Source organism: Labrus bergylta, chromosome 23, assembly GCF_963930695.1.
Source record: "Labrus bergylta chromosome 23, fLabBer1.1, whole genome shotgun sequence".
NCBI classification, from domain to species: Eukaryota; Metazoa; Chordata; class Actinopteri; order Labriformes; family Labridae; genus Labrus; species Labrus bergylta.
Window position 1 is genome coordinate 15,129,057 of NC_089217.1, and position 144,179 is coordinate 15,273,235.

Genomic DNA, 144,179 nt, shown 5'->3' on the forward strand with positions numbered 1-144,179 from the left:
TGTGCGCCTGTTTTTGTGAGAGTGTGACTCAAAATGAAGAGGAAATTATTTACAGAGTGGATATTCTGTTTCATTACAAAGAGGATGATTGATGCAAGTTAAATCATAAAGTTGTTAAAGTAACCTGAACAGGCCAGCAGGGGTCCTCATGAGTAAATTAACTTCATTTTAGTTTAGTTATAATCAGGCATGGAGCCAGGATCCTGATTTTGGCTGGGCCTGGTAATATCAGAAGTTAAAACGCTTTCACCTTCTTTTAGCCAACGCACACACTGCTCTTATTACCAGATGCAAAACTATTAATAAAAGTAAAAAAAAAAATTGCTCCAGATGTTAAAGACTAATTGTTAAAAAAAAGTTTCAGAACATTGTCTTATAACTTCTGCTAAAAAAAAACCTCCTTTGGACGACCTTAGTGGATTATATCTGGTTAATTGATAGCGGGGAGAGAGAGAGAGACCTAGGTTCTATGGGCGAGCTACAATTACTTTAAATGAGAGAGAGACAGCTGCACATTACTCTGACTGTTCGTGAGCTTTTCTGAATATAGGAAAGTATATCTGTGTGTGTAAGACATGTCATGTGTTTTTTACTTTTGTTGGAGGATTTGTCAGTTTTAGAAAATGTTTTTACTGCGCGGCTTTGAAAATAGACGTGACACTCTCCCAAGAAGTGTCAGTCACCGTGAATGAGCTGGATGAGGGAAGGATGGATTTTTACATCCTGACTTTCACCTGCGTGCAAGTTTGAGTCCCTGTCCTCCATATGTAGCCCTCTCTCTGTCCCTTTGATAAAACGCTCTGTCCTGCAAGGAGCCTTCTGCTGCTCAGCAAAGTAACATGACGTGCATGTGAGCGCCCCTTTGCTAGTTTTGGCAGCCTGTGCGGCCTAAAACGGCCTGATTTGATTGGTCAACCCCTTCACATGTGATAGAATTAATTCATAATGTCTTCACATTTTGGAGGTGTGTCGCTGGAGGAGAGCTGATGCTTCAGTATGGCAGTGGTGTGGACAAATCAAGCAGTAACTTCCAGTTTTGAAAAATGAAGCCAATGTGAAAGTGCAAAATTCTGCAGTTTGTTGAGTGTCCACTTGAGGCTGCGCTCCAGGAACACCTGAAGTCACATACACACTCATTCAAAACAGCCAGTTTTTACAGCTTAAATAAACATGTTTACAGCCTGGTACATAAAATGAAATAAGTCTGATTAGTTATTGTCCTCACTGGTACGCACTGTACAGAGGGTGAATTTATTATTATTATTATTTTTGAATGATACGAATTATCCATAGGCGTGTAGCTATAGCTGTTTGTCAGGAGGCTTAAAACCCGCCTCAGCACCAGCTCCAGCTGCAGATGAGTCCCGGAGCCCCCTGCAGGAACAGATGGGTGACGTCACTCAGGCTTCATCCATTCATATTTACAGTCTACGGGTAAAACAGCAGTTTGTTTTGGTTTAGGCTGCTTGATAATAATTTTCAGACTGAGCGGTTCAGTACTCCTACATAAACAACTCAATCTAATGCTTTAATTAAGTGCTAACAATCGTTGAGCACTCCAGAAGTGAATGGTAACCTTTTTTTTAATGAAATCAGCACTTACCCCCTGTTGTCTGCCTTCTTCTTCATTACATCGTTAACAGGCCTGAAAACCTGGCAGGATGTTTTTATGTCTTCTATTTGTAAAGGTTTTTGTTGCATAACTTGACATGCAAAAGGAAAAAGGTTGCGTTTTTAAAAAACAGTTTCTGAAAGTAAGTATTAGCTAAAGCCAGATGAATCCTGTGGTACAAACAATTTTTTTAGGAGTCAGATTTCAATAATATGTAAAACAGTTACTCCTCTGCCCGTCTGCAGGCTGTCACTATGTAAATGTGGCATTTGATGGTCTAGCTGAAGGCGTCCATATCAATCTCAATGACTATTATTGAAACATTAAAAAAATGCTTCTGAGGAACATGATGCACGCTGCAATGAAGCCATCCACATCACATTGACTCACTCTGAAATGAACTGTTGGGATATGTCACATGTTTTAATTACAAGTGCACAGCTGGTTGTTTTGATCGTACAGGTCACATCGACAAAGGGAAAAAAAATACATTTGAACAAATACAGCATCTTCAACTGTAGATACTTAGGGTTCTGTACATTCCTCCAACACAGCAGTGCTTAAGGCTATAAACCATATCTTACATATACGTTTGTTTACAATATTACAACAGCCATGAAGAACATCCCTGGAATGTCACATGTTGAATCTGACCTTTTTAACTTTACAGAAAAATGGCCAAAAAAGGTCTCTCATGAGCCCTGAGACACGCTCTGTACCGGTGCTTTTGGATTCTTGAAATACTCATATCCTAGACAAACATAAGGAGCCACTGTGGGAACATTGAATGTCAACAGAACATTGTGGACTTTCTTAAAAGGTTTGAGGAACACACATTGACAACTCGGTGGATTTGTTTGGTCTACATAAGTAAAGGATGGTGGATTTACTTCTTCTTTGAAGTAGTTCTCTGATCTTATTTCTTCTTCACCAACAACCGACAGAACAGGTAACACATGTGGGCTGAAAAAAATCACGATATCCCACTACAGATACAAATACAGAGAGGTACCTACAGATTTTGTTCCATTTAAGTAAATGCTGCATTCTTTGCATGCTCCAAAAAACAACTTGCATGCATTATTATTAGCCTTCCGTCTAACTGCTTTTAGTGATTCAAAAGGGAGATGAATTGAAATAGAAACCAAAAAGTTGAGAACTTAGAGCCATTTTTATGATTTATACAGAAACAAAACCAATCTCACCTGTATCCGGGTTCATTTTAATCCATACCAGCCCAAATGTTTGGACAAGAAAACAACCATTTATTAAGGGTCATGTGCTGATTTATCACCCGAAGAAGACCTCTGGTAGAAACGTTGTGATCAATTAAAACTTTGTAGCATTTGAGCGAGTGTGCGGGCCTATCTTCTTCCTCATGTACCCATTTTCAGGAAACAATTCGTACACATTCTACAGGAAATCAGTCACATTTTGTCCATTTCTCAGCCAATAATTGGTCGAAACATGTACATGACAGTATGGAGGCTCTTCCCTAGCTGCTGATCTTGGTCAGCATCTTGTTGATGGCCTGTTTGACGTGTGTGGTGGAGCTGCGGCGTCTGGCCTTGCCCTGCACGGCCTTGCGGCGCCTCACTTCGCGACACAGCTCGTGGAAAGCCTCCGACACGGCGCCGCCCTCGTTAGCACATGCCGAACATTCGTAGAAGGCACACGCCATTTCAGCCGCCAGCCGCTCGCCTTCCTCCGTGCCGACCTGCCGGACGTGGTCCAGATCGGACTTGTTGCCCACAAGGACCAGAGGAACATTTTTGGGCTTCTTCACCTCCTCTAGGAGACTTCGTAGGGGTCCCACCTCCTCAAAGCTCCCCCGATCTGTGATGTCATACACAATGACGAAGCCATCTCCCCAGCGCATGTGACCCTCCTTCTGCTGGACGTCCTCCTGAGATCAACAAAAAATATTGTGCTTAACTCAATCATATCTATATACAATGTCAAAGTTTCTTAATGAAATGGTTTGACATTTTGGGATATACTTGGAATGACTTCATAACCACTCTTATTTATAAATGCTATATATGGAAAAAGTGCAGCTTAGCTTAGATTAGTTTCGCATAAAGACAGCTAGTCTGACTCTGTCCAGAGGTTATAATTAACTTCGAAACCTACCTTTTGGTCAAATATATTTGCTATGTTTAATCCTACAAAAAACTCAAAGGAGTTATGTGCTCGGGATCACTGATCTTTGTGCTAAACTAACCTCACAAGATGCTAGCTGTAGCTTTTAATTTAGCCGCTTACCCTAACCCTACCCACTAAACAGATCTTACAAAATAACCCATGTTGGGATTTGTCAGCCATGTAGACACACCTAGCTCATTTAGTTTCCTTATGGATGTTTTTTTATTTTATTTACGTCCTGATTCTTTTTTAGTTCTGTATAACTCAGAAATTAAATACTGCGGCTGTCTGAGGAACATGAACATTCTGATCAGCACAGGCAATTATAACAGGATTTAGCAGGTCGTGTGGCAGAATTTAAATCGTGATTCGACTGAAGGGAGGCACACGCATCCCGATCTCAGCTGAGAAAGTTTGACGTTTGTATACCCGACCGGCTTTTGAACCTGGAATTTATGAGCACCCAAGAAGATTCCACCTCCACAAATCATTACAGGAAGAAGCACAATGTTTGATACAGCGAGAGTCAGGAGGGGCCTGACTGCCAACGCAGCCGTGTCTGGAATCAGTCAGACCTCGTCCGTGCCCGCAGGAAAATAGACTACGGTGTAATGACGGAGAGATGACTGGATCAAGTGTCGCAGGGGAAATCAGCCGCTAGCAGAACACCTACACAGTACTGCAGTGTATTTATCTTCAGCTAGAGGACTTACGCAAGCTCTCCCTCATGGCCAGCACCCTGAATGCTTCTATCAGACTAAAGGAAATTAGCATCTGAAAGTGCCATTCAGTCTCAAATCCTCTCCTACAATTCCGAAACCAAGCGTCTATTCAAATATAAGAGACAGTAAGTGCAGGAGTATACCTTAAGGAAAGGAAAAGTCAAACACTTGCTATGAAGCAGAGGTTGATTATTGGATGGTCTGATGGATCTTTGGGCCTTTTGATAAATGTCATAATCAGGAATGCAGAAATCTACATTCATCTTCCTTTATTTTTTTATTTTTTGGTGCAGAGCACAAGAGGGAGTTGAAGGCCGATCTACTGTATGTGTATTTAGGTTGTCTCATATGCACGGCTCAAATACAAACGCAGTGAGAAACGCTCTCACTCTCTCCCACGCATACACTCGCCAACAAACGCAAGACAACTAGCAAGCTAAAAAAACTTCTCCCTGGATGCTGGAGGTCCGCAGCTACTTCCCCTTGTTTATAGCTTTTGTATTCTGCCTGTTGTTGCCATGGTTCCTTCAGACGCAGTGTGCCATTTTTGGTGCAATCAGTGAGAAAAAGCCCTATAAGTTGGGGAATTGACTCTGTCTCTGCTCTTACAACGTGGCATAAAGTAAAATTTCAAACATGCCAGAAATTCATCCGTCTGGTAAGAAGCAGCTGATCAGGCCGTGAGGAAAAGTTGTTGTGAATCTGAGTCACTATGAAGACTTCAGCATTCCATTATGCCTTTGTTTTTGTCTTGTTTTTTTTTCAAGCATTGTGTATATTTAACTAAAAAGGTTATGCCAATTATCTTTGGAACGTAAAGGTCAGTCAGAGTGTCTGAAAAGCAGGACGTGTGTACACTGTGTCCTTAGAGGTACTGGAGGGAAGGTGTTTCAAGTCCCTGATGATGTCATCTCGAGTTGACTCAGAGTTTAGTCGTACTGGGACTGTACACCTCTCAAGTATAGTCTGATGAGGTGTGTGTGTGTATGTGTGTGTGTGTGTGTGTGTGTGTGTGTGTGTGTGTGTGTGTGTGTGTGTGTGTGTGTGTGTGTGTGGGGGGGGGTACAGGGGGGGGGGACAGGTGCTTTTGAGTTCAGGACCAATACTTCTCCTCAAAGATAGTGACAGCATGACTTGTAGAGACGGATACTAACCTGTTTTTATTTGCTTACAGTACACCATCAGCGTACACAGGTTTGGAAACAATTATGGAAGCAACCTTAATATGTCCTACCTGGCCTGCAGTGTCCAGAATCTCCATGGTAACAACCTCATCATCTATGTTGGCTTGGTGACGATATGTTGATTCTGTAAGACAAAAAAAAGGAAACAGGTTTTAGAATTCTTCGTTTAGTGAATGTTGATTCATAAAACCTTTAGAACGATGCAAAAGGTTCACGCTACATGTCTAAATGGCAACATCCAAATTGCTCTCTGACGCGTGAAGTCAGAGTGAGCCGATGTGAGAATGAGCAGGAAATATTCAGATTATATTCATATCACGTGAGCAGGAGTGGGTGATGGCATTTATATCCTGTGACTCGTTACAACCATAGACTGCATGCGCCCGTCCAGTGAGGTCTTCATGCACATAATGAAACATATGTTACCTGTTCTCCAGTGTGTTTTTCAATGCTCTTCTTTGTATTGATACCGTGAATGTCGAGTTTAAATCTTTTAAACTGAAGTGCAAGAATTGTACTTTTTAACATATAGAAGGGGAGCGAGAATGTTTAAAGTTCCCAACCATATTTCTTGATCAGTGACGTGGATCGGCCCCGCGAGTCCGATATCCGATAGGTAAATTATGTTCATATCGGACCCGATACCGATATAAGATCTGATCGGTCCCATCTATACCTGTCCGTTCTTTTTCCGACTGCTACCTGGTTTATAAATGCCAGAGAAGATCCTTTAAGAGCTGCATGTGTGATGTGAACATCACTGACCTCCATTTTTTTTCTGGAGCCAATGGGAGCTTTTATTAGATGTAACAACGAGGAGACTCGCTGATGTCTGGACTCAGATAGACAAAGTGTTCCAAAGGACATCGTGTTTCAATTTTCTTTTGCTCCTTTTCCATTAAATCATTATCTTGCATTTTAGAGCCAAAGGCTTCATTTTTTTTCTCTTGCATCATCCTGCAATCTGATGGCTGACTCCTGCAGTGACCCGAGACACCCTGTGCTTCACCTCGTGCTGCTTTGAAAAGCAGGATAACAGCTTCTTATTCCTGGCTCAGGATCACAGGTGACCCTGACCTTTTTTTCCACCTTAGGACAGCACAGGAGTAATCATCCTGAATTGCCCCCTTGTAAAAATCCCATCTGTGTAAACACCTCGCAGAAAGAACTGAAGCCCCTCAAACCCTCCTTGAAAAAGAAAAGGGATTCTGCCAGATTTTGCACTCACCTCAACCAGGAGGCTTAAGCCGGCACTTTGTCAAAGCTTTGTGAATCTAGCCTTACAATTGCTTTCTGCATCTCCATTTTTTTATGATGCTTGGTTCTCTGGTGTAGGAGGGGTTTAAAAAAAAGAAGCTGTGATGTCAAGAAATCAGAATTTTAAAATAACACACCCTGTTTTGTTTTTATGAAATTTAATTAATCTTTATCCTCCCATCAGTCAATCATTTTCAACTTAAACGTTGAGCAGCACATGCAACCAATTGTAAAGCATTTGATTGGATGCCTTAAACCAAAACACACTAAATTATTATGATTTTCTTGTACCTATATTTTTTATGTACAGAGGCCTTTACCTTTGGCCATATGATCTCTTCATTAACAAAAACAAAAAACTTGTAAAATCTTGAAATCTAGCAATATAGAATCATCTGTAAAACATAAAAATCACGATGACATGTATGCAATAATTTAAGACGGTTTTCCCTGATGTCATAAACCTTGTTGTTCACAGTCACTGAGACACATGCACTCCAAGAACACAATTCAGACCAATATTAGTGACCAGACACAACGGTTTTAATGTTCCATGTAATGGATTTAGATCGTTGATACATTTAACAAGTACCTAACATGTTTAACAGCCTATCAGATTGTAGCAAAGTCAAAAGGCAAAAGACCAACCAACAACCTCTGTTGAAAACCTCTGTGGAAGTTGAAACTATTGCAGTTTCCACTTGAGGCTGTCTTCAGAAGCCCTGAAAGTGGCATTAACACCAACAATGAAATGCCCATTTAGACAACAGACATAAACATGTTAACAGCATGGTTGAAGGCTAAGAGTTCTGCACAATTGGTTGCGGCTCATCTGATTGACAGTAAGGTGTGTTGTAGCAGTTCACCAGGAAGCTCCAGGTCTTTGCCTGGTACAAAATTGACGAATTTGTTTGAGACTATTTCTCCAACCTGGCGACCGCCATAGTTGGACTTCAAAACTCGGCTTCAGAAACCAATGGATGACATCACTGTAACTAAAGCTTAAAAAAAACACTACAGATACTCAGTCCATTTTTAACCAAAGGTTGCCTAAAGCCAGAGAGAGCGACGGTGGTCCATTCAAATTCACAGGAAATACTAATAATTCTCAAGTCCTTTGAGCATCTCATAAAGATCCAGAGGGAACGTAATCTCTTAAAAACAGACAGAGAGCAGAGGAGGTGACAAGGTATTTGTGTAATTTAGACACTGTGCAGGAGTTTGCTTGCAATGTAAATTTTGGTTCACAATATTGTGTTCCTGGGACTTCTCTTTTTGTTGCTGTGGAGTCAAAACATGTTTGATATGGTTTCCTTTTCTTTAAAGTTATTTTTGGGCCTTTTGACTTCATAGATAGGCTAGCTGAAGAAGGACAGGAAATATTGGGAGGGAAATGAGGCTGAGGTTGGACCAAACGGGCGTTGCGACGAGGATTATAGCCTCTGGACATGGGGTGCACGACATAACCGCTAGGCTATCGACGCTCCGTAGATTAGTATCTTACCGTAGTTTAAAATTCTTGTATCATGCCAACCCCTTTTGGCGATCCAACTTGCCAGCTGTCTAACGAGAATCTAGTCTAAAAAAGGACATTTGTTGTTTACACATCTTAAAACTACTTCTTATCAAGTAGGAAAATCCCAGAACTCCAAGACACAGATGGTGGCAGTAAAATAAAATATTGGCTTTTACATAGTTATCTTGAAATCACTTCTTGGTTTCTTCATGAATTGTCTGGGTAAGTAGCAAAATATTCAGGTGAACAAGGCTCACTTTTCCCAGACAGACTGCAGTTCAAAAATGTAAATATATTCATAATTTGATCCGAAAACCTTGTTCAAATTTATCATGTTACTTTGTAATTCTTCAGATTTTAAGTGACTCTGTTTCATTGTCACAGAGAGAGATTTAAATAGCTTTTCTGGAGTTTAAAAATAACTGTTCTGGTGTGAGTCGTCACTGCAGTCTCTGCACGTCCACCCTGCGGTGTGCCAGGTGCGCTCACCTCTCGGGGGGATAAAACTGCCTCCTGTGACGTAAACGAAATGTCACAGAGAGCCGCAGGCGGAAGCAGAGAGACGATTTATAGCAGTTTGGCTGGAGGCATGAGTAGCATCTGTGAGGAGGAGAACCAGAGTCTCACACAGCCACCCGTGGGACATCCTATTTCAAGAGTCATCACTCTGTCAGCTGCAAACAGCACCCGATCTGTCTATGTCCACCCCTCTGTGTATTTGTTTCTAAATGCACTGACAGGGGGCAAGGCAAGAATGATTTAACCAGCCATCAACATCTAATCTAAAGCCCTTGGAGAGAAACAAAAGCAGTTATTTTCCTGGCAGCAAGCAATCTTTCCCTCATAATTCAAACCTCTCTCACTGTCTGGAGGCTGTTTGGTTGAAGGTGGAAGACGTGGATGACTGTCTTATAATGTCCAAACACAAAACAGATTCCAGTTTGTTGGTGTTGATAGTTAATCCATATGACCTCTTAAAATGCTCAAGTTACATTGATTTTTACACATTCTTCATTTCCAAAATATGACTCCAAACTGCACGACATGATCTCATTAGAGGCATTATTACTCATTGGAGGAAATCGTGTAACTAGCAAAAAGTCCACTCATAGGTTTACTTATAAAACACATTAAATGTACAAATAAATAAATAAAAATAAATTACCAGCATCTCCAAATGCCAAAGCTTACTGATATTAGGCTAATTGAGATCATGTTTTTTGGCCTTGTAAAGAAGTAGAAATATTAATGGTTGTTTTACTTGGCAAGCTTAGATTTGAAGTTCTGAATGTGAGTTCCTATTTCTCTCATTTCAGCCTTTTATGCATCAAGCTTTTATCACATGCTCTAATCTAACAGGAATCTGTTGAGAATCTGGCAAAAGGACACAGCAACATTTTGTCCTAAAATTGCTAAACATTGCTCCCAATTTCCCTTTTTGATTCTTTATTCAGAAGTGCTTATCATATTTAGTTTTCCAGTTGTATAAATGTTTTCTAAAAAGCAGCTGTGTCCACTCTATGTCATTCTTAGTTTTTGAAAAAGGCTCAGTAATATCTAGGGCTAGGTAAGTTAACGTGTTATTTTCGCGTTAACTAATCAATTAATTAATTATCGCCGACAATTATTCTATCTCGCATTAACCCGGTTTTTCTTATTTATTTTCTTATTGTAAAAGTCTGTTGCTCACTGGCTTTTATTTTGTAAAATTCCATCGTGAGCGAGCCTAGTGTGTTGCTTACTGCTGAGCATGACTGCTGCGGCGCTCACAGGAAAGAGGAAACAGTCAGAAAAGAACTGGCGGATAATCAAGCATGGAGAAGGGTACGGAACTTTTACATGGCCATTTTCATTTTAAAGTTCTTCCAGACGGCGCAGTCGACAGAGCCAAAGTTATTTGTAACCACTGCGAAGTTGAATTTTCTTATCACCGGAGTACTTCCAGTTTGAAATACCACCTAAATGCAATACACTCAGTTGATACCAGCAAATCATTCAACGAAACAAACAGTGGAGCGAGGCTTCGGCAGACTACGTTAGGTGCAGGGAGAAGTATAGATAAACAAAGACAAGTGAAGCTAACAAATGCGATAGCGAAGTGGATAGCTACAGCCTGCAGGCCGATTGGTGTTGTGGAAGACGTCGGTCTAAGAAACGTTCTCAGAATTGCAACAAATGACGGCAGGTATGAGATTCCCTCAAGACGCACCATCACAAGAAGAATACACGAGTTGTATGAAAAGGAGAGGACAACTTTTCTGGTTCTTTTTTTGAGTGAGATCCTACAAAGGAAATCTAGTATAAATATGGACTTTACAGACTAGTCTCCTGCACAGTAAATCCCTGCAGTGAACTTTTTTTGTGCTTCACCTCACTCTAACAGGGACATTTGGTACTGAACATAGGCTGGTTATGCTGCTCCCCGATAAAAGAAAAATGTTTCTGCTGTTACCTCAGAAATTGCCTGTTTTAATGTTATGATTGTGGCTCAGGATTTTCTGGGCAGTTTTTTTTTATATAACAAACAGGATGACATTATGCCCTTGCAGTGGCAATAAGCTTTAGTTTTGTATTTATTTGCTGTGATTACATTGTTTAAGTTGAGAAGGACATTCACAATAAAAGTGTGCTATACACTACTTTTCAATTCATTATTGGATTTTGCGTATAACAATGCGATTAATCATGATTAATCATGATTAATCATGATTAATCACAGGAACTCATGCGATTAACGCGATTAAAACTTTTAATCGTTGCCCAGCCCTAGTAATATCATCACTGAGATTCATGTTTTAGATATGTGACAGCAATGACATCAATAGGCGACCGGTGAGACTGCAAGTACTGTCCAACAGTTTTTATTATTGTGCTGATCAGTTCACTATATAATGCTCTTCAGAGAACTGACCCATGTAGGAAGCAGCGAAGGGAGTAGGTAGTAGTAGTTGTAGAAGGGACTGTGTGATTTTGGACACAACCATTGGCTTTTTCTGAAACTGCCGACTACAAACTGATGGTATTATGTAGTATGACTGCCAGTTGCAAGTTGAAACTGCCGGTTTCTAAAACAGCCATAGTCTTTAAAACCATGGTCAAACAAGATACCCCCCAGCCTTTTTAAAATATAGTTTGACTAAATATCTTTAGGTGTGAGAGGCTGTTGGACTAAGTCTTTTAAACTTCAGTTTAAAGTCTTTGTAAGATTATTTTCTCATTGCACAGCTCCTACATTGCACCTTTTGTATATTTTGTGTCTTTTATTATTTTATATTTTACATTTTTAAGTTCTATTTGACATATTGTAATAGCTTCTTATTCTGTATTATTTAAGTTGTTGCTAGTTCTGCATCACTTCCTTGTTAATTGTTTAGCACCAATACACCAAGTCAAATTCCTTGTAATGTGTAAATGTACTTACCAATAAAACCCGATTCTGATTCTGATTTTTGTAGTTGTGAGAGTTACTTGGGCAAGTTGACGTGTTTGGCTTCGTGCCTTTAGAGGTGTATGAGAAACCCCTGCTTCAGGAGACCCACAATATGCTAAAGCAATTGTGTGCAAATTCCTCACTGATATTTGCTAATCAGCTAAATCTGGCAGTGTGTTTCCATAAAATCAAATCCCCCCACGGTGGCATGTGACTGCCTCACCATGTTCCCGGCCTGCACTAAGAGAAATAGATTTTCCAGCAGGCCTGAACACACAAGTGTTTCTTCACAGTGGAAAAGAACATCTGAGCAGGTTTGTGGCCCTGATCAAACTCAACAGGTAGACTTCTAATGAATTATGAAGGGAGATGAGTTCTGAACTGTAAACACTGGCGGGCACATTGAGATGAATGAAGTACCGCCCACGTTCTGCCAGATCTCCTATGTTTCTGAGACCAGCACTCTGCACGCTCACCCCCCACCTGTGTGATGTGCCCATAATAGGGTTTTAATAACGTGTCCAACACTCCATGGGGAATTTCATCCGGGCAGTCCGATTGGTCACAGACACCCTCCAACAGTGCTGTTATTCCCATTTACTTCAAGCTGTGCTTTCATAGTAGTGACGCCGACTCCGTAGTAACCAAGGAGGCACATATCACTCTCCTCTGCTTTTCCCCTTTTATACTAAATGATCCAAACAACCTTAAACAGCACTCACATAGTATGAAGCTAACCCTAACGCTAGAAAGCTACTTGGTATATTTTAAAGTTATATTTAGTGGCTTTATTGGCGTTAAATTTCAGATCATCAAAGTGCAAAATGATCATGTATTTGGAAGATGAACAAAAGATGTTGTGCTATATTTTGAGAAAAGGAAATGCATGCCTTTTATTAATAATAACATGTTATATGTGTCTACACATGCTCCTCTTGCCTCCAATGAATGCTCCAGTTTTGAAAAGTATTCCATTAAATATCCATATGGTGTGAACCCTTTGGCTTTATAGCTGCAGGATTGTGCTCATCATGTCCTTAAATGTAGAGGCTGTTGATTAAAAAAGTGGAGAGCATGCTCCCGAGAGTGGACTTCCCATGTCGATGATTGCACCTCATATCACTGAAAACAGACACGCTGTTGAAGAGAACATCAAGTGAGCAATGCGGAGGCTCTGACCTGCCATGTACAGCCAGGAAATGAAAAGCCCCCTCACAGAGGAGATGTGATGCCTTTGTGCCCTGTAATTACAGTGGAGGGAATTGGCCCTGAATGCATCAGCTGCAAAAAAAAAAAAAAGAAGCCTGGTCTATTTTTTTCACTATTGATCTGAGAGAAAACTTCCATTTTTGGAAGTAAGCAGCAGTTTTGACAGTAGTAGAAATGATGATTGCAGCCATGGTAGTAGTAATGTGGATAGTATCAGGAGTGTACAAATTATTGGGGTAATCTTAAAGAAAAGGAAGGCAGCTGTAGTAACTGGTTGACCATAGCCCTATACACACTGCCAGTGTAGCATGCTATATTTATACGCCTGGGATGTCTCGCCCACAGTATAAATGTCACAGAGGCGTAATGGGGGAATGAAGTGAGCCCACATCTATGCCACCATCGGAGGTAGTAAAAGAGGTGTCAGGGACAAGATTTGATCGACAGAGCTTTTGATTGACATGGCTAGCAGGGAGAACAGCGCTGTGTGTGTGAGCATCTCTGAGTCTCCCGCTGTTTCTCTACACCTTGTTCTTCCACAATGCTCTAAAAGCAATTTGAAATCACAAACTGGACCATCAATATCACCCTATTGCGCAATCAACATGAAAGTATAAAGACATATAGACGGCGGAGCAGAGGGCTGGTGGATGCTCTTACCTAGTGTTGGGTCATACTCCCAGATGAAGCGTCTGGTCAGAAATCTCACCACCAAAGCTGCAGAGAGAAATGAATCCAGTTCAATAATACATAATGTGTAGCAAGCACAAGAAATTACAAAAATACTTAGCATGCTTTGAGAAATATATTTCATAAAGTCGAACTTCCAATGAACTTCCATACTCCATTTGATCTGCAGAGACCCTTTGCATCTTTAAGAAAAAGCTAAAGACCCAGCTCTTTCATGAATACCTACAAACTTAATGATGATGATGATGGTCTTGACATTATTGATGATGGAAAGGACGATGGTTTTGTTTGATAACAACAACTTTAGCGCTTACTGACATTGTTTCCTCTTTTCTAGATCCTCGCTTGTGTTGTACTTACTCTCTGATGAACGTCGCTTTGGATAAAAGCGTCTGATAAATAAATTGTAGAATAAAGTGAAGATAAGCGTATCCAGATTTCATTATACTGCATATGTCTTGAGTCTGGACTTTAGTAGTTGAAAAATGAACTAGGATTGCATGATGATCAGCTAATAACACTGCTGATTATGAGTCCGGGCTCCACTTGTTGTACATTCACTGAACATACGTCTGCTTTAATAGCTAATCAGCTGTGGCCAATATGAGGCTCCAAGATCCACACGCACGTTAATCATCTTCTCATCTAAATGCTAATCCAAAAATAAGGAAAAATCAAATAGCCTTCATCTCTCGAAGTTCACCATTAGCTGCTTTTGTTATACATGAAAAAAAAACACAGCAGGCCAGTGACTCAATCTGATTGGTTTGTCATCAACAACTATTCAGCCACAGAGAAATGTTTATGTGCTTTATTTAGACAGAATTAGGAGGTCATTACCTTCTTGTCATACACAGCTACACATCAAACTGTCTGTGTGCTGCATGTTGAAGTCAATGCATCAGTAAACACATGTTTTAAATGTGGATACTAAAAACTGTGGAACTGTGTTACAGAAGGTCTTAGGGGAAATCCAGGAGCTGCATTCAAAAATGTTTTTGCCAATCAAAATGTGGCAGAAAATCTTGCCAGCCTGCTTCATTGAGAAGCTGAAATAAGCCCTCGAGTAAGGGTTGTCTTATCAACAGAGTCACAAAAACACCCATGCCTCCTCTGCTGTTGATTAAAATAATCATTCCCCCGTACTCCACAACTACAGCCTCGTGCCCTTTTCCACCTCCTTGGAAGTCGCTGCAGAAGGTGAGTGCCTCAGTTCAGCAGCTGTTTGAGTAAACACTGCAGCTTTTCTTCCTTTAGTATGTTTAATGGGCTGACATGATGCAGCTGAGACTCCCAGTCCTTCTGGAGAGAGCAAATATACTCAGACTCCAGTCAATGACCTCATATAAAAATATGATATAAGTCACAATGGGCATGTTCAACCCCCCATATTCACCATTTATTCCTTTACTTTAGTGGAAAAGTATATCAAAGAAAATATACCATTCAAAAGATTAGTTTGATTTTCTAGGAGATGCATTTAATCAATTTAAGGCACAGAGACTTGGAAGACATGGCACTAATATGTCTGTGAATGAGGTACTGAGCTGGAGCTATGATGCAGTTAGCCTAGCTTAGCATAAAAAGGTAGGCAACAGGTATCTATTCTTAGACATGGCTGTCTTCAGTATGACTTGAATTCCTACTATTTCCTCAAAACACAGAGGACTGTGGACATTGATGCATATTGGTTAAGATGACACTCCCCGGGCGCTGGTGGCACAGTGGTTAGAGTGCCCGCTTATGGTTCAGGGCAGCCCAGGTTTGAATCCAACCTGTGGCTCACACCTCATTCCCCACTCTTTCTCTCTGCCTGATTTTCGACTCTATCAACTGTCCTATCTCTACAACAAAGTCACAAAAAGGCCAAAAAAGAAACAAACACTCCCATCCTTTCCTTTTGCATTTAAAGATAGCCACTTCATCTGGTCAATTTCCCTTAATCACTGTAGGTTAGTAAAGGTGTAAGAAGCTAGGATATGCCTTTAGAAATCGGACTGAAGTCTATCTTGACACCAAATAGCCAAATATTGGACATTGTGCCGTCTATGGGTCAAGCAACCATGTTAAAAAAAGACAAATGGTAATGATGTTGCTCCTTTTGTATGTGCACCTTTCTGCCCATACTTTTAAAACATTTAGTCATTTAACACACTTCTAGGCTTCGGCAGACCCCTGTAGGAACTCTATGTTTCTTTTTGTTAATTGTTTGCGAACACAAAACCAACACCCAAGTGTTCCTAAATACAACAATGTTCTCTGCCGGGGCTGTCATGTGCCTGAGTGACTCCCAATGGGCCTGAGTGGTCCACTTGAGTTCCAGGCATGGATCTGTTTCCTCTTGTCAACTTTACTGAGCTGCTGCTTGTGTAAAAAGGGACAATGTGGAAACGGCATTGCCTTTGAACTGGGAGGGAAAAAAACATCCATCTTGACCCGGGCTGTTTTTCAGCTCATAATTAGCCATGACAAGGAAAGAAAAAGAAAACCCATTATGTAGGCCAGAGTGTCACTGCAACGTTTCATTACGCCTCTAAAGGACTTAAGTCCTGGCATTGAGCTCAGGGCGGTGTTTGATGAAGATTGAGAGTCTGCGGCTCAAGTTACTATTTGTCCATGACACTTGAGGACTAGCTGTGGAAATATTACATCAATCTGTCCATTAGCATGAGCCCAGCGGATGACCACTAAACAACATGTAGAGAGAGAGGCAGGTCTTTCTTGTGGCATGAACAGGCCCATTGCTTTGTTTGTTTCCTTTTGTTTTTTAAATGGCCTCTTGTAACCTCGTATTGTTCAGTGAGCTCCTCAGTAAACCACAGTTCTCTTTCTTTCCTAACACACTTAATGTGTTTCCAGCCCAAGGAGGAGTGTGTCATGCAACTTTCAATTACTCCCCCCATTGCACTGAGAGCAGAGCAGCGGCAGATAATTTGTCATGCTGTAAAGAAGGCAGACTGGCACGCATGTTTCTTCTGCAGGGCACATTCACTTCTCCTGTCAGGCACTCAGTCTCCCACTGAGGTTATTTAGTCGTGTTTGGGCTGGAGTGGCCTGGATTCCAGGTGGACGGTACAACCAATGGGGTGTGAAGGCCATTTTCTCATTAGGGGTAACTGTATCTCCAGCCTTTCACTGCTGCCACAAGAAATGTACACATAGAAGAGAGGAGCCTTTGTTAACAAGCATCAATATGGACATTGTGACCTAAATTCACTAAAGGTTTGCCGAGGGAATAATGTGGACTGTATAACAGAGCTGACCAGATTACAAAGGCAGGCAATTCACTGACTGTGTGCAGTGACAGGAAAGCAGATGACTGTGCTGATTGAAAAGAAAGGGGAAGCCTCTCTGCATCCGTCACTGTCACACGTCACTGCAGGAGAAACCTCATATATTCAGAATATTTTATATATAAGAGGAGTGAAACTTTCCTTCACCAGATGATCTGATCCAATTCTCTATGGGGGGGCTATGATTCGATTCATTAAGATATACGATCCAGTGCTAAAAGCTTTGATCTGTTACAATAGCTGAATCCAAAGTAATTACTTCACTTTATGGAACTGAGAAATAAAAATGAAGCCAGTGTGTCATTTTAACATCATTTGTTTCTAACAAGGACATCTCAGCTTTTCTGTGCACCTTACTTCATAAACTTTGTAAAGCTCTGCTAACATTTAAAACAAAGTATTTAATCCCCCAAAGAGGCTAAATTAAATCCAATTGAACCATACTAAGAGATCAGAAAAAACACTACGATAGACGTCTGTATATATTTTTTATATATATATATATATATATATATATATATATATATATATATATAAATATGACAAATGGGTCATATTTTTCCTCCTTTCATGATTATGAATTATCATCTTGAATGGTCCCTGATGTGGATGAAAGTTGACATCGCTGCATGTTTGTTGAAAGGGTTAACCGTTTTGAGGCAGGTTTCAATGCAGCATAAGCAAGGGAGCTCAGAAAGAACTCTTTTAAAAGCAGGCTGTGCTGACACGTCTCCTGCGGTCACCCACTGACACAAGGAAAGATTTCTTGACAAGTAACAGAATCATATATTTCCAAATGGAATAATTTCCACCTCATTATATGATTACTAGCAGTGACTACAGACTCAACATTGGAACATTGTTTTTTCCCTGATGCTGCTCAGGAGATGTTGCCATATAATATCTGGTATGTTCTCGAGAAGGTCTCTCCTGTGTTTCTAACACTCCCAAGCTGCACGTTGGTTTTCTTCCAAAGAAATAAAAAAAAAGGCTGAGCAAAAATAATGATCGGATTCCATCAAATTCTCCAACCCAGATTTCACAGACCCATTCTGGGGTTTCAAATTTACATTGAACACGTCATCCATGGGAGGTGTTTGCCCAAAGTTGCTTTTGTCCAAAGTGACCTAATCACATTAGCGGCAGAATGTTGGACTAGTAGCAAACAAAGAGAGAGCAATTAGCGGCGCCCATGGACCTTTTCTGAGCCTGTGCTGTGTTACTGATTGTAAAAGTCTCTATTGATTCCCCACGGCCATCAGACGGACTCCCACTGCTCTTTGGTTCCCTTCGGCAACAAAAACACCTCTTTTATTGGCTGAAAAGTAGAGCTCTCCCTGTGCTGTGCAGCTGCAGTCAAGTTTTTAGCCTACCTATTGTATTCATGTCAAGTCGGTTCATATCGCACAGGCCAGCTGTGCAGATAAGTCTGGGAGGAGGGGTTGTTAGAGCGGGTCTGATGGAAGAACATGACAGTGGAGAATTCAAAACCAGCATTTTATCAAAAAAAAAACTATTTGGCCATAAATAGGGAAAAAAATGCTTTCACTAAAACGGGACCTTGGATTTTGGATAAATGTTATGATGTCTTTAGGTTGTTGTGCAATAGATTGTTGCAATCACTTAACAAAAACTGTTACTTGCTACTATGGCTGTGCATCCTCACTGGTTTAACAATTCTATTCTGATTATCCTGTCAACGATTTGATTCAATTTGATATCACAGTGCATCACAATGGGTTGGATCCTAAATTTTCTATATTACTATACATGGCTCCTTTCCTATTAATGAAGGCAAGCAGTTGCGTCACACATCGTCCATGTCCACATGTTGATGCATCGTAGGAACGATCAGTTTCAACACCCCTACTGGTGATGTAATCTTTGATTATAGAATTTGTTGTTTATTGGACAAAGATTGCTGGATTTTAACAGTCCAAGGTACCACTTTCTGTGAAACTTTGCTGTGGAAAATGTAAAGAAAATCTCAGTTTCTTTGCAGACGGCTATTCCATCACAGCAGGCCTGGAAAACCACTTAACAGGTCGATGTTCTTAGTGATGGCCTGGTTGCTTTTGGAGGTCCAATAGAAATCAGTTTTTCTGTTTCATAACCAGCTGAAAAGCCCGGACAGTACAACAAAGCCAAATCTCAAAGACGCTAGAGCTAGCTCATGCTATATTTGGATAAAACTGACAACTTAACAAAAGCTACAATACCTTAGCTGTTGGAAGTAGGTGCATGGTAACATAGCCAGCAAGCAGATCTCAATTAGCCTCTGGCCCTCGTGGAACTCATGCAATTTTGTGTGTTTTTACCGTTTTATTTTGCACATATTAAATTGACAATTTAAGTAAAACATTGCTTTAATTATAAATGCAAAAAGTAGCTGAACAGACACCTCGAAAAATGACGATAATACAAAAATGCAGAGGTTATATTTGATTTTTCTGTTTCCTGTTAATGCACTCTGCCTTTAAAACAGTCTTGTTTATTGCAGTACACTATTTATACTTCATGCAGAATGTTCTCACTGAATCCTCATTCACTTAACGAAAAACGATTTCTCTATTACGCTCATGAGACAGAAATATTAAGAATGGAAAAAACTGTACAAAAAACACATAAGAGACAGACTTTCTCCAGCATGACCTCGTAAAATGAATCCTGTCAACATCTTATTTAGCTGTGCATAGAATTCAGTCTTTAGCTTTTCCGGAGTGACTAAGGTATTCAGTTGTGCTAATTGATGTCATTAGACCTCTGAATTTGCTCCTATGCAGGCAGGGAATGTTGTTGTTCTCATATGTTGGGTGTAGATTGAAAGGAGGTGAATCATTAACCTGCTGTTTCTGAGGCTTTATTGCAGTTGTCACCTGCTGCTGTGTTGTTGGCAGACAAGAAGATTCAAATGATGTCGCCGCAAATGCTTGTTAGGGACCAGGAAGTTGAAATATGTTAACAGGGCTCTTGAATATGTTGTGCATCTTATTCCCTGTACAGCCAAACTGTATACATTTACACTTTCTTTCCTCTAATTATGCCAGCACTTTGAGTTTGTAAGACTCATTACTGCTTTAAATGACAATAGAATCACAGTTTTTTATTGCAGACTTCCTCTCAAATCAATATCCTATTCTTACCAGGGAAATTGAGTACAGACTTATAGATTGATGTGCTTGGTGCAGTGATTATTGATTCGTGATTTCCTGCAAATCCACTCAGTCATTAAAAGGCAATTAAGAATCGTGAAGGACACTATGGTCTTGTCTATTTTCAGAGCCGGTGTTTTCAAAGCTATAGTATTGGTTATTAACATCTGTAGAGCTTCATTATTTATAAAAAATGTTCCTGGAGTATATCAATTTGAAAAGGTTTAACTCAAAGTGAACTGAAAAGGGCAGCCGCTTCCAAAGAGGATAAAATATAGGTGTTGTCCAGAGTTTGCAAAGATTTATTCAACTTTTTTATTAATGGGATAGTCACTTCAAAGCACTGTGATAAATCTGTTTAAATGCTGGCAGCTGCACGTTCCCATTTCTGTTTTTTTATTTTTTTTTTGCCAGAGAGAGCAGATGGAAACACATTTTTGCTTCTCCATCGTCGTTTTTCTTCTCTAAATATCCACTATGTAGTATAAAAGCTTCTCCACACACTTATCAGGGAGTGACAGCCCAGATGCTTCAAACAGGCAAACAAATTAGCTGCAAAAACACCGAAACCACTTCCTGAACAAGAGGTCAGGCCAATGTTTCCTATCTGAGAACTTTCCCAGAGTTTCTTTCACCTCCAGTCAATCCCTGGGGCACCTCTGCATCCCAATACCAAGCCCTCCTGGACACGCTGAGCTGATGTAAAGTTGAAGGAAATGAGTGCACGCATGTGGAACGAGGATTTTAGGAACTCCCCAAGGTACCAGGGGGCATATTCAATGTCTGTCTGCAGCCAAATATGTATGACATCAAGTCAGACATCTCATCATCTCGGGCCCTTTTCACATCAGATTACAGCACGCAAATCAGACTCCATTCATATTTATTCTGGGATTTTGCTAATATCCTTTAAGAAAGAATGTGGGATGGTTGAAGTGAGAGGAGTAACAATAACACACAAGGCAACAATAAATATGACATCTCCCACGAGTGATGAGGTCACTGTCTGGACTAATTGGATACAAATATTTCCATTTGTGCGGAGCTAGGTTCAGTTGTGTTTCTCTTTTTAGCCAGACAATGGTTTTCCAATTTTGAGGTGCAGTGGCCAAAGTGCAAAGTGTGAGCAAAATAAATACATGCGCAACATTTATATTACACTTCAATATTTACCAAAAACACTCAAAGATTACAAAGGGAATTTAGGTGGCAGGATGCCATTGTGTATTGTTACCTAGCCCATAGCCAAAATAACAACAACAGTAACAGAGCCAAACCCCTAAATTTGGTGGCCAGAGTACATTCTGTGTCCCAAACCTATGTTAACTCAATACACCAATAGCAACAAACTAAACTACACTGTTTGATGGTGGGACCTGCTTGTCTATGCCTTAAATCAAAAGCCCATCGTTTAAAATCATCGAAGTCATTCTAGCTTTGTCGGAATAGAAAGCTTGAGATCTTTGGTAACAGTGACTGAAGATAGGTTGATAGATAGACTTTATTTTTATTGTACAAAAGAACACAGCGAAAACTTTGCAGCAGTGGAGGGGAAGGTGCTTACCAAATGACGAATGGAGCCATTGGCTATCGCTTTGCTCTCCATTGTTGTGAGTCATTGCTTTTCATGCTGCTTAGCAACGCCCCACAAATTTGATCTTCAGCATGATCCAGAAGAATTGAAAAAAGTGTACCATTAAGGACAAAATAACAGGCGTGAGTAACAAGCATCATTAGTGGACTATGACTTACAGAATACAAAATCCAGTGTTTCAATAATGTCATCATGTCTCACTCTAGATCGAGCAAGTTATCATTACATGACTCATCACTCTTCTTCTCTCTGCCTGTAAACTCATTAGTTACTGAGCTGAGCAGATGGTTATCTTACAACATTTAAATTAAGGAGATGTGGGCATAATCAGTGCAACTGCACTTCTGAGAATAGTAGTCATGTTTAACTATTAGCTATGCATTAGTTTATTACAAAACCTATATTACACATGTACAGCCAATGAGTGCTGAGAGGTTTCCTTTTAATACCTAATCAACCAATTTATATCCTTTACCCCAACCTGTTCATAAAATACCAATTGAATAAGAACCTGAGCTATATAACAATATTGAATCTACATAAACAAAAATCTGTTTTTAACTCAAAATAAGCATAAACAGCCCAGACAGCCCACACAAACAACAGCAGTAATAATGAAAACATCGCCCTAAATATCAGTGTGAGCAGCCTCCTCACTCTGTGGCTGGAAGAAAGCCTGACATTTCATTGGTTGTGCAGTGAACACACTCCCCGTGTCACAATTTGGCATTTTGAACGCAAGATTGTTTTTTCTGCTTCAAGCCAAGTTCTCATTATAAATCAAGCTGCAATGAAACCATCAGACGGAGTGTTTTTTTTTTGTCTCCTGAGCCATGAAATCATTTCCACTATAAATCACTAATGCAGAGGGATTTACTGCAACCATGAGCTCTGTAATTAGCTTAGCTGGTATTGTTGTGGGGATGTTATTCTTTGCATTGTGTTGACAGATTGTAAGAGAATTAAGAGTCCTTTTATATGAAACAAGATTTATTTTAACGGAAACATGGACGTAGAATTCAACACATTTATGATGTTAAAAGGGTTGCAATTCTCAATAGGGCTGGGAATCTTTAGGTGTCTGAATTGTTTTTTTCCCCCACCTCTACTTCTCAATACTTTATATAAAGTGTGATTACAAAACGATGCTACTCATAGTGATGAGAAAGCTGACTGCAGTTCTTTGTTTTGGAGATCTCCTCCATCAAAAAAGGGAACCATTTTATTTACTATTTGCCAAAAAGCCTACATTGCTCACCAGAACCACAACTCTGACTGGTTCTACATAGATGTTGCATGAATCAAAAAGCATTTGTTTGCTAACATGCTAATGCTAACACTAGAAATGAACCCCCTCTTTACTTCAGTGGGCATTTAAAGCCTTTAAATCCTAAACAGGAAATGAAGACCAAAGAGAGAGAGAAAGGAAACGAATAACTGGGCTTTTGTAGTTTTAGACGAGTGATCTGACATGATCTCTGTGGTCTTCTGCTCGTTTTTGCTCAAGACTACATTAGTCATGACTGAGGCCTAGTCCAAACGTAGGCGGGTATTCTTTTACGAAGAGGTTTTCCTACTCGGATTCAAAAAATGGATCCCGTCCCCACACGCTGTATTCTCGGAAACATCTTTGTCCACTTCAAAACGCACTGTCACGGCTGTCATGAGCACGCCAAGTCAAAAGCGATGTCCTTACCTTTGACATGTGAAAATGTTCTCGCCAATCCTCTGCAATGACCATTTCATTTACAAAGTTGTCCATTCAGGCGCCTCTGCTCGTCAACATAGTGGGTGTGTCAAATATGTATAAGCATCGGGTGGCTGTGGCTCAGTTGGTAGAGTCGTCGACTCTGAAATGGAAGGTTGAGGGTTCAATTCCCAGCTGAGCAACATGTCCAATGTGTCCTTGGGCAAGACACTTAACCCTGCGCTGCTCCCGCTGCTTTGTTGATGGTGTATGAATGGATTAGTGTTGTACTTACTCTCTGATGTACATCACTTTGGATAAAAGCATCTGCTAACTGAATTGTAACATTGTAAAAAGTCCAGTGAGCAATGTTAACACCTTAAACTGAGTTTCTGAAAATCTTCACATTGGAAGGATTTTTCCAAAAGGTGCGTTTTCAGTTACCTTAAATGCAGTTTGAATTTGTACCAAAGGCCAAAGTGCACAGATAAACCTATGTTTCTAAAAATACCCGCCTATGTGTGGACTGGTACTACAACAACACACCAAAAATGTCATGGTGGGTAATGTTTGCAGGGAGAAAGGATGTAAAGAATATTTTTCCAAAATGTCCATCATTAATGTTTGAAAGCACATCACATCTGTTCTTATGGTTTTAAAGAATTTGCTATAGTTAAACATAACAAGTGTGTTTTCAGAACTTGCCGTCTCACCTTATTTAAATAAGACGATCTCCTTTCAGAAAATCAGAGCCCAGAGCTGAATGCCCCTCTATTTAGTCATTTTTCACCGAGATTTGACTCAATTTTCTATCTGCTCCATCTCTGGGAAATGACTCTTTAAAATCATCTCTGGGAAATGACTATTTGACCACAGGGGCTAGACAAGATAATGGAAAAGATTTGATCTCAAGTAACCTTATTAGAGCCTTTCAAGGATTAAGCAATTAGCCTTGTCCAGTTTGGCCATCAGCAATTTTTCGATTTGCTATAAATATGAGATAAAAACACCAGATGCCCACATCAGTTTGTCTACTTAATTCATTTATATTGAGAGAGAAAAGCTCCAGGAACACCTGACGACAAAGCTAACCCTGAGACATTAGACAGATAAATGGTACTAGAGCTTAATATAGACTAACGATTGTCAAAAAGTCACTTATGCATCACTTATGTGCACATTTTGTCCACCCTCTGGGCTTTAAAAAGTTACAAAGAAGCAGAAGCACACATGATTCTGCAAGGAAAGTAAGGGCATCTTGAACTGAGGACCTTAATTTCTTCAAATTCTACTAAGTAAGTAAGTAATGTTTTACTGGATGAACTAAAATTGGTTGTCCTAATATCCTTATATCCAGTGTAGAAAATCAGACTGTAATGCTTTATGATTTGCTCATACCGGACTAGACAAACACCAGTTTGTGAAAAAGGAAAGTACTGGAACTTATTTGTTCCACTTAAAGCATAAAAGAGCACTTTATGTATTAATATAATTTTAAATGACAGAGGAGTTTAGAAATGCACCGATCCAACTTTTTTATGTCACATACCGATCTGATATCTGGGCTTTGGGTATAAAATGATACCGATACAGAGCCAATCCGATTCCAGTGTTGAATTTATAACCTGTATTCCTCACTGTGAGGATGAGACTGAGAATCAGAACGCTTTCAGAAATGATTTACGTGATGTCAAAACATCACTGAGAAGTTTCTCCTGTCTTTTCAACCCTGCTGACAAAGTAAACCCCTTCGTTTTTTCTGCATTCTTTGTTTTTTTAAACTCATCATTAAACCACCACCCCCCGAAACATGAGCTGTGTACAAGTTGCTTGTAGTCGTTGAAGTTGTTGGCGTAATAAACAAGAAATGCATTCAAACTACTTGGGCTTTGTTGCTAGCATCCTCCATGCTATATTGGCTCCGCAGAGCCTTACCAGTGCACTGATACACAAAGTGCTTGCTGTTAACACAGAGTAGCATAGAACTGAGGTGTATAGATTGGCTTTGAAGATCGGCAACATGGATCGGCCTATTGTCACTGATACCCAATCTAGCTATCTGGGTCAGGATCGGACCGATATCCTACACCAGGATGAGATCAATGCATCCCTTGGAGAGGTCAGAAGAGTTCCCCTTTTCTAAACTTTGGACGAGCTCCATCAACACACAATGGCAAAGAGAGAGAGAGTCAGTCATTCTCCTCAGGGCCCTGCGGCTCGGTAAAATTGGACACCAGAGAGGCTTTGATTTCACGTCTCTGAAGATGCAAGTGGACAGAAGCTTGCAGTTGCTAGGTTAGAACAGGAAGGGCGTGAGGATTCTCACACCACATTCATCCCTTTAATTTAGTCTCTTACAATAGCAGTGCAGGGCTATTCATCTAAAGCCACGAGTGAGACCGAAGAGGGCAACCACACCTTGAAAAGGGATCTTAACACACAAAACGATGAATCACTGTACAAAGACCTGCTCAGAACAAGGAAAGTGCTGTTTTTACAACTAAGATTTTCCACCTGGGTATTATCACTTCAATACAATGGCCTTTCCAAAAGCAGCTATAAGCTCTGCAGAGTTTAAAGCACATCACTGTGGAAGTTGTGCTACTTTTAGTCATTCACCAAAAATCTTTAAGATATGTTCTGTAGAAAATAATTCAACACTGATTTTCTACTCTCCCTATGAAACAAGGTAGATATGATATGTGATGAGCTTTACTGTCTCCTTGGGGATATTTCTCACACTGTTAAAATAATATAACAATTCAATTTAGCTCAAGGTTTGAGCGTGCACCACATGTACAGAGGTTTTAGTCCTTCTTGCAGTGGCCGGAGGTTCAAATCAACGTCGGGCTTTGCTGTCATACTCCACTGTCTTCTCCTAAACATTTACTGATTCTCTTGAGCTGCCCTATCAAAAAAAAAAAAAAAAGGAAAGAAATGCCCCCAAAAATGTAGCACAATTTATCTAACACGGCTAAACATGTGGGATCACATCATCTGCTGGCCCCACCAGCCACCATGGAAAGCCCTAATACACTTCATCTACATTTACCTCAGTAAGTGTGTTTACCATCTTTGGTCTACTTTGTGACAGAAGCTGAAAATGTTTTCCTCCTTTAGTACTTATAAACTGGAGTTACCTTTGAGTACCTTCTCTTTGTCTTTGTCTTATTACATAACAGGAGATGAATGCCTGTCACCAGGCGCGGAGCCTATGGCTCATTGCAGAGGGGGCGGGGACCAATAGTGGGCCCTTAAACTGTCTATAGGCTATATAGCATATGCTGTAGCCTATATAGTAATATAGTATAGCATTTATGGTTTAGTATCGGCTGTAAGGAGATACAAGACGGGGTGGGACGAAGAGAAATGCTGCTGCAGATTACAAAGGGTGCTATTACAGTGACAGGGACTTATCAGTGAGTGACCTGCTGATGTTTAAGCAGAACAAGTGCTGATATGTCTGTGCACATATTCCACCGATTAAACAAGTAAAGCAGACTTCATTAGCAGGACGGGAAACCAAAGATAGAAGGCAACTACAGTTTGACATTGAAGTTGGACGCTCATCCAGCCACACAGCCAAACAGACAATACAATAAAACCCACATTATCAACCCACGCACAACAACAAACTTAGTAAACGGTGTGACAGCAATGGCCTGCTGTTCATACAGTACGATAACCAATCAGACACGGCGGTCTACAACACACCCACAAACAAACAAAAGACCAGCATCTAAACGTAATCTCAAATAATGATGAAACAATTTACCAATGAAGTTTTCATCAGCACTGTTGCTTTCCTGCAGCTAGCTGGGTGCTCCTCTCTAACATGTTTATTTGCTTGGCTAGTAGCGTTTACGTTAGTGGAGCTAACAACGGGAGGAGACTTGCCAGGTTGAGTTGTTGAGGGTTGAGTTGTCAATGAGAAAATATTTCTTATTTAGTTTTTTACACTTTTAATGTTACGAACAGCAGCGGGGGCCCAGCAAAGGGGGTGCTAAGAGGTGGAATCAATGACATTACAAACAGGCCACAGCACCCCGCTGTTTGCTGCCGAAGTTGAGAACCCCCTTGGCAGTGGAGGGGGGCCCCTCTCTCCTCTACAAAATACATTGTGTGTCTTGATTGCGGCAAAAGAAAAGAGAGACTCAGACCTAGTCAAACTAACTTTATTAGAAAATTCAACTAAATAACAAAATGCATGTTAAATTTGGCTCAAAGTGGGCCCGGGGCGGCTGCACCTTCTGCCCCCACACTCGCTCCGCTACTGCCTGTCACTGTTCCTTCTCCCTCCTTGTGGCATCTTCCCTTTGTGGCATCGTATTTGTGTTTTTGCTGAGTCATTTTAATTATACTTTCAGGGTTTCTTTTCAACCGATTTGAATGATTATGGTTTTGCAGCTCAGCTTGTTGTTGTGGAAATGAACAATGTGCCACCACTCACCAATTATCTTTTTTAACATCTGGCACTCCTATGATGAACAAATGTTTGCAAAGTCATTTAAAATCAAAGTGCTGATGACTAAAAGAAAGCAAGTGTTGCATAGCAGATCTTAAGAAATATTGAGTGGTAGGAGGGGAACGTGCTGAAAGCAGAGCTGAATATTAAACATTAAACTGAACTTTGGCTGATTTCTTCAGAAGCAGGAAGGGAAACTTAATGGATCTAACATGAAATGTTAAAAGCACTCCTAATCTCTCAGTGAGCGACACTGGTAAAAGCAAAGAGGGAAATAACCTGCGGTGACTCACTCCGCTTGAGGACAGCGGCGGCAGTCAGAGCACGGACAATGAGTGGAGGCGTTGGAGAGTCAGAGGTGTGCACTTAAATTAGTTCAACAGTAGGAATAAGCACAACCACTCAAGAAGCCCACCTCCCTGCGGCACAATCAGCACCCTTTATGGTTCCACTGCATCTTTGTGTTTGTAAAGGGAAGACTGATTAATTTGCTATTTATACAGTCTAGAGGCTGAGAACATGAGCTACAAGGCTCTTCAGTCCAGAAATAAAAACCTCTCTTAGCTCAACCTGTGAGTGTGTGTGCAGAGCAGTGAATAGTCTTAGGTTTGAATATTAAACCAGACAAATAGCCTTCAGAGTGCTCAAACACATATATGTGGGTGGCAGACACACACTGTTCCTTTGTGAGGAGAAAAGGAAGCCTTGGGTAGCAGATAATTCAACAGTAGAGGAAGCGAAGGAGCGCGGAGAAAGGCGAGTAAAGTGCAGCAACACAGGGAATTCAAGTTCTTTGACAGTTTAATAAAGCCTCAGGCTGCAATAACGCAGGGACAGACTGAGAGCCTCAATATGACGGGTGAAAAGTGATGTTCCTGCTTGTTGTTAGTGTAACATAAACAAGCACTTTCTACCCGTTTGGTTATCTTCCGTAAGCACAAAGAGGATCTTTCCTCCCTTTACATCAGAGGATTGGAGAGCGTGACCACATTAAGTTTCTACAAACAGCTCTCTGGACCTCACATGGACTGCAAACATGGTCTCTGGTAAGGAAGGCACATCAGCGTCTACCTCCTGAGGGGCACTTAAAAGAACAAACCTGTCTCAGCAGCTGCTTGTGTCTTTCTACCACCGCTCCATTGAAAGCATGCTGCAACCACCCACAGCCTCCTGGTGGGGTACACTTGCTCCACTGCAGCTGAGAAAAAAGGCTCTGCAAAGAGTCATCGACTCAGCGACAAGGGCTAAACCAACTCTCAGTTACATTCTCTTGAGGACATTGACTAAATCTGATGTTTACATCGAGACAAAAACATAACACAAGACTCTTCACACCCTGATAAAACACCTCTTCAAGTTGTTGCCTTCTCGATTCTCCCACACTTCCCGATTCTCAAACAGTTTCTCTTCCCTCGCCCCTGGAGACCGAACTCGATTCCAAAGGTTAACCTCCTATCCGTCATTATTCAGATAAGTATATTACCGTGAGAATAAAGAGTGAGAGGACATACAACCATATGAGCTACTCTAAATCAATCAGATCATTCAGGATTCAACCACTTCTGAACAAAAGTCACAGTTACTGTGCATTATTATTTTGACCTAATCAAGTCATTTGTAGTCCATAACAGCAACCTGTTTGCACTAGCTAATTAAATTAGCACTTTAGAATATGCTAATGTAGGAAAAGCAATATGTCTGTATTCTTCTTTGTGACACAGCTGGCTGAAGGACGAGCAGTTGCCCCATGTCATACCAGATGAGCTCTTCACTAACAACGAAACTCAAAGTAGCATTAACCTTCTGTATAATGTTAAAAACCTTGAAAGTACAAAATGGGATGTAATAACTTTCCACTTAAATCAACTCGTGGGATACAACCCAACAAGATGTTATCACAACACTCACCAACTTGAACTTCTGATACTGCCTTTCTACGGTGACATGAATATGAATTCTATTCATTCATTCCTCCATTTATCAATACAGGGTTCTTCAAATATGGATCTGGCTTATGGACATTGTGTCTCCATCTCCTTCCATTGCACTAAAGAAGCCAAAAAAAAAACCTGAGACTAAGGCTGACGTAGGAAGGGATCTGGCTAGGGAAGCAAACATCAAGACCCTTCTGCTAACCAAAGCACAGAGTCAACAAAGTCTAATATGGGCTCAATATCTATAAAAACACAACTAGTCTTTGATGGTTAAATTCCGCAGTTAATAGATTAAGCTAGCTGGCATCATACACTGTTATATTACACAGCACTTCATCACAAACATGTTACCAATGGTTGAGTTTTTCTAATATTTCTCCATTGTGTAATCAGGTAGTTGTTGTTAACGATGTCTAATTTGTCAAATCTAAATAAACCTTAGATCACCTGATTAAGGTACCTTCATCAGCAGCTGTAACATTTTAAATCCTACTATATGAATGCTGCTTTCACAGTAAGCAACAGCTGCAGACGTTGAGATGCCACCGCAGTAATGGCGGCCACTGCAAGATAGCAGCGCACACAAATCTGTCAGCGGATTCTTCAATACTGCAGGCCTTTCTATGCTCTGCACGGCCAAACAAGTGGCAGTGGCATGGATCTCTAAAACTTTTGGCTTCACTTCTAGGGGGCTGGAGTTTCATCCATCTTTTTATACAGTTCATGCTCCTAAGAACGTCATGAGCTCTGAGTCTGAACAAACTGAACAAATAAGCACAAATTAAAACAAAAAAAAGCCTCCAGGAACATCTTATGTAACACAATATGGTACATACAGTATGTCACCCTATTTAAAGCAGACAAATACCTCATCTGAACATTCACATAACTCCAATTACTGAAGCCTCTCGTGGCCCTTTTCAGATCTCTCATCTAAAGGAGTAAAATCTCCCTCTATCATGCTGATTAGAGCACTTATGCAGCTTAATGCTTTTGATGAGTCACATCTAACTGCTGCTTATTGGTCCCAAACACAGAATGTGAGTCAAACAGGCAGCCAACTTCCCAGCTGTAGGATCTCTCTGCTGCGAAAGGACAAACATGTGCCTGGAAACCTGAGCAGCAGTCTGTCACCGTGCCTCTGCATCCCGTTAATTGCTTGGTCGTGCAGAGTGGGGAGAAGGCCTGCTTGATGTTATTTGATTATTTTCCAGGACTTTCATTTCCTCCGACAGGCATCGCAGGAAGTTGATTTTGGAAGCAGTATGATCAGTGCAACAATAATTTGAGTGCAAAAGGTTAGCTGTGTCATTTTTCAGCGGGAAGCCTATTTCAGAGGTGTTATCATGAGTGCACATTGTTATAGTGTCAAAACCATTTAGAGACAAGCTGTTATCTTGTACATCGTCTTCTTCATACACTGTATGACTTAAGAAGCAATTAGAGGCGTATTATAAAATACAATATTAATCCAATTTATTCCAAAGTCCACACAGACCAATCACTATTGCATGTGCTTAACTCTTGGCTCAAATTCAACCTGGCAAAGTATGCACATAGGCCATGATGGCATAGGTCTGGTGTATTGGAAAACATTGACAATGCAAAGGTTTATACAGGAACAAACTCCTGCTAGGCAAAAAAAGAAGAAGCTAATTTGCATCACTGGCATTTTCAATAACATAGTTGAAATTCTGCTGACAACCTGACACTGTATCAAAGATAGTTGATCCAAAGAAAAGTTGGCCATCTTGCTGCCATCCCTGAAAAAGCTTGACTTCAAACAAATTTGCATCACAATGTTGTAATTAAAGTATAATTTAGACCAATTTATTGCAAATAAATCAAAGCAAAAACCTGTTTATTTTGGATTAATACCTCTGCTGTACGACATATTTCAGCCATGTGGGACCTCCGTTTGGTTAAACTACCGATCTCTGGATACTGGTGGAGAGGCCGGTGAAACATAACAACAGAATTTCCAGTTGTTGTTTCTAAATGATAAAGAATAGCTGCGAAGGAACCTAGAGCCGAACTTCAGGAGCCTTCAGCTGAAAAAGTCTGTTTTGAGAAGTGATCAGTTAGAAGTAGAGCTAAATGTAAGGGTCAACATTTATAATGGAAAAACTTTTTTTATTTATATGTTGAGAGTAACTTCTCAGTCCAACACAGTAGCTGTAATTCTGTCCAGCATTGTGTTTGTTTTTGTGGCTTCTTGCCCTCTGAATGACTGTTTACATCGTACTTCAGACCCACGCATACATTTGGCTGATTCATGGTCCCTTCACAGCGTGGAGGTGGTAAGGAGTATTTCTGAGGCAGACACATGTTGGCTTGGGCCTTTGTTATTGTTTTTCTTTCTGGCAGTCAGACAGGCTGAGGGGAGGAATGTTTGAGGAGCGAGCAGACAAGATGTTTACGAGCTGGAGCTTTGCACCCAGTAAATTACATTTTCCCAATCCCCTAGAACATCCAAACAACATCTAAACACACTATTTACTGCATGCGCTTATATGTGTCCCATTGTTTTCACAACGAGATCCAAGATGTATTCTAATATTTTGATGAAACTTTCTGTTGTTGTTTTTTAACCAAATCATACTTTTAAATTCTACTGAACTCTAGCAGAAGGTAGGAGCAAGACTCCCCTTTCATTTTTAGTTCATAACTAATGTTAGAATATCTGACACTAGAGAGCCACTGTGGAATTTTCCAGGGGGAACCTTCTATACCACTGGGATTTGGACTTGGTAAACTTGGCTTTTCTAGTCTTCTGACTACTCACAGCACTTTTACACTGCAGGTCACAGCTACACATTCACACACTGATGGCAGAAGTTGCTAGGTTTAGAGACTATCAGAAGTAACTAATCCCATTCATACACATTCATATTCCACCGACGAAGCAGTGGGAGCAACTTGTGGGTTAAGTCTCTTGCCCAAGGACACATTGGACATGTGGCTGCAGGAGCTGGGGATCGAACCCCCAACCTGAGAAACGATCGACTCAACCAACTGAGCCACAGCGGCCCATATTTCAAATGATCAATATCAAACAACTGACTGCCTGACTGTTGCAATGTCTGCAAGTGTTTGATTTGTATCCTTGCGTCCCCCTTGAGGATATTGAGTTTGTTTTGATTGGAGGGATTTATTTTACCATTAGCAATAATCATTTAGAAGTGGCACTGCTTAGCTGAAAACATGTTGGAAAACAACTGTCCAATTTACATGGAGTCATGTCTATCTCCTCCCAAACAAAATGTAAGCTCAACATTCAATCTTTGTTTGGTCTGGAACATCTACTGGGACACATTTTCTGGCGGTTTGCAGCTAAATGCACCACCATGTTGACCTTCTTCACGTGGTTAATATTGACAGTCTGATGATATTATGATAAAGACAGCAAGGCCTGTCTTGTGTTCTGTGCTACAGCTTTGTAATATAGATTTGTAATGCATCTATATCATCAACAAAGATCTATTGCTGAAAGAAGTGCATCTCCCATCTTGACTACAACATTGCCATTTTGTACAATAGAAACAGTAACCACTGTCACTCTTCAATATCTTGCAAGAATAATGTCAGACAGTTACAGTAGGAGATCAATATTCCATTTTCATGGTGTTAATCCAAGCATATAAAATGATGAATATTGTCTTCCTTACGACACTGAATGGTGCTGAAACAATAAGAGGTAGAGCATGAATCCAATCGAAGATATTGACTCTCAACAGTCCAGCCCAAATTAGTAAATCATCAGCTGACATGTTTTTTTCCCTTTCTATCTTTAAAAATGGATGTGAGAGTAATTACTCAGCTTTCTGCTCAAATTGTATCTATCAGGATGAACTCATTGCACATGTTGTTCAACAGACGTGTTTGTTTTGCAGGGGCCAGGTTAAGCCAAAGAGAATAGCTATAATTTATCTTATTTCCTCACCAGTTTCACTGCTCAATAAACCAAAGGCTGCAGAGTGCCAGAGGAGCCACACTTGAGGTAATATACTCTGCTCTTTATAGGGCTGGATGGCTCTGCAGGAGTCCAGGTCAGACCCTCACAAAGTCTCCAGCAAACTCCCAATGATGCCAAGACTCCCAGCAGGTTGTCTTATTGGGAACACATTTTTCCATCCAGGGGGGTTAACAATCAGCTTCTGGAGGTAAATAATCTCTACAAAAGCACAAATACACTGAAGTCCAACTGATATACTGTTAGCATCGCATGCACAAGTACTAGTGTCCAAAGTCTAAACAAAAGTACTTTTGGTGAAGAGAATGTGGAATGGAGTCTGACTGGCAACAAGCTTGTATACGTTTTTTGGTGTAAAGAACAGGGGAAAGGTTTGACTGATTAAATGCTGTTCAAATGAAAAAAACCTGCGAAGAAACAAAAATCTGGCAAACATTTCGAGTCTTTGGTGTAAAACATTTTCCTGCCAGGCTGGAGCTGCCTCTGATAACCGTTGTCTGAACAACACTCTTAAGACAATGGTACATGTAAAGGATTAAATCTAGGATGTAATCCATTGACAGCTCGGTGAGCATGGAGCATTGTGGTGAAGACAACATTGTAACTCACTTTGACACACGTGCATATCCCTGTAGGGTTCATTTGAATTACTTGTCCCTTCAATTTCCATCTAGCCCTATCATTAGTTGAAATTATGTTTGTTTACTTAAGTGTTAAGTCTTGGTAGAGAAGCCTCCTGTAAACCATTTGGGAAATTCAAGGGGTTGTCTTTCATTTATTTGGATTGTTTATTCTCTGGAGGGGCTTGTATGCCTTGGGTTATTATTGCTTCATTCCCTATTGTTTTCGGCGAGAAGGCAGACTCAGAGGGCAGAATAAACACCGAGCTGTGGGAGTGCCACCCACCTGGGGGAGGGGCTACTGCCCTTTTTGATGTCATGAAGGGAAAATCAGCACACATTTTCTGAAAAGTTGAGTTGGTAAAAGACGGAGAGGATGGACTTCTATCATAACTGGGGGGTTTGTAGACAGACTAGAGACACATATTAGTGTTAGAGAAACATGGTAAATTGTATTTTGCATAATATGTGACCTTTAAGATAAAAATCTAGTTCTTTACCAAAAAAGTATTCAATGAACATCAGCTTTAGCGTCAGCCCAGAAAAATCTTGCTTTGATATAAACACAAGACAAAGAATAAAGCGCTATGCTATCATTTATAACAGCCCTATAGTTATGTGATAATGCATTTATGATTGGAGAAATTACTCCATGTGGTACTATCTCTTTTAATTCCTTAATTACATTAACAGCTTTAACTTTTGTACTTTCTTAAAAGTAAATATTTTCTATTCAAGAAGAATTAGAGAGTTTTTACATTATGGTATATATCTTTTATATTGTGGATTTAGTTGAGTGTATTTTACTGCCTGAATCATAATGTTCACACACTTACAGTAGAAGAGGATCAATTAATTAGCAGCTGTAGTCTTCCATCCACTAATGGCCTTTGTTTGGATGTGAGGTGTTCATTGTTGAAGGGTTCACCAGGGCTACATGGAGTTCAGATATGACAACAATGACTGCTGTCCTGTTGTTTGTCTGTTCTGTCTTTGTGCCAGCCTTTTATTGTGCTGGAAAAAAAAACAGCTACAGGAGTCATGCAGCTGATCAGAACTGGATGAATCAAGTATGTAGAAATCAAATGTTCACATGAACAGTTGGTGTGTAAAGTGAATTACCAGCAAGCAGGTAACATGTCCATCACTAGAACTAGATAAAAGTGGGGTTAAAAACTAGAAATACTCAATTGCTTGATTTGAACCAACAGATGTCTGCAATCATTTTTTTTCCTGTGCCAGAGCCAATGTACATCTCCGGTATTTTGAATACTGGAAACTGGAATTGGAAACCTGTGTGAACATGAAAAGTCTTTCAACATGAACCCCTTTGGTTGATAACAGGCTATAAGTACCTGCATGTATTTTTCACCTTCAGTTCTTGTAGGAAATGCTATCTGACCAAATTGACCTCATACTGTATGAGGGCTGAGGTCAAAGATGGGGCTTTTGCACTATCAACTTCTGTGCTTCAATATTTAACTAGAAATCATCAGCCATGTTAGTGCTGTTTTATTAATAGAAAGAAAAAGCTTTGACACAGTTCATGCAAAAAGCAATGGCAAATGTCTTAGCAGTAATTGGGTTTGGGAGATTGTTAGGTCAGGGCATGACAAGCCACAAGGACGACTGAAAGGTTTTGGTGGAGTGAACTTCATTACATCAGAAGGAGACAGGGAGGGCTAACTGTACTGTATGTCTCTTATTTCAAGGAGTTAAGTCATAGATTGAAGCTTGAATTCCTGAACAAGGGCTCAGACATGCATGTCAGCCATCGCCGGCCTCAACACCATGTTTTACAACCGCACTCTTCAGCTGAAGGTTAAGAACTCCTCGGTCATTATACTTTTCAGTAAAGTACTTAAGCTGACCTCCTCAGGCATTTTAATGGCCTCTTTTGACATGGAAGAGATCCCAAAGCATGTTTCCAAACAGGCTTTTGCGACGGAGAAGCAATCTTTTGTTGATTTGTAGTCCGCATGAAACATATGGTCTGTGTTATTGTCTTAGCTACTGGAGAAAATAGACAGACAGCCAACTGAGGCAGAGCGAACTGCTGTTTGTAGAGGACGGCCGAAACCAAAATGATGTCTACAACTGACGTATCGGTGGGAGTGTAGATTGTGAGATATTTAAGCCAGACCAAAAACAACCTCCTACTGTAATGTCGGCTATGAAAACAAACTGATTAAGGGGAGAAATGATGGGGAGTATTAAAGCACTGACAGGTTGATGGAGAGCAGTAATAAGAAATGAGGCAGAAAAATGTGAATAAAGTAAAGACCATGAAACCTGCAGATACATAAAAGAAAAATTTTAGACTACATGTTCATGGAAACGGATGTAAGATCATTCCATGCACCAAACGACAAATCTGTCACATCAGCCCTTTTCCAGTTCTTTTGGTAACGCTTGGAAAAATCTTTTGGAAACTTTAGACTATAGAGAGAAGCTCATGCAACACCATGCATGTGAGAAATGCACACACACACACACACACACACACACACACACACACACACACACACACACACACACACACACACACACACACACACACACACACACACACACACACACACACACACACAAAGCAGTTTACCTGACTTGCCCACTCCAGCTCTGCCGAAGACGGCCAGCTTCACCTCCGGGCTTTTGGCCATGACAGCAGTTGTGATCAGGGAGGATCAGGGAACCAATCAGTGAGCTCCGAGGTCAGCCATTCATCCTCTCGTCCAAGTAGAAGTAAGCAGCGTCTGAGGAAACAGGCAGGACCAGTTCATATGCTACTCCTAGCTTTGATGGCAGTGCTAACAACTTAATCGTTAAGGCAAGTTTAAATAAACTTCTTTTCGATTCTGAATTCTGTAATTTCCTTCACGCTGGTCGCATTTCTTGAAGGATGTGTTTCTTTTATCACCATTTATGAGTCAAAAAGTGATTCTTAGTTGTTGTATTCAAAAAACTTTTCAGGATATGAATGATTGGACTAAAATAGCCTCAAAGTCCAGTACAATATATCACGACAAAGCAAACAGGGCTTTAGGTTGTTTTAGTACACTTTTACTTTAATGGAAACATTCACACTGTGAAAGTCTTGTGCATTTTGAAAAGCAAATAAAATCCATCAAATTGGAAGATTTTTTATTAAAGAGACTGTGTCCTTGCTGCTGTAGTCTTCTGGCTTGAGATTTAATCAGATGGTTAGGACCCTCACATATCTCTAATCGTCAAGTCTTAGAAGTGTAGACACTCAGGTCCCAAACAAAAAGACCTCCGCTTTACACCTGTCTCAGCCACTTGAAATACAGAGGCGAGTGGTGTCAGGCATGTGAGAGATGTGAAAGAGAGAGAGTAGATGACGAAGGGATTGTCAGCATCTAAAGAGCTCAAGTCGTTTGAAAGGATAACACAACTGCAACCAGATAAAACAACCAAAGTCAGGTTTGTTTCATGAGAAAACAACCCTCTGTGAAGTTGTCTCACTGGATAATTGATTCTAATCTTCTTGCCTAAACCAACTGTTCTTTGCCCTCCAACTATTCACCAAAAATACCTACAGTAGAGTCTCATTGAAATCTAAGAGGCTCCAGAGGAAGCCTGAGACATTCTGGCCCTCCAATGGTTCATTTCCAATTAGCGGCAATGCTGACTGAGTTAATACGATGATAAGCACACGAGGCTGAAGCTTGGGATTTTATTACATTTATGCATGGCTTGCAGGAGCCTGAGAAGGAGAAGTGCTTGATGATTGGAAATCTCATGTTTTCCTCAGAGGCTGAACTGCACTGGAATACGTGAACCTCAAAGTGCAGGTGGACAAGGGGTTAGTTTGCATGACCCATGTATGGACGTTGTAGTCTTCCAAGCTGGTGGCCCGGGTTCAAACCCAACCTGGAGCTCCTTTCCAGCATGTCAATCCCCACTCTCTCTCTCCCTGATTTCTGCCTCTATCCACAGTCCTGTCTCTTAAATAAAGGCACACAAAGCCCACATTTAAATACTCTAAATTGTACATTTAATTTAAAAAAAAGACCATGTGAACATCACACTTGTAGCTGAAACACTAGAAACCACAAGTTAAGGGATTAATATTCTAAATTTACTTCAAATCAATTTCAATTTTTCTGCCTGTATTGGTAAGAAAGCAATAAAAAAGTATCTCTTGATTTAAAACTTTTATTTGTCAATAGTTTTAATTTTAGGGACGTTTCGATACTATTTTCCCATAAGGATACAAGTTTGGGTACCTGGTGTTGTGTGAGTATTTGACATCTTGTATCTCTTCATAGTGTTGTAGTACTCAAAATCGGTCTTAGTCTCGAGGCTTTTTGAAGGTCTTGGTCTCGTCTTGGAATCGAAAGCATTTTTACTCAGTCTTGTCTCGGCCTCAGACTGGGTGGAATCCAGATTTTAAACCAAGACTGGTCAAGACCTAAACTAATTGGAGGTTTTTCCAAGTCATACTGTGCTTCGAAGAAATACGCCTCTTTCTAAAAGAACAAAAAATGTCAATTCATTTGTAGTTTGATTTTTATCTCCCGGTTACTGCAGGAACCTTCCCGGTGTGAGTGAGATTTTTCAGTGATATTGATGGTCTTGGTCCTCACTTGATCTCGATCCCTAAAGGTCTCAGAGCACTCTGGTCTCTGGTATGTCTTGGTCTTACCCTGCCTTTGTTTTGGTCCTCACTTGGTCTCGATCCCTAAATGTCTTGGTCTTGTCTCAAAGCACTCTGGTCTGGGGTTTTTCTTGGTCTTGGTTAGTGTGGTCTTGACTATAACACTATCTCTTCATTACCAGTCTGACTAAAAAGAATTACATCCTCGTTGAAAAACAGTGATTTCTTCATTCTGTCATCATAGACATTATGGTATCAGATCTGTTTACTGGCTCCACCTCGACCTTATCTTACTGTAGCCAGTCTGCAGCTGGATCCACTGAACTCCTCGTGTCAAAGAGTCTCAGACACTCAACTCAGAAAACACTAGTATGTTGTTTTCTTTCCCACTCTGTTAATTTTCAAAAACACAGTGATGAAAAAGAACAAGGAGCAGACATAGAAGCTCAAAGAACAGAATGAAGCTCAGAAGGATGCTCCCTCTTAAACGGTTTCTTATACCCTTTTGACTATAGCTCATAGCAGTCTGAAGTTTGATCCACTTCACCCATGGCACCCCTATGCTTTGATGTTTTGGCCCAGGCTGTCATATCTTTATGTGTCTCCCTATCGTCTTTGGCTTCATTCTAACATAATCTCATAACATAGTCTCCCATGTTCTCAAGACCGGTATCAACAAAAACATGAACGTCACCAATTTCATCAGCACATTGTGTTCAGATAAGTTCACAAACGGTTATCCTTCCAGCTAGATATGTTCACCATTACAGCCCGTATTGGCACCCCAGGTCAGAGCCACCTCAGGTTTGCATGCGAGCAGTGAAATTGTCTTCTATTGTTGGAACACTTGGGCTCAATTCAATTTCTTATTTTTGGTTTCGCTCTGTTTCGCTTCAGGCTCTTAGTGTTCCTCCTCAAATGCAAACCAGAGATGAATTTTTAAGTTCACAATCTTCCCATCAATGACAAATGTTAATAATAATAATACATTTTATTTAAAGGCGCCTTTCAAAACTCTCCAGGTCACCTTACAGAGCAGAGATAAAAACAACAAAGTAACAACACAACGATAAAATTAACATTAAAAAACACAAATGTATAGGATGTAAAGGAGTTATGAGACCGGATGGAGAATGATCAGACTGAATATGCCAGTTTAAAAAGATGTGTTTTGAGATGAGATTTGAAAACGGAGAGAGTGTCAATATTACGGATGTACGGATGTAATTAAAATGTTGTACCATAACACAGTTTGTGCAAACTAACCACACAAATAAAAAGCTGGTTAGGGTGATAATTCTATTATATATGACCTCTGTCATTGGTTGCCAATAGCAGCTTTGGATTTAATAGAAGCAATTTTGAAAACACACTAATGCTTACGTTTAACGTTTACTTTCAAATATCTACATTTTTTTAAAAACGGACAAAACCAATGTTATATATAATTGTTTTTGGTGAACTTACATTACCTCAAATATTTCCATCAGTTATCAAAGACAGAGAAATCCTTAATTTTATAGTTGTAACGGGACGTTGCAGAGAATCACTCCCATGATTCCCCGCTAGCCTGGACATCATCTTTTGTTATTGTTTTGATTGAGAGCCCCCTGTATTTTACATACTGTGTGTTGAAGTTTACAGGGGTACATTTTCCCACTTCACTTCCTGCTGAGACTTCAGAGTCCTGATTTCAAACTGCCCTCCAGTCGTGTTATCTTCACAATAAGGAAACATTGATTCAATCATAGAAGGATGACACAACTGGCATCCAAACATTCCTGGTATTTGATGTTTTGTGAGATGTATCAGCCATGTTTCTAAGAAGATCTATCATCGGTGGTAATTACTCAAACCAGTCTACAAAATGTCTCCACTCATTCTTCTGCTGAGGATTGAAATGAAATATACCAAGAAAAATGTGATAAAACCAAAAACAGACCTTCAGTACACCCTGTCTGTATAAATAAAAGCTAAATATGTGTGTGTCTGTGTTGCAGTGCCAAAAACATGTTAGCCAGCTTCAGACTGGTTGAAGTTATGAAGTGGCAAACTTCCAGCTCCTTCCCTTCTCATCCACTGCAGCACGAACACACATTCAGAGTTTAAGCTAACCTTATTCCTTCTGACCAACACACACATGCCCATATATGGTGTTGCTGTGTGCCGCTTGGTGTGGCTCATGTGGAGGTCGACCATCCATCACTGTGTCTCTCTCAGCAAGGAAACAGTCGGCGTCTTTAAATATTATTAATGTGTACTCAATTCCGCAAAACCAGACAGCACTGTCAAAACAGTGCATGATATTGCAGTTATGTATTAATGGTTATAACAGCGACAACAGCAACATTTTCTTCCATCTTGTCAGTTTAGTTTGGAGGCGCTTCGAGCACTTAAGAGACTTGATATGGTTGTTTCCTTCTAAGGTGAATCATTGTGCACCATGCAGGGAAGGCCACAACTTAACCTTTGTCAGCTAGAGCCTCTTAAAGGTGCACTCTGTAGATTTGAGAGTGAAATTTGAAAGTTGGAGAAGTAAAAAATGCTATGCTATATTTTCTGAACTAAATATGCAAATTTTATTCAAAGGAAAAAAAGGGTCCCTGAATGCTGTTTGGAGCTTAAAAAGCTACCAGGAGAGTTACGGTTTCACTGTTGCAGGCCCCCCACCAAGACTTCTCGCGTAGCATTTTATCTTCAAACAGTTCAAGAGACCAAATTTTCCTCTGAGGACAGTTTGTGTTTAAAGTTATGAACATATACCACAGAATCTGTACACTTCTCCAACTTTCACGTTTCTCTACCAAAACTCCGTAGTGTACCTTTAAGTTTCTCATGAGATAAAACAAAGTGTTTTCATCACACAAGTCTTGCATTTATGCCCGTCTCTGACTTACTAACGACAAAAGAAGTCATTTTGTGGGTGTTCTTAAAAGGGATACTTCACCCGTTGAAACATGAATCTGTCTTGACATTGGGTCATATATGTAGTAGAAATGTGAAACACATTTTCAAGTTGGTCTTGGTTCTTGGCCGAGAAAAGGCAGAAAGTCTCTTTTTGGCTCATGTGGATGAAAGACACCAACTCCCAGAATGCACAGCACCGCAGGCCACTCCCACTAAGGTCCTCGATTTACAGACATGTTCACTTCAACACATAAAGCCGTTTCCCGGCAGGCGGTTCTTATGTCTCGGCTGCAGCCATATTTTCACACCTATTAGCAGGAAAACGGTGGCTGTTTTGTGCAACTGCTACAGATGTTAGTTTCCTATCTAGCATACAAACATTAGAGTTGTATCTATGTTGTCATCTTAATCTTACAAAAGACGCAGCTTTCTCTTAATGTCAAACCATTACAAACTGCTTTGGAATATTCCTCATCCTCCTTGAAAAGGTTCAGCCAATTAGCTGCCTACAAGACCCTATAAAGAACCCTACTGACCACTGGCTTCTCCACAGTGATTAGAAATGAACCAGACAGACTGCTAAATGCCAAGACATGTCCAATGACATTTTAAAAAAAATCATGGACCTCAATAAAACTCTGATTCTACTGACATTCATAACGACCTTATGTTTACATCCTGAGCTTTTATTCTGTCTCTTTAAGAAGCTAAAAACGTGTCTCCAGAGCACAAACATCTTGATCTGCATGAGTCAATTTTATGTTAAGGTCTTAAATCAGTCGGTCCATGATGAACCATGTGTTTTGTAACATTTGCAGCCACAAGGAAAACATTTTAGCAATGTACCAGAAACATGGTTCAATGTTGAAAACCCCTAAAGAAGAAAAGTTAAGACGTTGAGTAGAATTTAAAACAGAATATTAATGGAATAGTAACAGCTTGTTCGCCTCTTTTTTTTTTATTGCAACAGAGTCTATATTTCACACACATATCACTGTCAGCAGACACGCGCCACTGCAGTGTTGCCTTGCTCTCCCACGCAGCAGAAGGGAAAGGAAACACCAGCACAAGGAGCACAGCAGTGTCTCCCTAGCACTGACGTGGTCATTACTCTTCACAGTGGCCTCCACCCACTCCACCCACCGCCATGACTCTCTGTCTCACAGTCGCACACCTCAGACATGAAAGGGATTCACAAAAAAAAAAATAGCTCAACACATCTGGAACTTTCCATGTGAGGGTTGAGAGGAAGTTGAAAAACTGCCAACTACAGCACTCAATGACTCCCACACTAGAGGGCAATAAATTACGGTACTGTATTGTGTCATATTCTTTATTCAAAGTACACAGTACAAAGCATCACTTCTAAATAGTCACAACAATATTATATTAAGTCCCTGAATATGTTGCTTCAACAGCAGTTTACCTGTTAAAGGCACAGACCAGTATTTTGATGAACAGTGGCATACCTGTCTGCCATCTTTGCATGGTCTGACGAGGTGATTATATCACCATTATCTCGCTAAGGCTGGAAACTCTGTTATCATAGCGTAATCAAAAGTGAAAACACCCACATGTGTTGTGTCTTGATGCAACAGGGAACTGCTTTCAAAACCACAATCAAGCTGATATTGATCTTCTCAGCCGATGAGAGATCTGCAATGAAGCTTTAAAAAACTGCTGAGAAAAATCTCTTGCTGCTGGATATTTTCACAAATAAGCTCGGTTCTAACGTTATCTGTACCGACAGTATGGACAGGCAGGTACAGGGGTTTGTGATATGTCTGCAGTGCTCATTAAAATCCCAGGTCATCAAAAACCATGATTTATCACAGACGTAGCAATGGAGTATCACATGTAGCATCTGTTTTCTAAGTCTCTATCGTGTTATCTTAAAATGTTAGTTTTGTTAAGTTTAGGTATAAAAACTTCATGGTTAGGTGTCGGCAAAAACATACTACATGGTTGAGTGTTGGAAAACTATTACAGGGTTTCGGATTAGTTTTTACCTCAGCTTTTGAGTTAAGGTTTTAGAAGGGTGGGGTGCTGGTTTGGCTTTTTAGGTAAATAGGACGCCCCATGTGCAGAGGCTGCAGTCCTCGTCGCACTGGCTGCAAGTTTGGGCATCCCTCGCTCTCACCCGCAATATTTTCAGTCTCTCTGAATCCATCCTATCAAATAAATAGTAATCTTTTCATAAAGGACTTTAACCCTGGCATTGTTTGGCCCAATCTTCAATCTTCGACTGCTATCCAAACAGTCTCATCTATCTTTCCACTTAAAGCTCCTGTGAGGAACGTTTGGGTTGTGTTGATTGGCGCCCCCTGTGGACGAAGCATAACATAATATTTTCTCTGCTCATCACATGGTGTTTTCTGATTAAAAAATCTCATCCTGCTTCCCTTAAATTATCATTTAGATCACAAGCGGAGAATATTTGTCGTGGAAAATGCAAAGAAAGGCAGCAGTGTGCTGTAACTCACTAAGTCTGACACCTACCCTGCGGCGACGTTTACAACCATTTAAAACTACTATATAGAAATGATCAGTGTTGTTCCTGATGGTCATTTCTGCTTTAAAGATTTCTGTTAAAACTCCTCACAGGAGCTTTAACAGAATATTTTTGAACATTCAGCTAATATCGCAGCTGATGTTTATACACATCAGTCACTTTAAAGGCTGACATCTCATACTCAGATGCTTAAGGAGGGAACCTATGGCATCACAGTAAGACGCAAAGAGTTTGGTAAGGCATTAAGAGAGTGAAGAATTGAGAATGAGAACACATTAAGATATTGATAAATGTCACTTTTAAGAGAAGTCATACAAAAAAACATAAAGCTACGATAAACAAAAATCAAAAGCAGGTACTTGATTTAAAGGAAGCACACAACAAACTTGTACAGAGGACAAAAATTCTAAACTGAGGCCACAGAAAAAGCTCAAAAGAAATCAAGTTTCAACCAGTCAAATGATGGAAACTAAATGTACTGGTACTACTTTAAAAAATGTTTGATTTACAGCTTCATAAAACGGAATAATTCAACTTCTTATGTAACTAAAAATACGTGAAATATTTTGCAAAATAGATGAGTATTAAGGTCCGGTGTCCATGTGATGAACCCTGTGCCCTCTGCACAGCTATTCTCACTCGCTGACCTCTACTCTAAAGGGACTCCTTCCAAACTGTCGCACTAGGCACGTGTATATTTTTTCCCAGTGCGTGTGCCCAGCTGGTTTTTGTGTCATTTTTAACCTGAGAAATGAATCTGGGTGGTGGTGGTGCTGCGGTTCAGGGAGATTACAGACCTCGGAGCTCCAAACCAAGGGAGGAGACCTGCTGCACCACAGGCTATAGAAAGACTGCAAACCCACAGGCCTGTCATCAACATACATACAGTGGACTGGTGCACTGCCTCTGAGGGAAACCAGTGAAACCAGTAAGAGGGAAGAATGATACAAATCTGAAAGGTATTTTTAAGTCACCTTACTGTCAACCTATAGGCCTTACAATAAAGTTAGCAATAGAGTCATATACTAAGTCTATACTATGGTTATTCCCTGTGCTCTTTAGTTAAAAACATTCTGCAGACGGGTCTCTGACAGACAGCTCTCATACTGATGGACTTTAGACCATTGTTTAAACACTTATAAACACTCCTGTCTGAGAAGATTTTCTCTTTCTCTGGGGGAACAAACGACTCTTCTGAGGTGGGACAAATATTTAGAATAGAGACCTTTATGTAAGCAACTGTAGTAAAACAATGCGGTTTCCTTTTCCATCCTTATAACCCATCTTCATTTTGCTGGCATCAACCCCACACAAGCTTCTTCGGGACCCCTGGGTTTCCCTGGACCTTGGTTTGGCAAGCACCGGTGTAGGAGGACATGCTGACTGACCCTAAATCCCAATCCCATTGAGATGTGGTGCTATTGCGCAACACTCGGAGCGGCTCATGAATGCCAATTACGTCCTCGGACCCAACAGGGGAAGGATGAGGCAGAAGATGCAGCAAAGTAAGATAATACGGCATGCTGAGAAAACTGTTAACCACACTTAAACCTGCACTTTATTTTATCTTTCTTTTTTCTTCAGTTTTAAGTCAATGCAAGAAGTCTGGCTTTTATACTACATCACTTCATTACTGTCCATCCTACAGGAAACATATAATGTGAAAATGATTTAACACAAGAGCAGGATTTAAAAAATGTCATGCTGCACAAAGATGATGGGGATTTTTTTTCAATAGCTCAATCTCAGAGTGAACAGACAGTTCCTGCATTACCTCCCGTTGTTGTTACATTATATATTTAGAAAATTAACCTCACTAGTGTTGCAGTGCTCTACCCAAAAATAACGTAGTCTCCACCTGAGATGAAAACACTGGCGCTCAAGACTCACCAAGCTGAATGCACGCTGCAGTGCAGTGCAACGCTGATCAGGAGGAGAAATTAAAACGCACAAAAAAAAGTTGCCAGGTTCCGCTGAACAAAAAAAAATGATCCGTCTGACCTTCCCAGATGTGGACACAGCGCACCTCTGGATGTAGCCTACAGCTGTGTTGACAGACTGTGATCCCCTCGGAACGGACGCTGCAGCTCTGACTTGGATGAATGAATCCCTCAGACGGGGGGTCAGTGGAAATATACGGAGCGGAGCTGCTGGATTTGTCGACACTCTGCTGCCCCTGACCAGGCTGCTGCTGCATGCCTCTATATATCCAAACTGAAGAGAGATGTCGCCCTCTAGCGGCAGTAGGCGGTAACGCAAGCAACGGACTTTTAAAAAAAGAGGTATGACAAACAGTCGTAGTTTTAATCATTCCATATATAATGTCTAGAAATAGAAATATAAGAAACTCTGAACAAGCCAGCAGGGAGACCGATGTCCCTAATGCATGAGTTTTTATTCAAACAAAATTCCTTTCAACATACGACATATCTGTGTTGAACATATTCAATTGAGGTGCAGTATTATTTCAGTTCGACAAGAAAACGATGAAAGCAGAGTTTCGAGGTAGTCCATTTTGATTTTTGGATGTGAAATTTTCCAAGGATTATAAGGATTTGAATTAGATAAATTACATTAACAGAAAATCCATTTGAATCAAAATGTAACACAACATCAACTTAATCTGTTCCAGTTTTTATATTTACATAGTCTTTCAAATTTGTCCAAAAATGAGCTTGAATGTTTACACTGAAAAAACAAATGGAATATAGTTTCCTTCACTGAATTGCAAATAACACAAGAGTAATCTATGTTGAGTTTAAATCTGTCCGGCACTTCTTTCGCAGGATACATACTGTGTAAAATCTTTAAGGATACTTTTTTCACACAACAAGACTTTTCCCCACAGTAAATCGCTCATGATGGAAGACCAAAAAAAACTTTGCTGCAGGAGGTGTAACACAGTTCACCTAGCAAAGGACGTAAAACGACGTCACACAGGATCTAATGATATCTATCTGACAAATGTTTAAGATTAAGTTAGGTTTACGTTTTAAATCAAATAGTTATTGACATTAAAAAGTTATTTTCTGCACACTTCTGTTCAGTTATAAACTGTAACGCATGTAACTCCTAGGCATGGTTTAAAGCTGTGTGGAAGCTGTTGCTCTCTCTTAGGACTCTGCATTTGACATGTTTGAGATGGGGGACCAAAAAAAAAGACTTTATGAATGTGTTTCAAGGGTGGTTGATACATGGCACAGTGCACCGCTTCCTCTCCAAACCTTAGATGCACTTCTAAGAGGGGACACTAGATGTCAGCCTTTACATTGTCCAGGACTAAGGCAGACGAGCTCTAGATGTGTTGATGCTGAATGGGGGTGATAATGTCGTCACCCTGGTCCGCGGACTTAATTTTCTTCTGGGATATCACCGGATTAGTCAAGTGAAATCTTGGAATCATTCAAGATTCGCGCACTTAATAAATACATTCATGAATTTCAATAAAAACGAGATAAATGTGGGACAAATACAACAATGTAAAATGATGCCAATCATCATATCTCTGAATATTACGCTGTCAGTTTTTGGTTCCGCTTGGCGCGCGCCCGCCTACTTTTTGCACTTCTTCATTTAACTAGGCGCACTGCGCTTTTACGCACGACTCCACTGACTTTCTGCAGCAGTGCAGAGTGTCATGAGGACCGTCAGTGTATGAGCGACAAGCTGCCATCTCTGCACGACGATGATCCTCCTGCCTGCTCTGTTAATTCTTTGGGGAGAAGCGGCTCAGTGCCTGGAGGAGGATGGAAGATTTCACTTAAAGGGAGACCTCCGTCACTTCGCCGTGGCCAATGGCACGGTTTACATCGCTACTGAGGAGATGCTGTACCAACTAAACCACGACCTGACTCTGGTCCGGAGTCTGAGCCAGAGAGGATTCTTGGCACACATTCCTGGCAAAGATGACCTGAAGTTAAACCGATCTTCTGATATGGGGAATGTTACGTTCAGTGTCAACGTGTTATTGCCGCATGTTGCAGACGAAAATGTGATAGTGTGCGGTGTTATTGATAAGGGGTGCGGGTGTGGGTGCGGTTATTGTGAACTGTTGGACTTGAAGAACATTGCCAATGTGCTGTACTGGGAACAAATCGAGGTAGGCTCTTTGTTGCGCAGCAGTGCGTCCGTGAGCCGCCTGGTGAGTGTGGAGACTCGGACCCGGGCAGAGACTTACATTCTCACCGCCGTGCAGCAATACAAGAATACAAAGACAGGCTGCCCACCTTTGTCAGATGCAGTGAACCTTCGTAACACGAATAACAATCAACCAGGACAAATATTTTCTATGAATAGCGAAGCGATAGGACGTCCTAAAATCATACGGGAAGACGATGTGGAGTTTGTGGATGGATTTCAGATTCATTCCATCATCTATCTTTTCTCCAATCTGCCCTCAAAAGACAGAAACAACAAAGTCCGTCTCCTTTGGCTTGAAGGCAAAGGAGGCAAACATCAGACTGTGAAGTCACTCCGGGGCGCAACTCTCAGAGTCTCTGATGGAGAGAAAGGACTCAGACTGATCGCCTCCTCGGTGATCCCGGGCGGTCCGCCGGTGCTCTGGTGCGGCGTGTTCAGTGTGGACGGAGGACAAACCAACACCGAGCTGGTGCTGTTCGACATCAGCCCTGATCTCACCAGAGGGCAAGATATGGACCCGGACTTCTGCTTTAACTGTGGTTCTAAGAAAGAGGAGGAGGTGCGTCATAATGTACAAAAAGTTTCAATAGAGCATAAGATGTTGTCTCAACACAGAGTTAGTATTTCCAGGTTTATCACACCACACTGAAACAATCTTCCATTTCAAGTGCAAGCAAACACACGTCCAGAATCAAAAAGAACCCAAATAATCATTAATTGGAATCCTTATTGAAATAAATGAGCAAGCTCTAAAAAGCTAGAGAACCAAATGCACGAAGGAAAAAGAAGCTCACTTTGTTGCATCATATTTACTACTAATAATCTTAGGAGAAGTTTCTGCATCTAAAAACATTTTCATAATCAAGTAAAAAGTATTGACAGTTAATTCAAAGTGCAATCTTGTCTGGTTGTCAGTCTTTTTCGAAAGGAACAAGGCAATGCTGACTTATTTAAAAATGAAAAGAAAAAAATCAATGAACGTGTCAGGAAATTGTCCTGACTGTTTTTGCAGATTCGTATCACCCATTTAGATATGAATTCATTTTAGATTAGTTCAAGTAAGGTCATATGTCTCTAAAATATATATATATAAGTATGTATATTATAATAATATGAAATATAGTATAAAATATAAACAACCCGATGAACGGAAGCTGACAGTAATGAGCCGTAATTGGCCGTTATTATAAACACTGTTGTGATATCTGATGAGGTATTTGTTGTCTCTTTTAAAGCCAAAGACACTGAAGCCGAAGAAGGTGATCTTCAGGAAGAACTACATGACTTCTGTGCTGGCAGTGAGACAGAAAAACTGGATGGTTTTCTTCATCGGGACGGGAGATGGGCAGCTCATTAAGGTGAGTGTAAAAAGTGAACATTCACTATCTACTAAGAGCCTGGAAGCCAACATTACTGCAGACTGGGAGAAATTAAACGACAGCAAAGAGAGCCGAGAGGGGAATCTAGTTCAGTTCAATAATGATGCTTCAATCAATCAAGCTTTGTTTCTATAGCACCTTTCATACAAATCAAACGCAATTCAAAGTGCTTTACAGCAGCTGACGAATGAGGAGAAAAACACTAAATAGTGACAAAACATGGTGAAAAATAAAATGGATTTAGAAGTAGAGACTAATGCTCACCAAGAGGAATAATAAAAATAATATGTAAAAAGGTAAAGAGTGAAAAATAAAAATAGTTAAGAAAATAAAAGATTAAAAAATAGTAATAAAATTAATAAAACCATTAGCCTACATAAAAGCCAGACTGAGTAGATATGTTTTTTTATCAAATAATTTTTAGAAGTATTAATAGTTCCAGATCCTCGGCAGACCGTCCCAGCGCCTTGTAGCGTAGTGGCTGAAAGCAGTGTCACCTAAAATCTTTGTTTTTCTCTGTGGAATAATTTAAAGAGAAGAGCTGGAGGATCTTTAGTTCATAAACTTAAAGCATCTCTGAGACGTAGTCCAGTGCAAGGCCATGCAGTGCTTAAGAAACTAATACAATCCTTTTTAAAATCACAGGAATTAGTTGGAGCTGAATGAATATTCTTTGGTAGACCATAAAGGAGAGCGTTACAGTAAAAAAAAATATCTGTGAATGAATTCAATACCAAGAAAACTCTTCACCAATGTGTTCAGAAAATCCTTGAGAGCTGCTTAAAGTTAGGGTTTCTTCTGGGTCAGGCCCATAGATACAGCAAATTGGATGGTCGGGCCTGGCTTGGGTCCAGTCAGGCTGGATATTTCGGGCCCAATCGAAGCTCTAATTTGACATTGTGGTGCAGTATTGTTTTCTAACTAGTATTTGAGACATTGATATCAGTGAGCGTGGCTGTTTTCCCACCAAGGACTGGATTCTAAAGATTTTTATTTTTGGGCTTTTAATGGAGAGATAGGACAGTGGATAGAGTTGGAAATCAGAGAGAGAGTGGGGAATGACATGGAGCCACAGGCGGGATTTGAACCTGGACCGCCCGCTTGGAAGACTACAGCCACCATACATGGGGCTCGCACATTAACCAATGTGCCACCAAGGAGTGGATTTTGTGCTAAACATGCTTGCAATGGATTGAGAATCCTAAAAAAATCTTAGTTTGACCCCTCACACGCTACCTCAGGTTAACATTTTCAATTTTTCACCAGTAAGGTTCTGGGTACCCTAACTCTGAGCAGCTCCCACAGAGTTTATGAGCCTCGATGCCAAACACAAACTATGTTCTGCTGTAATAAATATTGCGTTGATGTCGCTGGACTTGGAGCCATTTTCTTTTTCTACACTAAATGCAGGGTTAACTTGAACACTTCATGGTGTCGGAGGTGAACAAGTGTACCCCTGAGGCTGAAAGTCACCAATTTAAGAAATGATTTAATTGTATGATTAGAATAAAAGACAAAAAAAGGTACTTGCAAAAAAAACTGCATGTTAATGCATAAAATGTAAAAGTACATTAAGCAGAAGGGTTAACTCTGTCATTGCAAACTGCATGTTGGCACATGGAAATATTTAAATACATAACATTACAGAAGACAACATCAATAATTATGTTTTGTTTGAGATTATTATATTATGTTTTAATATTGCTGTTCAAGGTTATAGAAACTTTGACACAGGTTATTCTACCTGCCCTGGGATCAGTGCATTAGAGAGAGAGAGAGAGAGAGAGAGAGAGAGAGAGAGAGACTTTAGATCTGTGTGTGTCAGGCCACAGCACAGTTTGCACTCGTTAAGGTTCATTACAGATAAAACCTGCTCACATGAATAAGTTATCACAAACACACAGAGTGTCTTTGATACATAAGCATATCGGCATATGCATAGTGTTAGGCATTATAAAAAGATAACATGTTTCCAAACCAACAGACTTGAATTTGTCCTTAAGCGTTGATCACTGCAGTCTGATCAGCTCCGTGTGGAGTGCACGTTCTTCAACTAAGTAAACTCAGTTAAACGACTTTTGATATCAGTCTGGCTGTCCGTTCTTCTACGTGTCCGCACTATCGTAATCTAACTCTGTCACTGACTTTTTATGCGCCATGAATCTGTGCCATCTCCGTGCGCAATTCGTGATAAAGGTGCAACAGCAGGCTACTACATTTAGAAGTGATGTTGCGCTGAAACTTGTAGGTGATCAACACAACACGTTCACCTCTGGGTGACCTAAAAATGAACCATCTGTAATTAAAATCAGTTAATATTCATTTTAATTTACTGTTTTTTACAATAACCAGAGGTAAAACTAGTCGGTCGATGCATCAGGCTAAACGCCGGTGTGCACAACCTACACTTAGTCTGGATGTGTGGAGACGGTCTGGGCCGTTACGCATGGCGAAGATGATTGTTTTTTATTTGCACGAGCTGCTCTTTGTGGCTCACTCCATAGGAAGCTTTGTTATTATTAGTCAAAACTTTTGTTTTACATCAGTGAAGACAGGAGAAACTGGAAAGAAGTGTGCACAGAACTGTAGACCGTCAGGATGTGCGCGCAGTGCAGCGGTGTGCCTGTCGTTAAGTTCCGTAGCTTTGATACGATTCTGGCAACTTGTGAGCAAATAAAACTAAAGAAATATCGCTCCTTCGATCTCTATTGAAAACCTGCATTCTGTGTCACCTCTCTCAGGTGTTCAGTGTGTTTTCTGATGTGATGTATTACCAGCGTAAAGCAGGAGCAGCTCGTGATACTCCCTGCTGAGAAGATAGTTTGTGCCCTGTTTAATTAATATTCGTATCATGATATCAACCTTTACGTTGCTCATTTTACATAGGTTTTAATACAATTCGGGGAAAATACGTAGCATATTACAAATATTTAATTTATAAAGAATCTCTAAATATTTTTCAATACATTTACTCCTTCTTCACAAAACGGATGAAACGGATGAAACCTGCTGTCGGGCCGGATACGGCCCGCGGGCCATATGTCTGACATCCCTGCTTTAACCAGACATTCGTGCTAATGCAACTGTACTTCAAAAAAAAGAAAAATAAATTACCACAGCCGCTGCTGACTGTGGCTGCAAATAACTTTCCAAATATATCCGTCAGCAGAGCAGCTTAGTCTCACAGAAAGATACAACTATGTGTTGACTTTCAGCTTGCTGTGGACAAGAAGTACCAGACCACGTGTTCCAGAGTGCTCTTCAAAACCAGTGACGACCACAAAGTGTTTCAGACATTACATCTAGATCAGGTGGATCTTAAACATGTGTACGTGCCATTTCAAAACCAGGTAGGTTTATTTCTCTTTTGGATTTATTTGTGGTACCTTTTTTTGACATATGCATGCTGTATTATAAAGTGCTGCTAAGTTGCTTTGTGTTGTGTTGTGTTTTCTTTTTCATAGATAAATCGTGTTCCAGTGTCAAAGTGCAGCACTTACAAAACATTGCAGGAATGTTGGTCTGCACAGGATCCATACTGTGTTTGGTGCGGATCTGACAAAAGGTCAGAGAAACAACATCTGCAGTTGACCTTGTAGCATGTCCTGGACATGAAAAAAGGGGTGAAAAACTTTACTATAGCTAACGGAAGCTCACCACAGATTAGTTAACTAGACTACTCTTTACTAGAACTAAGTGAGATCTCGCTCCCTACCAGCCACTAGTCTACTCTTTCCTCGTACCTGGAGCTATGTAAAATTACTCCGCTAACACCCTTTGGAGGACAGATGAACAAGTTATAATCACATTCCTAGGATTATCTGCCGAACATTCATTTCTAGAATAATTAGATTCAAGAATAACCCCTGGTATAGGACTCTAGATTCCACCCGGAGAGGGAATAACTATGAACTCCCCACGCTAGGATGTTAGGTGTGTATGAGGTGTGTAGTAAAAGTCAGTAGAAGTGTGACTGCTCAAGCTTACCTTACGAGGTTCACTGGGTCCTTAAGGGAGACTCCGGTCTTTGTGGTGTAAATGATTTCAGTCAGAAAATGATTTCAAAAAGTTTCCGAAAATGTATTAAAAAACTTCAAATGATAATATAAGTGCAAATACAAAACAGTAAAAGTAAAAATATGAAAAGGTAAAAAGGTAAAGCAAAACACAAAGATCAAAGTCTAAACCCGAGAGTGTAGACACTTGAGGTTTTAAAAGATCTTGGTCTCAGAGACTAAGTCCCACAATGGGGATTCAAAAGTCAGAGTGACGTGGAGTCCTTTAGAAAAGCAAAAAAGAACCTCGATCAGCTTTTCTACAGCCTGTTTATAGCCAAACTGTCTCTTTTTTCAAGATTCTGTAAAACCTCAACAATGCATATTCGCAGAAACATGATACATCCACAGTTTATACCAAGTTCAAACAAGTTCATATGTGGTTTTGATGTCAAGGCATACAAGGTAACACAAGTGATACTAAGTTCATATGTGGTTCAAGCTTGGAGACCGTGAACCAGGCAGATTCGCAAATACGCTATATGCCTACAAGCTCGTACGTGGTTTTGCTCAAATTATGGCACACTCATCCTGACCTCTAAGGTGCGTAGGTACCGCGGGTGTGTGTAGGATTGACAGGAAATATTAATATAAAAGCCAAAAACCACAAGTCATAGCGACTATATGACATATGAATGAATATGATGAAAAGATTAAATGATAACAAAAGAAAAAGTAAATACATGAAGTAAATGATAAATTGATTAAATGATAATAAAAGAAAAAGTAAATATATGATATAAACAAATTCAACAATTGCATAAATCTTTCTGATCTTTCAACAACGTCTTCATGCAAATAAACACTTGTTTAAAACTTCATTTTTCTCCTCCTAGCTGTACGTTTGAAGATGACTGCAAAGGCTCAGACTGGCTGTCCATTCCTGATGATTCTCAACAGAAGATGGTTTCATACAAAGTTGCACAGGAAAACACTGGACAGGTGCAGGCTATATACAAGTTTTGAACTATTATCAGTTTTCTTTGAAGGTTCTCAGTCGTCCAGGTCATGGTAACTTCAAGTGTAATCCAAAAGGCAACTGGACTTAGTGGAAGTTCTCATGACATTTCACCTTCACTCTGAAAGATTGGTCCAAAAAAAATCCTTTCAGAGAAGAGGTGAAACATCTTCCAGAACTTTAACCAAGTACAGTTGCTTTTTGGATGAAACTTTGAATTCATGTTTCATACTCTCATATCTGGACTTTCCTCAGATCACACTTACCATCCAGATGCATCTGTCGGTGGGAGAGAGTGCACTTTCTAACTTCATCTGTCAATTAGAACATTTTAAAATGAAAAACCCTGAACTACAGTTCCCACAGTGCACCTTCATACTTGAAAATATTACATTTCCTGCTCAAGGTAAGCAATTTTATTATTCTAAGATAACCAAGGGAATTGAAGTATTTCAAATCAAGGACAGTCAAGAATTTCATGAAATTAAAAAGGTTCAATATTCCCTGTATTTATTTTTTTACTTAACAGGACTGCCTATTAAACTTAAGGTTGGATTTGGGACGACAGAGCTGTTAGAACGGCTGAACCTTCTCAACTGCACCAAAATTAGTGGACCACCAACATCTGTCTTGTAGGTTTACTATTCATTTTCTACAAATCTTCGTAGACAATAAGGAATAAGAAAGAATAGCTAAACTTGTCAAGCCCCTATTTTGCAAAGACTGAAATGAACCAAAAAATGATGGAAAACAGACGGTTTCCTTAAGATGAGCTATCTAGAGAGGAAGTCTGAAAACCAATGTTTTTCCTTCAAATTTGGGGGATTTCCTGTTATATTTTGGTATATCTGAGGCAGGGATGAGTTTTGCACTTGAATAAGTCGGCAGTTCACAGACTAGTCTCCTTAGAAATCTCTGCTATAAGGTTCAACATGATTACTCATCAGGTGCACACAATTTATCCAAAGGGGTGCCTCAAGGGTCAGTGCGCGGTCCCCTTCACTTCTCAATATACACCAACTCACTTGGTGCAAATATCTGCTCTCATGGTTTCTCATACCATTGCTATGCTGACAATACTTAGCTCTTCCTGTCATTCCTGCAAGATGACTTCACAGTCCCAACAAGAATTTTGTCATGCCTTGCTAATGTCTCTAAATGTATGAATGAACACCACCTTCAACTCTAGCTAACATTTAAGGTTCACATGGCCTTGATTTCCTCAACATGATCCTTTCCAGTTGCCCTGTACTGCATCAGGAAGAGCCGACCCTGTTAGAGATAAGCAGCAACTTCCTGTGTTGAAAAATGAAGTGAAAGAGTTCAGAATAAACCTGTTGGTGTGTTGTTAAAAGATCAGGTTAACTTATAGTTTTAACAAAAACAATGACATTTCCCCTAAACCGGACCAAGTAGCGCTGTGCCTAAGAAAACTACATAAACTGTTTTGTCTTCAGGTGTCGGCAGTGCATTGATGCTGGGTGTGGCTGGACCACAAACGGATGTTCTTGGGCCAATAAAGGAGTAGGAAATGTAATTATTTAAGATTCCTTTTTGTACTGTTTCATGTTTTTGAACTTTGTTAGCTTAATCCCTTTCCAACGCATGTCATGGAAACTTGCCTAAACATATTCTACTCACCTTCTCCTGCAGGACAGTGTTTGCCAGATGATGGAGTCATGGATGAACTTCTCAGTGAGTCTGAACCGTAACTCTCACACACTGTTTTCCCTCGTTTTCACCTCATTCACATAATAATAATCTAGTGCACATTTATTTTAAGAGACCACAGATCTCCTCCATCACTCCCAGTGTTGTGTCCTTCTACGGCAGAAACAATGCAGTGTTGAAGGGTTTTAACCTCAGTTCTGTGATCAGAGTGAGGTTCCAGGCAGACTGCACACCACAAGAGTGAGTTATTTCTAACACTCTTAACATTTCATATAATAATTGAATAGCCTATTTCACACATGCAATTTCTAGAAAACGGAATTGTTTTCAGACAGTTTTATTTGGATGGATGCAATCTGTAGACACTAACTTTTACATTTAAAACAGGTGTTAAATTATTTTGTGGCAGATTTTGGTGCAATGCTTCTTACTATGATTTTAGTTCTTAAGATGTTTCAAAAAAGTTTCCCATGCAGACAAGTGAATATTAATGTACGACTAACAACTGTTGTTTCTCTCTTTGTTATTTTATTCAGGTTTCCTGTTTGGGACAACACTGGTGAAAATCTGACCTTTCACATTCCCAGTGCAGAAAATAAAGGAGTAGTCAAAGTATGCCTTCTCCTCCCAGATGGCAGTTGCCATGGCAGCGCCAAAATCACCTACCGATCGGCACCATCCTGCACGAGCATTTCACCCAAAAGCACTTGGATAAGGTATGACTGTTTTAAAATAGTGTTTCCTAACCTTTGTTGCTTGGAGCCTGGCCACTTGTATCTTAGCCTCACCTGTGAGATCTTTGGCGCCCCTTCTAGGGGGGCCCGGACACCCAGTTGGGAACCAATGTTTTAGGACTACAAAAATGATAACAAATGCAGATACACAGACTTTGATTACCAAAGTTTTGTGGACAAAACATGACTGGTTAAGTTAAATACATCAAAAAACGTTTGAAGACAATTCAAACACACAAACATTTGACACTGATTCTTGTAACATTACAAATAAGGGGTAGTGGAAACTCAAGTGGCATGTCTTTAATGGAAGCCGGTGCTTTGTCACTAACTTCAGAAGAGACTCATTCTAGGAAACACTTTCAGTAACTGAGAGACAGCTACAGGTTTTCATCATATGGGGAAAATGAACTTCCCAGAACTAATTTGTTTCACCATTAGACAACTTCCCTTTTGTAGGGTTTGTTAGCTACAGAAAGTTCCACTTCTGCCTCTGTACCCAACAAACCTTATAACAAACAGCAGTGTTAGAAGACATACAAATCAAATGTATGGCAATTTATATAAAAGGGCCTTGTGCATCCATTTTTCTTCATACTCTAAGTATAACAGTTAATAAAATAATGCTAATTTGACCCTGAACCTGATCCCCATTTTATTACTCAAGAGCAGGGATGGGCATCTTTGGTCACAGCAAGGGCCACATTGGTTTAATTCTCACTGCCAGGGGGCCAAATTGTAGGATACAAAAATGATTACAGTCAATTATGTCTCAAATATAACTCAACATATACCAGTGATCAAATATTATTATGGACATATTTCTGGTTTTCATGTGTTCATGGCAGATTTTTTCATGTTTCCAATTAATTGATATGTAAAAATTGACCTGAGGGCCATGAGGTTGATGGGGGCTGCATGTGGCCCCCGGTCCACCAATTGCTCACCCCTGCTCTAGAGTATTTTTGTTCATTTCTACCTAAAACATTAACAGTTTTTCTCACTCATTTCCATCTAAACTATTCTCAGTTATTTTGCATGCTTTGCTACCATGACTGTGCTCGTGGCAGTATGTCTTTTCTAAACCAGTCCGGATCGGTATGTCTTTAGTAAAAAATCTATCTTTAAGGACCCATATTAATAATTTGTTGGAAACCCAGATTTATGTGGAAGCGATAGATGCTCGTTCCATAACCGTATGAGGCCATCATGGTAAGAACCCTCCCTGGTATCCAATGTGCACTAAAATCATTCTTGTTTGCTGCTCTGTGTCTCATAGTGGAAACCGGAAGATCAAATTAATGGGATCTCTCCTGGAGCTTGTGGAAGCTATCAAACACAGCAAAGTCCTGCAGGAAGTCAGACTGCCCAATCACGACACCTATCAGGTCTGTGGACAAACACTATTTTTACATTACATGTTACATCATATCATGCTGTCTGATTCAACCTCATTTCCTAAAAAGTTTTGTGACTTCTCAAATTGGAGCAGCTGTGGTCAGGGTTTTGATCCCCAGCTTCTGCAGCCACATGTCCAATGTGTCCTTGGGCATGACAGTTAACCCCAAGTTTCTCCCACTGCTTTGTCAGCAGCGTATAAATGTGTATGAATTGGATCATTTACTTCTGATGGTCACTTCACACAGCAGCCTCTACAATCAGTGTGTGAATGTGTAGGTGTGACCTGCAGTGTAAAAGTGCTTTGAGTAGTCAGAAGACTAGAAAACGGCTATACAAGCTCAAGTCCATTTACCATTTAATGTTTAGAAATTAGTCCATGCATTGATTTCAACCAGGTTAGACTGCTGCAATGCTCTGTATGCCGGGCTATCCAAACAATCAGTGAGAAAACTCCAACTTATTCCAAATTCAGCAGCCAGAGTCCTGACACACACACAAGCTAATTTGAAAATATGACTCCCGTCCTCAATCTCCATTGGCTCCCCGTGCTATACAGAATCACCTTTAAAATCCTGTTATTAGTCCATAAAGCACTTAAGGGTTCAGCTCCCAAGTATATGTTTGACTTGTTCACAGACTTCAACCCTACCAGGGCCCTCAGGTCATCAAGTGAAGATCTGTTAGTCGCACCAAGAATTAGATCATTTAGTGTAATTGCTATGTGATGTCTCAGATGTGCATTGGATGTGTGCTTTTTTAAAAGTTAGATTTCTGTATCTGTATCATGATTGTTGAAGTACGTGTTTGTTTCTTGAATTCCTTTGTTTATATCATAAGTGTAAAGCACATTGAGCTTCCCTGTAATGAAATGTGCTTTATGTATTTTATTCTATTCAACAGAACATTGCATTAGATGAGTAAACTTGTAGTCACTTAAATCTAGACACATTTTCATGATGTAACATTGCATTGCTCAGTTATCAAGCTTGTCTAGTCACAACATGCAGCACACAGCTTATACAGTATATTAAATGAATATCTTTTGACAGGCTCTACAGACTCTCACCTATGACTCACCTGCAGCTACAAATGCTTACTGGACTTTTTCGAGCACTTTGTCTCTGAAAGTAGCAAATGAAACCTTGCCCTGTTCCACAACAATAACCTACTACCCAGACCCTGAGTTTACAAGCTTCTCTTCTACAATGACAGGGGACGATGTCCGCATCACCATACAGGTAATTTTAGCACAAATGTTATAAACTAGGAAATCAACAGTTTGAAATCCGCTCATGTCTTTGTTTTCGTTTCAGAAAAATGCAGACAAACTAGGGATGAACATAACAGAGTTGTCTGTGTGGGGCATTCATGAAGAAAACCGACACCCCTGCATCATGGTGGACCAAGAAACCAATGATGAGACTGAGATTGAATTTTTCAGCTGTGAGATCCGAAACACTCGCATTACAAAATTTCGGGAGTTAGAGGTAAAACTTTAAGTCCCGCGACACAAACCCAATCTGGTCAATTAAATCAATCAATCAATAAAATGTGAATGTAACACCAAAGTCTGCAGAAGTATATGCCTTTTAAATACCTTGTGATTATTTCTTTATCCCAGATACAGTATGGAGAAAAAACAATAAGTCTTAAATCTACATTCCAAAAATTTCAGGAGTTAGAGGTAAAACTTTCAGCCATACAACACTAAGGATGACATTATTATGCAAAAATGAAATGCAAATGTTATTGTAGTAAATGTAGTTGGAGAGAAGACCTCAGAAGAATATGTGTTGCCTTTATTTTCCTTTCAAATATGTGCGTGTTTATTCCTTTATCCCAGATAGAGTTTGGACACACAATGGTGAACCTTAAATTGGTAACAACTTTGTACATTGTGATGCTGCTACTCCTTGTGCTGATACCTGTCGTTCTAATTGGTAAGTACACAAAGTGTGGGGAAGTGATTTGACCTATGCAGTCACAGGAATGTTTTTTTTTAATCTAGCTTACTTGTGCTTGGTTTTTCGTTCAGCTTTAATAGTGATCATCTGCTGGAGCAAACAGAAGAAGTTCACCTCGAAGAATAAGACGGTTGTGGAGGACCTTGAGCTGAGACAAGGTCAGTGTACAACTTTCACAAACAGGATAACTGTAGTCTGCAGAGAAACTGTTTATATGAAAATTTAAACAAATGAGTGTGTGGAATATGAAAGATGTTTACTTAGTGTAGCACACAGTTATTGTTTCCTCTTTTTTTGTAGTTGTCCTTCCATATCCATCATCTCCTGATCACTAGCACCTGTGGGCTGGAGAAAAAGGATCGTACCAAGTTCCTTCTACTCTCTCCTACACTGGAGCAAAGATCATCTGCATGGTGTCAGACACCACTCTACATAATCTTTGTGCATTTCCATCTTTTTGTTTCAATTATTAATGTTTAACTTTTTGCTGGTTGAGTCTTAAGCAGTTATATAACAGCCTTTTAAGACTCTATTCTGCAACAGCACTGTAACTAAGACCTGCCGTCATTACCACTTTTTTTATATTTTTAGAATTTAGGGGGACCTATGCCTTCATTTAGACAGTTGATAAAGTAAGAAATTGAGAGAGAGAGGGAGAGTGGGGAATGACAATGGCAAAGCGTTGAGGGTCAGGATTGAAGCTTGAAAAGGGGTTAAGAAGTTGCATGCTCGTGAATCTTATCCATTTCATTTCAGGCAGTCCTTAGTCATATGTTTATCAGGCAATTTTATAGAAAAGTAGAGGGATAGCATTTATCAGAAAGATTTACAATCAATCAATTTTTATCATTCAACCATTTTCTTATAGAGCTATGAAGTTTATATACAAACTTAATAGCCCCAAATACTAACAAAGATTATCTCAGGAGACTTTTCAAAAAGAGCAGGTCTAGACCTTGGTCCTTGTCATATTACTTACAGACAGGGACATCTTGCAAGCCAAACATCTCTAAGTTAGAGTGGGGTCAAGGGTTCCTTTCTTGAAAAGAAATGGGAAGAATGATGCCATTTTCTACATTTTGAAACTTTTATAATCAAAGACAAAATTTGTATTGTTTCCCGATGAGTCTGTGGAAACCTCATTAATATCATGGAAAATTCCTCACATGCTAATTGCTCATTTCTTTGTAATAGTTTTTTCTTCAAAAGATTTTTTTAATATTTTAATATTATGTATCATTACGGAATATTATTGAATTGAATAAAGAATTGTTTTTTTTTAATGCCAAGATATGAGAAAAATCCTGTCTGATTTTCTTTTTTTTTAATCTGAGGGAGCTGTCAATGTCAATTATAATGTAAAAAAACAAGAATGTTGCAATTATTCAATAACAGTATAGTTATGATAATATGACTGAATATAAATGAAGTAGTTGAAGTCAACAGATCCTGTATTAGCATAAACAATGTATAGTTATAGAAGTTATACAGACATTCATATTTGTAGATGTTTGAGCCACAATTCATTCCCATCATTCTCTCTGCTGTGTGCAGTTTGATGCTAATAAGCTAATAAAAGAGAACACCTTTATTGTCACGTATACACATACATACAGCAACACATACATACTATATTAATTTTAGAAATGTAAAGTAAAAAGAAAACAAGTGAGGTCTTCTGTACTAATTCTACATTTTGTTGTGACATACAGTCAGGATATTAATGCACAATGTTATCGCACATCAACTATAATTTCCCTTTATAGATGTGCATGCTGTTCAGTTTTGTTGTGTTTAGTGTTGAGCTGATGCTGGAGGGGATTATGAGACATGACGTGCACATGGTTGTAAGTGTGACTTGTAACCGTCATGAAGCTGGCTCTGCACAGGCAAAGTGATGTTATAGTTTCATCCACTGTTATTTGGCTTCTCGCACTACTATAGTGAACAATGTCTATGCTACTAAACATCAGCATGCTGCATGCACCACTGCTCCTAGAACAACTTCACAGAAATGTTAACATGTCAGTTACTGTTCGAGGACATTGCATGATGATTGTAATTATTTAAAAAAAATAATCTCATCATTCAACTGAGCCTCAAGATCACAAATGCAGCCATTTCTTTTTTCTCATTTCTTTTTTCTCATTTCTTTTTTCACGGTCATACATATCAGATGGTAAATGGTAAATGCTTCTGTTGGGTGTTTGGTGTGAAGCACACTCTGGTGGAAACCACAGAAAGATTCTCCACAGCTTCTCGTCATCCTGTTTCTGCTTTTGTGCAGGAAACTGTTTGACAGCACCTGATGGTGATGGTGATGGTGATGGTGATGGTGATGGTGAGCGCTCTCACGCTAAAGATTGCTGCAGGACACGTGGACTGTGTGATGGAGAAAGGCTCAGTACACATTCAGCAAGGTCTGGCTGCTGTGGCAGGCTCAGGACTTCACCTCCCTGGTACACAACACAGACACATACACACTTACTTTGGTGGGTGAACGGGACACAGAGATGAGGATGTATTCATACACAGCCAAGGCCAAAAGTTTAGAGAATGACGCAAGTATTGGTTTGCTGCTTCAGTGTTTTTAGATCTTTTTGTCAGATGTTACTATGGTATACTGAAGTATAATTACAAGCATTTCATCGTCAAAGGCTTTTATTGACAAGTACGTTTATGCAAAGAGTCCATATTTGCAGTGTTGACCCTTTATTTTCAAGACCACTGCAATGCGTCTTGGCATGCTGTCAATCATCTTCTGGGCTTCTCACATCCTGACTAATGGCAGCCCATTCTTGCATAATCAATGTCAGAATTCGTGGGTTTTTGTTTGTCCACCCTTCTCTTGAGGATTGACCACAAGTTCTCTATGGGACTGAGTTCATTTTCATGGCAAAGAAGGACTTCGCAATTAATTGCAATTCATCTGATCACTTTTCATAACATTCTGGAGTAGATGCAAATTGCCATCATAAAAACTGAGTCAGCAGACTTTGTGAAAATTAATATTTGTGTCATTCTCAAAACTTTTGGCCACTGCTGTACATACTGTATGTGTGATTTGTTTTTGTCTCTTAATACTACTACTACTACTCTTAATTATTATTTTTTATTTAACCAGATAAAGAACCCATTGAGATCATGATCTCTTTCACAAGCGTGACCTGGCCAAGAGGTCAGCAGCACATGTCATAAGAACAGTTACAATGAAGTGACAGTATAGATTAACAACATAGTGTTTTTAATAAAAAAGAAAATGCAGGAGCTGTGACCCAACAATAAAACAACAATTTAAGATTTTAAAAACACAGGCACTGTTCAATGGTCTCACGCTGTCTGTCCCTCAGGATAGAATGGAAAGCTCCTAATACTGCTTTTCTTGTCCACTAAAAGGGGTTAAAGATACATTTGAAGAAGCTGTTTATTTTTAGGACTGAAGGCCACTCTTTCTATACGACTGTCTAACTCTGGAAGTTTACAAGAGATGTGTTGTAGCGCCATCTTCTGATGGGTTTATGCAAACATGTTCTATGCAAAATAAGTGTTCATCAATCAATAAATCAACATGAATATCCTTTAAAATCAAAACCAGAAGTAGTTCATGACATTTTAGATGTTTAAAAAAGTCTAGGCCGTCTTTCTTTTTTTTTTTTTAAATATTAATCACAGGGATTCAGCAAAATCCACCCTGAGCAATCCCTTGGCAACAGTAACAACGTTTTTTTTTTATTTGCGGGAATTTAGCCTTTAGAAAATCGAATGCATTTATGGACAGAATCTGCCATATCTGGTTTGGTGACAGGAGCCACGAGTCCCCCAGAGATCTAAGCTTATAGCGGAACAAGGAGGGGCTGGCAGAACTAATTCAGCTTCCATGTTTTAAACCTACCCTACAACACAGAGACGTGGTTGTCCTCTGTGAAACAAACTTACATATTAATATTATTCCACACAAGACGTGCTTAAAGGCTATGCCTCCCATACTACTTTTGGAGATTCGATGTAAGCCTGGATTCTATTAGCACAATGTTCTTGGGTAATAGAGTGACATGATCTTTAATAATTAATGATGTGTTTAATCTTTGATTCTGATGTTTCAGATGTGAGAGAGTTTGTAGCGACTTCGGTTGTGAACCGGAGGGTCGCCCATTCAAGTTCGAATATGGACAAGGTCTGGAAATTGGTGTGGTAGCTGGAGAAGTGCCAGTTCACTGGAGCACTGTCAAGGTGCCCTTGAGTCAGGACCCAAAACCCAAATTGCTCTGGTGCTCTTTCAAGTGCAACCCCTCACTCTAACATCTCTTCATTAGTGCATATAGGATCCTGATTGTGTATTTTGGCCAATGTGTGTGTAGCATGTCTCAATAACAGAGTGTAAAATTAATTTCCCCTCATGGGAGTAATTAAGGATTTCTTCTTCGTCTTCTTAATGAATTGCTATTCAGTGCATAAATGTAAGTGGTGAGTGTGGTGAACCAGGGAGAGAGATAAGTATTCTGTAGTTGGGCGTTAAATCAACAACTTGCTTCAGACGCAAACCAGTTATGAATTATCAACGCCTCTAAACTTCATGTCAAAAACTGTCTTTAAGCTGTGAGGTAGTCTGGCATTTTTCTTCAACAGGACATGAATATTTGATGATGTGTACTGACTCCCTTGTTGTCAGAGATGACCATGGAGTTCAAATATCCTTTCTCAAGTTTGTAAAAAATTAAAGAGGACATATTATCCCCCATCCCCACCTTTTCAAACAGTCCCCTGTGGTCTAAATGAAACATCTGTGCTGTGCTTTGGTCAAAATATAACATGAATCAAGCACCAGAGGAGGTTTGTGACCCTGTATAAACCAGCTCTCTCAGAACGCTCCGTTTTGGTTTGTGTGTCTCTTTAAATAGAATGAGCCCCCCCCCCCCAAGTTTTCCTGGTAGACATCAGTCCTCTGTAGCGAGAATAAAAATGGCAGACCTATGAAAAAGTGTTCTTCTAGGCTGGGGGTGGAGTCCATGGGTGGAGATACCAGGGGAGGGAATATTTTTACCAGAATCCCACTGTGACATCACAAGGAGAGCAAATTTGAAACGGAGAATTTTCTCTGTGTTGTAAGACTTATGCAGACCACAAACAAAGGACTGGATGGGTTTATTTCACATTTTGTGGGTCAGTAGACACTCAGGTTACCCAAATATATGTTCAAAAACACTGTCAAAGTGGATTTTTCATAATATGTCCCCTTTAAGCAATGTGAAATTTGAACTGTATCAATACTTTAAGTAGTCAAACTTTATATAGTTGGAAAACTAGTCACAGTCTTCCAAGATTATAACCATCTCTGGCATACATTTTAGCACAGACGAGCAAAAGATTGAACCTGAAACAGGCGTTTCCCCGTGTTTGTACTTCGGCAACAAACATCAAAGGTGACGATCCTCCCACACGATCAGTAAAAACTCTGACTGTTGGCGAATGTAACTCTAACCAAAACATTAATCCACGTGTAGCCAGAAGGCATACAGCTGATCCAAACAGGAAACGTATCATTAACCAAGCGATAAAAAAGAACCGGAAGTGAAAAGTCTTTCAAGCTGTCAATCACTCAAGAATAATATGGGATCCCAAATCAAAACACAAAGGTCTATTTGGGGGACATCTTAAGATTTGAAGTTTAAAATCAAAAAGTAATCAAATTCAACATCTTCTAATGGACTCAAATCTAGATTTTCTATGCTTGTCTGAGACTTGGCTGCATGAAAACTCGCCATCTGCAGCATTAGAGGTACCTGGCTATCAACTCTTCAGAAGAGATAGAGTGACATCAAAGGGAGGCGGGGTCATGGTTTATGTGAAGGATAGTATTCAATGTAATGAATTAACTTGGTCAAATTGTGAGTTGGAATGTATTGGCTTGAATATCACTTTGTCACCACAAATGTCTTTTGTCCTGATTGTAATTTACCGCCCACCCTCTGCAAATAATGCATTTTATGAAAAGTTCCAAAACATGCTTGTAGAGTGCAATTTTAAAAAAGAGGTGATAATAATGGGCGATTTTAATGTTAATTGGGAAGATAAGGCTACTAGAAAGAACCTCAAACAAATAACTGATGGTTTAGATCTCTCACAGCTGATCAACGGTCCAACTAGAATAACCCAATCCACCAGAACTCAGATTGACTTGGTATTTAGTAAGAGACCTGAGATTATTACTAAATCTCTCAGTATGATCACTGGGATATCTGACCACAATCTTATTCTGCTGATCAGAAAATTTACAAAAACGAGATTTAGCCCCTCAATTGCCAAAGAGAATGAAGCTCTTAGAATTCCTAAGAACAAGCAGGAATGTTTTAAAAACACTATAAATAGCGTCAATTGGAATGATTTGCTCTTAGGAAAAAACTTGCAGGAGGGCAGTCAAATATTCTCAAGTAAAGTGCATAGTGTCATCACAGAATTTTCTCGTAAGTTACTAGTTATTTGTTCGGAATAAAAAGAACAGTCTTCCCTGGATAAATGCAGATATTTTAAAACTGATGAAAGAGCGAGATCTGGCACTGAAAATGGCCATTAAGACCAGATTGTTCCAGGACAAATTTCATTTTGCCATGTTAAAAAATAAGGTGATAACAGGGTTGAGGAAGGCTAGGGCTGATTTTTTTATGACAATAATTAATGAGGCGAGGGGAAATTCTAAATTAATATGGAGTCAGTTAAAAAAGCTCCTGGGTCAACAAACCAAAGCAGGAAAACAAATTGAACTTAGCCTGAATGGAAACCTGACTAAGGACCCAGCTGAAGTAGCTGGAGCTCTTAATCAATACTTTGTCGATTCTGTAGCAGCTATTGCACAGAGCTTCGCTGCTAAGCGGGTTAATCTGTGCTTGGCAAACAAAACAGAGCCAGCTTTCCATTTTATAAATGTTAGTGACTCATAGATCATTATTAGATCCCTCAAGCCATCAAAAGCAAAAGATGATTTTGGGATGGACACAACAATGGTTAAGGATCTTTGCCAAACCCATCACCAAAATCATTAATCTCTCAATATCACAGGGTGAATTCCCAAGGGTGTGGAAATCTGCCGTTATTTCACCTATTTACAAATCTGGTGATCCCCATTCACCCTGCAATTATAGGCCCATCAGCATTCTTCCTATTATGTCTAAAGTTGCAGAGAAATGGGCGGCTGAGCAAATTATACATCACCTGAACAACAGCTCTTACTACCTGCATCCAATGCAGTTTGGATTCAGATCCAACCACTCAACAGAGACAGCTAATTGCTTCTTCATTGAAAAAATCAAATCACTGCTAGATAACCGTGGCATTGTTGGTGCTGTCTTTCTGGAGCTCAGAAAAGCATTTGACACTGTAAATCACAGGGTTCTTCTATCTAAGTTATCCACCTTTAATTTCTCTGCTGATGCACTTAAATGGGTAGAATCATATCTCTCCAACCGCTCTCAAAGTGTGTGAATACTTAATTATCAATCTGACGCCCTCTGCTTGTCCACGGGCGTTCCGCAGGGATCTATACTGGGCCCATTTGTATTCTGCCTGTATATAAATGACCTGCCATCTGTGCGTCCTGAGGTTAACATTCAAATGTATGCTGACGATACAGTTTTGTATGTGCATGGTTTAACAAAAGCAGAAGTTGCTTCAAAACTAACAACTGCAATGGTCAAAATTACAGCATGGCTTAATCAGTGCTGTCTCCAACTTAACGTGTCTAAAACTGTTGGTATGTTCTTCACTAAAACAAATGGCTCAAACCAGATATCCGATCCAGATATACTTGTGTCAGGAGAAAAACTACAGATTGTAAAATAATTCAAATACCTTGGCATTATACTTGACTCCAACCTGAACTTTAAAGCACATGTAAAAAAAAGTCTGTAAACAAATTAAATTTAACCTTGCCAACTTCAGATTTTTCAGAAACTCCATGTCTACTGAAGCAGCCAAGATGTACATGTATTCAATGATTTTCTCATATATGACCTACTGTTTGACAAGCTGGTCTCAGGCAAGTCACACCACATTAAAACCACTACAGTCTTTGTATAAACAGACAATAAAAGTTTTAGACAAAAAACCAAAGCAATTCCACCACTGTTCAATCCTCAAAAAATACAACCTCCTGAGCTGGGAGAACATGATTAAACACAAAAATGCATGCCTCCTTTATAAAATCACACATGGTTTGGCCCCTCCCCCACTCAGAGAGTTTGTAAGCATACGAACAAACACACATCACTTCACGAGGGGTGTCTCAAGAGGCGACTGCATTATTCCTCTAAGGAAGTGTGTTTTTAGTCAGTCGGCCTTTTCTGTTACAGCCTCACGTAAATGAAACAACATCCCAACAGTTATCAGAGAGAGCAACACATATCGTTCATTTGGTTCAAATCTGAAACAGTGGCTATTTGATAACCACATCTGCCAGCACTAAACCTGTTCCGCTCGCTGCTGCCCCCTTGTGTCTGGTTGTTGATGAATGTGTCCTGTTTCTTAAATGACTGTGGCCTGCGTGTTAGTTGTCTGTTGAGGTGAGCTTCAGGTATAACTCACTCAATGTTTTTTATGTGGCCTTGTGTAATTTGTAATTTGTACGTGTTTATTGTATATTGTGTTACATGTTGTCTTGTTGTGTGCACGTTACAGTTACTTTAGTAGGTTATTGGATACATGCTTTTACTAATACTTGTTTTTGTAGTTTTTAGCGATGTTTGAATTTGTTTTGTTTTTTTTATCAAATCTGGCCAGGGACAACAGATGAAAATTAGCCTTTTGGCTAACTCTGGCATATTTACAGAAATGTTTATTAATATGCAATGTCCCTGTAAAATAAAAAATAAATAAATAAATAAAAATAAACACTTTCATTGGATCTAAGGCTTATCGATGGGATATGACCTCACTGCGCTCTCTGCCCCTCCTCCTGTGGCTTTAGTGGGTACTGCAGTTAGCAGACCATGCTGCTGGAACTGCCGAGTCTTTGCACAAAGTATTTTTAATCTACGCAGCATTACATATCCACGGAATCGTTTAGAACTCACGTTGCACCCTTTCACTTTCTGAGCAGAAGCAAAGGGAGTGGGGAGGGGGAGCTATGGAGACAGTCCTGTAGGAGGCGTGATGGGCCAGCTGTCATTATAATGAAAACAAACAATGGACCGCTGCCCCTGCTATGAGGACCAGTGATGAGCAGTTACATTAAAAAGAGAGAAGATAGTTTTAACTTCGGGTCCGATGTGGCAGGAATCTGTGCCAAGAATCCGGACCAGAGCGGACCCCCACCCCTCCCCCGGTAATCCAGATTACCAGTCCAGCCCTGAGGGTGGCTGACTGCTTTTCTTTCTGGTATTCTGAAGAACAAAAAACAACTTCACAGAGCTGACACTAGATGTCATCCAAATGTCATCACTATGGGCAATGTTGATTCGCCATAACACAGACCAATCAGAAGTACTCAAAAGACACGAAAAGCTGACGAGTGAAGACGATAATGTCCTCACCATGTTTCCCTGATTGATGCTCCTCCGGATAACAAATCAAATCTGGAAGCTGTCATCACCCCCATGATTATTGGGCTGTGCGAACCAGCAGTGATAGCACACATTATATTTACATATAGCGACATGATTACACTGTCGATTAGATTTCGGTTTCGGCGCGCGCCCTCCTACTTTTTGCACTTCTCCTTTTAACTAGGCGCACTGCGCTTTTACGCACGACTCCACTGACTTTCTGCAGCAGTGCAGAGTGTCATGAGGACCGTCAGTGTATGAGCGACAAGCTGCCATCTCTGCACGACGATGATCCTCCTGCCTGCTCTGTTAATTCTTTGGGGAGAAGCGGCTCAGTGCCTGGAGGAGGATGGAAGATTTCACTTCAAGGGAGACCTCCGTCACTTCGCCGTGGCCAATGGCACGGTTTACATCGCTACTGAGGAGATGCTGTACCAACTAAACCACGACCTGACTCTGGTCCGGAGTCTGAGCCAGAGAGGATTCTTGGCACACATTCCTGGCAAATATGACCTGAAGTTAAACCGATCTTCTGATATGGGGAATGTTACGTTCAGTGTCAACGTGTTATTGCCGCATGTTGCAGACAAAAATGTGATAGTTTGCGGTGTTATTGATAAGGGGTGCGGATGTGAGTGCGGTTATTGTGAACTGTTGGACTTGAAGAACATTGCCAATGTGCTGCACTGGGAAAAAATCGAGGTAGGCTCTTTTTGGCGCAGCAGTGCGTCCGTGAGCCGCCTGGTGAGTGTGGAGACTCGGACCCGGGCAGAGACTTACATTCTCACCGCCGTGCAGCAATACAAGAAAGAGCCGACAAAGACAGGCTGCCCACCTTTGTCAGATGCAGTGAACCTTCGTAACACGAATAACAATCAACCAGGACAAATATTTTCTATTAATAGCGAAGAGGTAGGAAGTCCTAAAATCACACGGGAAGACGATGAAGACGATGTGGAGTTTGTGGATGGATTTCAGATTCATTCCATCATCTATATTTTCTCCAATCTGCCCTCAAATGACAGAAACAGCAAAGTCCGTCTCCTTTGGCTTGAAGGCAAAGGAGGCAAACATCAGACTGTGAAGTCGCTCCGGGGCGCAACTCTCAGAGTCTCTGATGGAGAGAAAGGACTCAGACTGATCGCCTCCTCGGTGATCCCGGGCGGTCCGCCGGTGCTCTGGTGCGGCGTGTTCAGTGTGGACGGAGGACAAACCAACACCGAGCTGGTGCTGTTCGACATCAGCCCTGATCTCACCAGAGAGCAAGATATGGACCCGGACTTCTGCTATGACTGTGGTTCTAAGAAAGAGGTGCGTCATAATGTACAAAAAGTTTCAATAGAGCATAAGAAGTTGTCTCAACACAGAGTTAGTATTTCCAGGTTTATCACACCACACTGAAACAATCTTCCATTTCAAGTGCAAGCAATCTCAAGTCCAGAATCAAAAAGAACCCAAATAATCATTAATTGGAATCCTTATTGAAATAAATGAGCAAGCTTTAAAAAGCTAGAGAACCAAATGCACGGAGGAAAAAGAAGCTCACTTTGTTGCATCATATTTACTACTAATAATCTTAGGAGACGTTTCTGCATCTAAAAACATTTTCATAATCAAGTAAAAAGTATTGACAGTTAATTCAAAGTGCAATCTTGTCTGGTTGTCAGCTCTTTTTCGAAAGGAACAAGGCAATGCTGACTTATTTAAAAATGAAAAAAAAAATCAATGAACACGGCAGATTCGTATCACCCATTTAGATATTAATTCATTTTAGATTAGTTCAAGTAAGGTCATATGTCTCTAAAATATATATATATAAGTATGTATATTATAATAATATGAAATATAGTATAAAATATAAACAACCCGATGAACGGAAGTTGACAGTAATGAGCCGTAATTGGCCGTTATTATAAACACTGTTGTGATATCTGATGAGGTATTTGTTGTCTCTTTTAAAGCCAAAGACACTGAAGCCGAAGAAGGTGATCTTCAGGAAGAACTACATGACTTCTGTGCTGGCAGTGAGACAGAAAAACTGGATGGTTTTCATCATCGGGACGGGAGATGGGCAGCTCGTTAAGGTGAGTGTAAAAAGTGAACATTCACTATCTCAGGAAATTACTTTGAAAGAAGAAGAGCCTGGAAGCCAACATTACTGCAGACTGGGAGAAATTAAACGACAGCAAAGAGAGCCGAGAGGGGAATCTAGTTCAGTTCAATAATGATGCTTCAATCAATCAAGCTTTGTTTCTATAGCACCTTTCATACAAATCAAACGCAATTCAAAGTGCTTTACAGCAGCTGACGAATGAGGAGAAAAACACTAAATAGTGACAAAACATGGTGAAAAATAAAATGGATTTAGAAGTAGAGACTAATGCTCACCAAGAGGAATAATAAAAATAATATGTAAAAAGGTAAAGAGTGAAAAATAAAAATAGTTAAGAAAATAAAAGATTAAAAAATAGTAATAAAAGTAATAAAACCATTAGCCTACATAAAAGCCAGACTGAGTAGATATGTTTTTTTATCAAATAATTTTTAGAAGTATTAATAGTTCCAGATCCTCGGCAGACCGTCCCAGCGCCTTGTAGCGCAGTGGCTGAAAGCAGCGTCACCTAAATCTTTGTTTTTCTCTGTGGAATAATTTAAAGAGATGAGCTGGAGGATCTTTAGTTCATAAACTTAAAGCATCTCTGAGACGTAGTCCAGTGCAAGGCCATGCAGTGCTTAATAAACTAATACAATCCTTTTTAAAATCACAGGAATTAGTTGGAGCTGAATGAATATTCTTTGGTAGACCATAAAGGAGAGCGTTACAGTAAAAAAAAATATCTGTAAATGAATTCAATACCAAGAAAACTCTTCACCAATGTGTTCAGAAAATCCTTGAGAGCTGCTTAAAGTTGGGGTTTCTTCTGGGTCAGGCCCATAGATACAACAAATTGGATGGCCGGGCCTGGCTTGGGTCCGGTCAGGCTGGATATTTCGGGCCCAATCGAAGCTCTAATTTGACATTGTGGTGCAGTATTGTTTTCTAACTAGTATTCGAGACATTGATATCAGTGAGCGTGGCTGTTTTCCCACCAAGGACTGGATTCTAAAGATTTTTATTTTGGGGCTTTTTGTGCATTTAATGGAGCGATAGGACAGTGGATATAGTTGGAAATCAGAGAGAGAGTGGGGAATGACATGGAGCCACAGGCGGGATTTGAACCTGGACCGCCCGCTTGGAAGACAGCCACCATACATGGGGCTCGCACATTAACCAATGTGCCACCAAGGAGTGGATTTTGTGCTAAACATGCTTGCAATGGATTGAGAATCCTAAAAAAATCTTAGTTTGACCCCTCACACGCTACCTCAGGTTAACATTTTCAATTTTTCACCAGTAAGGTTCTGGGTACCCTAACTCTGAGCAGCTCCCACAGATTTTATGAGCCTCGATGCCAAACACAAACTATGTTCTGCTGTAATAAATATTGCGTTGATGTCGCTGGACTTGGAGCCATTTTCTTTTTCTACACTAAATGCAGGGTTAACTTGAACACTTCATGGTGTCGGAGGTGAACAAGTGTACCCCTGAGGCTGAAAGTCACCAATTTAAGAAATGATTTAATTGTATGATGAGAATAAAAGACAAAAAAGGTACTTGCAAAAAAAACTGCATGTTAATGCATAAAATGTAAAAGTACATTAAGCAGAAGTGTTAACTCTGTCATTGCAAACTGCATGTTGGCACATGGAAATATTTAAATACATAACATTACAGAAGACAACATCAATAATTATGTTTTGTTTGAGATTATTATATTATGTTTTAATATTGCTGTTCAAGGTTATAGAAACTTTGACACAGGTTATTCTACCTGCCCTGGGATCAGTGCATTAGAGAGAGAGAGAGAGAGAGAGAGAGAGAGACTTTAGATCTGTGTGTGTCAGGCCACAGCACAGTTTGCACTCGTTAAGGTTCATTACAGATAAAACCTGCTCACATGAATAAGTTATCACAAACACACAGAGTGTCTTTGATACATAAGCATATCGGCATATGCATAGTGTTAGGCATTATAAAAAGATAACATGTTTCCAAACCAACAGACTTGAATTTGTCCTTAAGCGTTGATCACTGCAGTCTGATCAGCTCCATGTGGAGTGCACGTTCTTCAACTAAGTAAACTCAGTTAAACGACTTTTGATATCAGCCTGGCTGTCCGTTCTGTCACTGACTTTTTATGCGCCATGAATCTGTGCCATCTCCGTGCGCAATTCGATAAAGTATTTTAGCGCTGCACCGCGGTTAAACCAGCGGACCTCTGTATGATCGGGCAGCCTGTGCGTGATATCGTTTTTGGATAAGAATGAAATGTTCAGTAATAGTTATATTTTTACGGTCTGATGAAAGCTGGTGATAAAGGTGCAACAGCAGGCTACTGCATTTAGAAGTGATGTTGCGCTGAAACTTTTAGGTGATCAACACAACACGTTCACCTCTGGGTGACCTAAAAATGAACCATCTGTAATTAAAATCAGTTAATATTCATTTTAATTTACTGTTTTTTACAATAACCAGAGGTAAAACTAGTCGGTCGATGCATCAGGCTAAACGCCGGTGTGCACAACCTACACTTAGTCTGGATGTGTGGAGACGGTCTGGGCCGTTACGCATGGCGAAGATGATTGTTTTTTATTTGCACGAGCTGCTCTTTGTGGCTCACTCCATAGGAAGCTTTGTTATTATTAGTCAAAACTTTTGTTCTACATCAGTCAAGACAGGAGAAACTGGAAAGAAGTGTGCACAGAACTGAAGACCGTCAGGATGTGCGCGCAGTGCAGCGGTGTGCCTGTCGTTAAGTTCCGTAGCTTTGATACGATTCTGGCAACTTGTGAGCAAATAAAGCTAAAGAAATATCGCTCCTTCGATCTCTATTGAAAACCTGCATTCTGTGTCACCTCTCTCAGGTGTTCAGTGTGTTTTCTGATGTGATGTATTACCAGCGTAAAGCAGGAGCAGCTCGTGATACTCCCTGCTGAGAAGATAGTTTGTGCCCTGTTTAATTAATTTTCGTATCATGATATCAACCTTTACGTTGCTCATTTTACATAGGTTTTAATACAATTCGGGGAAAACACGTACCCTATTACAAATATTTAATTTATAAAGAATCTCTAAGTATTTTTCAATACATTTCCTCCTTCTTCCCAAAACGGATGAAACGGATGAAACCTGCTGTCGGGCCGGATACGGCCCGCGGGCCATATGTCTGACATCCCTGCTTTAACCAGACATTCATGCTAATGCAACTGTACTTCAAAAAATAAAAAAAATAAATTACCACAGCCGCCGCTGACTGTGGCTGAAAATAACTTTCCAAATATATCCGTCAGCAGAGCAGCTTAGTCTCACAGAAAGATACAACTATGTGTTGACTTTCAGCTTGCTGTGGACAAGAAGTACCAGACCACGTGTTCCAGAGTGCTTTTCAAAACCAGTGACGACCGCAAAGTGTTTCAGACATTATATCTAGATCAGGTGGATCTTAAACATGTGTACGTGCCATTTCAAAACCAGGTAGGTTTATTTCTCTTTTGGATTTATTTGTGGTACCTTTTTTTGACATATGCATGCTGTATTATAAAGTGCTGCTGAGTTGCTTTGTGTTGTGTTGTGTTTTCTTTTTTATAGATAAATCGTGTTCCAGTGTCAAAGTGCAGCACTTACAAAACATTGCAGGACTGTTGGTCTGCACAGGATCCATACTGTGTTTGGTGCGGCTCTGACAAAAGGTCAGAGAAACAACATCTGCAGCTGACCTTGTAGCATGTCCTGGACATGAAAAAAGGAGTGAAAAACTTTACTATAGCTAACGGAAGCTCACCACAGATTAGTTAACTAGACTACTCTTTACTAGAACTAAGTGAGATCTCGCTCCCTACCAGCCACTAGTCTACTCTTTCCTAGTACCTGGAGCTATGTAAAATTACTCCGCTAACACCCTTTGGAGGACAGATGAACAAGTTATAATCACATTCCTAGGATTATCTGCCTAACATTCATTTCTAGAAAAATTAGATTCAAGAATAACCCCTGGTATAGGACTCTAGATTCCCCCCGGAGAGGGAATAACTATGAACTCCCCACACTAGGATGTTAGGTGTGTATGAGGTGTGTAGTAAAAGTCAGTAGAAGTGTGCCGTGGTGTGACTGCTCAAGCTTACCTTACGAGGTTCACTGGGTCCTTAAGGGAGACTCCGGTCTTTGTGGTGTAAATGATTTCAGTCAGAAAATGATTTCAAAAAGTTTCCGAAAATGTATTAAAAAACTTCAAATGATAATATAAGTGCAAATACATAACAGTAAAAGTAAAAATATGAAAAGGTAAAAAGGTAAAGCAAAACACAAAGATCAAAGTCTAAACCAGAGAGTGTAGACACTTGAGGTTTTAAAAGATCTTGGTCTCAGAGACTAAGTCCCACAATGGGGATTCAAAAGTCAGAGTGACGTGGAGTCCTTTAGAAAAGCAAAAAAGAACCTCGATCAGCTTTTCTACAGCCTGTTTATAGCCAAACTGTCTCTTTTTTCAAGATTCTGTAAAACCTCAACAATGCATATTCGCAGAAACATGATACATCCACAGTTTATACCAAGTTCAAACAAGTTCATATGTGGTTTTGATGTCAAGGCATACAAGGTAACACAAGTGATACTAAGTTCATATGTGGTTCAAGCTTGGAGACCGTGAACCAGGCAGATTTGCAAATACGCTATACGCCTACAAGCTCGTACGTGGTTTTGCTCAAATTATGGCACACTCATCCTGACCTCTCAGGTGCGTAGGCACCGCGGGTGTGTGTAGGATTGACAGGAAATATTAATATAAAAGCCAAAAACCACAAGTCATAGCGACTATATGACATATGAATGAATATGATGAAAAGATTAAATGATAACAAAAGAAAAAGTAAATATATGAAGTAAATGATAAATTGATTAAATGATAACAAAAGAAAAAGTAAATATATGATATAAACAAATTCAACAATTGCATAAATCTTTCTGATCTTTCAACAACGTCTTCATGGAAATAAACACTTGTTTAAAACTTAATTTTTCTCCTCCTAGCTGTACGTTTGAAGATGACTGCAAAGACTCAGACTGGCTGTCCATTCCTGATGATTCTCAACAGAAGATGGTTTCATACAAAGTTGCACAGGAAAACACTGGACAGGTGCAGGCTATATACAAGTTTTGAACTATTATCAGTTTTCTTTGAAGGTTCTCATTCGTCCAGGTCATGGTAACTTCAAGTGTAATCCAAAAGGCAACTGGATTTAGTGGAAGTTCTCACGACATTTCACCTTCACTCTGAAAGATTGGTCCAAAAAAAATCCTTTCAGAGAAGAGGTGAAACATCTTCCAGAACTTTAACCAAGTACAGTTGCTTTTTGGATGAAACTTTGAATTCATGTTTCATACTCTCATATCTGGACTTTCCTCAGATCACACTTACCATCCAGATGCATCTGTCGGTGGGAGAGAGTGCACTTTCTAACTTCATCTGTCAATTAGAACATTTTAAAATGAAAAACCCTGAACTACAGTTCCCACAGTGCACCTTCATACTTGAAAATACTACATTTCCTGCTCAAGGTAAGCAATTTTATTATTCTAAGATAACCAAGGGAAATGAAGTATTTCAAAATAAGGACAGTCAAGAATTTCATGAAATTAAAAAGGTTCAATATTCCCTGTATTTATTTTTTTACTTAACAGGACTGCCTATTGAACTTAAGGTTGGACTCGGGACGACAGAGCTGTTAGAACGGCTGAGCCTTCTCAACTGCACCAAAATTAGTGGACCACCAACATCTGTCTTGTAAGTTTACTATTCATTTTCTACAAATCTTAGTAGACAATAAGGAATAAGAAAGAATAGCTAAACTTGTCAAGCCCCTATTTTGCAAAGACTGAAATGAATAAAAAAAATTATGAAAAACAGACGGTTTCCTTAAGATGAGCTATCTAGAGAGGAAGTCTGAAAACCAATGTTTTTCCTTCAAATTTGGGGGATTTCCTGTTATATTTTGGTATATCTGAGGCAGGGATGAGTTTTGCACTTGAATAAGTCGGCAGTTCACAGACTAGTCTCCTTAGAAATCTCTGCTATAAGGTTCAACACGATTACCCATCAGGTGCACACAATTTATCCAAAGGGGTGCCTCAAGGGCCAATGCGCGGTCCCCTTCTCTTCTCAATATACACCAACTCACTTGGTGCAAATATCTGCTCTCATGGTTTCTCATACCATTGCTATGCTGACAATACTTAGCTCTTCCTGTCATTCCTGCAAGATGACTTCACAGTCCCAACAAGAATTTTGTCATGCCTTGCTAATGTCTCTAAATGTATGAATGAACACCACCTTCAACTCTAGCTAACATTTAAGGTTCACATGGCCTTGATTTCCTCAACATGATCCTTTCCAGTTGCCCTGTACTGCATCAGGAAGATCCGACCCTGTTAGAGATAAGCAGCAACTTCCTGTTTTGAAAAATGAAGTGAAAGAGTTCAGAATAAACCTGTTGGTGTGTTATTAAAAGATCAGGTTAACTTAGAGTTTTAACAAAAACAATGACATTTCCCCTAAACCGGACCAAGTAGCGCTGTGCCTAAGAAAACTACATGAACTGTTTTGTCTTCAGGTGTCGGCAGTGCATTGATGCTGGGTGTAGCTGGACCACAAACGGATGTTCTTGGGCCAATAAAGGAGTAGGAAATGTAATTATTTTTATTTTTATTTACTGTTATAATCCTTAAGATTCCTTTTTGTACTGTTTCATGTTTTTGAACTTTGTTAGCTTAATCCCTTTCCAACGCATGTCATGGAAACTTGCCTAAACATATTCTACTCACCTTCTCCTGCAGGACAGTGTTTGCCAGATGATGGAGTCATGGATGAACTTCTCAGTGAGTCTGAACCGTAACTCTCACACACTGTTTTCCCTCGTTTTCACCTCATTCACATAATAATAATCTAGTGCACATTTATTTTAAGAGACCACAGATCTCCTCCATCACTCCCAGTGTTGTGTCCTTCTACGGCAGAAACAATGCAGTGTTGAAGGGTTTTAACCTCAGTTCTGTGATCAGAGTGAGGTTCCAGGCAGACTGCACACCACAAGAGTGAGTTATTTCTAACACTCTTAACATTTCATATAATAATTGAATAGCCTATTTCACACATGCAATTTCTAGAAAACGGAATTGTTTTCAGACAATTTTATTTGGATGGATGCAATCTGTAGACACTAACTTTTACATTTAAAACGGGTGTTAAATTATTTTGTGGCAGATTTTGGTGCAATGCTTCTTACTATGATTTTAGTTCTTAAGATGTTTCAAAAAAGTTTCCCATGCAGACAAGTGAATATTAATGTACGACTAACAACTGTTGTTTCTCTCTCTGTTATTTTATTCAGGTTTCCTGTTTGGGACAACACTGGTGAAAATCTGACCTTTCACATTCCCAGTGCAGAAAATAAAGGAGTAGTCAAAGTATGCCTTCTCCTCCCAGATGGCAGTTGCCATGGCAGCGCCAAAATCACCTACCGATCGGCACCATCCTGCACGAGCATTTCACCCAAAAGCACTTGGATAAGGTATGACTGTTTTAAAATAGTGTTTCCTAACCTTTGTTGCTTGGAGCCTGGCCACTTGTATCTTAGCCTCACCTGTGAGATCTTTGGCGCCCCTTCTAGGGGGGCCCGGACATCCAGTTGGGAACCAATGTTTTAGGACTACAAAAATGATAACAAATGCAGATACACAGACTTTGATTACCAAAGTTTTGTGGACAAAACATGACTGGTTAAGTTAAATACATCAAAAAACGTTTGAAGACAATTCAAACACACAAACATTTGACACTGATTCTTGTAACATTACAAATAAGGGGTAGTGGAAACTCAAGTGGCATGTCTTTAATGGAAGCCGGTGCTTTGTCACTAACTTCAGAAGAGACTCATTCTAGGAAACACTTTCAGTAACTGAGAGACAGCTACAGGTTGAGGGTCATCATATGGGGAATGTGAACTTCTCAGACCTAATTTGTTTCAGCTTTAGACAACTTCCCCTTTGTATGGTTTGTTAGCTACAGAAAGTTCCACTTCTGCCTCTGTACCCAACAAACCTTATAACAAACAGCAGTGTTAGAAGACATACAAATCAAGTGTATGGCAATTTATATAAAAGGGCCTTGTGCATCCATTTTTCTTCATACTCTAAGTATAACAGTTAATAAAATAATGCTAATTTGACCCTGAACATGATCCCCATTTTATTACTCAAGAGCAGGGATGGGCATCTTTGGTCACAAAAAGGGCCACATTGGTTTAATTCTCACTGCCAGGGGGCCAAATTGTAGGATACAAAAATGATTACAGTCAATTATGTCTCAAATTTAACTCAACATATACCAGTGATCAAATATTATTATGGACATATTTCTGGTTTTCATGTGTTCATGGCAGATTTTTTCATGTTTCCAATTAATTGATATGTAAAAATTGACCTGAGGGCCAAGTTGAGGGTTGATGGGGGCTGCATGTGGCCCCCGGTCCACCAATTGCTCACCCCTGCTCTAGAGTATTTTTGTTCATTTCTACCTAAAACATTAATGAGTTTTTCTCACTCATTTCCATCTAAACTATTCTCAGTTATTTTGCATGCTTTGCTGCCATGATTGTGCTCGTGGCAGTATATCTTTTCTAAACCAGTCCGGATGGGTATGTCTTTAGTAAAAAATCTATCTTTAAGGACCCATGCTAATAATTTGTTGGAAACCCAGATTTATGTGGAAGCGATAGATGCTCGTTCCATAACCGTATGAGGCCATCATGGTAAGAACCCTCCCTGGTATCCAATGTGCACTAAAATCATTCTTGTTTGCTGCTCTGTGTCTCATAGTGGAAACCGGAAGATCAAATTAATGGGATCTCTCCTGGAGCTTGTGGAAGCTATCAAACACAGCAAAGTCCTGCAGGAAGTCAGACTGCCCAATCACGACACCTATCAGGTCTGTGGACAAACACTATTTTTACATTACATGTTACATCATATCATGCTGTCTGATTCAACCTCATTTCCTAAAAAGTTTTGTCACTTCTCAAATTGGAGCAGCTGTGGTCAGGGTTTTGATCCCCAGCTTCTGCAGCCACATGTCCAATGTGTCCTTGGGCATGACAGTTAACCCCAAGTTTCTCCCACTGCTTTGTCAGCAGCGTATAAATGTGTATGAATTGGATCATTTACTTCTGATGGTCACTTCACACAGCAGCCTCTACAATCAGTGTGTGAATGTGTAGGTGTGACCTGCAGTGTAAAAGTGCTTTGAGTAGTCAGAAGACTAGAAAACGGCTATACAAGCTCAAGTCCATTTACCATTTAATGTTTAGAAATTAGTCCATGCATTGATTTCAACCAGGTTATCCAAACAATCAGTGAGACAACTCCAACTTATTCCAAATTCAGCAGCCAGAGTCCTGACACACACACAAGCTAATTTGAAAATATGACTCCCGTCCTCAATCTCCATTGGCTCCCCATGCTATACAGAATCACCTTTAAAATCCTGTTATTAGTCCATAAAGCACTTAAGGGTTCAGCTCCCAAGTATATGCTTGACTTGTTCACAGACTTCAACCCTACCAGGGCCCTCAGGTCATCAAGTGAAGATCTGTTAGTCGCACCAAGAATTAGATCATTTAGTGTAATTGCTATGTGATGTCTCTGATATCACATCCTCTGCATTGGATGTGTGCTTTTTTAAAAGTTAGATTTCTGTATCTGTATCATGATTGTTGAAGTACCTGTTTGTTTCTTGAATTCCTGTGTTTATATCATCAGTGTGAAGCACATTGAGCTTCCCTGTAATGAAATGTGCTTTATGTATTTTATTCTATTCAACAGAACGTTGAATTATATGAGTAAACTTGTAGTCACTTAAATCTAGACACATTTTCATGATGTAACATTGCATTGCTCAGTTATCAAGCTTGTCTAGTCACAACATGCAGCACACAGCTTATACAGTATATTAAATGAATATCTTTTGACAGGCTCTACAGACTCTCACCTATGACTCGCCTGCAGCTACAAATGCTTACTGGACTTTTTCGAGCACTTTGTCTCTGAAAGTAGCAAATGAAACCTTGCCCTGTTCCACAACAATAACCTACTACCCAGACCCTGAGTTTACAAGCTTCTCTTCTACAATGACAGGGAATGATGTCCGCATCACCATACAGGTAATTTTAGCACAAATGTTATAAACTAGGAAATCAACAGTTTGAAATCCGCTCATGTCTTTGTTTTCGTTTCAGAAAAAGGCAGACAAACTAGGGATGAACATAACAGAGTTGTCTGTGTGGGGCATTCATGAAGAAAATCGACACCCCTGCATCATGGTGGACCAAGAAACCAATGATGAGACTGAGATTGAATTTTTTACCTGTGAGATCCGAAACACTCGCATTGCTACATTTCAGGAGTTAGAGGTAAAACTTTCAGCCATACAACACTAAGCATGACATGAGATGAGATATCTTTATTGTCACTGTACAAGTACAAAAAATATTGTTGGAGCAAGTCTGTAGATGCCTAATATCAGAAAATATACAAATATACAAATACTAAAGCCAAATATTCGAATAAGAAATACAATGAAATAATACGATATAGTATACAATTTTACAATTAATTTACAGGTGACAGGTATAGAATAAATATATTGCACTTAGTTATGCAGGACTCGGGGGAAAAATGAAATGCAAATGTTATTGTAGTAAATGTAGTTGTAGAAAAGACCTCAGAAGAATATGTGTTGCCTTTATTTTCCTTTCAAATATGTTTATTCCTTTATCCCAGATAGAGTTTGGACACACAATGGTGAACCTTAAATTGGTAACAACTTTGTACATTGTGATGTTGCTACGCCTTGTGCTGATACCTGTCGTTCTAATTGGTAAGTACACAAAGTGTGGGGAAGTGATTTGACCTATGCAGTCACAGGAATGCTTTTTTTTTTTTAAATCTAGCTCCTGTGTGCTTGATTTTTCGTTCAGCTTTAATAGTGATCATCTGCTGGAGCAAACAGGAAGAAGTTCAACTAGAAGAATAAGACGGTTGTGGAGGACCTTGAGCTGAGACAAGGTCAGTGTACAACTTTCACAAACAGGATAACTGTAGTCTGCAGAGAAACTGTTTATATGAAAATTTAAACAAATGAGTGTGTGGAATATGAAAGATGTTATTGTTTCCTCTTTTTTTGTAGTTGTCCTTCCATATCCATCATCTCCTGATCACTAGCACCTGTGGGCTGGAGAAAAAGGATCGTACCAAGTTCCTTCTACTATCTCCTACACAAGATCATCTGCATGGTGTCAGACACCACTCTACATAATCTGTTATGTAATAGCCTTTCAAGACTCTATTCTGCAACAGCACTGTAACTAAGACCTGCCGTCATTACCACTTTTTTTATCTTTTTAGAATTTAGGGGGGCCTATGCCTTCATTTAGACAGTTGATAAAGTAAGAAATTGAGAGAGAGAGGGAGAGTGGGGAATGACAATGGCAAAGCGTTGAGGGTCAGGATTGAAGCTTGAAAAGGGGTTAAGAAGTTGCATGATCGTGAATCTTATCCATTTCATTTCAGGCAGTCCTTAGTCATATGTTTATCAGGCAATTTTATAGAAAAGTAGAGGGATAGCATTTATCAGAAAGATTTACAATCAATCAATTTTTATCATTCAACCATTTTCTTATAGAGCTATGAAGTTTATATACAAACTTAATAGCTCCAAATACTAACAAAGATTATCTCAGGAGACTTTTCAAAAAGAGCAGGTCTAGACCTTGGTCCTTGTCATATTACTTACAGACAGGGACATCTTGCAAGCCAAACATCTCTAAGTTAGAGTGGGGTCAAGGGTTCCTTTCTTGAAAAAAAATGGGAAGAATGATGCCATTTTCTACATTTTGAAACTTTTATAATCAAAGACAAAATTTGTATTGTTTCCCGATGAGTCTGTGGAAACCTCATTAATATCATGGAAAATTCCTCACATGCTAATTGCTCATTTCTTTGTAATATTTTTTTTCTTCAAAAGATTTTTTTTATATTTTAATATTATGTATCATTACGAAATATTATTGAATTGAATAAAGAATTGATTTTTTTTAATGCCAAGATATGAGAAAAATCCTGTCTGATTTTCTTTTTTTTTAATCTGAGGGAGCTGTCAATGTCAATTATAATGTAAAAAAACAAGAATGTTGCAATTATTCAATAACAGTATAGTTATGATAATATGACTGAATATAAATGAAGTAGTTGAAGTCAACAGATCCTGTATTAGCATAAACAATGTATAGTTATAGAAGTTATACAGACATTCATATTTGTAGATGTTTGAGCCACAATTCATTCCCATCATTCTCTCTGCTGTGTGCAGTTTGATGCTAATAAGCTAATAAAAGAGAACACCTTTATTGTCACGTATACACATACATACAGCAACACATACATACTATATTAATTTTAGAAATGTAAAGTAAAACGAAAACAAGTGAGGTCTTCTGTACTAATTCTACATTTTGTTGTGACATACAGTCAGGATATTAATGCACAATGTTATCGCACATCAACTATAATTTCCCTTTATAGGTGTGCATGCTGTTCAGTTTTGTTGTGTTTAGTGTTGAGCTGATGCTGGAGGGGATCATGAGACATGACGTGCACATGGTTGTAAGTGTGACTTGTAACCGTCATGAAGCTGGCTCTGCACAGGCAAAGTGATGTTGTAGTTTCATCCACTGTTATTTGGCTTCTCGCACTACTATAGTGAACAATATCTATGCTACTAAACATCAGCATGCTGCATGCACCACTGCTCCTAGAACAACTTCACAGAAATGTTAACATGTCAGTTACTGTTCGAGGACATTGCATGATGATTGTAATTATTTTAAAAAAATAATCTCATCATTCAACTGAGCCCCAAGATCACAAATGCAGCCATTTCTTTTTTCTCATTTCTTTTTTCTCATTTCTTTTTTCGCGGTCATACATATCAGATGGTAAATGGTAAATGCTTCTGTTGGGTGTTTGGTGTGAAGCACACTGTGGTGGAAACCACAGAAAGATTCTCCACAGCTTCTCGTCATCCTGTTTCTGCTTTTGTGCAGGAAACTGTTTGACAGCACCTGATGGTGATGGTGATGGTGATGGTGATGGTGAGCGCTCTCACGCTAAAGATTGCTGCAGGACACGTGGACTGTGTGATGGAGAAAGGCTCAGTACACATTCAGCAAGGTCTGGCTGCTGTGGCAGGCTCAGGACTTCACCTCCCTGGTACACAACACAGACACATACACACTTACTTTGGTGGGTGAACGGGACACAGAGATGAGGATGTATTCATACACAGCCGAGGCCAAAAGTTTTGAGAATGACACAAGTATTGGTTTGCTGCTTCAGTGTTTTTAGATCTTTTTGTCAGATGTTACTATGGTATACTGAAGTATAATTACAAGCATTTCATCGTCAAAGGCTTTTATTGACAAGTACGTTTATGCAAAGAGTCCATATTTGCAGTGTTGACCCTTTATTTTCAAGACCACTGCAATGCGTCTTGGCATGCTGTCAATCATCTTCTGGGCTTCTCACATCCTGACTAATGGCAGCCCATTCTTGCATAATCAATGTCAGAATTTGTGGGTTTTTGTTTGTCCACCCTTCTCTTGAGGATTGACCACAAGTTCTCTATGGGACTGAGTTCATTTTCATGGCAAAGAAGGACTTCGCAATTAATTGCAATTCATCTGATCACTTTTCATAACATTCTGGAGTAGATGCAAATTGCCATCATAAAAACTGAGTCAGCAGACTTTGTGAAAATTAATATTTGTGTCATTCTCAAAACTTTTGGCCACTGCTGTACATACTGTATGTGTGATTTGTTTTTGTCTCTTAATAATACTACTACTACTCTTAATTATTATTTTTTATTTAACCAGATAAAGAACCCATTGAGATCATGATCTCTTTCACAAGCGTGACCTGGCCAAGAGGTCAGCAGCACATGTCATAAGAACAGTTACAATGAAGTGACAGTATAGATTAACAACATAGTGTTTTTAATAAAAAAGAAAGTGCAGGAGCTGTGACCCAACAATAAAACAACAATTTAAGATTTTAAAAACACAGGCACTGTTCAATGGTCTCACGCTGTCTGTCCCTCAGGATAGAATGGAAAGCTCCTAATACTGCTTTTCTTGTCCACTAAAAGGGGTTAAAGATACATTTGAAGAAGCTGTTTATTTTTAGGACTGAAGGCCACTCTTTCTATATGACTGTCTAACTCTGGAAGTTTACAAGAGATGTGTTGTAGCGCCATCTTCTGATGGGTTTATGCAAACATGTTCTATGCAAAATAAGTGTTCATCAATCAATAGATCAACATGAATATCCTTTAAAATCAAAACCAGAAGTAGTTCATGACATTTTAGATGTTTAAAAAAGTCTAGGCCGTCTTTCTTTTTTTTTTTTAAATATTAATCACAGGGATTCAGCAAAATCCACCCTGAGCAATCCCTTGGCAACAGTAACAACGTTTTTTTTTTATTTGCGGGAATTTAGCCTTTAGAAAATCGAATGCATTTATGGACAGAATCTGCCATATCTGGTTTGGTGACAGGAGCCACGAGTCCCCCAGAGATCTAAGCTTATAGCAGAACAAAGAGGGGCTGGCAGAACTGATTCAGCTTCCATGTTTTAAACCTACCCTACAACACAGAGACGTGGTTGTCCTCTGTGAAACAAACTTACATATTAATATAATTCCACACAAGACGTGCTTGAAGGCTATGCCTCCCATACTACTTTTGGAGACTCGATGTAAGCCTGGATTCTATTAGCACAATGTTCTTGGGTAATAGAGTGACATGATCTTTAATAATTAATGATGTGTTTAATCTTTGATTCTGATGTTTCAGATGTGAGAGAGTTTGTAGCGACTTCGGTTGTGAACCGGAGGGTCGCCCATTCAAGTCCGAATATGGACAAGGTCTGGAAATTGGTGTGGTAGCTGGAGAAGTGCCAGTTCACTGGAAAACTGTCAAGGTGCCCTTGAGTCAGGACCCAAAACCCAAATTGCTCTGGTGCTCTTTCAAGTGCAACCCCTCACTCTAACATCTCTTCATTAGTGCATATAGGATCCTGATTGTGTATTTTGGCCAATGTGTGTGTAGCATGTCTCAATAACAGAGTGTAAAATTAATTTCCCCTCATGGGAGTAATTAAGGATTTCTTCTTCGTCTTCTTAATGAATTGCTATTCAGTGCATAAATGTAAGTGGTGAGTGTGGTGAACCAGGGAGAGAGATAAGTATTCTGTAGTTGGGCGTTAAATCAATAACTTGCTTCAGACGCAAACCAGTTATGAATTATCAACGCCTCTAAACTTCATGTCAAAAACTGTCTTTAAGCTGTGAGGTAGTCTGGCATTTTTCTTCAACAGGACATGAATATTTGATGATGTGTACTGACTCCCTTGTTGTCAGAGATGACCATGGAGTTCAAATATCCTTTCTCAAGTTTGTAAAAAATTAAAGAGGACATATTATCCCCCATCCCCACCTTTTCAAACAGTCCCCTGTGGTCTAAATGAAACATCTGTGCTGTGCTTTGGTCAAAATATAACATGAATCAAGCACCAGAGGAGGTTTGTGACCCTGTATAAACCAGCTCTCTCAGAACGCTCCGTTTTGGTTTGTGTGTCTCTTTAAATAGAATGAGCCCCCCCCCCCCAAGTTTTCCTGGTAGACATCAGTCCTCTGTAGCGAGAATAAAAATGGCAGACCTACGAGAAAGTGTTCTTCTAGGCTGGGGGTGGAGTCCATGGGTGGAGATCCCAGGGGAGGGAATATTTTTACCAGAATCCCACTATGACATCACAAGGAGAGCAAATTTGAAACGGAGAATTTTCTCTGTGTTGTAAGACTTATGCAGACCACAAACAAAGGACTGGATGGGTTTATTTCACATTTTGTGGGTCAGTAGAAACTCAGGTTACCCAAATATATGTTCAAAAACACTGTCAAAGTGGATTTTTCATAATATGTCCCCTTTAAGCAATGTGAAATTTGAACTGTATCAATACTTTAAGTAGTCAAACTTTATATAGTTGGAAAACTAGTCACAGTCTTCCAAGATTATAACCATCTCTGGCATACATTTTAGCACAGACGAGCAAAAGATTGAACCTGAAACAGGCGTTTCCCCGTGTTTGTACTTCGGCAACAAACATCAAAGGTGACGATCCTCCCACACGATCAGTAAAAACTCCGACTGTTGGCGAATGTAACTCTAACCAAAACATTAATCCACGTGTAGCCAGAAGGCATACAGCTGATCCAAACAGGAAACGTATCATTAACCAAGCGATAAAAAAGAACCGGAAGTGAAAAGTCTTTCAAGCTGTTAATCACTCGAGAATAATATGGGATCCCAAATCAAAACACAAAGGTCTATTTGGGGGACATCTTAAGATTTGAAGTTTAAAATCAAAAAGTAATCAAATTCAACATCTTCTAATGGACTCAAATCTAGATTTTCTATGCTTGTCTGAGACTTGGCTGCATGAAAACTCGCCATCTGCAGCATTAGAGGTACCTGGCTATCAACTCTTCAGAAGAGATAGAGTGACATCAAAGGGAGGCGGGGTCATGGTTTATGTGAAGGATAGTATTCAATGTAATGAATTAACTTGGTCAAATTGTGAGTTGGAATGTATTGGCTTGAATATCACTTTGTCACCACAAATGTCTTTTGTCCTGATTGTAATTTACCGCCCACCCTCTGCAAATAATGCATTTTATGAAAAGTTCCAAAACATGCTTGTAGAGTGCAATTTTAAAAAAGAGGTGATAATAATGGGCGATTTTAATGTTAATTGGGAAGATAAGGCTACTAGAAAGAACCTCAAACAAATAACTGATGGTTTAGATCTCTCACAGCTGATCAACGGTCCAACTAGAATAACCCAATCCACCAGAACTCAGATTGACTTGGTATTTAGTAAGAGACCTGAGAGTATTACTAAATCTCTCAATATGATATCACTGGGATATCTGACCACAATCTTATTCTGCTGATCAGAAAATTTACAAAAACGAGATTTAGCCCCTCAATTGCCAAAGAGAATGAAGCTCTTAGAATTCCTAAGAACAAGCAGGAATGTTTTAAAAACACTATAAATAGCGTCAATTGGAATGATTTGCTCTTAGGAAAAAACTTGCAGGAGGGCAGTCAAATATTCTCAAGTAAAGTGCATAGTGTCATCACAGAATTTCTCGTAAGTTACTAGTTATTTGTTAGGAATAAAAAGAACAGTCTTCCCTGGATAAATGCAGATATTTTAAAACTGATGAAAGAGCGAGATCTGGCACTGAAAATGGCCATTAAGACCAGATTGTTCCAGGACAAATTTCATTTTGCCATGTTAAAAAATAAGGTGATAACAGGGTTGAGGAAGGCTAGGGCTGATTTTTTTATGACAATAATTAATGAGGCGAGGGGAAATTCTAAATTAATATGGAGTCAGTTAAAAAAGCTCCTGGGTCAACAAACCAAAGCAGGAAAACAAATTGAACTTAGCCTGAATGGAAACCTGACTAAGGACCCAGCTGAAGTAGCTGGAGCTCTTAATCAATACTTTGTCGATTCTGTAGCAGCTATTGCACAGAGCTTCGCTGCTAAGCGGGTTAATCTGTGCTTGGCAAACAAAACAGAGCCAGCTTTCCATTTTATAAATGTTAGTGACTCATAGATCATTATTAGATCCCTCAAGCCATCAAAAGCAAAAGATGATTTTGGGATGGACACAACAATGGTTAAGGATCTTTGCCAAACCCATCACCAAAATCATTAATCTCTCAATATCACAGGGTGAATTCCCAAGGGTGTGGAAATCTGCCGTTATTTTACCTATTTACAAATCTGGTGATCCCCATTCACCCTGCAATTATAGGCCCATCAGCATTCTTCCTATTATGTCTAAAGTTGCAGAGAAATGGGCGGCTGAGCAAATTATACATCACCTGAACAACAGCTCTTATTACCTGCATCCAATGCAGTTTGGATTCAGATCCAACCACTCAACAGAGACAGCTAATTGCTTCTTCATTGAAAAAATCAAATCACTGCTAGATAACCGTGGCATTGTTAGTGCTGTCTTTCTGGATCTCAGAAAAGCATTTGACACTGTAAATCACAGGGTTCTTCTATCTAAGTTATCCACCTTTAATTTCTCTGCTGATGCACTTAAATGGGTAGAATCATATCTCTCCACCGCTCTCAAAGTGTGTGAATACTTAATTATCAATCTGACGCCCTCTGCTTGTCCACGGGCGTTCCGCAGGGATCTATACTGGGCCCATTTGTATTCTGCCTGTATGTAAATGACCTGCCATCTGTGCGTCCTGAGGTTAACATTCAAATGTATGCTGACGATACAGTTTTGTATGTGCATGGTTTAACAAAAGCAGAAGTTGCTTCAAAACTAACAACTGCAATGGTCAAAATTACAGCATGGCTTAATCAGTGCTGTCTCCAACTTAACGTGTCTAAAACTGTTGGTATGTTCTTCACTAAAACAAATGGCTCAAACCAGATATCCGATCCAGATATACTTGTGTCAGGAGAAAAACTACAGATTGTAAAATAATTCAAATACCTTGGCATTATACTTGACTCCAACCTGAACTTTAAAGCACATGTAAAAAAAAGTCTGTAAACAAATTAAATTTAACCTTGCCAACTTCAGATTTTTCAGAAACTCCATGTCTACTGAAGCAGCCAAGATGTACATGTATTCAATGATTTTCTCATATATGACCTACTGTTTGACAAGCTGGTCTCAGGCAAGTCACACCACATTAAAACCACTACAGTCTTTGTATAAACAGACAATAAAAGTTTTAGACAAAAAACCAAAGCAATTCCACCACTGTTCAATCCTCAAAAAATACAACCTCCTGAGCTGGGAGAACATGATTAAACACAAAAATGCATGCCTCCTTTATAAAATCACACATGGTTTGGCCCCTCCCCCACTCAGAGAGTTTGTAAGCATACGAACACACATCACTTCACGAGGGGTGTCTCAAGAGGCGACTGCATTATTCCTCTAAGGAAGTGTGTTTTTAGTCAGTCTGCCTTTTCTGTTACAGCCTCACGTGAATGGAACAACATCCCAACAGTTATCAGAGAGAGCAACACATATCGTTCATTTGGTTCAAATCTGAAACAGTGGCTATTTGATAACCACATCTGCCAGCACTAAACCTGTTCCGCTCGCTGCTGCCCCCTTGTGTCTGGTTGTTGATGAATGTGTCCTGTTTCTTAAATGACTGTGGCCTGCGTGTTAGTTGTCTGTTGAGGTGAGCTTCAGGTATAACTCACTCATTGTTTTTTATGTGGCCTTGTGTAATTTGTAATTTGTACGTGTTTATTTTATATAGTGTTACATGTTGTCTTGTTGTGTGCACGTTACAGTTACTTTAGTAGGTTATTGGATACATGCTTTTACTAATACTTGTTTTTGTAGTTTTTAGCGATGTTTGAATTTGTTTTGTTTTTTTATAAAATCTGGCCAGGGACAACAGATGAAAATTAGCCTTATGGCTAACTCTGGCATATTTACAGAAATGTTTATTAATATGCAATGTCCCTGTAAAATAAAAAATAAATAAATAAATAAAAATAAACACTTTCATTGGATCTAAGGCTTATCGATGGGATATGACCTCACTGCGCTCTCTGCCCCTCCTCTCTCTTCATCTGTGGCTTTAGTGGATACTGCAGTTAGCAGAACATGCTGCTGGAACTGCCGAGTCTTTGCACAAAGTATTTTTAATCTACGCAGCATTACATATCCACGGAATCGTTTAGAACTCACGTTGCACCCTTTCACTTTCTGAGCAGAAGCAACGGGAGTGGGGAGGGGGAGCTATGGAGACAGTCCTGTAGGAGGCGTGATGGGCCAGCTGTCATTATAATGAAAACAAACAATGGACCGCTGCCCCTGCTGAGGACCGGTGATGAGCAGTTACATTAAAAAGAGAGAAGATAGTTTTAACTTCGGGTCCGATGTGGCAGGAATCTGTGCCAAGAGTCATCTCTGGTTCAGACTCTGGACCAGAGTGGACCCCCACCCCTCCCCCGGTAATCCAGATTACCAGTCCAGCCCTGAGGGTGGCTGACTGCTTTTCTTTCTGGTATTCTGAAGAACAAAAAACAACTTCACAGAGCTGACACTAGATGTCATCCAAATGTCATCACTATGGGCAATGTTGATTCGCCATAACACAGACCAATCAGAAGTACTCAAAAGACACGAAAAGCTGATGAGTGAAGACGATAATGTCCTCACCATGTTTCCCTGATTGATGCTCCTCTGGATAACAAATCAAATCTGGAAGCTGTCATCACCCCCATGATTATTGGGCTGTGCGAACCAGCAGTGATAGCACACATTATATTTACATATAGCGACATGATTACACTGTCGATTAGATTTCGGTTTCGGCGCGCGCCCTCCTACTTTTTGCACTTCTTCATTTAACTAGGCGCACTGCGCTTTTACGCACGACTCCACTGACTTTCTGCAGCAGTGCAGAGTGTCATGAGGACCGTCAGTGTATGAGCGACAAGCTGCCATCTCTGCACGACGATGATCCTCCTGCCTGCTCTGTTAATTCTTTGGGGAGAAGCGGCTCAGTGCCTGGAGGAGGATGGAAGATTTCACTTAAAGGGAGACCTCCGTCACTTCGCCGTGGCCAATGGCACGGTTTACATCGCTACTGAGGAGATGCTGTACCAACTAAACCACGACCTGACTCTGGTCCGGAGTCTGAGCCAGAGAGGATTCTTGGCACACATTCCTGGCAAAGGTGACCTGAAGTTAAACCGATCTTCTGATATGGGGAATGTTACGTTCAGTGTCAACGTGTTATTGCCGCATGTTGCAGACGAAAATGTGATAGTTTGCGGTGTTATTGATAAGAGGTGCGGTTACTGTGAACTGTTGGACTTGAAGAACATTGCCAATGTGCTGTACTGGGAACAAATCGAGGTAGGTTCTTTGTTGCGCAGCAGTGCGTCCGTGAGCCGCCTGGTGAGTGTGGAGACTCGGACCCGGGCAGAGACTTACATTCTCACCGCCGTGCAGCAATACAAGAAAGAGCCGACAAAGACAGGCTGCCCATCTGTGTCAGATGCAGTGAACCTTCGTAACACGAATAACAATCAACCAGGACTAATATTTTCTATGAATAGCGAAGAGAGAGGAAGTCCTAAAATCACACGGGAAGACGATGTGGAGTTTGTGGATGGATTTCAGATTCATTCTATCATCTATCTTTTCTCCAATCTGCCCTCAAATGACAGAAACAGTAAAGTCCGTCTCCTTTGGCTTGAAGGCAAAGCAGGAAAACATCAGACTGTGAAGTCGCTCCGGGGCGCAACTCTCAGAGTCTCTGATGGAGAGAAAGGACTCAGACTGATCGCCTCCTCGGTGATCCCGGGCGGTCCGCCGGTGCTCTGGTGCGGCGTGTTCAGTGTGGACGGAGGACAAACCAACACCGAGCTGGTGCTGTTCGACATCAGCCCTGATCTCACCAGAGAGCAAGATATGGACCCGGACTTCTGCTATGACTGTGGTTCTAAGATAGAGGAGGTGCGTCATAATGTACAAAAAGTTTCAATAGAGCATAATATGTTGTCTCAACACAGAGTTAGTATTTCCAGGTTTATCACACCACACTGAAACAATCTTCCATTTCAAGTGCAAGCAATCTCACGTCCAGAATCAAAAAGAACCCGTATAATCATTAATTGGAATCCTTATTGAAATAAATGAGCAAGCTCGAAAAAGCTAGAGAACCAAATGCACGGAGGAAAAAGAAGCTCACTTTGTTGCATCATATTTACTACTAATAATCTTAGGAGACGTTTCTGCATCTAAAAACATTTTCATAAATTATTATTAAAATAATAATTATTATTAAAATAAAACTTTTTGTCAAGTAAAAAGTATTGACAGTTAATTCAAAGTGCAATCTTGTCTGGTTGTCAGTTCTTTTTCGAAAGGAACAAGGCAATGCTGACTTATTTAAAAATGGAAAAAAAAAATCAATGAACACGGCAGATTCGTATCACCCATTTAGATATTAATTCATTTTAGATGAGTTCGAGTAAGGTTATATGTCTCTAAATATATATATATAAGTATGTATATTATAATAATATGAAATATAGTATAAAATAAAAACAACCCGATGAACGGAAGCTGACAGTAATGAGCCGTAATTGGCCGTTATTATAAACACTGTTGTGATATCTGATGAGGTATTTGTTGTCTCTTTTAAAGCCAAAGACACTGAAGCCGAAGAAGGTGATCTTCAGGAAGAACTACATGACTTCTGTGCTGGCAGTGAGACAGAAAAACTGGATGGTTTTCTTCATCGGGACGGGAGATGGGCAGCTCATTAAGGTGAGTGTAAAAAGTGAACATTCACTATCTCAGGAAATTACTTTGAAAGAAGAAGAGCCTGGAGCCAACATTACTGCAGACTGGGAGAAATTAAACGACAGCAAAGAGAGCCGAGAGGGGAATCTAGTTCAGTTCAATAATGATGCTTCAATCAATCAAGCTTTGTTTCTATAGCACCTTTCATACAAATCAAACGCAATTCAAAGTGCTTTACAGCAGCTGACGAATGAGGAGAAAAACACTAAATAGTGACAAAACATGGTGAAAAATAAAATGGATTTAGAAGTAGAGACTAATGCTCACCAAGAGGAATAATAAAACAAATATGTAGTCTAAAGAATAAAAAGGTAAAGAGTGAAAAATAAAAATAGTTAAGAAAATAAAAGATTAAAGAAACAAATACAAATAGTGATAAGACTGAGTAATAAAACCATTAGCCTACATAAAAGCCAGACTGAGTAGATATGTTTTTTTATCAAATAATTTTTAGAAATATTAATAGTTCCAGATCCTCGGCAGACCGTCCCAGCGCCTTGTAGCGTAGTGGCTGAAAGAAGCTTCACCTAAAATCTTTGTTTTTCTCTGTGGAATAATTTAAAGAGAAGAGCTGGAGGATCTTTAGTTCATAAACTTAAAGCATCTCTGAGACGTAGTCCAGTGCAAGGCCATGCAGTGCTTAATAAACTAATACAATCCTTTTTAAAATCACAGAAATTAGTTGGAGCTGAATGAATATTCTTTGGTAGACCATAAAGGAGAGCGTTACAGTAAAAAAAAATCTGGGAATGAATTCAATACCAAGAAAACTCTTCACCAATGTGTTCAGAAAATCCTTGAGAGCTGCTTAAAGTTGGGTTTTCTTCTGGGTCAGGCCCATAGATACAGCAAATTGGATGGCCGGGCCTGGCTTGGGTCCAGTCAGGCTGGATATTTCGGGCCCAATCGAAGCTCTAATTTGACATTGTGGTGCAGTATTGTTTTCTAACTAGTATTTGAGACATTGATATCAGTGAGCGTGGCTGTTTTCCCACCAAGGACTGGATTCTAAAGATTTTTATTTTTGGGCTTTTTGTGCATTTAATGGAGAGATAGGACAGTGGATAGAGTTGGAAATCAGAGAGAGAGAGTGGAATGACATGGAGCCACAGGCGGGATTTGAACCTGGACCGCCCGCTTGGAAGACTACAGCCACCATAAATGGGGCTCGCACATTAAACAATGTGCCACCAAGGAGTGGATTTTGTGCTAAACATGCTTGCAATGGATTCAGAATCCTAAAAAAATCCTAGTTTGACCCCTCACACGCTACCTCAGGTTAACATTTTCAATTTTTCACCAGTAAGGTCCTGGGTACCCTAACTCTGAGCAGCTCCCACAGATTTTCTGAGCCTCGATGCCAAACACAAACTATGTTCTGCTGTAATCAATATTGCGTTGATGTTGCTGGACTTGGAGCCATTTTCTTTTTCTACACTAAATGCAGGGTTAACTTGAACACTTCATGGTGTCGGAGGTGAACAAGCGTTTCGCTGAGCTTTAATTGTATGATTAGAATAAAAGACAAAAAAAGGTACTTGCAAAAAAAACTGCATGTTAACGCATAAAATGTAAAAGTACATTAAGCAGAAGGGTTAACTCTGTCATTGCAAACTGCATGTTGGCACATGGAAATATTTAAATATACAACATCACATCATTAATTATGTTTTGTTTGAGATTATTATATTATGTTTTAATATTGCTGTTCAGGGTTATAGAAACTTTGACACAGGTTATTCTACCTGCCCTGGGATCAGTGCATTAGAGAGAGAGAGAGAGAGAGAGAGAGAGAGACTTTAGATCTGTGTGTGTCAGGCCACAGCACAGTTTGCACTCGTTAAGGTTCATTACAGATAAAACCTGCTCACATGAATAAGTTATCACAAACACACAGAGTGTCTTTGATGCAAAGACCGAAGTCACCTTCGGGTATTTTAGTGTTAGGCATTATAAAATGATAACATGTTTCCAAACCAACAGACTTGAATTGATCCTTCAGCTGATGAAAGCTGGTGATAAAGGTGCAACAGCAGGCTACTGCATTTAGAAGTGATGTTGCGCTGAAACTTGTAGATGATCAACACAACACGTTCACCTCTGGGTGACCTAAAAATGAACTATCTGTAATTAAAATCAGTTAATATTCATTTTAATTTACTGTTTTTTACAATAACCAGAGGTAAAACTAGTCGGTCGATGCATCAGGCTAAACGCCGGTGTGCACAACCTACACTTAGTCTGGATGTGTGGAGACGGTCTGGGCCGTTACGCATGGCGGAGATGATTGTTTTTTATTTGCACGAGCTGCTCTTTGTCGCTCACTCCATAGGAAGCTTTGTTATTATTAGTCAAAACTTTTGTTTTACATCAGTGAAGACAGGAGAAACTGGAAAGAAGTGTGCACAGAGCTGTAGACCGTCAGGATGCGCGCGCAGTGCAGCGGTGTGCCTGTCGTTAAGTTCCGTAGCTTTGATACGATTCTGGCAACTTGTGAGCAAATAAAACTAAAGAAATATCGCTCCTTCGATCTCTATTGAAAACCTGCATTCTGTGTCACCTCTCTCAGGTGTTCAGTGTGTTTTCTGATGTGATGTATTACCAGCGTAAAGCAGGAGCAGCTCGTGATACTCCCTGCTGAGAAGATAGTTTGTGCCCTGTTTAATTAATATTCGTATCATGATATCAACCTTTACGTTGCTCATTTTACATAGGTTTTAATACAATTCGGGGAAAATACGTAGCCTATTACAAATATTTAATTTATAAAGAATCTCTAAATATTTTTCAATACATTTACTCCTTCTTCCCAAAACGGATGAAACGGATGAAACCTGCTGTCGGGCCGGATACGGCCCGCGGGCCATATGTCTGACATCCCTGCTTTAACCAGACATTCGTGCTAATGCAACTGTACTTCAAAAAAAAGAAAAATAAATTACCACAGCCGCCGCTGACTGTGGCTGCAAATAACTTTCCAAATATATCCGTCAGCAGAGCAGCTTAGTCTCACAGAAAGATACAACTATGTGTTGACTTTCAGCTTGCTGTGGACAAGAAGTACCAGACCACGTGTTCCAGAGTGCTCTACAAAACCAGTGACGACCGCAAAGTGTTTCAGACATTACATCTAGATCAGGTGGATCTTAAACATGTGTACGTGCCATTTCAAAACCAGGTAGGTTTATTTCTCTTTTGGATTTATTTGTGGTACCTTTTTTTGACATATGCATGCTGTATTATAAAGTGCTGCTAAGTTGCTTTGTGTTGTGTTGTGTTTTCTTTTTCATAGATAAATCGTGTTCCAGTGTCAAAGTGCAGCACTTACAAAACATTGCAGGACTGTTGGTCTGCGCAGGATCCAAACTGTGTTTGGTGCGGATCTGACAAAAGGTCAGAGAAACAACATCTGCAGTTGACCTTGTAGCATGTCCTGGACATGAAAAAAGGAGTGAAAAACTTTACTATAGCTAACGGAAGCTCACCACTCATTAGTTAACTAGACTACTCTTTTCTAGAACTAAGTGAGATCTCGCTCCCTACCAGCCACTAGTCTACTCTTTCCTAGTACCTGGAGCTATGTAAAATTACTCCGCTAACACCCTTTGGAGGACAGATGAACAAGTTATAATCACATTCCTAGGATTATCTGTCTAACATTCATTTCTAGAATAATTAGATTCAAGAATAACCCCTGGTATAGGACTCTAGATTCCCCCCCCCCCCCTTCAAATGATAATATAAGTGCAAATACAAAACAGTAAAAGTCAAAATATAAAAACTTAAAAAGGTAAAGCAAAACACAAAGATCAAAGTCTAAACCCGAGAGTGTAGACACTTGAGGTTTTAAAAGATCTTGGTCTCAGAGACTAAGTCCCAAAATGGGGATTCAAAAGTCAGAGTGACGTGGAGTCCTTTAGAAAAGCAAAAAAGAACCTCGATCAGCTTTTCTACAGCCTTTTTATAGCCAAACTATCTCTTTTTTCAAGATTCTGTAAAACCTCAACAATGCATATTCGCAGAAACGTGATACATCCACAGTTTATACCAAGTTCAAACAAGTTCATATGTGGTTTTGATGTCAAGGCATACAAGGTAACACAAGTGATACTAAGTTAGTATGTGGTTCAAGCTCGAAGACCGTGAACCAGGCAGATTCGCAAATACGCTATACGCCTACAAGCTCGTACATGGTTTTGCTCAAATTATGGCACACTCATCCTGACCTCTCAGGTGCTTAGGCACCGCGGGTGTGTGTAGAATTGACAGGAAATATTAATATAAAAGCCAAAAAACAAAAGTCATAGCGACTATATGACATATGAATGAATATGATGAAAAGATTAAATGATAATAAAATAAAAAGTAAATGTATGAAGTAAATGATAAACTGATTAAATGATAATAAAAGAAAAAGTAAATATAATGAAGTAAATGATAAATTGATTAAATGATAATAAAATAAAAAGTAAATGTATGAAGTAAATGATAAACTGATTAAATGATAATAAAATAAAAAGTAAATGTATGAAGTAAATGATAAACTGATTAAATGATGATAAAAGAAAAAGTAAATATATGATAAAAACAAATTCAACAATTGCATAACTCTTTCTGATCTTTCAACAACGTCTTCATGCAAATAAACACTTGTTAAAAACTTCATTTTTCTCCTCCTAGCTGTACGTTTCAAGATGACTGCAAAGACTCAGACTGGCTGTCCATTCCTGATGATTCTCAACAGAAGATGGTCTCATACAAAGTTGCACAGGAAAACACTGGACAGGTGCAGGCTATATACAAGTTTTGAACTATTATCAGTTTTCTTTGATGGTTCTCATTCGTCCAGGTCATGGTAACTTCAAGTGTAATCCAAAAGGCAACTGGACTTAGTGGAAGTTCTCACGACATTTCACCTTCACTCTGAAAGATTGGTCAAAAAAAAATCCTTTCAGAGAAGAGGTAAAACATCTTCCAGAACTTTAATCAAGTACAGTTGCTTTTTGGATGAAACTTTGAATTCATGTTTCATACTCTCATATCTGGACTTTCCTCAGATCACACTTAACATCCAGATGCATCTGTCGGTGGGAGAGAGTGCACTTTCTAACTTCATCTGTCAATTAGAACATTTTAAAATGAAAAACCCTGAACTACAGTTCCCACAGTGCACCTTCATACTTGAAAATACTACATTTCCTGCTCAAGGTAAGCAATTTTATTATTCTAAGATAACCAAGGGAATTGAAGTATTTTAAATCAAGGACAGTCAAGAATTTCATGAAATTAAAAAGGTTCAATATTCCCTGTATTTATTTTTTTACTTAACAGGACTGCCTATTAAACTAAAGGTTGGACTTGGAACGACAGAGCTGTTAGAACGGCTGAGCCTTCTCAACTGCACCAAAATTAGTGGACCACCAACATCTGTCTTGTAAGTCTACTATTCATTTTCTACAAATCTTAGTAGACAATAAGGAATAAGAAAGAATAGCTAAACTTGTCAAGCCCCTATTTTGCAAAGACTGAAATGAATAAAAAAAATTATGAAAAACAGACAGTTTCCTTAAGATGAGCTATCTAGAGAGGAAGTCTGAAAACCAATGTTTTTCCTTCAAATTTGGGGGATTTCCTGTTATATTTTGGTATATCTGAGGCAGGGATGAGTTTTGCACTTGAATAAGTCGGCAGTTCACAGACTAGTCTCCTTAGAAATCTCTGCTATAAGGTTCAACACGATTACCCATCAGGTGCACACAATTTATCCAAAGGGGTGCCTCAAGGGTCAGTGCTCAGTCCCCTTCTCTTCTCAATATACACCACCTCACTTGGTGCAAATATCTGCTCTCATGGTTTCTCATACCATTGCTATGCTGACGATACTTAGCTCTTCTTGTCATTCCTGCCAGATGACTTCACAGTCCCAACAAGAATTTTGTCATGCCTTGCTAATGTCTCTAAATGTATGAATGAACACCACCTTCAACTCTAGCTAACATTTAAGGTTCACATGGCCTTGATTTCCTTAACATGATCCTTTCCAGTTGCCCTGTACTGCATCAGGAAGAGCCGACCCTGTTAGAGATAAGCTGCAACTTCCTGTGTTGAAAAATGAAGTGAGAGAGTTCAGAATAAACCTGTTGGTGTGTTGTTAAAAGATCAGGTTAACTTATAGTTTTAACAAAAACAATGACATTTCCGACTAAACCGGACCAAGTAGCGCTGTACCTAAGAAAACTACATAAACTGTTTTGTCTTCAGGTGTCGGCAGTGCATTGATGCTGGGTGTGGCTGGACCACAAACGGATGTTCTTGGGCCAATAAAGGAGTAGGAAATGTAATTATTTTTATTTTTATTTACTGTTATAATCCTTAAGCTTCCTTTTTGTACTGTTTCATGTTTTTGAACTTTGTTAACTTAATCCCTTTCCAACGCATGTCATGGAAACCTGCCTAAACATATTCTACTCACCTTCTCCTGCAGGACAGTGTTTGCCAGATGATGGAGTCATGGATGAACTTCTCAGTGAGTCTGAACCGTAACTCTCACACACTGTTTTCCCTCATTTTCACCTCATTCACATAATAATAATCTAGTGCACATTTACTTTCAGAGACCACAGATCTCCTCCATCACTCCCAGTGTTGTGTCCTTCTACGGCAGAAACAATGCAGTGTTGAAGGGTTTTAACCTCAGTTCTGTGATCAGAGTGAGGTTCCAGGCAGACTGCACACCACAAGAGTGAGTTATTTCTAACACTCTTAACATTTCATATAATAATTGAATAGCCTATTTCACACATGCAATTTCTAGAAAACTGAATTGTTTTCAGACAATTTTATTTGGATGGATGCAATCTGTAGACACTAACTTTTACATTTAAAACGGGTGTTAAATTATTTTGTGGCAGATTTTGGTGCAATGCTTCTTACTATGATTTTAGTTCTTAAGATGTTTCAAAAAGGTTTCCCATGCAGACAAGTGAATATTAATGTATGATTAACAACTGTTGTTTCTCTCTCTGTTATTTTATTCAGGTTTCCTGTTTGGGACAACACTGGTGAAAATCTGACCTTTCACATTCCCAGTGCAGAAAATAAAGGAGTAGTCAAAGTATGCCTTCTCCTCCCAGATGGCAGTTGCCATGGCAGCGCCAAAATCACCTACCGATCGGCACCATCCTGCACGAGCATTTCACCCAACAGCACTTGGATAAGGTATGACTGTTTTAAAATAGTGTTTCCTAACCTTTGTTGCTTGGAGCCTGGCCACTTGTATCTTAGCCTCACCTGTGAGATCTTTGGCGCCCCTTCTAGGGGGGCCCGGACACCCAGTTGGGAACCAATGTTTTAGGACTACAAAAATGATAACAAATGCAGATTCACAGACTTTGATTACCAAAGTTTTGTGGACAAAACATGACTGGTTAAGTTAAAAACATCAAAAAACGTTTGAAGACAATTCAAACACACAAACATTTGACACTGATTCTTGTAACATTACAAATAAGGGGTAGTGGAAACTCAAGTGGCATGTCTTTAATGGAAGCCGGTGCTTTGTCACTAACTTTGGAAGAGACTTATTCTAGGAAACACTTTCAGTAACTGAGAGACAGCTACAGGTTTTCATCATATGGGGAAAATGAACTTCCCAGAACTAATTTGTTTCAGCATTAGACAACTTCCCTTTTGTATGGTTTGTTAGCTACAGAAAGTTCCACTTCTGCCTCTGTACCCAACAAACCTTATAACAAACAGCAGTGTTAGAAGACATACAAATCAAGTGTATGGCAATTTATATAAAAGGGCCTTGTGCATCCATTTTTCTTCATACTCTAAGTATAACAGTTAATAAAATAATGCTAATTTGACCCTGAACCTGATCCCCATTTTATTACTCAAGAGCAGGGATGGGCATCTTTGGTCACAAAAAGGGCCACATTGGTTTAATTCTCACTGCCAGGGGGCCAAATTGTAGGATACAAAAACGATTACAGTCAATTATGTCTCAAATTTAACTCAACATATACCAGTGATCAAATATTATTATGGACATATTTCTGGTTTTCATGTGTTCATAGCAGATTTTTTCATGTTTCCAATGAATTGATATGTAAAAATTGACCTGAGGGCCCTGAGGTTGATGGGGCTGCATGTGGCCCCCGGTCCACCAATTGCTCACCCCTGCTCTAGAGCATTTTTGTTCATTTCTACCTAAAACATTAATGAGTTTTTCTCACTCATTTCCATCTAAACTATTTTCAGTTATTTTGCATGCTTTGCTACCATGACTGTGCTCGTGGCAGTATGTCTTTTCTAAACCAGTCCGGATCGGTATGTCTTTAGTAAAAAATCTATCTTTAAGGACCCATATTAATAATTTGTTGGAAACCCAGATTTATGTGGAAGCGATAGATGCTTGTTCCATAACCATATGAGGCCATCATGGTAAGAACCCTCCCTGGTATCCAATGTGCACTAAAATCGTTCTTGTTTGCTGCTCTGTGTCTCATAGTGGAAACCGGAAGGTCAAATTAATGGGATCTCTCCTGGAGCTTGTGGAAGCTATCAAACACAGCAAAGTCCTGCAGGAAGTCAGACTGCCCAATCACGACACCTATCAGGTCTGTGGACAAACACTATTTTTACATTACTCATGTCACATCATATCATGCTGCCTGATTCAACCTCATTTCCTAAAAAGTTTTGTCACTTCTCAAATTGGAGCAGCTGTGGTCAGGGTTTTGATCCCCAGCTTCTGCAGCCACATGTCCAATGTGTCCTTGGGCATGACAGTTAACCCCAAGTTTCTCCCACTGCTTTGTCAGCAGTGTATACATGTGTATGAATTGGATCATTTACTTCTGATGGTCACTTTACACAGCAGCCTCTACAATCAGTGTGTGAATGTGTAGGTGTGACCTGCAGTGTAAAAGCGCATTGAGTCGTCAGAAGACTAGAAAACGGCTATACAAGCTCAAGTCCATTTACCATTTAATGTTTAGAAATTAGTCCATGCATTGATTTCAACTAGGTTAGACTGCTGCAATGCTTTGTATGCCGGGCTATCCAAACAATCAGTGAGAAAACTCCAACTTATTCCAAATTCAGCAGCCAGAGTCCTGACACACACACAAGCTAATTTGAAAATATGACTCCCGTCCTCAATCTCCATTGGCTCCCCATGCTATACAGAATCACCTTTAAAATCCTGTTATTAGTCCATAAAGAACTTAAGGGTTCAGCTCCCAAGTATATGTTTGACTTGTTCACAGACTTCAACCCTACCAGGGCCCTCAGGTCATCAAGTGAAGATCCGTTGGTCGCACCAAGAATTAGATCATTTAGTGTAATTGCTATGTGATGTCTCTGATGTCACATCCTCTGCATTGGATGTGTGCTTTTTTAAAAGTTAGATTTCTGTATCTGTATCATGATTGTTGAAGTACCTGTTTGTTTCTTGAATTCCTTTGTTTATATCATCAGTGTGAAGCACATTGAGCTTCCCTGGAATGAAATGTGCTTTATGTATTTTATTCTATTCAACAGAACATTGCATTAGATGAGTAAACTTGTAGTCACTTAAATCTAGACACATTTTCATGATGTAACATTGCATTGCTCAGTTATCGAGCTTGTCTAGTCACAACATGCAGCACACAGCTTATACAGTATATTAAATGAATATCTTTTGACAGGCTCTACAGACTCTCACCTATGACTCGCCTGCAGCTACAAATGCTTACTGGACTTTTTCGAGCACTTTGTCTCTGAAAGTAGCAAATGAAACCTTGCCCTGTTCCACAACAATAACCTACTACCCAGACCCTGAGTTTACAAGCTTCTCTTCTACAATGACAGGGAACAATGTCCGCATCACCATACAGGTAATTTTAGCACAAATGTTATAAACTAGGAAATCAACAGTTTGAAATCCGCTCATGTCTTTGTTTTCGTTTCAGAAAAAGGCAGACAAACTAGGGATGAACATAACAGAGTTGTCTGTGTGGGGCATTCATGAAGAAAACCGACACCCCTGCATCATAGTGGACCAAGAAACCAATGATGAGACTGAGATTGAATTTTTTACCTGTGAGATCCGAAAGACTCGCATTGCTACATTTCAGGAGTTAGAGGTAAAACTTTAAGTCATACAACACTGAGCATGACATGAGATGAGATATCTTTATTGTCACTGTACAAGTACAACAAAATATTGTTGGAGCAAGTCTGTAGATGCCTAATATCAGAAAAAATACAAATATACAAATACTAAAGCCAAATATTCGAATAAGAAATACAATTAAATAATATGATATAGCATACAATTTTACAATTAATTTACAGGTGACAGGTATAGAATAAATATATTGCACTTAGTTATGCAGGACTCAGGGGGGAAAAATTAAATGCAAATGTTATTGTAGTAAATGTAGTTGTAGAGAAGACCTCAGAAGAATATGTGTTGCCTTTATTTTCCTTTCAAATATGTTTATTCCTTTATCCCAGATAGAGTTTGGACACACAATGGTGAACCTTAAATTGGTAACAACTTTGTACATTGTGATGTTGCTACGCCTTGTGCTGATACCTGTCGTTCTAATTGGTAAGTACACAAAGTGTGGGGAAGTGATTTGACCTATGCAGTCACAGGAATGCTTTTTTTTTTTTTAAATCTAGCTCCTGTGTGCTTGATTTTTCGTTCAGCTTTAATAGTGAGCATCTGCTGGAGCAAACAGAAGAAGTTCAACTAGAAGAATAAGATGGTTGTGGAGGACCTTGAGCTGAGACAAGGTCAGTGTACAACTTTCACAAACAGGATAACTGTAGTCTGCAGAGAAACTGTTTTTATATGAAAATTTCAAAAAATGAGTGTGTGTGTGGAATATGAAAGATGTTTACTTAGTGTAGCACACAGTTATTGTTTCCTCTTTTTTTGTAGTTGTCCTTCCATATCCATCATCTCCTGATCACTAGCACCTGTGGGCTGGAGAAAAAGGATCGTACCAAGTTCCTTCTACTCTCTCCTACACAAGATCATCTGCATGGTGTCAGACACCACTCTACATAATCTGTTATGTAATAGCCTTTCAAGACTCTATTCTGCAACAGCACTGTAACTAAGACCTGCTGTCATTACCACTTTTTTTATATTTTTAGAATTTAGGGGGGCCTATGCCTTCATTTAGACAGTTGATAAAGTAAGAAATTGAGAGAGAGAGGGAGAGTGGGGAATGACAATGGCAAAGCGTTGAGGGTCAGGATTGAAGCTTGAAAAGGGGTTAAGAAGTTGCATGATCATGAATCTTATCCATTTCATTTCAGGCAGTCCTTAGTCATGTGTTTATCAGGCAATTTTATAGAAAAGTAGAGGGATAGCATTTATCAGAAAGATTTACAATCAATCAATTTTTATCATTCAACCATTTTCTTATAGAGCTATGAAGTTTATATACAAACTTAATAGCTCCAAATACTAACAAAGATTATCTCAGGAGACTTTTCAAAAAGAGCAGGTCTAGACCTTGGTCCTTGTCATATTACTTACAGACAGGGACATCTTGCAAGCCAAACATCTCTAAGTTAGAGTGGGGTCAAGGGTTCCTTTCTTGAAAAAAAATGGGAAGAATGATGCCATTTTCTACATTTTGAAACTTTTATAATCAAAGACAAAATTTGTATTGTTTCCCGATGAGTGAAAATTCCTCACATGCTAATTGCTCATTTCTTTGTAATATTTTTTTTCTTCAAAAGATTTTTTTTATATTTTAATATTATGTATCATTACGAAATATTATTGAATTGAATAAAGAATTGATTTTTTTTAATGCCAAGATATGAGAAAAATCCTGTCTGATTTTCTTTTTTTTTAATCTGAGGGAGCTGTCAATGTCAATTATAATGTAAAAAAACAAGAATGTTGCAATTATTCAATAACAGTATAGTTATGATAATATGACTGAATATAAATGAAGTAGTTGAAGTCAACAGATCCTGTATTAGCATAAACAATGTATAGTTATAGAAGTTATACAGACATTCATATTTGTAGATGTTTGAGCCACAATTCATTCCCATCATTCTCTCTGCTGTGTGCAGTTTGATGCTAATAAGCTAATAAAAGAGAACACCTTTATTGTCACGTATACACATACATACAGCAACACATACATACTATATTAATTTTAGAAATGTAAAGTAAAAAGAAAACAAGTGAGGTCTTCTGTACTAATTCTACATTTTGTTGTGACATACAGTCAGGATATTAATGCACAATGTTATCGCACATCAACTATAATTTCCCTTTATAGATGTGCATGCTGTTCAGTTTTGTTGTGTTTAGTGTTGAGCTGATGCTGGAGGGGATTATGAGACATGACGTGCACATGGTTGTAAGTGTGACTTGTAACCGTCATGAAGCTGGCTCTGCACAGGCAAAGTGATGTTGTAGTTTCATCCACTGTTATTTGGCTTCTCGCACTACTATAGTGAACAATGTCTATGCTACTAAACATCAGCATGCTGCATGCACCACTGCTCCTAGAACAACTTCACAGAAATGTTAACATGTCAGTTACTGTTCGAGGACATTGCATGATGATTGTAATTATTTTTTTTTTTAAAAACCTCATCATTCAACTGAGCCTCAAGATCACAAATGCAGCCATTTCTTTTTTCTCATTTCTTTTTTCGCGGTCATACATATCAGATGGTAAATGGTAAATGCTCCTCTTGGGTGTTTGGTGTGAAGCACACTGTGGTGGAAACCACAGAAAGATTCGCCACAGCTTCTTGTCATCCTGTTTCTACTTTTGTGCAGGAAACTGTTTGACAGCACCTGATGGTGATGGTGAGCGCTCTCACGCTAAAGATTGCTGCAGGACACGTGGACTGTGTGATGGAGAAAGGCTCAGTACACATTCAGCAAGGTCTGGCTGCTGTGGCAGGCTCAAGACTTCACCTCCCTGGTACACAACACAGACACATACACACTTACTTTGGTGGGTGAACGGGACACAGAGATGAGGATGTATTCATACACAGCCGAGGCCAAAAGTTTTGAGAATGACACAAGTATTGGTTTGCTGCTTCAGTGTTTTTAGATCTTTTTGTCAGATGTTACTATGGTATACTGAAGTATAATTACAAGCATTTCATCATCAAAGGCTTTTATTGACAATTACGTTTATGCAAAGAGTCCATATTTGCAGTGTTGACCCTTTATTTTCAAGACCACTGCAATGCGTCTTGGCATGCTGTCAATCATCTTCTGGGCTTCTCACATCCTGACTAATGGCAGCCCATTCTTGCATAATCAATGTCAGAATTCGTGGGTTTTTGTTTGTCCACCCTTCTCTTGAGGATTGACCACAAGTTCTCTATGGGATTGAGTTCATTTTCATGGCAAAGAGGGACTTCGCAATTAATTGCAATTCACCTGATCACTTTTCATAACATTCTGGAGTAGATGCAAATTGCCATCATAAAAACTGAGTCAGCAGACTTTGTGAAAATTAATATTTGTGTTATTCTCAAAACTTCTGGCCATTGCTATACATACTGTATGTGTGATTTTTAACACACCTGGGTGTAGACATGTGTTTACACAGTGCAGTGTGTGGACATGTGTGACCCTTTATGTTCAGGCTTCACAAAGAATATCATCTATTTCTTTATCAGGGCAAAATTTGTTTTTGTCTCTTAATACTGCTTTTCTTGTCCACTAAAAGGGGTTAAAGATACATTTGAAGAAGCTGTTTATTTTTAGGACTGAAGGCCACTCTTTCTATATGACTGTCTAACTCTGGAAGTTTACAAGAGATGTGTTGTGGCGCCATCTTCTGATGGCTTTATGCAAACATGTTCTATGCAAAATAAGTGTTCATCAATCAATAAATCAACATGAATATCCTTTAAAATCAAAACCAGAAGTAGTTCATGATTTTAGATGTTTAAAAAAGTCTAGGCCGTCTTTCTTTTTTTTTTTTTTCAATATTAATCACAGGGATTCAGCAAAATCCACCCTGAGCAATCCCTTGGCAACAGTAACAACGTTTTTTTTTTTTTTTTGTGAATTTAGCCTTTAGAAAACCGAATGCATTCATGGACAGCAATCTGCCATATCTGGTTTGATGACAGGAGCCACGAGTCCCCCAGAGGTCTAAGATTATAGCAGAACAAGGAGGGGCTGGCAGAACTGATTCAGCTTCCATGTTTTAAACCTACCCTACAACACAGAGACGTGGTTGTCCTCTGTGAAACAAACTTACATATTAATATTATTCCACACAAGACGTGCTTGAAGGCTATGCCTCCCATACTACTTTTGGAGACTCGATGTAAGCCTGGATTCTGCTAGCACAATGTTCTCAGGTAATAGAGTGACATGATCTTTAATAATTAATGATGTGTTTAATCTTTGATTCTGATGTTTCAGATGTGAGAGAGTTTGTAGCGACTTCGGTTGTGAACCGGAGGGTCGCCCATTCAAGTCCGAATATGGACAAGGTCTGGAAATTGGTGAGGTAGCTGGAGAAGTGCCAGTTCACTGGAGCACTGTCAAGGTGCCCTTGAGTCAGGAACCAAAACCCAAATTGCTCTGGTGCTCTTTCAAGTGCAACCCCTCACTCTAACATCTCTTCATTAGTGCATATAGGATCCTGATTGTGTATTTTGGCCAATGTGTGTGTAGCATGTCTCAATACAGAGTGTAAAATTAATTTCCCCTCATGGGATTAATTAAAGTTTGTAAAAAATTAAAGAGGACATATTATCCCCCATCTCCACCTTTTCAAACAGTCCCCTGTGGTCTAAATGAAACATCTGTGCTGTGCTTTAGTCAAAATATAACATGAATCAAGCACCAGAGGAGGTTTGTGACCCTGTATAAACCAGCTCTCTCAGAACGCTCCGTTTGGTGGGTGTGTCTCTTTAAATGCAATGAGCCCCCCCTGAGTTCTCCTGGTAGACATCACTCCTCTGTAGGGAGAATAAAAATGGCAGACCTACGAAAAAGTTGTTCTTCTAGGCTGGGGGTGGAATCCATGGGTGGAGATACCAGGGGAGGGGAGGAGATGTTTTTTACCAGAATCCCACTGTGACATCACAAGGAGAGCAAATTTGAAATGGAGAATTTTCTCTGTGTTGTAAGACTTGTGCAGACCACAAACAAAGGACTGGATGGGTTTATTTCACATTTTGTGGGTCAGTAGAAACTCAGGTTACCCAAATATATGTTCAAAAACACTGTAGAAGTGAATTTTTCATAATATGTCCCCTTTAAGCAATGTGAAATTTGAACTGTATCAATACTTTAAGTAGTCAAACTTTATATAGTTGGAAAACTAGTCACAGTTTTCCAAGATTATAACCATCTCTGGCATACATTTTAGCACAGAGGAGCAAAAGATTTAAGCTGAAACAGAAACACTTTCATTGGATCTAAGGCTTATCGATGGGATATGACCTCACTGTGCTCTCTGCCCCTCCTCTCTGCCTGGCACTGCCCGGACAGGTCTTCATCTGTGGCTTTAGTGGATACTGCAGTTAGCAAACCATGCTGCTGGAACTGCCGAGTCTTTGCACAAAGTATTTTTAATCTACGCAGCATTACATATCCACGGAATCGTTTAGAACTCACGTTGCACCCTTTCACTTTCTGAGCAGAAGCAACGGGAGTGGGGAGGGGGAGCTATGGAGACAGTCCTGTAGGAGGCGTGATGGGCCAGCTGTCATTATAATGAAAACAAACAATGGACCGCTGCACCTGCTATGTGGACCAGTGATGAGCAGTTACATTAAAAAGAGAGAAGATAGTTTTAACTTCGGGTCCGATGTGGCAGGAATCTGTGCCAAGAATCATCTCTGGGTCAGACTCTGGACCAGAGCGGACCCCCACCCCTCCCCCGGTAATCCAGATTACCAGTCCAGCCCTGAGGGTGGCTGACTGCTTTTCTTTCTGGTATTCTGAAGAACAAAAAACAACTTCACAGAGTTGACACTAGATGTCATCCAAATGTCATCACTATGGGCAATGTTGATTCGCCATAACACAGACCAATCAGAAGTACTCAAAAGACACGAAAAGCTGATGAGTGAAGACGATAATGTCCTCACCATGTTTCCCTGATTGATGCTCCTCTGGATAACAAATCAAATCTGGAAGCTGTCATCACCCCCATGATTATTGGGCTGTGCGAACCAGCAATGATAGCACACATTATATTTACATATAGCGACATGATTACACTGTCGATTAGATTTCGGTTTCGGCGCGCGCCCTCCTACTTTTTGCACTTCTCCTTTTAACTAGGCGCACTGCGCTTTTACGCACGACTCCACTGACTTTCTGCAGCAGTGCAGAGTGTCATGAGGACCGTCAGTGTATGAGCGACAAGCTGCCATCTCTGCACGACGATGATCCTCCTGCCTGCTCTGTTAATTCTTTGGGGAGAAGCGGCTCAGTGCCTGGAGGAGGATGGAAGATTTCACTTCAAGGGAGACCTTCGTCACTTCGCCGTGGCCAATGGCACGGTTTACATCGCTACTGAGGAGATGCTGTACCAACTAAACCACGACCTGACTCTGGTCCGGAGTCTGAGCCAGTGAGGATTCTTGGCACACATTCCTGGCAAAGATGACCTGAAGTTAAACCGATCTTCTGATATGGGGAATGTTACGTTCAGTGTCAACGTGTTATTGCCGCATGTTGCAGACGAAAATGTGATAGTTTGCGGTGTTATTGATAAGAGGTGCGGTTATTGTGAACTGTTGGACTTGAAGAACATTGCCAATGTGCTGTACTGGGAACAAATCAAGGTAGGCTCTTTGTTGCGCAGCAGTGCGTCCGTGAGCCGCCTGGTGAGTGTGGAGACTCGGACCCGGGCAGAGACTTACATTCTCACCGCCGTGCAGCAATACAAGAAAGAGCCGACAAAGACAGGCTGCCCACCTTTGTTAGATGCAGTGAACCTTTGTAACACGAATAACAATCAACCAGGACTAATATTTTCTATTAATAGCGAAGAGAGAGGAAGTCCTAAAATCACACGGGAAGACGATGTGGAGTTTGTGGATGGATTTCAGATTCATTCCATCATCTATCTTTTCTCCAATCTGCCCTCAAAAGACAGAAACAGTAAAGTCCGTCTCCTTTGGCTTGAAGGCAAAGGAGGCAAACATCAGACTGTGAAGTCGCTCCGGGGCGCAACTCTCAGAGTCTCTGATGGAGAGAAAGGACTCAGACTGATCGCCTCCTCGGTGATCCCGGGCGGTCCGCCGGTGCTCTGGTGCGGCGTGTTCAGTGTGGACGGAGGACAAACCAACACCGAGCTGGTGCTGTTCGACATCAGCCCTGATCTCACCAGAGAGCAAGATATGGACCCGGACTTCTGCTCTGACTGTGGTTCTAAGAAAGAGGAGGAGGTGCGTCATAATGTACAAAAAGTTTCAATAGAGCATAAGATGTTGTCTCAACACAGAGTTAGTATTTCCAGGTTTATCACACCACACTGAAACAATCTTCCATTTCAAGTGCAAGCAAACACACGTCCAGAATCAAAAAGAACCCGTATAATCATTAATTGGAATCCTTATTGAAATAAATGAGCAAGCTCTAAAAAGCTAGAGAACCAAATGCACGGAGGAAAAAGAAGCTCACTTTGTTGCATCATATTTACTACTAATAATCTTAGGAGAAGTTTCTGCATCTAAAAACATTTTCATAATCAAGTAAAAAGTATTGACAGTTAATTCAAAGTGCAATCTTGTCAGTCTTTTTCGAAAGGAACAAGGCAATGCTGACTTATTTAAAAATGAAAAAAAAAATCAATGAACGTGTCAGGAAATTGTCCTGACTGTTTTTGCAGATTCGTATCACCCATTTAGATATGAATTCATTTTAGATTAGTTCAAATAAGGTCATATGTCTCTAAAATATATATATATAAGTATGTATATTATAATAATATGAAATATAGTATAAAATAAAAACAACCCGATGAACGGAAGCTGACAGTAATGAGCCGTAATTGGCCGTTATTATAAACACTGTTGTGATATCTGATGAGGTATTTGTTGTCTCTTTTAAAGCCAAAGACACTGAAGCCGAAGAAGGTGATCTTCAGGAAGAACTACATGACTTCTGTGCTGGCAGTGAGACAGAAAAACTGGATGGTTTTCTTCATTGGGACGGGAGATGGGCAGCTCATTAAGGTGAGTGTAAAAAGTGAACATTCACTATCTCAGGAAATTACTTTGAAAGAAGAAGAGCCTGGAAGCCAACATTACTGCAGACTGGGAGAAATTAAACGACAGAAAGAGAAGCCGAGAGGGGAATCTAGTTCAGTTCAATAATGATGCTTCAATCAATCAAGCTTTGTTTCTATAGCACCTTTCATACAAATCAAACGCAATTCAAAGTGCTTTACAGCAGCTGACGAATGAGGAGAAAAACACTAAATAGTGACAAAACATGGTGAAAAATAAAATGGATTTAGAAGTAGAGACTAATGCTCACCAAGAGGAATAATAAAAATAATATGTAAAAAGGTAAAGAGTGAAAAATAAAAATAGTTAAGAAAATAAAAGATTAAAAAAATAGTAATAAAAGTAATAAAACCATTAGCCTACATAAAAGCCAGACTGAGTAGATATGTAGTAGATATATCTGGGTCGGGATTTGAACCTGGACTGCCCGCTTGGAAGACTACAGCCACCATACATGGGGCTCGCACATTAACCAATGCGCCACCAAGGAGTGGATTTTGTGCTAAACATGCTTGCAATGGATTGAGAATCCTAAAAAAATCCTAGTTTGACCCCTCACACGCTACCTCAGGTTAACATTTTCAATTTTTCACCAGTAAGGTTCTGGGTACCCTAACTCTGAGCAGCTCCCACAGATTTTATGAGCCTCGATGCCAAACACAAACTATGTTCTACTGTAATAAATATTGCATTGATGTTGCTGGAATTGGAGCCATTTTCTTTTTCTTACACTTTTTCTACACTAAATGCAGGGTTAACACTTCATGGTGTCGGAAGTGAATTTTTTTTACCACAGCCACCGCTAACTGTGGCTGCAAATAACTTTCCAAATATATCCGTCAGCAGAGCAGCTTAGTCTCACAGAAAGATAAAACTATGTGTTGACTTTCAGCTTGCTGTGGACAAGAAGTACCAGACCACGTGTTCCAGAGTGCTCTTCAAAACCAGTGACGACCGCAAGGTGTTTCAGACATTACATCTAGATCAGGTGGATCTTAAACATGTGTACATGCCATTTCAAAACCAGGTAGGTTTATTTCTCTTTTGGATTTATTTGTGGTACCTTTTTTTGTTATTCTGACATATGCATGCTGTATTATAAAGTGCTTTGTGTTGTGTGTGTTTGTTTTCTTTTTAATAGATAAATCGTGTTCCAGTGTCAAAGTGCAGCACTTACAAAACATTGCAGGAGTGTTGGTCTGCACAGGATCCATACTGTGTTTGGTGCGGATCTGACAAAAGGTCAGAGAAACAGCATCTGCAGTTGACGTCTTCATGCAAATAAACACTTGTTAAAAACTTCATTTTTCTCCTCCTAGCTGTACGTTTCAAGATGACTGCAAAGACTCAGACTGGCTGTCCATTCCTGATGATTCTCAACAGAAGATGGTTTCATACAAAGTTGCACAGGAAAACACTGGACAGGTGCAGGCTATATACAAGTTTTGAACTATTATCACTTGTGGCTTTCAGATTTGAAATCTGTCATATTCTGTGGGGCGTTCCTTTGTTTGAGCTTATCACAGTTTGAGGCTCAGAAAATGAACAAAAAACATTCTATTCCCACCGCAATACACATTTTAAACAAGGCTAGATACACTGCTTTTTAACATGCTTTGCACATGTTCTTTTATCTGTTCAAAGGAAGAATCTGCGATTTTTCACACTCAAATGTAGCAGCTCTGAAAATAACTCTGAGTGTAACACCCGAGTCCCGTAGGCTGTGATGTTGTCCGAGCCGTATCTACAGCATGTTTACATGGATGGGACGTCCGGCCGGCTCATCCCCTGGCTAATAAAAGTTGTTTAGTTGAGGGACTAGAGAAAAGAAGAATAACATACTGTACTCACTGCTTATTTGAATGTCATATAAGCGTTTTTAGATCACGGTCATTTCCTGTAAATTTACATGCAGTGTGAAGCTACTAGCAAAATAAAGAGCCCTAGCATTAGCATGCTAATACAACAATGCAGCATGTGTTGTTTTGGTTTCATGCTGGTGCTCAAGGGCGACATCTACTGGATCAAAAAGTTGCATATTCTTCGTTTAAGGAACTTTTGGTATGATTGTATGTGAGTCTAATGGGTGTGAATATTTTTATGTTATTTGAGCCTCTAACCAATGGAAATGTTCGCTCACTATGTGATGTACAATAAAGTCTTTAATCTTCTCATATCTGGACATTTTTTTAGGTGACTCTTATCATCCAGATGCATCTGGCAGTGGGTGAGACTGCGCTTTCTAACTTTACCTGTGAAGTCTACAGGGAAGGTTTAAAAATGGAACACACTAGTCAACAGTTCCCACAATGCACCACTCTCCTTCAAGATACCATACTGCCTGCTGCAGGTCAGTTGATTGAATTACTTAAAAATAAGGACTTCCATGAGTTAAAAAATCTCTACCAGTTGACAAATCTGAGTCATCGCTTCTTTCTTTTCATTACTGAACAGGACTGCCTCTTGAACTTAAGGTTAGACTTAAGGTTAATCCTTTTCAACTGCACTGAAATAAGAGGAGCACCAAGAACTGTCCTGTAAGGCCTGACACACACTGAAAGATTTTTAAAATGTGAGAGAGCCTACACATGATGACAAATCATGACAGATTTAACTGTTAAGTTCTGATAGTGTGTGGTGTGCAACGAGACGCGCAACTCAGCACACCACACACTGAGCGATTCATTCACCAACAACCAGAGTCTCCACTCTTGAATCAATCATGATGTTCAAGCTAAATGTGGCTAGCTTGGGCGATGAAAGCCTTGTATTGGTATCGGTATCGTATTGTAGTGGTTATGACGCAGGCCCTATGCATAGAGGAAAAAGTCCTCAGCGGCCATGGGTTTGAAACCGACCTCGGTCCTTTGCTTCATGTCATCCCCCCTCTAAGCGCAAAAAAATCTGAAAAAACAGATGAGTGCGCTCTTATAAGACTGAACTTGACTCCATAGAGACCTCAGCTGCACATACAGTTTCCCCATACAAATGCATTAAGATTGAACAAGTATCAGATGTCTGCATTCTCATACTTTAATTGGAAGTCTATTTATGTTCTTTTTTCTTTTAACCTTATACTGTGCTGAGATTAGATTCTACTATGTCACTGTGATTGTCATGTTATCATCGCTGCATTTGTCCACATGGCTTTTTGTTAGAGCCTTTTATTTGTCTTCAAGTATTCTAAGTGTATCAAGGCGGGATGTGGCTGGACCCCAAAGGGCTGCTCCTGGGCAGATCAAGGATTGGGAGATGTAATTATGCATTTTTTCATGTTTATGTTTACAGTTCATATTGCATACTGTATGCTTGTTTTAACATAAATGAAAAAGAAGCACACATTGCAAATGAAAAACTAATAGGGCCACGTTGAAGAATTGTTTTTTTTAAAAACATTTTTGATTAATGTTTTAAATTAACAAGAATAAATAAAGTTGTTAATTTACAGTATTACATTTTTAAAATGGATTTAAATTGGGTTATGGTTAAAGTTACTATTCTGAAAGGTTATATCAGAAGAGCAGCCTGCGCTAAAATGACGAAAGAACCCTCAAAGCCATTTCTCTGCGACAAAAGAGACAATTTCCTCTTTCTTCAAGTCAGTGTGGGTCTTTCTTCAGAAAAGCCACAGTGTCTTGAAATATCTTTATCTTTATTTTTAGTACTTTGTTATTTGTGAAACCTTTTACTAAAGTATAACTTCACAAAATGCCCCACATTCCTCGTTTTTGTACAGGCGGCTGCTGCTCTTCTGATGTAGACTGAAATAACAACTTAATACTGGTATATTTACAACTTAATTGTCATCAATTTACAACTTTATTCTAGTAAATTTATGACTTAATTCATTTGTGAAATTTAGGACTTTACTCTAGTCAATTTACGACTTTATTCTCGTAAATTCACAACTCTATTTTAGTTAAATTCCAACTATTCTTGTAAATTTACTACTTTATTCTAGTCAATTTACGACTTTATTCTCGTAAATTTACTACTTTATTCTAGTCAATTTACTACTTTATTCTAGTCAATTTACGACTTTATTCTAGTCAATTAACTACTTTATTCTAGTCAATTTACGACTTTATTATCGTAATTTCACGACTTTATTCTAGTTAAATTACGACTTTATTCTTGTAAATTTACTACTTTATTCTAGTCAATTTATGACTTTATTCTTGTAAATTTACGATTTGTTTTCTCATAAATTTACAACTTTATTCTCGTCAATTTACAATTTTATTTTAGTCAAATTAAGACTTTATTCTTGTAAGTTTACATCTTTATCCTTGTAAATTTACGACTTTCTTAATTTACAACTTTATTCTCGTAATTTGCATCTTTATTCTTGTAAATTTATGACTTTATTCTTGTAAATGTACTACTTTCTTCTCATAAATTTATGTCTTTATTCTTGTAAATTTACGACTTTCTTAATTTACCACTTTATTCTCATAATTTCCAATATTATTCTTGTAAAAGTATGACGTTAATCTCTAACATAAGACGGCTTTAACATTTTTTTCATGTTTATTTTGCTTTTCATACATTTATCCAACTACGTTAACCCAAACCCTTAAAATGTTATAATTTCACTTTCTCCTGCAGGACAGCGTTTGCCATCAGATGGAGTCATCGATGAACTTTGTGAGTCTGAACCGTAACTCTCACACACTTCTCAAGTGGTTTTTACTTCATTCATATTCAGAAATACGCTTTCACAGAAGGAAACACATTAAACAAACATATTTTCCTGTCAGAGACCACAGATCTCCTCCATCAGTCCCAGTGTTGTAACTTTCTACGGCAGAAACCATGCAGTGATGAAAGGAAGTAACCTGAGTCTTGTGACCCGAGTGAGGATCCAGGCAGACTGCATGACACATGAGTGAGTTAGTTCACAGATGACTTTAATACGGTGACCTCTATTAACAGATATCTGCATGCAAATACAGATTTTTACTTTTTGAATGTTGAACATTAATGAACATTTTTCTTTATGCTGTATAGCAAAAGCTTATCAGCGTTCTTTCCCACGACTTCTTGGAGTGCAGCATGCTAATGCTCCCCCACAAAACCCTGAATTTGGGATTAACCACAAGTACTGTATCTAGACAACTGGCCTTAAAAACAACGGCCAGATAAGTATTGGGAGAAATGTGTTGTATTTTTATATACCATAAAAGCTATTCCAGAGAAACGAGAAATAAAATCCGACCATCTGCCGCCATCTGTCTTTTTTCGAGATGCTATACACACACATGAACAAACAGGATCCTATGGACGTGCACTAATGGAGAGATGTCAGAGTGAGGGAGCTGCCCACAGAGAGCGCTCCTTAGCTGGTGGGTCAGTCCGTTGCTCAAGGGCACCTCTCTTATCATTAGTCATTGTTCCGCAGATACTAAATTGTTGTCAGGCTACAGTTAATGGTTCAAGGTGGGATATATAATAGTTCCATTAGAATTCTTTTTTGGATGTGTGAAGCTGTAGACATCTTGCATCATTTGCATGAATTCTGTTTTCACTGATGTTTTCAACAAAGGTTTTGACCTCAGTGAGACTAACTCTCTCTCTGTCCCTCTGTGTGCGCTCTGGTCAGGTCTCCTGTTTGGGACAAGACCGGGGAAAATCTTACCTTCCACATTCCCAGAGCGGAAATGAAAGGCAATGCCAAAGTATGTGTTCTCCTCCCAGATGGTAGTTGCCATGGCAGCACAAAAATCAACTATCGGTCAGCACCATCCTGCACCATAATTAGCCCCAGCAGCACCTGGTTCAGGTATGTTTTTAGAACTGAAGACATGATAACGAATCCAAATAGAGAGACTTTGATTAACAAGGCTTCTCTGAGGATAAGACATGACTGTAACATCAAACTTGTTTACTTCCTGTTTTAGTGTTGTTTCTTAGCATTTGATAAAAAAAAAATCGCATTATCTGTAATATATATCTTTAAAAAATGTTGTGTAAGGAAACTTGATGCAATGTGGTTTTAAATGAATTTCTAATTTTTACCTCGTTCTCACATCAGGGTGTCCCTTATCTCTATTTAGTCGAATCTGATTGGTCAGATTCTGTCTTTAAGTGACTGATCATGTACTGTTTTTTTTTGTTTCTGCTGTTACAGCTGTTTCCAACCAATGGTTCGCATCCTGAAAAGCAGGAAGTGTGTTTCTAACACTAAACCCCTGCTCCAGCAGTACTCTGGTTATGATAATTTTCCGAAGCATATTCTGAAACTGCAGATTGTCAGTTTCAGAAGAGAGACCTTAAATGGGCTAGTACGCCCAGCTGTTCAAGAACATCATTCAATTTTTTTGGGTATGGCTGGATCGGCATTTTAGGCTAGTTTGACGTGATCTATAAAGGGTTTTAAATAACCAGAGTGATTCATCGAGGCAGCAGGATGATTGGTTGAGAAAGGTGGCAGAATCTGGATGGATTATTACTTAATGAGTAAACGCCCATAATCAACTGGTAGAGAGAGAGTGGCTAAACTGAATGAAGAAAATGGAATGAATGTGTGAGAGAATATCACCAGTCTTCTTGCTTGAACTTACACTGAGCTCCATTTAGTCATAATCTACAAGGAAAACCATAATATTTGTCTGATTTCTGAATGGGAAAATCCCACCAACATAAACACAGCAAAGACACCAAGTTCAGTGTGAATGGGCTATTTTGTTTTCAAGCCAAAAGCCGGCCCACAATCATACAGCATATGGCTATAATGATGAAAATCGTGAAGACTACCTTCTCTGGTTTCTGAAGGGTTCACATTTTGTTTTTTTTCTTGTTTTTTTCTTTCTGTGTCCTGTAGTGGGAACAGAAAGATCACACTAATGGGATCTCACCTGGAATTTGTGGAAGCTGTCAAACACAGCAAAATCCTGCTGGAAGCCCGACTTCCCAGAAACATCAACTATCAGGTCTGTGGACAAACACATAGTCACAGTTTTTATAATTAACATGATGTCATGTTACAAATGATCTGAACTGGAGGGGTAAAAATGATTTTGTTAAATACTGAAAGGTTATTGTCTTATATGGGCAAACGTTAATAATAATCAATTGCACTTAAGGTTAAATGACTTTGATGGATGCAGTCTCAACCTAGCTTTAAATACATTTAGCAACAGGCTGTTTGATAGAATTTCTCTCTGTGTAAAGCCTGGCTGAAATCTTCCATGATCATCAGGTATTTGTGGTCGTCCCTGTTGTTGTTGTGTTTAGTTTGTAGCTGCTAATCTGGGAATCTGTAGCATGTAACTTGTAGTGTAATGTTTTCTAAATGATCAGAACGTAGCAAAATAAACACCCATGTATGCTTAACTGCTTTCATGCACTGTGAAAATACAACAGTGTTTTGAGATTTTTTTTAATAGGACTTTGAATACTTTTGAAAAGCAAGCACTCCTGTACTTTGACTCCAGTAATAATGTGACTGAGCAACTTTCTCTTGTATTGGAGTCATATTTAACCAGTAGTATCTCGACTTTGACTCGAGTCATGAAGTTGTGTATTTTGTCCAACACTGCTTAAAATCCTTCATGTTGCGTTATTTCCTTTATTAAGATGAATAATCCTGACCAAATCACTTAATATGTTGAATATAACAATGTTTTTTTGACAGGCTCTACAGACTCTCACCTATGACTCGCCTGCAGCTACAAATGCTTACTGGACTTTTTCGAGCACTTTGTCTCTGAAAGTAGCAAATGAAACCTTGTCCTGTTCCACAACAATAACCTACTACCCAGACCCTGAGTTTACAAGCTTCTCTTCTACAATGACAGGGAATGATGTCCGCATCACCATACAGGTAATTTTAGCACAAATGTTATAAACTAGGAAATCAACAGTTTGAAATCCGCTCATGTCTTTGTTTTCGTTTCAGAAAAAGGCAGACAAACTAGGGATGAACATAACAGAGTTGTCTGTGTGGGGCATTCATGAAGAAAACCGACACCCCTGCATCATAGTGGACCAAGAAACCAATGATGAGACTGAGATTGAATTTTTTACCTGTGAGATCCGAAACACTCGCATTGCTACATTTCAGGAGTTAGAGGTAAAACTTTCAGCCATACAACACTAAGCATGACATGAGATGAGATATCTTTATTGTCACTGTACAAGTACAAAAAAACATTGTTGGAGCAAGTCTGTAGATACCTAATATCAGAAAATATACAAATATACAAATACTAAAGCCAAATATTCGAATAAGAAATACAATTAAATAATACGATATAGTATACAATTTTACAATTAATTTACAGGTGACAGGTATAGAATAAATATATTGCACTTACTTATGCAGGACTCAGGGGGGAAAAATGAAATGCAAATGTTATTGTAGTAAATGTAGTTGTAGAGAAGACCTCAGAAGAATATGTGTTGCCTTTATTTTCCTTTCAAATATGTGCGTGTTTATTCCTTTATCCCAGATAGAGTTTGGACACACAATGGTGAACCTTAAATTGGTAACAACTTTGTACATTGTGATGTTGCTACGCCTTGTGCTGATACCTGTCGTTCTAATTGGTAAGTACACAAAGTGTGGGGAAGTGATTTGACCTATGCAGTCACAGGAATGCTTTTTTTTAATCTCGCTTACTTGTGCTTGATTTTTCGTTCAGCTTTAATAGTGATCATCTGCTGGAGCAAACAGAAGAAGTTCAACTAGAAGAATAAGACGGTTGTGGAGGACCTTGAGCTGAGACAAGGTCAGTGTACAACTTTCACAAACAGGATAACTGTAGTCTGCAGAGAAACTGTTTATATGAAAATTTAAACAAATGAGTGTGTGGAATATGAAAGATGTTATTGTTTCCTCTTTTTTTGTAGTTGTCCTTCCATATCCATCATCTCCTGATCACTAGCACCTGTGGGCTGGAGAAAAAGGATCGTACCAAGTTCCTTCTACTCTCTCCTACACTGGAGCAAAGATCATCTGCATGGTGTCAGACACCACTCTACATAATCTGTTATGTAACAGCCTTTTAAGACTCTATTCTGCAACAGCACTGTAACTAAGACCTGCTGTCATTACCACTTTTTTTATATTTTTAGAATTTAGGGGGACCTATGTCTTCATTTAGACAGTTGCTAAAGTAAGAAATTGAGAGAGAGAGGGAGAGTGGGGAATGACAATGGCAAAGCGTTGAGGGTCAGGATTGAAGCTTGAAAAGGGGTTAAGAAGTTGCATGCTCGTGAATCTTATCCATTTCATTTCAGGCAGTCCTTAGTCATATGTTTATCAGGCAATTTTATAGAAAAGTAGAGGGATAGCATTTATCAGAAAGATTTACAATCAATCAATTTTTATCATTCAACCATTTTCTTATAGAGCTATGAAGTTTATATACAAACTTAATAGCTCCAAATACTAACAAAGATTATCTCAGGAGACTTTTCAAAATTTTAATATTATGTATCATTACGAAATATTATTGAATTGAATAAAGAATTGGTTTTTTTTAATGCCAAGATATGAGAAAAATCCTGTCTGATTTTCTTTTTTTTTAATCTGAGGGAGCTGTTAATGTCAATTATAATGTAAAAAAACAAGAATGTTGCAATTATTCAATAACAGTATAGTTATGATAATATGACTGAATATAAATGAAGTAGTTGAAGTCAACAGATCCTGTATTAGCATAAACAATGTATAGTTATAGAAGTTATACAGACATTCATATTTGTAGATGTTTGAGCCACAATTCATTCCCATCATTCTCTCTGCTGTGTGCAGTTTGATGCTAATAAGCTAATAAAAGAGAACACCTTTATTGTCACGTATACACATACATACAGCAACACATACATACTATATTAATTTTAGAAATGTAAAGTAAAAAGAAAACAAGTGAGGTCTTCTGTACTAATTCTACATTTTGTTGTGACATACAGTCAGGATATTAATGCACAATGTTATCGCACATCAACTATAATTTCCCTTTATAGGTGTGCATGCTGTTCAGTTTTGTTGTGTTTAGTGTTGAGCTGATGCTGGAGGGGATCATGAGACATGACGTGCACATGGTTGTAAGTGTGACTTGTAACCGTCATGAAGCTGGCTCTGCACAGGCAAAGTGATGTTGTAGTTTCATCCACTGTTATTTGGCTTCTCGCACTACTATAGTGAACAATGTCTATGCTACTAAACATCAGCATGCTGCATGCACCACTGCTCCTAGAACAACTTCACAGAAATGTTAACATGTCAGTTACTGTTCGAGGACATTGCATGATGATTGTAATTATTTAAAAAAAATAATCTCATCATTCAACTGAGCCTCAAGATCACAAATGCAGCCATTTCTTTTTTCTCATTTCTTTTTTCTCATTTCTTTTTTCGCGGTCATACATATCAGATGGTAAATGGTAAATGCTTCTGTTGGGTGTTTGGTGTGAAGCACACTCTGGTGGAAACCACAGAAAGATTCTCCACAGCTTCTCGTCATCCTGTTTCTGCTTCTGTGCAGGAAACTGTTTGACAGCACCTGATGGTGATGGTGATGGTGATGGTGATGGTGATGGTGAGCCCTCTCACGCTAAAGATTGCTGCAGGACACGTGGACTGTGTGATGGAGAAAGGCTCAGTACACATTCAGCAAGGTCTGGCTGCTGTGGCAGGCTCAGGACTTCACCTCCCTGGTACACAACACAGACACATACACACTTACTTTGGTGGGTGAACGGGACACAGAGATGAGGATGTATTCATACACAGCCGAGGCCAAAAGTTTTGAGAATGACACAAGTATTGGTTTGCTGCTTCAGTGTTTTTAGATCTTTTTGTCAGATGTTACTATGGTATACTGAAGTATAATTACAAGCATTTCACCATCGTCAAAGGCTTTTATTGACTTTGCAATTAATTGCAATTCACCTGATCACTTTTCATATCATTCTGGAGTAGATGCAAATTGCCATCATAAAAACTGAGTCAGCAGACTTTGTGAAAATTAATATTTGTGTCATTCTCAAAACTTTTGGCCACTGCTGTACATACTGTATGTATGATTTTTTTTTTTCTCTTAATACTACTACTAATATTATTATATAATTTTTTTTTTAATTTAACCAGATAAAGAACCCATTGAGATCAGGATCTCTTTCACAAGCGTGACCTGGCCAAGAGGTCAGCAGCACATGTCATAAGAACAGTTACAATGAAGTGACAGTATAGATTAACAACATAGTGTTTTTAATAAAAAAGAAAGTGCAGGAGCTGTGACCCAACAATGAAACAACAATTTAAGATTTTAAAAACACAGGCACTGTTCAATGGTCTCACGCTGTCTGTCCCTAAGGATTGAACGGAAAGCTCCTAATACTGCTTTTCTTGTCCACTAAATGGGGTTAAAGATACATTTGAAGAAGCTGTTTATTTTTAGGACTGAAGGCCACTCTTTCTATATGACTGTCTCTGGAAGTTTACAAGAGATGTGTTGTAGCGCCATCTTCTGATGGGTTTATGCAAACATGTTCTATGCAAAATAAGTGTTCATCAATCAATAAATCAACATGAATATCCTTTAAAATCAAAACCAGAAGTAGTTCATGAAAATTTAGATGTTTAAAAAAGTCTAGGTCGTGTTTTTTTTTTTCAAAATATTAATCGCAGGGATTCAGCAAAATCCACCCTGAGCAATCCCTTGGCAACAGTAACAACGTTTTTTTTTTTTATTTGAGGGAATTTAACCTTTAGAAAACCGAATGCATTCATGGACAGCAATCTGCCATATCTGGCTTGGTGACAGGAGCCACGAGTCCCCCAGAGATCTAAGCTTATAGCGGAACAAGGAGGGGCTGGCAGAACTAATTCAGCTTCCATGTTTTAAACCTACCCTACAACACAGAGACGTGGTTGTCCTCTGTGAAACAAACTTACATATTAATATTATTCCACACAAGACGTGCTTGAAGGCTATGCCTCCCATACTACTTTTGGAGACTCGATGTAAGCCTGGATTCTGCTAGCACAATGTTCTCAGGTAATAGAGTGACATGATCTTTAATAATTAATGATGTGTTTAATCTTTGATTCTGATGTTTCAGATGTGAGAGAGTTTGTAGCGACTTCGGTTGTGAACTGGAGGGTCGCCCATTCAAGTCTGAATATGGACAAGGTCTGGAAATTGGTGTGGTAGCTGGAGAAGTGCCAGTTCACTGGAGCACTGTCAAGGTGCCCTTGAGTCAGGAACCAAAACCCAAATTGCTCTGGTGCTCTTTCAAGTGCAACCCCTCACTCTAACATCTCTTCATTAGTGCATATAGGATCCTGATTGTGTATTTTGGCCAATGTGTGTGTAGCATGTCTCAATACAGAGTGTAAAATTAATTTCCCCTCATGGGATTAATTAAAGTTTGCAAAAAATTAAAGAGGACATATTATCCCCCTCTTCCACCTTTTCAAACAGTCCCCTGTGGTCTAAATGAAACATCTGTGCTGTGCTTTGGTCAAAATATAACATGAATCAAGCACCAGAGGAGGTTTGTGACCCTGTATAAACCAGCTCTCTCAGAACGCTCCATTTGGTGTGTGTGTCTCTTTAAATGCAATGAGCCCCCCCTGAGTTCTCCTGGTAGACATCAGTCCTCTGTAGCGAGAATACAAATGGCAGACCTACGAAAAAGTTGTTCTAGGCTGGGGGTGGAGTCCATGGGTGGAGATACCAGGGGAGGGGAGGAGATGTTTTTTACCAGAATCCCACTGTGACATCACAAGGAGAGCAAATTTGAAACGGAGAATTTTCTCTGTGTTGTAAGACTTGTGCAGACCACAAACAAAGGACTGGATGGGTTTATTTCACATTTTGTGGGTCAGTAGACACTCAGGTTACCCAAATATATGTTCAAAAACACTGTAGAAGTGAATTTTTCATAATATGTCCCCTTTAAGCAATGTGAAATTTGAACTGTATCAATACTTTAAGTAGTCAAACTTTATATAGTTGGAAAACTAGTCACAGTCTTCCAACATTATAACCATCTCTGGCATACATTTTAGCACAGAGGAGCAAAAGATTTAAGCTGAAACAGAAACACTTTCATTGGATCTAAGGCTTATCGATGGGATATGACCTCACTGCGCTCTCTGCCCCTCCTCCTGTGGCTTTAGTGGATACTGCAGTTAGCAAACCATGCTGCTGGAACTGCCGAGTCTTTGCACAAAGTATTTTTAATCTACGCAGCATTACATATCCACGGAATCGTTTAGAACTCACGTTGCACCCTTTCACTTTCTGAGCAGAAGCAACGGGAGTGGGGAGGGGGAGCTATGGAGACAGTCCTGTAGGAGGCGTGATGGGCCAGCTGTCATTATAATGAAAACAAACAATGGACCGCTGCACCTGCTATGTGGACCAGTGATGAGCAGTTACATTAAAAAAGAGAGAAGATAGGTTTAACTTCGAGTCCGATGTGGCAGGAATCTGTGCCAAGAATCATCTCTGGGTCAGACTCCGGACCAGAGCGGACCCCCACCCCTTCCCCGGTAATCCAGATTACCAGTCCAGCCCTGAGGGTGGCTGACTGCTTTTCTTTCTGGTATTCTGAAAAACAAAAAACAACTTCACAGAGCTGACACTAGATGTCATCCAAATGTCATCACACAAAACACTCTGGGCAATGTTGATTCGCCATAACACAGATTAATCAGAAGTACTCAAAAGACACGAAAAGCTGATGAGTGAAGACGATAATGTCCTCACCATGTTTCCCTGATTGATGCTCCTCTGGATAACAAATTAAATCTGGAAGCTGTCATCACCCCCATGATTATTGGGCTGTGCGAACCAGCAATGATAGCACACATTATATTTATTGCACATTGCCAATGTGCTGTACTGGGAACAAATCGGGGTAGGTTCTATGTTGCGCAGCAGTGCGTCCGTGAGCCGCCTGGTGAGTGTGGAGACTCGGACCCGGGCAGAGACTTACATTCTCACCGCCGTGCAGCAATACAAGAAAGAGCCGACAAAGACAGGCTGCCCACCTTTGTCAGATGCAGTGAACCTTCGTAACACGAATAACAATCAACCAGGACAAATATTTTCTATTAATAGCGAAGAGATAGGAAGTCCTAAAATCACACGGGAAGACGATGTGGAGTTTGTGGATGGATTTCAGATTCATTCCATCATCTATCTTTTCTCCAATCTGCCCTCAAAAGACAGAAACAGTAAAGTCCGTCTCCTTTGGCTTGAAGGCAAAGGAGGCAAACATCAGACTGTGAAGTCGCTCCGGGGCGCAACTCTCAGAGTCTCTGATGGAGAGAAAGGACTCAGACTGATCGCCTCCTCGGTGATCCCGGGCGGTCCGCCGGTGCTCTGGTGCGGCGTGTTCAGTGTGGACGGAGGACAAACCAACACCGAGCTGGTGCTGTTCGACATCAGCCCTGATCTCACCAGAGAGCAAGATATGGACCCGGACTTCTGCTCTGACTGTGGTTCTAAGAAAGAGGAGGAGGTGCGTCATAATGTACAAAAAGTTTCAATAGAGCATCAGATGTTGTCTCAACACAGAGTTAGTATTTCCAGGTTTATCACACCACACTGAAACAATCTTCCATTTCAAGTGCAAGCAAACACACGTCCAGAATCAAAAAGAACCCGTATAATCATTAATTGGAATCCTTATTGAAATAAATGAGCAAGCTCGAAAAAGCTAGAGAACCAAATGCACGGAGGAGAAAGAAGCTCACTTTGTTGCATCATATTTACTACTAATAATCTTAGGAGAAGTTTCTGCATCTAAAAACATTTTCATAAATTATTATTAAAATAAAACTTTTTGTCAAGTAAAAAGTATTGACAGTTAATTCAAAGTGCAATCTTGTCTGGTTGTCAGATCTTTTTCGAAAGGAACAAGGCAATGCTGACTTATTTAAAAATGAAAAAAAAAATCAATGAACACGGCAGATTCGTATCACCCATTTAGATATTAATTCATTTTAGATGAGTCCGAGTAATGTTATATGTCTTTAATATATATATATATATATATAAATTCATAAAGTATGAATATTATAATAATATGAAATATAGTATAAAATAAAAACAACCCGATGAACGGAAGCTGACAGTAATGAGCCGTAATTGGCCGAGAAAAACACTAAATAGTGACAAAACATGGTGAAAAATAAAATGGATTTAGAAGTAGAGACTAATGCTCACCAAGAGGAATAATAAAAATAATATGTAAAAAGGTAAAGAGTGAAAAATAAAAATAGTTAAGAAAATAAAAGATTAAAAAATAGTAATAAAAATAATAAAACCATTAGCCTACATAAAAGCCAGACTGAGTAGATATGTTTTTTTATCAAATAATTTTTAGAAGTATTAATAGTTCCAGATCCTCGGCAGACCGTCCCAGCGCCTTGTAGCGCAGTGGCTGAAAGCAGCTTCACCTAAAATCTTTGTTTTTCTCTGTGGAATAATTTAAAGAGAAGAGCTGGAGGATCTTTAGTTCATAAACTTAAAGCATCTCTGAGACGTAGTCCAGTGCAAGGCCATGCAGTGCTTAATAAACTAATACAATCCTTTTTAAAATCACAGGAATTAGTTGGAGCTGAATGAATATTCTTTGGTAGACCATAAAGGAGAGCGTTACAGTAAAAAAAAATATCTGTGAATGAATTCAATACCAAGAAAACTCTTCACCAATGTGTTCAGAAAATCCTTGAGAGCTGCTTAAAGTTGGGGTTTCTTCTGGGTCAGGCCCATAGATACAGAAAATTGGATGGCCGGGCCTGGCTTGGGTCCGGTCAGGCTGGATATTTCGGGCCCAATCGAAGCTCTAATTTGACATTGTGGTGCAGTATTGTTTTCTAACTAGTATTTGAGACATTGATATCAGTGAGCGTGGCTGTTTTCCCACCAAGGACTGGATTCTAAAGATTTTTATTTTTGGGCTTTTTGTGCATTTAATGGAGAGATATGACAGTGGATATAGTTGGAAATCAGAGAGAGAGTGGGGAATGTCATGGAGCCACAGGCGGGATTTGAACCTGGACCGCCCGCTTGGAAGACTACAGCCACCATACGTGGGGCTCGCACATTAACCAATGCGCCACCAAAGAGTGGATTTTGTGCTAAACATGCTTGCAATGGATTGAGAATCCTAAAAAAATCTTAGTTTGACCCCTCACACGCTACCTCAGGTTAACATTTTCAATTTTTCACCAGTAAGGTCCTGGGTACCCTAACTCTGAGCAGCTCCCACAGATTTTATGAGCCTCGATGCCAAACACAAACTATGTTCTGCTGTAATAAATATTGCGTTGATGTCGCTGGACTTGGAGCCATTTTCTTTTTCTACACTAAATGCAGGGTTAACTTGAACACTTCATGGTGTCGGAGGTGAACAAGTGTACCCCTGAGGCTGAAAGTCACCAATTTAAGAAATGATTTAATTGAATGATTAGAATAAAAGACAAAAAAAGGTACTTGCAAAAAAAACTGCATGTTAATGCATAAAATGTAAAAGTACATTAAGCAGAAGTGTTAACTCTGTCATTGCAAACTGCATGTTGGCACATGGAAATATTTAAATACACAACATTACAGAAGACAACATCAATAATTATGTTTTGTTTGAGATTATTATATTATGTTTTAATATTGCTGTTCAAGGTTATAGAAACTTTGACACTGGTTATTCTACCTGCCCTGGGATCAGTGCATTAGAGAGAGAGAGAGAGAGAGAGAGAGAGACTTTAGATCTGTGTGTGTCAGGCCACAGCACAGTTTGCACTCGTTAAGGTTCATTACAGATAAAACCTGCTCACATGAATAAGTTATCACAAACACACAGAGTGTCTTTGATACATAAGCATATCGGCATATGCATAGTGTTAGGCATTATAAAAAGATAACATGTTTCCAAACCAACAGACTTGAATTTGTCCTTAAGCGTTGATCACTGCAGTCTGATCAGCTCCATGTGGAGTGCACGTTCTTCAACTAAGTAAACTCAGTTAAACGACTTTTGATATCAGTCTGGCTGTCCGTTCTTCTACGTGTCCGCATTATCGTAATCTAACTCTGTCACTGACTTTTTATGCGCCATGAATCTGTGCCATCTCCGTGCGCAATTCGATAAAGTATTTTAGCGCTGCACCGCGGTTAAACCAGCGGACCTCTGTATGATCAGGCAGCCTGTGCGTGATATAGTTTTTGGATAAGAATGAAATGTTCAGTAATAGTTATATTTTTACGGTCTGATGAAAGCTGGTGATAAAGGTGCAACAGCAGGCTACTACATTTAGAAGCGATGTTGCGCTGAAACTTTTAGGTGATCAACACAACACGTTAACCTCTGGGTGACCTAAAAATGAACCATCTGTAATTAAAATCGGTTAATATTCATTTTAATTTACTTCAAATTGTTTTTTACAATAACCAGAGGTAAAACTATTCGGTCGATGCATCAGGCTAAACGCCGGTGTGCACAACCTACACTTAGTCTGGATGTGAGGAGACGGTCTGGGCCGTTACGCATGGCGGAGATGATTGTTTTTTATTTGCACGAGCTGCTCTTTGTGGCTCACTCCATAGGAAGCTTTGTTATTATTAGTCAAAACTTTTGTTTTACATCAGTGAAGACAGGAGAAACTGGAAAGAAGTGTGCACAGAACTGTAGACCGCGCAGTGCAGCGGTGTGCCTGTCGTTAAGTTCCGTAGCTTTGATACGATTCTGGCAACTTGTGAGCAAATAAAACTAAAGAAATATCGCTCCTTCGATCTCTATTGAAAACCTGCATTCTGTGTCACCTCTCTCAGGTGTTCAGTGTGTTTTCTGATGTGATGTATTACCAGCGTAAAGCAGGAGCAGCTCGTGATACTCCCTGCTGAGAAGATAGTTCAAAGTGCCCTGTTTAATTAATATTCGTATCATGATATCAACCTTTACGTTGCTCATTTTACATAGGTTTTAATACAATTCGGGGAAAATACGTAGCATATTACAAATATTTAATTTATAAAGAATCTCTAAATATTTTTCAATACATTTACTCCTTCTTCACAAAACGGATGAAACGGATGAAACCTGCTGTCGGGCCGGATACGGCCCGCGGGCCATATGTCTGACATCCCTGCTTTAACCAGACATTCATGCTAATGCAACTGTACTTCAAAAAATAAAAAATAAAATTACCACAGCCGCCGCTGACTGTGGCTGCAAATAACTTTCCAAATATATCCGTCAGCAGAGCAGCTTAGTCTCACAGAAAGATAAAACTATGTGTTGACTTTCAGCTTGCTGTGGACAAGAAGTACCAGACCACGTGTTCCAGAGTGCTCTTCAAAACCAGTGACGACCGCAAAGTGTTTCAGACATTACATCTAGATCAGGTGGATCTTAAACATGTGTACGTGCCATTTCAAAACCAGGTAGGTTTATTTCTCTTTTGGATTTATTTGTGGTACCTTTTTTTGACATATGCATGCTGTATTATAAAGTGCTGCTGAGTTGCTTTGTGTTGTGTTGTGTTTTCTTTTTCATAGATAAATCGTGTTCCAGTGTCAAAGTGCAGCACTTACAAAACATTGCAGGACTGTTGGTCTGCACAGGATCCATACTGTGTTTGGTGCGGATCTGACAAAAGGTCAGAGAAACAACATCTGCAGTTGACCTTGTAGCATGTCCTGGACATGCAAAAAGGGGTGAAAAACTTTACTATAGCTAACGGAAGCTCACCACAGATTAGTTAACTAGACTACTCTTTACTAGAACTAAGTGAGATCTCGCTCCCTACCAGCCACTAGTCTACTCTTTCCTAGTACCTGGAGCTATGTAAAATTACTCCGCTAACACCCTTTGGAGGACAGATGAACAAGTTATAATCACATTCCTAGGATTATCTGCCGAACATTCATTTCTAGAATAATTAGATTCAAGAATAACCCCTGGTATAGGACTCTAGATTCCACCCGGAGAGGGAATAACTATGAACTCCCCACGCTAGGATGTTAGGTGTGTATGAGGTGTGTAGTAAAAGTCAGTAGAAGTGTGACTGCTCAAGCTTACCTTACGAGGTTCACTGGGTCCTTAAGGGAGACTCCGGTCTTTGTGGTGTAAATGATTTCAGTCAGAAAATGATTTCAAAAAGTTTCCGAAAATGTATTAAAAAACTTCAAATGATAATATAAGTGCAAATACATAACAGTAAAAGTAAAAATATGAAAAGGTAAAAAGGTAAAGCAAAACACAAAGATCAAAGTCTAAACCCGAGAGTGTAGACACTTGAGGTTTTAAAAGATCCCAAGTCCCACAATGGGGATTCAAAAGTCAGAGTGACGTGGAGTCCTTTAGAAAAGCAAAAAAGAACCTCGATCAGCTTTTCTACAGCCTGTTTATAACCAAACTGTCTCTTTTTTCAAGATTCTGTAAAACCTCAACAATGCATATTCGCAGAAACATGATACATCCACAGTTTATACCAAGTTCAAACAAGTTCATATGTGGTTTTGATGTCAAGGCATACAAGGTAACACAAGTGATACTAAGTTCATATGTGGTTCAAGCTTGGAGACCGTGAACCAGGCAGATTTGCAAATACGCTATACGCCTACAAGCTCGTACGTGGTTTTGCTCAAATTATGGCACACTCATCCTGACCTCTCAGGTGCGTAGGTACCGCGGGTGTGTGTAGGATTGACAGGAAATATTAATATAAAAGCCAAAAACCACAAGTCATAGCGACTATATGACATATGAATGAATATGATGAAAACATTAAATGATAACAAAAGAAAAAGTAAAGATATGATATAAACAAATTCAACAATTGCATAAATCTTTCTGATCTTTCAACAACGTCTTCATGCAAATAAACACTTGTTTAAAACTTCATTTTTCTCCTCCTAGCTGTACGTTTGAAGATGACTGCAAAGGCTCAGACTGGCTGTCCATTCCTGATGATTCTCAACAGAAGATGGTTTCATACAAAGTTGCACAGGAAAACACTGGACAGGTGCAGGCTATATACAAGTTTTGAACTATTATCAGTTTTCTTTGAAGGTTCTCATTCGTCCAGGTCATGGTAACTTCAAGTGTAATCCAAAAGGCAAGTGGACTTAGTGGAAGTTCTCATGACATTTCACCTTCACTCTGAAAGATTGGTCCAAAAAAAGTCCTTTCAGAGAAGAGGTGAAACATCTTTCAGAACTTTAACCAAGTACAGTTGCTTTTTGGATGAAACTTTGAATTCATGTTTCATACTCTCATATCTGGACTTTCCTCAGATCACACTTACCATCCAGATGCATCTGTCGGTGGGAGAGAGTGCACTTTCTAACTTCATCTGTCAATTAGAACATTTTAAAATGAAAAACCCTGAACTACAGTTCCCACAGTGCACCTTCATACTTGAAAATACTACATTTCCTGCTCAAGGTAAGCAATTTTATTATTCTAAGATAACCAAGGGAATTGAAGTATTTCAAATCAAGGACAGTCAAGGATTTCATGAAATTAAAAAGGTTCAATATTCCCTGTATTTATTTTTTTACTTAACAGGACTGCCTATTAAACTTAAGGTTGGATTTGGGACGACAGAGCTGTTACAACGGCTGAGCCTTCTCAACTGCACCAAAATTAGTGGACCACCAACATCTGTCTTGTAAGTCTACTATTCATTTTCTACAAATCTTAGTAGACAATAAGGAATAAGAAAGAATAGCTAAACTTGTCAAGCCCCTATTTTGCAAAGACTGAAATGAACCAAAAAATGATGGAAAACAGACAGTTTCCTTAAGATGAGCTATCTAGAGAGGAAGTCTGAAAACCAATGTTTTTCCTTCAAATTTGGGGGATTTCCTGTTATATTTTGGTATATCTGAGGCAGGGATGAGTTTTGCACTTGAATAAGTCGGCAGTTCACAGACTAGTCTCCTTAGAAATCTCTGCTATAAGGTTCAACATGATTACTCATCAGGTGCACACAATTTATCCAAAGGGGTGCCTCAAGGGTCAGTGCTCGGTCCTCTTCTCTTCTCAATATACACCAACTCACTTGGTGCAAATATCTGCTCTCATGGTTTCTCATACCATTGCTATGCTGACAATACTTAGCTCTTCCTGTCATTCCTGCAAGATGACTTCACAGTCCCAACAAGAATTTTGTCATGCCTTGCTAATGTCTCTAAATGTATGAATGAACACCACCTTCAACTCTAGCTAACATTTAAGGTTCACATGGCCTTGATTTCCTCAACATGATCCTTTCCAGTTGCCCTGTACTGCATCAGGAAGATCCGACCCTGTTAGAGATAAGCAGCAACTTCCTGTGTTGAAAAATGAAGTGAAAGAGTTCAGAATAAACCTGTTGGTGTGTTGTTAAAAGATCAGGTTAATTTATAGTTTTAACAAAAACAATGACATTTCCCCTAAACCGGACCAAGTAGCGCTGTGCCTAAGAAAACTACATAAACTGTTTTGTCTTCAGGTGTCGGCAGTGCATTGATGCTGGGTGTGGCTGGACCACAAACGGATGTTCTTGGGCCAATAAAGGAGTAGGAAATGTAATTATTTTTATTTTTATTTACTGTTATAATCCTTAAGATTCCTTTTTGTACTGTTTCATGTTTTTGAACTTTGTTAGCTTAATCCCTTTCCAACGCATGTCATGGAAACTTGCCTAAACATATTCTACTCACCTTCTCCTGCAGGACAGTGTTTGCCAGATGATGGAGTCACGGATGAACTTCTCAGTGAGTCTGAACCGTAACTCTCACACACTGTTTTCCCTCGTTTTCACCTCATTCACATAATAATAATCTAGTGCACATTTATTTTAAGAGACCACAGATCTCCTCCATCACTCCCAGTGTTGTGTCCTTCTACGGCAGAAACAATGCAGTGTTGAAGGGTTTTAACCTCAGTTCTGTGATCAGAGTGAGGTTCCAGGCAGACTGCACACCACAAGAGTGAGTTATTTCTAACACTCTTAACATTTCATATAATAATTGGATAGCCTATTTCACACATGCAATTTCTAGAAAACGGAATTGTTTTCAGACAATTTTATTTGGATGGATGCAATCTGTAGACACCAACTTTTACATTTAAAACAGGTGTTAAATTATTTTGTGGCAGATTTTGGTGCAATGCTTCTTACTATGATTTTAGTTCTTAAGATGTTTCAAAAAAGTTTCCCATGCAGACAAGTGAACATTAATGTACGACTAACAACTGTTGTTTCTCTCTTTGTTATTTTATTCAGGTTTCCTGTTTGGGACAACACTGGTGAAAATCTGACCTTTCACATTCCCAGTGCAGAAAATAAAGGAGTAGTCAAAGTATGCCTTCTCCTCCCAGATGGCAGTTGCCATGGCAGCGCCAAAATCACCTACCGATCGGCACCATCCTGCACGAGCATTTCACCCAAAAGCACTTGGATAAGGTATGACTGTTTTAAAATAGTGTTTCCTAACCTTTGTTGCTTGGAGCCTGGCCACTTGTATCTTAGCCTCACCTGTGAGATCTTTGGCGCCCCTTCTAGGGGGGCCTGGACACCCAGTTGGGAACCAATGTTTTAGGACTACAAAAATGATAACAAATGCAGATACACAGACTTTGATTACCAAAGTTTTGTGGACAAAACATGACTGGTTAAGTTAAATACATCAAAAAATGTTTGAAGACAATTCAAACACACAAACATTTGACACTGATTCTTGTAACATTACAAATAAGGGGTAGTGGAAACTCAAGTGGCATGTCTTTAATGGAAGCCGGTGCTTTGTCACTAACTTCAGAAGAGATTTATTCTAGGAAACACTTTCAGTAACTGAGAGACAGCTACAGGTTGAGGGTCATCATATGGGGAATGTGAACTTCTCAGACCTAATTTGTTTCACCATTAGACAACTTCCCCTTTGTATGGTTTGTTAGCTACAGAAAGTTCCACTTCTGCCTCTGTACCCAACAAACCTTATAACAAACAGCAGTGTTAGAAGACATACAAATCAAGTGTATGGCAATTTATATAAAAGGGCCTTGTGCATCCATTTTTCTTCATACTCTAAGTATAACAGTTAATAAAATAATGCTAATTTGACCCTGAACCTGATCCCCATTTTATTACTCAAGAGCAGGGATGGGCATCTTTGGTCACAAAAAGGGCCACATTCGTTTAATTCTCACTGCCAGGGGGCCAAATTGTAGGATACAAAAATGATTACAGTCAATTATGTCTCAAATATAACTCAACATATACCAGTGATCAAATATTATTATGGACATATTTCTGGTTTTCATGTGTTCATGGCAGATTTTTTCATGTTTCCAATTAATTGATATGTAAAAATTGACCTGAGGGCCCTGAGGTTGATGGGGCTGCATGTGGCCCCCGGTCCACCAATTGCTCACCCCTGCTCTAGAGTATTTTTGTTCATTTCTACCTAAAACATTAACAGTTTTTCTCACTCATTTCCATCTAAACTATTCTCAGTTATTTTGCATGCTTTGCTACCATGATTGTGCTCGTGGCAGTATGTCTTTTCTAAACCAGTCCGGATCAGTATGTCTTTAGTAAAAAATCTATCTTTAAGGACCCATATTAATAATTTGTTGGAAACCCAGATTTATGTGGAAGCGATAGATGCTCGTTCCATAACCGTATGAGGACATCATGGTAAGAACCCTCCCTGGTATCCAATGTGCACTAAAATCGTTCTTGTTTGCTGCTCTGTGTCTCATAGTGGAAACCGGAAGATCAAATTAATGGGATCTCTCCTGGAGCTTGTGGAAGCTATCAAACACAGCAAAGTCCTGCAGGAAGTCAGACTGCCCAATCACGACACCTATCAGGTCTGTGGACAAACACTATTTTTACATTACATGTCACATCATATCATGCTGCCTGATTCAACCTCATTTCCTAAAAAGTTTTGTCACTTCTCAAATTGGAGCAGCTGTGGTCAGGGTTTTGATCCCCAGCTTCTGCAGCCACATGTCCAATGTGTCCTTGGGCATGACAGTTAACCCCAAGTTTCTCCCACTGCTTTGTCAGCAGCGTATAAATGTGTATGAATTGGATCATTTACTTCTGATGGTCACTTCACACAGCAGCCTCTACAATCAGTGTGTGAATGTGTAGGTGTGACCTGCAGTGTAAAAGTGCTTTGAGTAGTCAGAAGACTAGAAAACGGCTATACAAGCTCAAGTCCATTTACCATTTAATGTTTAGAAATTAGTCCATGCATTGATTTCAACTAGGTTAGACTGCTGCAATGCTCTGTATGCCGGGCTATCCAAACAATCAGTGAGACAACTCCAACTTATTCCAAATTCAGCAGCCAGAGTCCTGACACACACACAAGCTAATTTGAAAATATGACTCCCGTCCTCAATCTCCATTGGCTCCCCATGCTATACAGAATCACCTTTAAAATCCTGTTATTAGTCCATAAAGCACTTAAGGGTTCAGCTCCCAAGTATATGTTTGACTTGTTCACAGACTTCAACCCTACCAGGGCCCTCAGGTCATCAAGTGAAGATCTGTTAGTCGCACCAAGAATTAGATCATTTAGTGTAATTGCTATGTGATGTCTCAGATGTGCATTGGATGTGTGCTTTTTTAAAAGTTAGATTTCTGTATCTGTATTATGATTGTTGAAGTACCTGTTTGTTTCTTGAAATCCTTTGTTTATATCATAAGTGTAAAGCACATTGAGCTTCCCTGTAATGAAATGTGCTTTATGTATTTTATTCTATTCAACAGAACATTGCATTAGATGAGTGAACTTGTAGTCACTTAAATCTAGACACATTTTCATGATGTAACATTGCATTGCTCAGTTATCAAGCTTGTCTAGTCACAACATGCAGCACACAGCTTATACAGTATATTAAATGAATATCTTTTGACAGGCTCTACAGACTCTCACCTATGACTCGCCTGCAGCTACAAATGCTTACTGGACTTTTTCGAGCACTTTGTCTCTGAAAGTAGCAAATGAAACCTTGCCCTGTTCCACAACAATAACCTACTATCCAGACCCTGAGTTTACAAGCTTCTCTTCTACAATGACAGGGGACGATGTCCGCATCACCATACAGGTAATTTTAGCACAAATGTTATAAACTAGGAAATCAACAGTTTGAAATCCGCTCATGTCTTTGTTTTCGTTTCAGAAAAAGGCAGACAAACTAGGGATGACCATAACAGAGTTGTCTGTGTGGGGCATTCATGAAGAAAACCGACACCCCTGCATCATGGTGGACCAAGAAACCAATGATGAGACTGAGATTGAATTTTTCACCTGTGAGATCCGAAACACTCACATTGCTACATTTCAGGAGTTAGAGGTAAAACTTTCAGCCATACAACACTAAGGATGACATTATTATGCAAAAATGAAATGCAAATGTTATTGTAGTAAATGTAGTTGGAGAGAAGACCTCAGAAGAATATGTGTTGCCTTTATTTTCCTTTCAAATATGTGCGTGTTTATTCCTTTATCCCAGATAGAGTTTGGACACACAATGGTGAACCTTAAATTGGTAACAACTTTGTACATTGTGATGTTGCTACTCCTTGTGCTGATACCTGTCGTTCTAATTGGTAAGTACACAAAGTGTGGGGAAGTGATTTGACCTATGCAGTCACAGGAATGTTTTTTTTTAATCTAGCTTACTTGTGCTTGGTTTTTCGTTCAGCTTTAATAGTGATCATCTGCTGGAGCAAACAGAAGAAGTTCACCTCGAAGAATAAGACGGTTGTGGAGGACCTTGAGCTGAGACAAGGTCAGTGTACAACTTTCACAAACAGGATAACTGTAGTCTGCAGAGAAACTGTTTATATGAAAATTTAAACAAATGAGTGTGTGGAATATGAAAGATGTTTACTTAGTGTAGCACACAGTTATTGTTTCCTCTTTTTTTGTAGTTGTCCTTCCATATCCATCATCTCCTGATCACTAGCACCTGTGGGCTGGAGAAAAAGGATCGTACCAAGTTCCTTCTACTCTCTCCTACACTGGAGCAAAGATCATCTGCATGGTGTCAGACACCACTCTACATAATCTTTGTGCATTTCCATCTTTTTGTTTCAATTATTAATGTTTAACTTTTTGCTGGTTGAGTCTTAAGCAGTTATATAACAGCCTTTTAAGACTCTATTCTGCAACAGCACTGTAACTAAGACCTGCTGTCATTACCACTTTTTTTATATTTTTAGAATTTAGGGGGACCTATGCCTTCATTTAGACAGTTGATAAAGTAAGAAATTGAGAGAGAGAGGGAGAGTGGGGAATGACAATGGCAAAGCGTTGAGGGTCAGGATTGAAGCTTGAAAAGGGGTTAAGAAGTTGCATGCTCGTGAATCTTATCCATTTCATTTCAGGCAGTCCTTAGTCATATGTTTATCAGGCAATTTTATAGAAAAGTAGAGGGATAGCATTTATCAGAAAGATTTACAATCAATCAATTTTTATCATTCAACCATTTTCTTATAGAGCTATGAAGTTTATATACAAACTTAATAGCCCCAAATACTAACAAAGATTATCTCAGGAGACTTTTCAAAAAGAGCAGGTCTAGACCTTGGTCCTTGTCATATTACTTACAGACAGGGACATCTTGCAAGCCAAACATCTCTAAGTTAGAGTGGGGTCAAGGGTTCCTTTCTTGAAAAAAAATGGGAAGAATGATGCCATTTTCTACATTTTGAAACTTTTATAATCAAAGACAAAATTTGTATTGTTTCCCAATGAGTCTGTGGAAACCTCATTAATATCATGGAAAATTCCTCACATGCTAATTGCTCATTTCTTTTTCTTTTCATTTTTTTTTATATTTTAATATTATGTATCATTACGAAATATTATTGAATTGAATAAAGAATTGGTTTTTTTTAATGCCAAAATATGAGAAAAATCCTGTCTGATTTTCTTTTTTTTAATCTGAGGGAGCTGTCAATGTCAATTATAATGTAAAAAAAACAAGAATGTTGCAATTATTCAATAACAGTATAGTTATGATAATATGACTGAATATAAATGAAGTAGTTGAAGTCAACAGATCCTGTATTGGCATAAACAATGTATAGTTATAGAAGTTATACAGACATTCATATTTGTAGATGTTTGAGCCACAATTCATTCCCATCATTCTCTCAGCTGTGTGCAGTTTGATGCTAATAAGCTAATAAAAGAGAACACCTTTATTGTCACGTATACACATACATACAGCAACACATACATACTATATTAATTTTAGAAATGTAAAGTAAAAAGAAAACAAGTGAGGTCTTCTGTACTAATTCTACATTTTGTTGTGACATACAGTCAGGATATTAATGCACAATGTTATCGCACATCAACTATAATTTCCCTTTATAGATGTGCATGCTGTTCAGTTTTGTTGTGTTTAGTGTTGAGCTGATGCTGGAGGGGATCATGAGACATGACGTGCACATGGTTGTAAGTGTGACTTGTAACCGTCATGAAGCTGGCTCTGCACAGGCAAAGTGATGTTGTAGTTTCATCCACTGTTATTTGGCTTCTCGCACTACTATAGTGAACAATGTCTATGCTACTAAACATCAGCATGCTGCATGCACCACTGCTCCTAGAACAACTTCACAGAAATGTTAACATGTCAGTTACTGTTCGAGGACATTGCATGATGATTGTAATTATTTAAAAAAAATAATCTCATCATTCAACTGAGCCTCAAGATCACAAATGCAGCCATTTCTTTTTTCTCATTTCTTTTTTCTCATTTCTTTTTTCGCAGTCATACATATCAGATGCATGTTGTTTTATGTTGAGATAAAAATCTGCAAAGGATCATTTAAAGTAAATACTTCTGTTGGGTGTTTGGTGTGAAGCACACTGTGGTGGAAACCACAGAAAGATTCGCCACAGCTTCTCGTCATCCTGTTTTTGCTTCTGTGCAGGAAACTGTTTGTTAGCACCTGATGGTGATGGTGATGGTGATGGTGATGGTGATGGTGAGCGCTCTCACGCTAAAGATTGCTGCAGGACACGTGGACTGTGTGATGGAGAAAGGCTCATTCAGCAAGGTCTGGCTGCTGTGGCAGGCTCAAGACTTCACCTCCCTGGTACACAACACAGACACATGCACACTTACTTTGGTGGGTGAACGGGACACAGAGATGAGGATGTATTCATACACAGCCGAGGCCAAAAGTTTTGAGAATGACACAAGTATTGGTTTGCTGCTTCAGTGTTTTTAGATCTTTTTGTCAGATGTTACTATGGTATACTGAAGTATAATTACAAGCATTTCATCGTCAAAGGCTTTTATTGACAAGTACGTTTATGCAAGACAAGACCACTGCAATGCGTCTTGGCATGCTGTCAATCATCTTCTGGGCTTCTCACATCCTGACTAATGGCAGCCCATTCTTGCATAATCAATGTCAGAATTTGTGGGTTTTTGTTTGTCCACCCTTCTCTTGAGGATTGACTACAAGTTCTCTATGGGATTGAATTCATTTTCATGGCAAAGAGGGACTTTGCAATTAATTGCAATTCACCTGATCACTTTTCATAACATTCTGGAGTAGATGCAAATTGCCATCATAAAAACTGAGTCAGCAGACTTTGTGAAAATTAATATTTGTGTCATTCTCAAAACTTTTGGCCACTGCTGTACATACTGTATGTATGATTTTTTTTTTGTCTCTTAATACTACTACTACTACTCTTAATTATTATTTTTTATTTAACCAGATAAAGAACCCATTGAGATCAGGATCTCTTTCACAAGCGTGACCTGGCCAAGAGGTCAGCAGCACATGTCATAAGAACAGTTACAATGAAGTGACAGTATAGATTAACAACATAGTGTTTTTAATAAAAAAGAAAGTGCAGGAGCTGTGACCCAACAATGAAACAACAATTTAAGATTTTAAAAACACAGGCACTGTTCAATGGTCTCACACTGTCTGTCCCTAAGGATTGAACGGAAAGCTCCTAATACTGCTTTTCTTGTCCACTAAATGGGGTTAAAGATACATTTGAAGAAGCTGTTTATTTTTAGGACTGAAGGCCACTCTTTCTATATGACTGTCTAACTCTGGAAGTTTACAAGAGATGTGTTGTAGCGCCATCTTCTGATGGGTTTATGCAAACATGTTCTATGCAAAATAAGTGTTCATCAATCAATAAATCAACATGAATATCCTTTAAAATCAAAACCAGAAGTAGTTCATGACATTTTAGATGTTTAAAAAAGTCTAGGCCGTCTTTCTTTTTTTTTTTCAAAATATTAATCACAGGGATTCAGCAAAACGTTTTTTTTTTTTATTTGAGGGAATTTAGCCTTTAGAAAATCGAATGCATTTATGGACAGAATCTGCCATATCTGGTTTGGTGACAGGAGCCACGAGTCCCCCAGAGGTCTAAGCTTATAGCAGAACAAAGAGGGGCTGGCAGAACTGATTCAGCTTCCATGTTTTAAACCTACCCTACAACACAGAGACATGGTTGTCCTCTGTGAAACAAACTTACATATTAATATAATTCCACACAAGACGTGCTTGAAGGCTATGCCTCCCATACTACTTTTGGAGACTCGATGTAAGCCTGGATTCTGCTAGCACAATGTTCTTGGGTAATAGAGTGACATGATCTTTAATAATTAATGATGTGTTTAATCTTTGATTCTGATGTTTCAGAGGTGAAAGAGTTTGTAGCGACTTCGATTGTGAACCGGAGGGTCGCCCATTCAAGTCCGAATATGGACAAGGTCTGGAAATTGGTGTGGTAGCTGGAGAAGTGCCAGTTCACTGGAGCACTGTCAAGGTGCCCTTGAGTCAGGAACCAAAACCCAAATTGCTCTGGTGCTCTTTCAAGTGCAACCCCTCACTCTAACATCTCTTCATTAGTGCATATAGGATCCTGATTGTGTATTTTGGCCAATGTGTGTGTAGCATGTCTCAATAACAGAGTGTAAAATTAATTTCCCCTCATGGGAGTAATTAAGGATTTCTTCTTCGTCTTCTTAATGAATTGCTATTCAGTGCATAAATGTAAGTGGTGAGTGTGGTGAACCAGGGAGAGCGATAAGTATTCTGTAGTTGGGCGTTAAATCAACAACTTGCTTCAGACGCAAACCAGTTATGAATTATCAACGCCTCTAAACTTCATTTCAAAAACTGTCTTTAAGCTGTGAGGTAGTCTGGCATTTTTCTTCAACAGGACATGAATATTTGATGATGTGTACTGACACCCTTGTTGTCAGAGATGACCATGGAGTTCAAATATCCTTTCTCAAGTTTGTAAAAAATTAAAGAGGACATATTATCCCCCATCTCCACCTTTTCAAACAGTCCCCTGTGGTCTAAATGAAACATCTGTGCTGTTCTTTGGTCAAAATATAACATGAATCAAGCACCAGAGGAGGTTTGTGACCCTGTATAAACCAGCTCTCTCAGAACGCTCCGTTTTGGTGTGTGTGTCTCTTTAAATAGAATGAGCCCCCCCCCCCCCCCCCCCCCCCGAGTTTTCCTGGTAGACATCAGTCCTCTGTAGCGAGAATAAAAATGGCAGACCTACGAGAAAGTGTTCTTCTTGGCTGGGGGTGGAGTCCATGGGTGGAGATACCAGGGGAGGGAATATTTTTACCAGAATCCCACTGTGACATCACAAGGAGAGCACATTTGAAACAGAGAATTGTCTCTGTGTTGTAAGACTTATGCAGACCACAAACAAAGGACTGGATGGGTTTATTTCACATTTTGTGGGTCAGTAGAAACTCAGGTTACCCAAATATATGTTCAAAAACACTGTAGAAGTGAATTTTTCATAATATGTCCCCTTTAAGCAATGTGAAATTTGAACTGTATCAATACTTTAAGTAGTCAAACTTTATATAGTTGAAAAACTAGTCACAGTCTTCCAAGATTA

The 144,179-nt window shown here is 39.4% G+C and overlaps 7 protein-coding genes and 1 long non-coding RNA gene across 10 annotated transcripts; 7 read left to right on the plus strand and 1 right to left on the minus strand.

Annotated features, from left to right (window-relative positions):
* Positions 1 to 2,014: 2,014 nt before the first annotated feature.
* rerg (RAS-like, estrogen-regulated, growth inhibitor) lies at positions 2,015 to 46,702 on the minus strand. 2 transcript variants are annotated; one of them, XM_020634798.3, is made up of 5 exons: positions 46,525 to 46,702; positions 37,086 to 37,239; positions 13,736 to 13,792; positions 5,714 to 5,787; positions 2,015 to 3,518 (listed from the first exon to the last, which is right to left on the minus strand). In XM_020634798.3, the coding sequence occupies exons 2-5, from the start codon at positions 37,144 to 37,146 to the stop codon at positions 3,108 to 3,110; spliced, it is 603 nt and encodes a 200-aa protein (XP_020490454.1). In that variant the 5' UTR covers positions 37,147 to 37,239; positions 46,525 to 46,702; the 3' UTR covers positions 2,015 to 3,107. The 2 variants fall into 2 exon arrangements, with proteins under 2 accessions (XP_020490454.1, XP_020490453.1); XM_020634797.3 differs by having other exon boundaries at positions 46,414 to 46,701.
* A 1,408-nt stretch (positions 46,703 to 48,110) lies between these two features.
* LOC109984601 (plexin-C1) lies at positions 48,111 to 62,018 on the plus strand. Of its 2 annotated transcripts, XM_065951534.1 has the most exons (18): positions 48,111 to 49,222; positions 49,899 to 50,021; positions 53,258 to 53,392; positions 53,507 to 53,607; positions 54,934 to 55,039; positions 55,311 to 55,461; positions 55,585 to 55,687; positions 56,513 to 56,588; positions 56,709 to 56,750; positions 56,839 to 56,966; positions 57,263 to 57,442; positions 58,740 to 58,848; positions 59,911 to 60,099; positions 60,175 to 60,348; positions 60,483 to 60,545; positions 60,705 to 60,801; positions 60,897 to 60,983; positions 61,126 to 62,018. In XM_065951534.1, exons 1-18 carry the CDS (start codon positions 48,209 to 48,211, stop codon positions 61,158 to 61,160), a joined length of 2,913 nt encoding a protein of 970 aa, XP_065807606.1. In that variant the 5' UTR covers positions 48,111 to 48,208; the 3' UTR covers positions 61,161 to 62,018. The 2 variants fall into 2 exon arrangements, 1 of the variants encoding a protein (XP_065807606.1); XR_010665172.1 differs by lacking the exon at positions 61,126 to 62,018 and having other exon boundaries at positions 60,709 to 60,801.
* Positions 62,019 to 70,357: 8,339 nt separating this feature from the next.
* On the plus strand, positions 70,358 to 84,609 carry LOC114917147 (plexin-C1-like). The gene is made up of 17 exons (XM_065951621.1): positions 70,358 to 71,669; positions 72,320 to 72,442; positions 75,799 to 75,933; positions 76,048 to 76,148; positions 77,485 to 77,590; positions 77,862 to 78,012; positions 78,136 to 78,238; positions 79,065 to 79,140; positions 79,288 to 79,329; positions 79,418 to 79,545; positions 79,842 to 80,021; positions 81,328 to 81,436; positions 82,479 to 82,667; positions 82,743 to 82,916; positions 83,287 to 83,383; positions 83,484 to 83,571; positions 83,693 to 84,609. The coding sequence occupies exons 1-16, from the start codon at positions 70,647 to 70,649 to the stop codon at positions 83,537 to 83,539; spliced, it is 2,793 nt and encodes a 930-aa protein (XP_065807693.1). The 5' UTR covers positions 70,358 to 70,646; the 3' UTR covers positions 83,540 to 83,571; positions 83,693 to 84,609.
* Positions 84,610 to 92,878: 8,269 nt separating this feature from the next.
* LOC136177663 (plexin-C1-like) lies at positions 92,879 to 99,953 on the plus strand. The gene is made up of 5 exons (XM_065951535.1): positions 92,879 to 94,170; positions 94,852 to 94,974; positions 98,054 to 98,188; positions 98,303 to 98,403; positions 99,691 to 99,953. Exons 1-5 carry the CDS (start codon positions 93,154 to 93,156, stop codon positions 99,818 to 99,820), a joined length of 1,506 nt encoding a protein of 501 aa, XP_065807607.1. The 5' UTR covers positions 92,879 to 93,153; the 3' UTR covers positions 99,821 to 99,953.
* A 392-nt stretch (positions 99,954 to 100,345) lies between these two features.
* Positions 100,346 to 105,158, plus strand: LOC136177682 (plexin-C1-like). Its single transcript, XM_065951622.1, has 8 exons — positions 100,346 to 100,444; positions 101,272 to 101,347; positions 101,495 to 101,536; positions 101,625 to 101,752; positions 102,049 to 102,228; positions 103,526 to 103,634; positions 104,709 to 104,897; positions 104,973 to 105,158. Exons 3-8 carry the CDS (start codon positions 101,510 to 101,512, stop codon positions 105,156 to 105,158), a joined length of 819 nt encoding a protein of 272 aa, XP_065807694.1. The 5' UTR covers positions 100,346 to 100,444; positions 101,272 to 101,347; positions 101,495 to 101,509.
* Positions 105,159 to 105,500: 342 nt separating this feature from the next.
* On the plus strand, positions 105,501 to 106,844 carry LOC136177664 (uncharacterized). Its single transcript, XR_010665173.1, has 3 exons — positions 105,501 to 105,616; positions 105,718 to 105,804; positions 105,953 to 106,844. It is a non-coding gene; the product is annotated as an uncharacterized lncRNA (long non-coding RNA).
* A 4,291-nt stretch (positions 106,845 to 111,135) lies between these two features.
* On the plus strand, positions 111,136 to 114,726 carry LOC136177683 (plexin-C1-like). Its single transcript, XM_065951626.1, has 5 exons — positions 111,136 to 112,434; positions 113,101 to 113,223; positions 114,170 to 114,304; positions 114,419 to 114,519; positions 114,597 to 114,726. The coding sequence occupies exons 1-5, from the start codon at positions 111,676 to 111,678 to the stop codon at positions 114,724 to 114,726; spliced, it is 1,248 nt and encodes a 415-aa protein (XP_065807698.1). The 5' UTR covers positions 111,136 to 111,675.
* A 12,438-nt stretch (positions 114,727 to 127,164) lies between these two features.
* Positions 127,165 to 140,057, plus strand: LOC136177684 (plexin-C1-like). The gene is made up of 15 exons (XM_065951627.1): positions 127,165 to 127,761; positions 131,553 to 131,687; positions 131,802 to 131,902; positions 133,165 to 133,270; positions 133,542 to 133,692; positions 133,816 to 133,918; positions 134,744 to 134,819; positions 134,967 to 135,008; positions 135,097 to 135,224; positions 135,521 to 135,700; positions 137,001 to 137,109; positions 138,172 to 138,360; positions 138,436 to 138,865; positions 138,961 to 139,047; positions 139,190 to 140,057. Exons 1-13 carry the CDS (start codon positions 127,165 to 127,167, stop codon positions 138,634 to 138,636), a joined length of 2,118 nt encoding a protein of 705 aa, XP_065807699.1. The 3' UTR covers positions 138,637 to 138,865; positions 138,961 to 139,047; positions 139,190 to 140,057.
* Positions 140,058 to 144,179: the final 4,122 nt, after the last annotated feature.

Bases quoted from the DNA above. Each gene is read 5' to 3' on its own strand.
- rerg (XM_020634798.3), bottom strand. From the start codon at position 37,146: ATGGCCAAAAGCCCGGAGGTGAAGCTGGCCGTCTTCGGCAGAGCTGGA. The intron at 13,793-37,085 runs GTAAACTGCTTT...TTCTCTCTGCAG, and splicing joins AGCTGGAGTGGGCAAGTCAG to CTTTGGTGGTGAGATTTCTG. The intron at 5,788-13,735 runs GTAAGAGCATCC...TTTGTCTTACAG, and splicing joins GGAGTATGACCCAACACTAG to AATCAACATATCGTCACCAA.
- LOC109984601 (XM_065951534.1), top strand. From the start codon at position 48,209: ATGATCCTCCTGCCTGCTCTGTTAATTCTTTGGGGAGAAGCGGCTCAG. The intron at 60,100-60,174 runs GTAATTTTAGCA...TTTTCGTTTCAG, and splicing joins ATGTCCGCATCACCATACAG to AAAAATGCAGACAAACTAGG. The intron at 60,349-60,482 runs GTAAAACTTTAA...TCTTTATCCCAG, and splicing joins CAAAATTTCGGGAGTTAGAG to ATACAGTATGGAGAAAAAAC.
- LOC114917147 (XM_065951621.1), top strand. From the start codon at position 70,647: ATGATCCTCCTGCCTGCTCTGTTAATTCTTTGGGGAGAAGCGGCTCAG. The intron at 77,591-77,861 runs GTGCAGGCTATA...GACTTTCCTCAG, and splicing joins CACAGGAAAACACTGGACAG to ATCACACTTACCATCCAGAT. The intron at 79,330-79,417 runs GTGAGTCTGAAC...ATTTATTTTAAG, and splicing joins AGTCATGGATGAACTTCTCA to AGACCACAGATCTCCTCCAT.
- LOC136177663 (XM_065951535.1), top strand. From the start codon at position 93,154: ATGATCCTCCTGCCTGCTCTGTTAATTCTTTGGGGAGAAGCGGCTCAG. The intron at 94,975-98,053 runs GTGAGTGTAAAA...GTTGACTTTCAG, and splicing joins GAGATGGGCAGCTCATTAAG to CTTGCTGTGGACAAGAAGTA. The intron at 98,404-99,690 runs GTCAGAGAAACA...TTCTCCTCCTAG, and splicing joins TGGTGCGGATCTGACAAAAG to CTGTACGTTTCAAGATGACT.
- LOC136177682 (XM_065951622.1), top strand. From the start codon at position 101,510: ATGATGGAGTCATGGATGAACTTCTCA. The intron at 101,537-101,624 runs GTGAGTCTGAAC...ATTTACTTTCAG, and splicing joins AGTCATGGATGAACTTCTCA to AGACCACAGATCTCCTCCAT. The intron at 104,898-104,972 runs GTAATTTTAGCA...TTTTCGTTTCAG, and splicing joins ATGTCCGCATCACCATACAG to AAAAAGGCAGACAAACTAGG.
- LOC136177683 (XM_065951626.1), top strand. From the start codon at position 111,676: ATGGGGAATGTTACGTTCAGTGTCAACGTGTTATTGCCGCATGTTGCA. The intron at 114,305-114,418 runs GTAGGTTTATTT...TCTTTTTAATAG, and splicing joins ACATGCCATTTCAAAACCAG to ATAAATCGTGTTCCAGTGTC. The intron at 114,520-114,596 runs GTCAGAGAAACA...TTCTCCTCCTAG, and splicing joins TGGTGCGGATCTGACAAAAG to CTGTACGTTTCAAGATGACT.
- LOC136177684 (XM_065951627.1), top strand. From the start codon at position 127,165: ATGTTGCGCAGCAGTGCGTCCGTGAGCCGCCTGGTGAGTGTGGAGACT. The intron at 131,688-131,801 runs GTAGGTTTATTT...TCTTTTTCATAG, and splicing joins ACGTGCCATTTCAAAACCAG to ATAAATCGTGTTCCAGTGTC. The intron at 131,903-133,164 runs GTCAGAGAAACA...TTCTCCTCCTAG, and splicing joins TGGTGCGGATCTGACAAAAG to CTGTACGTTTGAAGATGACT.